This window comes from Homalodisca vitripennis, chromosome 4 (assembly GCF_021130785.1).
Source record: "Homalodisca vitripennis isolate AUS2020 chromosome 4, UT_GWSS_2.1, whole genome shotgun sequence".
Taxonomy (NCBI): Eukaryota; Metazoa; Arthropoda; class Insecta; order Hemiptera; family Cicadellidae; genus Homalodisca; species Homalodisca vitripennis.
Window position 1 is genome coordinate 148,078,786 of NC_060210.1, and position 117,728 is coordinate 148,196,513.

The window sequence follows — 117,728 nt, forward strand, 5'->3', positions numbered from 1 at the left end:
ACCTACCTAACATCCAATGTCACCGTAGAGGATCAGCAGTAGAATAACCTAGTCAAGATGATTTATCTGATTACATCTCAGCTGTTCACAATGATAAACCTGTCTTGTGCAGTCATGTACACATATAAATCTTCCTCGATAATTTCCAGCATTTTGAAACAAGCGAATACCAATTCTTTCAGAAAGATTGTTTCAAACACCCCTATTAATAAATGTAATCCTAAAACATATTTGATTTATTTATATATATATATATATATATATATATATATATATATATATATATTAATCTTCAATAATAAATAGGGAGATATCAAACAATTTCTATATTTCGGCTTAAACCATCTTCAGGAAATTATAAATAGGGCTATAGGAACAAAATAAACACACACACACACACGTGTGTGCGTGTGTAGATTTTTATTTTGTTCTTATACCTTATGCCGAAATATAGAAATTATTTGATATCTTCCTATTTATTATTGAGTATAACTAAATATATATATATATTTAGTTTATAAAAATAATGTTTTAATTATTATACAATATTGGGAATTTGGCACTTTTAGAAAATGACAATTGCCCATCCATTTCAAAATCATTTATAAAGAATTTTGTTTTTCATTACAACTTTTATGCATATTAGAAATGTTAATAGTCACTATTAACAATACTGGCCAGATAGAAATCCACACTGGATGCAGAATGCACATACCCAGTACCAAAAAATTTCATGTTTGGGTGGAAACAATTAAACTAAATATTTGACTGTTCTTTATTGCAGCAACCTGAATCTGAATAATTACCACCAGTTGTTAGTTAATGAAATATTCCTTAAAATTCAAGTAAAATTAATATTTTATAACTCAGATTCTGCATTACAACTAATTTTTCTTATTTATATCTTTTCATGTTTGGGTGGAAACAATTAAACTAAATATTTGACTGTTCTTTATTGCAGCAACCTGAATCTGAATAATTACCACCAGTTGTTAGTTAATTAAATATTCCTTAAAATTCAAGTAAAATTAATATTTTATAACTCAGATTCTGCATTACAACTAATTTTTCTTATTTATATCTGTAAATGAATATGAAGAAGTGTCAAAAATGATATATTAATTTGAAAATATAAAACATAAGAAAACTTATGATCAAGCATTTTCAAAAATATCTTTTGTCTTAAAAATTATTAAAAAGGTAAAAATTAATAATTATTACCAGCATAATGGTTTAATATTTGTCCATTTATACATGGTGAATAAAATATATGGATTCCTCATATTAACAACCACACCTCGACAAACCAAACTCAAAACTGCATTCTTCGATTCATATCACAATATACAAATTTTTAATGTAAACTCCTGTCAAACATATTGTTTTTAAAGTCTTAATGAAAGAAAATTAACAATGAAACTGAAAGGTCGCTATCTTAAGCCAGTACAAAATGGTGATTAATTCAAGTTTAAAATATTTAAAATTGTTAAAAATAACAAGTTATATATTTTAACTTTTTTCAATGAATTATCTATTAAAAGTCAAATAAATGTTTTATAAAATATAATGATTGTAAAACAAAGGTTCATTCGGGTTACTTATCTCAGTTTTCTCATAACGGATGCTCAAACTGATCCCTGTCGACACTCTGATAATGAGCTAAGCTGTTGTAAAATCCTGAAGTGGCAAGATGAAACAATTTAGAATGTGTAAGTCTTTAAATTTCTTGCACAATTAAGATCTTGAAATCGTTTTATGCACTGTTGTTTCAATTTATACACATTGTCTTTAATGTGGCCCCAAACAAAATAATGCAATGGAGTGACAGATCAGGTGACTTTCAGGCCTACTTGATTGTTCCTCTACTACCTATCTGCAAAGGTTAGTGTTATCTAAATAGGTTTGGACATCCTGATTGTAGTGCGGAAGTGCTTCATCTTGCTGGAACATCAAAGTTATTTGTTGTTAACAGAACTGCCTAAATAATTCACCGTTGCAACATTTCAGGTAAATCGTAGAATTAATCCAGAAATGTTTAATTTCCTGGATACTGCATATGCTCTCTTAAATCTAGTGAGGGTTGACATCAGACCAATACCGACAGTTGTGCCGATTTACATTGCCATTTAGTATTAATGACACTGTCTGTGAAAACAATGCTATTTATTTGCTTCTGTATTATTAGCAACTAAATAACCATAACCAGCAACTAAATACCATCCGTCTGATCAGGTGACATGGTCACCTGAGGAAGCATCTTCACAGAATCGGCCTCCTTCACGAGGATGTTTATTTTTGTAGAATGTGTGACGAGCAGGATGAAACTGCCGAACACTTTCTCTTTGATTGTCTAACAATAGCAAGAGCGCGGTATGCCATCTTTGGTGGTTTGGACAAAGGTGGTGAATTTCCGCAGGAGGACCTGATAGGTTGTTTTAGGCAGTTTGTGGAACTGCTGAAATCATAGACTGGTAGGTCTCATGGTGTGCTTCCGGGGTGCGCAAAAGGCCCTTGAGGCTTAAGTGCATGACAGTAGGCCGCCCCATAGAAGAAGAAGAAATACCATGTTCTTTGTATTGATAAATTTTCCTCATATTAATTTACAAAATTGGACTCTGCAATCTAAATCATCCTCAGAAACTTCATGAACTAATTTAATTTTTATAGTTTAAAACTTACTGCGCAAAACTTTACATTACTGACATTTGGAAAATATTTTGAATTTTTGAAACACGAGTTTGAGACATTGAGTTCTCTACAACACATTGCAACATATCTATCCTGACATTTCATCGCTAGTAGCTAACTTAGGTCTTCCAGTTCTGGGAGTTCCTTGACTCTGCCTGTCTCTTCAAAACGTTTTATGGTGTTTTGCATTCCCAATTTTGAAATATGGTTGTAATTTGGAAATTTGTCATTGAATAAGTTTCTCACCTCATCATATGATCTAATCAGATTTACATAACCACACATCATTCAAATCATTAATGTTGATATTCACTGAACTCTATACTGTACAACTAGTAGATAACTAAATGAATAACCACTTCTTAACTTTTTGAAAACCATCAACAAACTAATACACATTAGCTTGATTCATACAATAGCAGCTTTCTGGAGACCCTTGTTTGTAGAGGCAGGTCAAAGTTTGCTAGGAATGTTGTGGATTCTGCTAAGTAATATAATAAAAAAAAAAGTAAAGTAAAGAATGTCTTATTTTACCAGGCGAAGTTAGGGCTAAGAAGCCCTCTCTAACACTTAACCTGGGGACCAACGGCTTAAAGGTGACTTCCGAACCACCACCAATGGCCGGGCAGGCGGGCCGCTTGCAAGGACAGGATCGCTCAGCGGTCACCTGTCCAAGCAGCAGCCACGCTCGGCGTTGCTTGATCTGGTTATCACTACCACCAGATCAAGTCTGGTTGTTTACCAGTGGTATAATCACTGTTAAATAATTATATTACTTTTCCAATCAAAAATGTTTAAAATTTGAATTAGCCACCATTTTGTACTGGTTTGACACAGTGACCCTAAGTTTTATTGGCTATCCATTTTCTTTCACAAAGATTTTTAAAATAATGTGTAACTTGACAGGGATTTACATTTAAATTTTTTAAGTTAGGTTCGAAATTTGGTATTTTATTTTTTTTATAATAATTAGCAGCTATAAAATATTTTCAAGGAATGATTGCAATAAAAAATAATTTTAAGATATTAATAGTTAAATCTGAGTTAAGTAATTTTTATTTAATTTGGTATTTTATGGTACCTACCAAAAGTTCAGTTTTGTACCCTACAAATGTATACTGAGTTTGATTTTGCTAGGTGCAACTGTTAAGTTAATAAGGGGTATTCCTTAACTGATACTTTTTATTCACTGTATGAATTATTTTATTAAAAAATTTCACAATTTCGATTGTATAAGGTAATAAATAAAAATAACAACTAGAAGTTTGTATAAAGAGTTTTAATTTGCAATATTTAACTTACATCAACTAATCTGTCAGTCATACATAGCACATTGACACAGTGATAACGAGCACAGTGTACAACACTTGGGAGTTATTTACTACACATTAGCAACCTTACACAAGCTAGTTGAAACAGATTCACGTGTATGGTTCTACCAAATGTACGTTTTATAATCAACACATAATTTACTCATCATACTTAAAATAAAATAAGTTGTAGGCTTTAATATAAAAGCTACTTTAGTTTTCTACAAAAATAGTCACAGTTTTAATATTTGGTATAAAAGACATTTCCTTAAGATTAATAATCAATTATTAAAACTGTGATTGAAGTAAAAAAGTTGTATCAAGTTCGAAGTTTAATTCTTACAGATATACTTATAAGTTAGTTATCACATGCAAGACCTGTCTGATAGTTATTAGCAGCTATAAAATATTTTCAAGGATTTATTGCAATAAAAAATTATGTTGAGATATTAATAGTTAAATCTGAGTTAAGTAATTTTTACAAATTTTGTTAACATCTTTTTTTAAGATCAAATGAACAGATTTCGACCGATAAGAACATGATTTTGACTATATGTCTAACTTTTTTGAAAATAACATAACTACCATACAAGAGTAATATTTAAATATTACAAACTGTTTTTTCGTAAGTTTCAATGATATTTCATCCTGTTTCTCTTAACACTGTTATTTTATACATACAGCAAAGCACCGTTTTCAGCTGATCATATGATTTTAGCTGGTTATTTGATCTTAATCAGCAATTACTTTTCACTATGATGCAGTTACTTACCCCTCCAATGTAAATCAACTTGTTAAAAATCTTCTAGAAGTGACAATTCATCAGCTTAACCTACCAATGATAATTCAACCTTGTCAAAGTTAAAAATTGTACCTTCTTAAGCAAAAGTTAAATTCTCTAGTCTGAACTCTTTCCCTGTTGAGCTTTTTCTATAAGGGTATGTATGACCTGTGTAAATACAGTTATATGTAGTTTCTGATGACTTTAGGAACTTTAAGTTTACATTTTTAACAAAAATTTAACAGTAGAGATTCATAAATATCTTGTAAAAAGACTCAATCCTAATATATTATATAGGCCTATAGACCTATCTATAACAAAATGTTATTACTGAAGTATTGCGTGAACAAAAATATGAAATAATCATATAGTAGAACATAAGGATTGGATAGGTAGTCTGTCCATTTATCCTGATCTAACTTCTTCTAAACTGTACCTAATACCACGTTTTTAAGTTCCAATTTTATGTTATGTTCTATTATTAAACAGTTATATCACCTGTAAACTAACACAGTAGGAGCAAAACAAATCTAATAGTTTAAAAATTATATTACTATGATTACCCATAGTTAGCCTATTTATTAAAATTATAAGTATTACAAAAGTTGCTAAAACCTCAATTTTTCCTCTATTAATCCTTTTAAGTGCTGCAACATTGCCAATTTTGACATTTGAATTTCGATAAAATTTTGTATTATAGTACGTTATTTAAGGCATTTAACCAAATAGTAAACAATGAATACTTAACTAGCCTATGGGCTACATAAAAACAAGTGTCATAATTATTTTATTTATTTCAATTTAATCTTGATAACACAAACTCTAAATTATGCCCAGAATAATTATTATTAGGCTACATATTAAAAAGAAAATTATAGCAGTCGATATATATAAACTTCACAATTGCATCTGAATTTAATAGATAATCAATGCATAAATAGATAAGCTACTAAGCTTAGAGAACAAATCTATATAAAAGTATATTTTCTCTTAAGGTTCTAGGTTTCAGAAAGAAAAAGGTTTATCAATCTAGTCTGAACGCATTTTCAAATTTGGAAGGCCTAAGCCTAACTTGATTTTAAACTATTTGTTCTTTATCCAAAACTACCTATACAATAGGTCTAAAAAAAGTCAAAGTAAGCCTTTACTCCAAGCCTAGTAGATAAAAATTTATATTTTAATTTTTCTTTTTCAAAAAAATAAAATGGCACAATATAATAATGTTTCAATAGAGTAACAAATTAAAACCTTGGACAAAATTTACTCAACAAGAAGATATTTTGGTAAAAACAATATAACTTAATATTCATATAGGCTCAAAACAAAATCTGCTTTTAAATGATTGGTGGTTTAAAAATAGACTGGACCAGATCAATACATTTTTATAATCATTATTCACAAGGTTAAATCATAATTTAAAAAATAGAAAGTTAGTGTGCTAGAAGGGAAATTAAGTTGACAATTTAATTGGTCCCTTAAAACATAAGAACACATAGGCTACATTACTTTTCAGATATCAATAATGAATTATAGCAAGTTGCAACTACTTTTTTCCCTGAATGGATTCGCTTTTTGAGAGCTGAAACCAACCAGCAGGCAATCCTCTTGTTCGTGTTCGGTGATGAATTTCATGATATCTTGTACAGCTTGTGAAACACTTATACGTTTTATAGCAGCTTCCCTCCTTAGCTGTTCTGTTACTTGCCTCTGTTGTTGCAAGTTGGAAATCATCATATCCATAACAGCAGTATCTGACAGGCCTATTTTAGGGCGTGGTTTGGAACTTGACAAAAGAAAAACAGCCTATTTTAAGGCTAATAATGATGATCCGTTTCAAGTAGTTGAAACTACACTCGCAATCTACAATTGACTCATAAACCAACTTTTACCAAAAGCTCGACTCAATACCCTTCAACTTCACTAAAAAGGATAATCCACTTAATCAATCACAAACCAACGAGATTAGATCAGCACATCAAATAAGTCGCCTGACTTCCTTGCTCACTGAACCTGAACAGCTGGACAGTCTGTGAGGAGTGAGGGTGAACTGTGAGTGTGAAGGATAGATGACGGGATTTTTTTCAGTTTGTTGAATATTGAGGTGGCAGGCTTCAGAAAGTCTCTACAGTGCTTAAAAGTACTGTACCGTCACGTCCACTGGTTACCAGGTGATGAATTTGTTACTTTACATTTTCAAACAACGTATAATCAATGAAAAACAATTACATTAACACGTACAAAATTAAAACTAATTTACTTAAATAAATATTCTCTAGTGTACAGTTAACTTCTTCAAAGAAATGAACTAATGGAACTATCACATTTTAAGAATGTGGTATGAGTCTCTGGTAAATAAATACAAATGTTTCTAATATTTATCGTTTTTATTGCGAGGCCTTACAGAATCAACGATTCCATGGAGATTTTGTATTTATTTACCAGTGGTAGTAAAACTTTTTTCCAGTGCTCCAAGATTCTTTAGTGTAGTATGTACTTGTATGAAACAGATAATGGTAGAGTATACTAAGAATCCCCCACCACCAAATTTTCTGTTCCACACAGTGGACTCTAGTTGAAGTACTATTTTCAAAATAGCACATTTAAAAAAATTTAAGTTAATACAATCTTGTTGTAGATTAATTAATTAGTAACTTACGCTGTGTGGTTCTGTCAATCAGTATCATAAAGATATTTTTTGAGTTTTATTTAATATTTTAAAATCATAAAATTGTAGAATTTATTAATATTTAAAAAAGTATGATCGAGTTGTTTTTTTTTTATTAAAATATTTACTTCTCTCGTAATTGTACATCAGACATGGAAGTCATAATACGTGTTCCAATTCTATATTAGATTGAATTGGATTGCAATTAGCAACCAAGATATAGCATATTAACCTATAGTAAAATAAAACAATAGTACTTGTGGTCAAATGACTCGATATTAATCTAATCGTGTTAATTATTTCCCATTTTTAGAATTTTTATATAATTACTGAGTCTATAATATACATGTTAATAATATCTATACAAACTCTCATTAAGTTTGGATGAGAATGTCATTTTGATATGTCCATTTTTAAATTAATTGTATTAATAAAATATTTTAAGACACATCCCAATGTTATTTTTATTACCAAGCTATTATCATGCTAGGTGACATTACCAAGAATCGGTTAAATATTATGCTTGTTAGAATTGACTAGTTTGTATACTATTGACAATATTTATTATTACTTTGTGATTTTCAAAGTCATGTTGGATTAATCATTATTTATTTAATCGCTGTCAATCTATACGCTTAATTTATTTATTTATTTATTTAGATTTTACATGTTACAATACAGATAGTTATCCAATTATATTGTAACATATCAATTCATATATAACTAATAGTTTTATTCTTACTAGCTAACAAATGCTCAAAAATTACAACACTAATGCTTAAATCAAGTCCATGCTCTTCATGCCCTAAATTAAAGAATTGTACATTGAAATAAATTATGCCTATCAACAGCAATAATAATAACAACAAACACCTCATCAACTCAGTGTAATTACATATTATTTACCTAGACCGAAATTTTTTTTTTTTAATATAAAACATTTATATATATAGGTAACATAAAAAACAAACAATGAACACAATAATAGAAATTAAATAATATCATAAATAACAAATTTATTAAATAGTGTAAATGAACCTTAAACTCGGATACAATAACAGCTTTGTATATTTTAAAAGAGTTATTTGGCTCTGGCTTTTTTCAACACCGCCTCAGCTTCCCTAACACCCCCAAACTCCAGATGTCCAGGCGTTCCCGGGCCAAGCGCCAGCACAGACAATGGCCTTGTAAGAAAATACAAGGCCTATCCGGCTTTTCGTCGGCCCGCACTGATCCGGACACCCGAGGAAAAGAAAGTGCTTCGGTACACGATTTTATTCAAAGCAAGGTCTGATTATTGCGGTAAAAGAGGTCAAGGTCGACGACACTATATCAACATGGTCAGGCAGAGCATTGTACAGCCGCATCATTGTATTGATAGGTGAATGTGCACCTAGATTTGAATGAGAGAAGTGAGGACTGAACAACGCTCGAGCTCTAGACGAGGGGCGGGGAACATTAAAGTTTTAAACGGGCAAGCAGGACACTGCAGTTCACCTCCCCAGTTATCAGCTTCTTCAAGAAAACTAGAGACCCCACACAACGTCGCCTACGGAGGCTATCAAACTCAAACAAAGTCAATAATTCAGAATAAGGTATTAAGTATGTATAAATGCCAAATATTTTGAAGTACAAAAACCTTAGAAACTTTATTTGTAAGCGTTCAATCATTTCAATTAAATAATATTGAAATGGGTTCCATATTACAAATCCGAATTCCAATTTTGATCGAACCAAGGAAAAATACAATTGTATTATTTAATGTATATGGAACGTCTCATTAAAACTCATTTGCAGTTTTAACAATCTAACAATAATGTATTTCATGTATGCATTTCACTATTAACAAATAATATCTCACATAAATAATTAGCATAACTTTCAGCTACCCATTAAGGAAGCTTGTGGTACCAGTTGTGAAGCACGTTACCCACAGTGTAACTAATACAATCAAAGGTAGCATGCAATTTAAAAAGAGTAAAATATCTCCTTATATCAATCAATCTATAAAACTATTTGGATTTTCAATTCTTTAATATTGTCAGGTTATCTATTGATTGATCTGGCACTGACCTGAGAGGGAATTTTTAATCTTTTTAACATCACGGTTCTTTTTATGAATTGCTCCTGACTCTAGTACCATAGTCATGAATAGGTCTAACCGGGTTACATAAATTCGGTTTAATGGAGGTTTCATTTTCTGACTCAATCTTTAATTCAACTTTAATGTAAAGAGACATCCCATTTACACATTGAACTACGTTTTAATTATGGACCGACACTGCTCCAAAATCATTTACATTCACCAACAACAATACGAGACCATTAAAATACTCCTAGGCCCAGGCTCAACAGAAGCTAGAGTGTTAGTAAATCTCAACACACAGGCTTCTGTCACTGCGTTAGGACCTCAGTCACGTAAGTGGCAGAACATTCACCTCATATGTCTCCCACTTTAGCACAGTGCGATATACGCATCAACGGCCTTCAAGATACCAGTAACTCACAAAATTTATTCTCTCGCACTCCAAGATATCAATGATCATATTCAAAAGATTTATAATGGTGCCAATTAGTGTTAACTGAACTTAAGAATCAAGAAAAATGCAAAGCTGAATAAAATATAATCATTGCTGTAGCTTGAGAAATTCATAGGCAACACCTTTAATGTTTTTTATTCGGATTTTAAAATATCTGTGTAAACATAGGATTGGTTTTTGTTTATAAAACGCATTTTTCAACAAATCATATAGTTAAAAATATAACTATTTGATAAATATATTTTTATTCCTATAAATAATAAATGATAAATTTATTACAATTAACATAGCTATGGTGAGACCTCAACAATTTGACGCTGTCACTGCAAACGCATAAACTGTAGTTGTTTTGTGCCGCAATACAGATGGTCGTTTCCAAGAGCCCCATAATCCAGTCGATGATGTGATTTGAAGAGCCTGGAACCCTTGATTATAGATCCTTCTCCTCAGAAGGATCTATAATGAAGGCTGAAACTGAGACTAACAGACCGATATTTGTACTTGTCATTAGGAGGATGCATCGAGCTTGTAGGAAACACTTCTAGAAACTTCTTATTTTTTATGAATGTTAAATAAAGATTTAAAGTTGAGAAACAACTACATAATTTTTGAATTAACATTTGCTTGAATGAGCACTCATTCCTCATATGATGCAGATTTTAAAGGTTTTTCATATCCTAGAAAAGCAGCTAAATTTTTGTGGTGTGATGATTCTATAGACACACAAAAAGTGGGCAACTTTGTTTTTGTCTATTAAATCTTTCTTTGGTTAGATATATTCTGCTCTTGAAGAGAAGCTATGAATTGGTTGAACTGTTCTTGATAATCTTGATATCAAATACTAACAAGGAAAATGATAAATAATTGAAATTGTAAAATTAGAATAGCAGAGAATATTTATTTGTCTAACTCTTTGTTTACATTAAATTCACTCACGTTCAACATCGAGTGAATCCTTCAGAAAAGAACATAATTAAATAGTTTATACTACGTAGTCAAAAACTCTTGTGACTAGAAATAAGCGTGTATTGAATTCAATTAATAAAACTATTTATACAATGGATAGGATATTTTGGGCGATTAAACTCAAAACCATTCAAATCCAATTGTTTGTAAAAAAAAATTGAGTAATGCATAATTTCTTACTGTCTTAAAAAAGCTAAATACTAAATAGTAAAAAATGTAGTTAAAAAAATTATGGTTGCCTGTAAAGTCGGTTTTACGGGCGAAGATTTTACGTGACAACGTCTTTTTCTCGGTAGAATATTTATTGATATGAATATTATTAAATTGCACAATAGGAACAAAGAATTGAATGAAAATAAGAATTGCACAAATTTTAACTATAGAAATATATTTTGTTTACTAAAACATTGTACATAATTTGAAATTAATTAAAATTTGTTATTGTAAATGGTAAAGTTTAATAAAACATTTACTAAAATTGGAATTTGAAATTCTTGCTAAACACAGTTAAATTCTAACTCCGCGCGTGGTGATTGGTCGGTTTAGTTCGTTTGTTTGGTCGCACTGTTATGACAGGTTAGAGGTTATAATTTGTTATTTTAAATGTTTGACTAGCAATACGCGCTGTTTCTTCTCAATCGACTGAATTACGATTGATTGCAGAGTGATTTAAACTAATAATTTACTTAACACTATCAACATTTGTCAATAGTATGACATAACCTATAAACTCAGTTTCTCAACTTTTGTGTCAATCTAACAATTAATTAATCAATCAATCATAGTTTACGATAATGAAATATCAGTGTACAATTATTTACCTTTATTGTTGTAGTTGTTGTAAATGACGAATCTAAGCACTCCACATTTTCACGAATAAACATAGTTATCTGCTTTATCCCGTGCGGCGGACCCACAGTTATCTGCTTTATCCCGTGCGGATCCCGTGCGGCGGACCCACTGGACGGGCATCGTAACGTTACCGGGCGTTACACTTTTTCATGAGTGACTCCGAGCCGCAACCTAATTTAAGACGTTGTCACGTCAAAAATAAGGATCACTATTGAAACCCGCAAAATCTGACCAGCGTTATACAACATATATTTGGTTTCAAACTCCTCTACATTCAAGAAAAATTAAGGTAAATTAGGTTGCGGCTCGGTGAAGTTGGAGTGTGAAACGTGAGTGGGCAGTTCGTTAAATATAAAACACTAGTTTTATGAAAACAAGCTAAGTTATTCAGAGCCCAGAAGGTTTAAATGTTATATTGAATACATATGTTAAAAAAAATCTTCTTTTACGTAATGATTAGCAGAACAAGTAATGTAGATTTTAATAATAAATTAGATATTGAGATTAATTCGTTTTAATTATGTAATAATGTCAGTAAAGTTGATTGGAAACTGAATCTTGATGATCAACAAGAATTCGTTCCTGGATTTTGTAACAGATTTACTGGAGTAGTGTTTTTGCTCTGATAAAATGGGAGGAAAAACATTTATTTTCGATGATATGTCTTTCGGTGATATACTTGTCATATAATTTTGCTTTTGCCCTGTGTATAGACGGTTGTGTACTACTCGTTTAGAATATTTTGGAATGGCAATGGATGACTGTCTGATTGGAAATGAAATCGAATTATCCTCAGCCGTGAGTCCGAGTCTTCTCTGGTGTGTTAGTAAAGTTTGTGTTTTGTGTAGGTAATGTGTGTGCTGAGCTGAAGCAATAAAACGAAAGGACGGCCTAACATAAGTTTTGCATATGACTGTGTCATGACGGCTATGTTAAAGGTAAATATGTTTTTCCAATAAAGGCCTAATAAAAATTTCCATCTAACTGAATTTATCTGTATCCCGTTAAGTTACTATCTGTTTATAATGTAATTTACATGGCTTAGCTATTTAGATGAATTATATAATTTTTATTGTTAATTATTTTGGGAACAACGCTAACAAGAAAGGAAGTATGTTGGTCGAATGAGTAATTTTATAACAAATAATTCCGATGCGGCTAAGCTCTGGTCATCCTAACTGGCAGAAACAAGATAATTTACACAATACAAAGCATTTATCACACCGTTTTGTCAATAAACGTAGTGAACTGCTTCTCAAGAGTGCTTATTCAGACTACAGAAAAATTAAGCCAACAAAAAGTTTGCTCAAATTCTTTTTCTGTCCTTTTATGTTTCTACAGAATTGATAATAGATGTAAAGCCAAGTGTATAATGGTAGCTGATAAATAGACTATTAACATATAAGATAAGAAATATAGGATAGTAGCCAAGCTAGATTAAATGTGATGCAGTTACACGTTTTAAGTATGAGGTTAATTGCCACAGTTAGCCATAAACTGTTGAACATGATACATTGAGTAGATCAGCTCGCACCAACATAGTCGGATGGTGACTGCTGCATTTCAATCCTCGCTTTATATCAAGTGTGTCCAACGCTGTTATCAGGTTTACATGTATTGTATGAAAAATTACTGATCCTTGTCAACATCTGTTACAAACATCATTAAATATTCCCATAAACAAATACATGTATGTTTGATTTCATTCATCTGTTTATCAGACATTTAAACAAACAGACAACAGCAGGAACAGCTATAGGTCAGCAGTGATATGGGCTGCAGTGTAATAAGCAGGAAACCACGCAAATCGAATCAGCAATATTTCTGACTAATTAATCTACCGACATATTCAAAACCAAAATGTTGAACCGAATTACGTTATAGGTATTATCTGGAGACCACTACTTATTTTTTAAAGTTTTTCTTACCGGTGAACTAAAAAAACACTAGTGTGAAGCTGCCAATGGATTCCACCAATGAGTTACCCCTCACTACACACACCATATTTCATAGTCAGTTCCCACTACTTAACAAAGCTAGAGAAGAAAATGACAGACGGTCATTGAAACCTAAACTATAAACTTGCAAATCAAGTTCTCTAAATAAAAACAATCTATGGGATGAAACATTACATAACTAAACATAAATTTAGGTACTTTCTGATTAAACAGAGGCCACCAATAATAAACAGGATTTATGAACTTTGGTTGGGCAGTTGAAACACTATATGGCAATTATAAGGGTTAAAGGCTGGCCTGGCAAATCACGAATTTGACGTTATCAACATATTCTGCTCAACCTCCTGAACAAAAATATATATAGTTTTAGGGGGTGCAAATGACGGTATCAATTTACAATAACGTGACCATGGAAAGGTATGTTCATTTTTTTGGCCTGAAAACTACAATTTTTCCTGAAAACAATAGTGAAGAAAAGATTCGTCGGCAACAAAAATCAAAGAAGTTATGATTTTTTTAAATCCTCTGAAAACTCTGTTTTTGACAGTACCTCTGGCAATACTATCCATATTTGACAGTTTGGTATTACTCCGCGGCTCTCTCAAATAAAGAAGGGACGCCATTTTGAACTATTTTGTTCCTCTGTGTCTATTCTTAACCTCCTAGTTCAGTAGTGGTAGTGGCACACCTTTGTGTTGGATGTTCATTAAGGTAAGTGATAAGTTACTGAATGATGCTGACTAGTACATTAATCCTGTCAACGATGCCTGCCCTCTGCGCAGTGCTGCGCACTGCTTGCTCTTTTAGAAAAAAACTCGAGCTTGCAAAAGTCGAATCCCAGATCACGTGATGTCCCTGTTCCTTAACGCAATAATGCCCGAAAGGCATCAATATAATACAATAATATACTTTCCCCCCAGTTTATATGCACCTGTGATAATAATACTTGGCTATAAATGCCCAACCCATGAAAAAAGTCCATTTTCCATGGTCACGCTATTGTAAATAAATACGCAAATGACAAATAACATGGTTTTAGGGGGTATATTCATAACTAGTTAAGTTTCTAATGTTTTAGTGTTCTGTTAATGTGCTGTGTCTTTATAATCTGCAGCCGGGACTGATAGCTTATCTGTTATCTGATTGCTCCGGGGCAAAAGTCAGTGCTTCACAAGATATCGTGTTCTGTAGGTTGGATCAAGTGAGTGCGTGACAATCATGGATCAACCATCCACTAGTTCGACCAATTGTAGAGAATTGTGTGTGTCGGAGTGTTTTGTTGGGCATGTTAAGAGTTTATGTTTTGACTGAAACGAAATTATTTCCTTTTTAATAGAACATGGAATTTTTAATAATGAGTGTGTTTGTTCATCGTGCGGTTGCTTATTGTTTTTAAACTGGGAGACTTTGATGTTTCGTTGCGATAGAAAAATCGAAAAAGTAGTAAAAAAAAAGTTTTAAATGTTGTAATTTTTTAAAATCGGCCTGGGCAGGTTCCTTTTTTGAAAGAACATGCTTAGACATAGAGACATATTTTGGTTTGATGACCACGTTGCTCCACTTAAAGCCATAGAGACAACGCTATAATTCGTTGGAGTTTGGCGTTTCTGCACATTCTGTGGTGAACTGGTATTCTTTCTGCCGTAAAGTGTATTTCCATCACATTTCAACATTGTCGAATGAAATTGGCGGTCCTCTGACAGTCGTTGAAATTGATGAGGCTAAATTTGGAAGGAGAAAGTACAATCGCAGCAGAAGAATTCAGGGACAGTGGGTTTTTAGGGGAATCGGAAGGCAAAGCAGAGATTCCTTCCTTGTTCCTGTTGAACAACGCGATAGGGACACCCTGCTTCACGCAATTAAAGAATGAGTTCTGCCAGGTACAACAATTGTTTGTGACTGTTGGAAGGCGTACAACTGCCTCGGTGACGAGGGATTCAGGCACTTCTCCTTGAATCATTCAATTAATTTTATTGACCCTGATACCGGTGCACATACAAACACCATTGAGGGACACTGGTGTGAACATCCCTCGTTATGGTGTCCGGGGTGACCATTTTGTCGATACCTGTCAGAATTCCTTTTCAAGGCCAAATATCCGCACCTACATACCAGGCTCCACCATTTTTTTTGTGCTGCCGCTCAGCTCTATCCGCCAACACTCTAATGGTAAGTGTTCTCTGTTATGTCCATTTATATATTTATATTAGGGTTTTTTATGATTTATTAAGTTTTTTATACTTTCATTAATTGCCTTTGCATTATATTTCAATTTATATTCCTGATCAGCCTCTCTAGATTTTGTATTTTACTGATGGGTACTATCTCGAGGGATGTTTTCTTTCGTTGACACCTTCAGTGCTGCCGCAGCCCGCGCTGATGGCCGGAGACACTCGTCTCACTCGATAACAACTAATTAATTTGTAGCTTGAAATTAAGAAAGACATTGTTCATTTGAATAAAATTTCTGCTCATTTCAGTATTATTTTTCATTTAGGTTTGCAAAGATGGCATCGCATCTGATAACGTCATTACGAGGTTGAATCACGGTCACAAAAGGTCATGTGACGCCCCACGTCGATGTACAACATGGAAATATTGCTCTGCGTGTAAACAGTTGTTCCATATTTTTATATTCTAGAACTTTGTTATTTCTCATTTCCACCCCGTTAAACCTTGTATTGTTTTGTTATATAGGATGATTCCAATAAATTAACAACGCAAAACCCGTATTTTGCTGCTCCGGCCGTTACTTTCACAATTACCCACAATTTAAATTAACTGTTGGGTTGGTTTGGGTTAGGGGTTGGTTAAGCTAGCCTAGGATAAGTGTTATGTAGGTTTGGTGTTATATTATGATAGGTGTTAGGAATTAGGATAGGTGTTAGGTTAGGGGCTAGGTGATAGGATAGAGGTTAGGTGATAGGTTTGAGGTTAGGTGATAGGTTAGAGGTTAGGGGTTATGATTTAGGTTAGGGGTTACGTTTTAGGTTAGGGGTTAGGTGATAGTGGTAGGGGGCAGGGGTTAGGTGATGGGTTAGGTTAGGTTAGTATACCTAAACCTATTCGCTTAATCACATTAGCCGCAGCGTGCTTTGAATAGGTGGCCTCTCTTTAATCAGAAAGTACCTAAATTTATTGTTTATAATCACACTGTCAGAAACTGGAACAAAATTAAACCATGAAAGTCACAACATCACCACTGGCTATTTTCACTGGCAGGTTTGAAGATCATAACAAAGATTTACAGATTGCACGTAGACAGACTGAATTTTACCCTTTCCTAAAAAATACAAAACGGCTCTATACATCCATATATCATGTGAATGTAGGTAATATAAGATACATTGTACAATGTTTCTTAACCGAATCACAGGTAGCCTACAGTCTGCTTTCCAGTTGTAAGCTGCTGTTGGTGCAAGAGGAATGATAGAATGATTGTATGCTAGCATTGTTATTTAGCACGACACTTCATATTAACTATTAACCAAGAGGGTGTTATTGAAAGCTTGCAAATATCATAGAAAGAGATTGAATATGTGTGCATGGTGGTCGCGGTGTAGACCTAACATTGGCCCTCATTAGTAACTGAAATAAACCTCTGGAGTCTTAAGCTTTTTGAATATTCACCACTGAAATTCACTTATGGCGTCAAAACCTTTCAGATTTTCAGTCATGATTTCAGACAACAAGACATCTTGTCCAGTAATCCTAACCATTTGAAATCAGGGATATGGTCTTAGATTTTTCAAATGTTAAGTCCAAGTTGTATTCAGTGTAAGAATGGCCAGGATCTAAAAACCTTTGATCAACTAAATACAGACTTATGTCTTTTAAAATAGACATGAAATAGCCCAACTAGCCATAAATCTTGTTATTTTGGCACCACAGTCATCAATAAAAGCAGTAAGGTGCTTTATTGAGGACATAGTTGCTATGCATATTTTAATGGGAGCTTCTAGAGCCCTCTCCCTCATGGTACATGAACATTATAGAATAGTTTTAACGTTAATTGAATACATTAAGCCTTGTAGTGTTGTAAGCATGAGGGCTGACCCTCATATTTTCAGATATGGCATGTAATGGTACATGTTTTCTAATTATTTTATAATAACTCAATAGTACACTTACTTTCATGTTTTTCTAGTTCATACATGTTCATTATTAACAAAACATATCATTTTAAAAATTACTTAAATAGTAAATAAAATGTATAAATTTACTGTATTGCTAAATAGAAAATAGTTTGTACTTAGGCAAACAAAATAATAGAAAAATATTTATACGATTTTTCTATTGCATAGAAAAAATAATTTATTTACATTGTTAAATATAGTTGAAATTTTTCATAATAATTAATTGTCAGATCAATTATATGAGGCTTTAAAGATTAACAGGGTGGCCACCGGACCGGGAATAAGCCGGGAATTTTTCTGAGAACCGGAAAAATTTCAAAAATAATCCGTCAATTTTTTCCGTCTCCTAGAACTTAATATTGACAGCTTCTTAAATCAAGAACTGATTAATCACGAAATCGTATTTTACGCGACGCTTGTGAAATTATGAATGAAGATCGACATATGTTCGTGAGCTACATCTGATGCCAGTTGATCTAAGGTTACCTCCATTAGTGTAGTGAGTTTATCTTGGTTAGTTCTAGTCATGTGCTGTGGCAAGTCTCCTCCCACCCTTAAATACGTAACAATGCATTGGACAATAAAAATCGGCCAACCGATTGTTTCTGACTTCGGCACTAAACGAGTGGTATGCTTTAAGCGGTAACGTGGTAGAGCAACAGTAACCGTGATACAAACAGGTTTTTTGTATTTAAGTATTATTCAGTCGTGACCGAGGCCTCGGTTGGTCTATGAACACTCCTTACACACACTCCCATCGTCATCAAATTACAGTTGGTTACAAGAACTGGAGAATAGTGTCGGTTATTAAAATTTCAATTATAAACATTTCCGAGACATCACAGCCATGTGTGAACAGACTTTATCTTAACTCCTGGAACAACCAGCGATACAACTGTAGCAAGTACTTGCGACAGTTCTCGTGAGTAAAATTGCTTATCTTGTTCACATTATGCGATAATAGTCGTGTAAATTCTCTCGCAACTTTACTTGCCAGTGTATACGCAACTTAATGTTGTTGCTAGTAGACAAACGGCAGACAGTCAGCCAGTCGAATCATCCACGCTCATCAGTATTCGTCGTCAGAGCGACATTGGTTGGACGACGGCTGGAAATCTTGTCAGTTCTCCAGTTAACTTTTTACCGGAACAACTTCTACGCACACGTGACGATCATTCGGACGATTCAAACTAAATAGTCCAATGTACATGAGGTTCTTTATGTCTTGCTGTTTCGTAGTCCTTGACTGTAATCTAACTGACTAACTGGCTGAGTCTGCACTGTCTATTCGTGGACAAAAACGATCGGCAGTACTCAAATTACCGATTGGTGAGACATGTTTTTGTAGTTCTTTGTGTATAAAACTATTTAGAAATATATAGCAACAGAATAACGTAATTTATAAATAATATTATAACTGAAGTTCGTTTTTACTGTGTCTATATTTTTCAACGCTAGCGGGTCTGCTGGTTCTATGCACGGACTTTAGCTCCTCTATTACTTAAAAATGAAAAATGACTTGGAATTTTAAATATATCCATTTCCCTGCATCTCTGCAAATTCCTTTGAAGTAACGTGGTATTCTTGGGGTTCCCCTCCCCTACACAAGATAAATTAATTAAGTAGAGTTCAGATGAAAGTATTTATTTGTTGATTGTACTGAACTGACCTTATGTACTGGTGAAATCATTGTCTCGTACCGAAAGTTTGTCCACCGCTAGACCGCTGACCCGCAATACTGGGCTGCAGTCAGCCCCACCGTAGCGCTGTGTTGGTATTTATTTGTTATCTTTGTATTTCCGAATTGGATACATATATTTTCTAAACATTACAGAAAGGAAAGTTATTAGGTATACACAATGTTATGTTGACACATCAAAAGACAGAGATAAAAACTAAGGAGCTTAAAATAGGTGATAGCAATAAATCGTCACCGAATTTCTCACATACTGCTTGCAACGATATGCTAGAGCACTGCAGCTTTGTGGAATTTCTTGCAAATACTGCTACTGACGATAAGACGTCACCGCTGCACTTGGCGTAAGGGTTAAATACACTACTACAGTTGTCTATTTCGTTTGAAAATAGACTAGATAATCGTAAATTTTCGACAGAGAAAACCGGGAATTTGAAAAGAGGTTTTGAGTGACCACCCTGGTTAAGATTGTTGGTCTACAGTTGCCTAAGATAATACTATACAGTACTCTTATTACAGGTCAAGACAGGATGAGACGGTGATTTTTGTAGATCAAAATTACTAGGCCTAACTTTAACAGTGTCTGGATTTTCTTTTGAACATTTCTTAGCTTTAGTATAGCAGACAACTAAACAAGTTATACACAATATTGATAACATTATAAAGCAGTATTCCACAAAAATGAAAATTACACCATTACGTTAAGTGGCAAACAGATGTAACTGAACCTGCATCCTTCTGTTACTAATCAATATCCTTTATAAAGTACTTGTTTATCTAAATCATGCTAGATAGTAGCAAATGTGGAGTAGATCACTAACATTTTATGGTCACAATATGGATGAAAGTTTTCACTACTTTTGCACTAGTTTTTATTAAAATATTTTACTTTTGTCACTTACAAAAGTTTTTGCATCATGAAAGTAATTCATATCTTCTAAGAAAAATAGATTTATTCATCCAATTAATCCAATGGGTAAAATTCTTCAAAATAGACTCCTCCTGCATCATTACACGTACATAGATTTTTCTGCAACACCTGGAAAGCACTCTGGAACTCCTCAATGGGAATGCCTCCTAGGAACCTTGTATTGTGAGGGTGAATGTTCTCCATCAACTTCCAGTGCCTCCCCTTCAGCTCTTTCTTCAGTCAGGAGAAGAAAAAATTCACACAGAGCCAATTGATGGCTGGGGCACAACGGGGGCCTTTTTATGGGTCTGGTGGGTAATGACGAATGCTGTGTGGCTCGGGGCATTGCCATAGTGGAGGATGAAGACGTTTTGATTTCAAGACTGACATGTGAGACCCAGCGTTTCAGTCTCTTGAATAACTTCAGGTAAAATACTGCATTGTCCTTGCGGTACTAACTAAAAATGGGCAATTGCTTTGATGTCAAAGAAGACAATCTGCGTTGTTTTGATGCGAGATTTGCTTGTCCATCCTTTTTTTTTGTTTGGGAGAAGATTGTGTGTGTGCCACCTTCTGAACTGAGATCTCGAAATGCATCCTTCCTCAAACATCTCTTGAAGTATTTGATACATTTCCATTGCATTCTTCCCAAAACGCACACAAAATTTGATCGTGTACCACTGTTCCAGTGAGCGCTCCATTGCGCCGTGACACAATTGAAAAACAGACATTGTGTAAGAACACATCCTACCACTCCTACTGCTTGGAAGGAACTGATACTGGACGCGTTTAGAAGGGCACCAGTATGATAAGCGACAACCAACACAATCGGATTAAGGTTATCGAATGATTTGAATCATCTATATTCATGACCACCCAAAAGACTGAAAGCAAAATGTCGAACAAATAACGTAATAGATATTTCAAAGAACAATAAAGTTTAAATATTAATATAATTTATATAATTACAACAAAATATAACATTTACTTACTTTATATATTTTCAAGGATAAACGTGACTGCTTATGAAACTAAGATGATACGTTTGTCACTGTTTAAGCTGCCATTAGTCAATAACGAAACACATGATTTTAATTTTGAATTTATTTCCAAGCACGATCCTATTTTGAACTAATTTTGAGTGATAATGTCGAACTGAATTAAGTTTTAGGTTTTTAAAATCGTATTATAGTAAAGCTATACTTTTATATGTAAAATAAATGTATTTGTTTCAGTTTACATAAAATAACAAAACTTTATCTAAACGACATTTGAGCAGTGTAATACTGACAATTTACAATTTTAGCCAACCTAAAAGTGTATTTCTGCAGGTACTGATGCTGTCAAAAGTACATTCATTAATAAAAAAGTAATAGTTTGTTTGATTTCAACTAAAATAGTACACGATTTTTCATTTGATTCATAATACCAAATTTATAATGTTCAAAACAAGTCTTCTCAAGATCGTTTTAGATACTTTGTGTTTGTTCTTACTTTTCCACTAGCTAAACACTATTTGATTTCCACCTTTAATTCTAGTTTTCATCTCGTCAATAAATAGCTAGACGATTTGGATTTAAAGGAGCAAGGTCATTATCTTGTAACCATTTAGAACATTGCTCAGTATTTATAAAAACATTTTGAGCCAATATCTGCATATTCATCACCATTGTTCTTGTTATTGTCAATAGCCTTCTCCTACATAAACGAAATAACAATAGCTGGTAATGACGTTACTAGCAACAGCTGGTAATGACGTCACTAGTCTAAACAAAGAAAGCTGGCAATGATTATTTATGAATATCTATAGGTCAAATGTTGTATTCGATAGTATCGATATTTAAAATCAATAATCATAATCCGATTGTGTTGGTGGCTGCTTATTATACTATAGCCGAATCCCTACCACACTAATCCACCAGTCTGAGTGCGCTGTGATAAATAGTCGTGTCACAATAAAATCATTTACATTACTTTCATAATGCATTCTGTACATCTCATTATTTCATTAATTGACAGTAGCCATTGACATTAATAATTGAAATAAAGTTCAGGTCCTTACAGTATTAGAAATCATTCATTTATATTTCCTTATAACAAAGATAACATAATATAATTTATATCAATTTTTGAAAATAAAGATTTGATCATCAATAGTCAAAAACTCTCTGTAACGGTTGTATTAATGGAATTTTATCTGTGAACTTTTTATATATTGTTTTCCAGGATAAAGGGCAGTTGATGTTTGAAGACAAATGGCCTTCCATGAGGCCAATCATACTAAAATTGCTCCAACAAGAACCAGTTACACAAAATGAGTGGCAAGATCTCTTTTATTCTGTCCATTTGGTTTGTCTTTGGGATGAAAAAGGCCCACCAAAGGTCAAAGATGCTCTTAGAGATGATATTATGGACTTCATTCAGAGAGCTCAAACGGTAAGGACATCATAAAGCTGTTTGTAATGTATTATATTTGTACTCTCCAGTCTTACTAAATTAGAGACTGTGTTTAAATAATACTGACTCTCAAATCAAATTTCCATTTTGAATTCTACAGTATTACATATCCAATAGAGAAGAATATACTCTAAATTTGTCTTTGTAGACATCCCAAATTTATTTATTTACCTTTAAATTTTTTTGGGAATGATGCGAAAAGATCATGTTTTAATGGATGATCAGCAGTGAAGAAGGTCAAAACATTTTTTAACATAACAAATAGTTATTAATATAAAACAAACACTCCGAAAACTGGAGTGCCTGTTTGTTTTATATTAATAACTAATTTCCAATAAGAAGAGAGCTTCAAGAATGTATTAAAAATAGTTTTTGTTACAAATTCATAACTTTTAGTTTTTTAATCAGAAATGAGTCTATTTAACATCTACTTCTTCGTTATAAAGTAGGCTTTGAAGTAAATTTTGTTTTGTTTTACCTGCTAATGAATGAGTAAAAAGATAAAAAAAATAAATATTGGGTTAAAAATAGTGAATATATATATAATAAAAAATGTATGTGTATATTTTTAAGTTTTATCTATTATATTAAATAATTCAACGTTGCTTTATAGCATTTTATATACCAGGTGTGGTAAAAATATGTGGTGAATTAATTTTTATACCTTCAACTGCTGAAGCTACATCCATATGATTTAATTTTCCTAGTAGCATGATTTGTTGAGACAGACAGCTACAAGTTTCAACAGCTGGAGCTTGTCAGTCGACTAGTGATCATGTTTATCGTGTCTGTCACGCATCATGGTTTTCAAACAACGTATTAACATTAAGTTCTAAGTTGCCAAAGAAGCTCATGAAATTTTAAAATTTGTGTATGGTGATAATGTGGTAACTTTGACGACTGTATACAAGTGGTATGACCGATTTAACAGTGTTCGGGACACCCTTTAACCTCAAAAACAGATGACAATGTACAAAAAGTAGAAACAATGGTTTCTTCAAACAAACGAATGACCATTCGAGAGCTATCAGAAGATCTTAACATCTCGTACGGTTCCATTCAAGGTTCCATTTTAACTGATAATTAGCAAATGAGACGAGTGAATGCAAAATTTGTTCCTAGACTTTTGAGTGATGAACAGGAGGAAAATTGTGTGCTCATCTTCCCACAGTTGAATGATTGTCTTTAAGCAGATCCGGACTTCATAGCCAAAATTGTACCTGGAGATAAAATTTGGGTCTATAGATATGACCTTGAGACCAAATTGCAGAGTTCCTAGTGGAGAACTAGATTATCTCCCCGTTATAAAAAGGCATGTCAGTCAAAATTGAACATTAAGGTCATGCTCATTGTTATTTTGATATTGAGGGCATAGTGGGATCAGAGTTCGTTTTAAGGGGAACAACTGTGAACTCTGAATTTTAAATGGGCGTACTGCAAAAACAAAACGTCATACGAAGAAAGTGACCCGAAAAATGGGTGAATTGCATTCTTCTTCATCACGTTATGTGACATGTCACATCTCGCTTCTCATTCGCGAGTTTTTGGCTGAAAAAATGTTCCTGTCTGTCTGTGCACATTTGCCATCCTACTTCTGACTCTTCTCAAAATTTAAAACTGCTTAAGGGAAACCTGACATTGAGAAGGCCGTGACAGAGTAGCTAAAAGCCGTTCCGAAAGAAGCCTTTCAGAAATGTTTCCAGTCTTGCATTAAACATTGGAATAAGTGCATTGCCAGCCAAGATAGTACCTTGAAGGAGATTAAATCGATTTCGGTGTAAGTTTATTACTTTTTGAAATAAAAAATTCACCATATTATTTTTATCGCTGCTCGTATAATCATAGACAAAATTATGAAACTAATAACTAATTTATTATGGATGAAACTAATTTGTAGTTCCTAACTTTAATATAAGTGAAGTAATGTGAGTTTATGAAAAAGTTTCATTACTCGTAGGTTATTAGCTATTAGCACTTACATAATACTGTTCTTTTTGATCAGAAATTAATATATCTCATATAGTTCTACTTCTTTATTATAAAGCTTTCAGATAAAATTACCTTTTTTTACCAGAAAATACTTAAAAAAAAAAAATTAAATAGTAAGAGTATATTTTTAAAATTTGATATATTTTTGAGAGTTAGCAAAGCCTATAACTCAGAGTGACATATTACAAGAGTGAATAGGGCTATAAACTTGAAATCTTTTGTTAATTTTTAGTTTTAGTAGCCAAAGTGACACGAGTTGACTAATCAGTTAGTATCTAAATAAAAAAAAATAGCTGAAGTCTGTATTATTTGACATGTATACAGTGAAAGTTATTATATTTAGAACCACTTAGTAGTTTGAAGTGAACTTATTTCTTATATCCTTCTGTATACCTTTAGCACCTGCCTGGATTGAGTCAGTTTGTAAAACGGTTTTTTCAATCTAATTTAGTGTCAGAACGATGACCTCTGTAATAAAGGCTAATCTAACACAGTACTGGAATTTGTGGTATTTTTGTTTCAGAGAGTATTATCTCACCAAGAAGATCAAGCTCTTCTGAAAGCATACATTGCAGAATGGCGGAAGTTCTTTACCCAATGTAACTATTTACCAACTCCATTTCGCCAGCTCGAAACTTCTTTACAAGGAAAAAGCATGCCATCTGTCAAGCCACCTGAAAGTATTGTTAGGAAGGTAAATATCTCTTAATTGGTGTGTTTATTTTAAACCTAATTTTTAATTTGAATAACTTTAGGTACTCATTCAACTTTCAGTAGTACGGCCTTCCATTTAGTTTTGAACAAAATGAATAAGTGGGAATTTTTTGTCCCTCCAACTCGAAAGCTTTGTTGCAAGTTACAGAAAGCTTTTCTGTAAAGCTTTTGTTGCAAACAATATCCTGACATATCTGCTATTACAGATAAGAAAAGTGCCAAAATTCTCTTTTGGTGTTGCCTTGTCATTGCACTTGTGACATGGATTTATCCTTGTTGAAGTTGTTGGTGAGACCTATGTCTTTGAACAAGTTGCTTGTCTACTGAAATATCCAACAAAACTCCCTACCTGTAAAACTGCTTGTTCTATGTCTGTGTGGTATACTCTTAATTTTTCAAAGGCCACATTTCTATTCACTCATTTCTTTTACTAAGTTGTTGAGTTCCAGGTCTAAAAATAATTCTGTGTGAATTTTAAATATTATTCTTGCTGACAGTTTGTATTATTATTATTATTACTGTACTAAATTTATAATTTTGTTTAAGACATTGGTAGTAAGCAAACTTTAAATGAGAAAATGGGTTATAAAACAACACATTGCTTTTAATAATGAAATAAAAACTTTTTGTTATAAAACAATTTGATACAAGTGGATCCACTAAAAAATCGTGGATGTTGGTGATTGACAGAATGGCCATCCGACCCGGGAAATTGGGAATTTAACGTACCAGGAATAAGCTGGAAATCTTCCTTTAGAGCTGGGAAAATCTCAATCACAATATTTGTCTCACAAAAACTGATGAAATGAAGAAATAATATGACAGCTCCTTGAATTAGGACCTGATAAATCTTGAAACATTGTATTTTACGAGACGTGTTCCATAAGCTGTGAAATAAGATTGAAAAATGTTCGCAGCCCCACATGGTTGGTCAAGGTTGCTTTGACTGTGTATTTTATCTTGGTTCTTCCTCTAGGGGTGGCCTATAGTACAGACCTCATGGACCTTTTGCGCATCCAGGATGTGTATCATGAGGCCAATTAGTTTATGGTTTCAGCTGTTCAACAAACCGCCAAAAACAACTGATTTTTGGCGGTTTTTACCTGGGGAAATTTACCACTCTTGTCCAGACTATCAAAGATGGCGTAGAGCTTCCTTGCTATTACAGGAGTCAAGAGTAGGTGTTTAGCAGTTTCCTCCTGCTCGTCACACATTCTACAGAGCAGATCTTCTCAGAGAATGCTGACTCTTTGAAGATGCTTCCTCAGGTGATGTCTTGTAATCAGACTCATAACCCAAGAAGACACTGATCTACTTAATGAGAGAAGGTCAGACGCCAACCTGGGGAAAGGTGACTGTAGGACCATTCTGCTCATTCTCAGACTCGGATGCAGCCTCTACTTTCTCTCATGTTCAGCGTAAACCCACTACGAAACAGCCCTAAAGGATTTACACCTAGAAATACCAAAGAACGATTGAGGTCTTGTCAAGTTGGACGCTTAGCCTAAGTTGACCAGTGCATCAGCTCTTTCGTTCCCAGAGATCCCAGCATGACCAGAACCCAACAAACATTTATCTTGGTTAGTTCTATCCCTGTGTCACAGCAAGATTCCCAAATGCGTAACAATCCATTGAACAAAACTTGGCCAACCGATAAATTCAGGCCTCTGCCACTATAAGAGCGATAAGCAGTAAACTGGCAGAGTTGGTAGTAGTAGTGATACAAGAAGTGTTTTAAGTTTTATTCAATGATCAAAATGGAGTCTCCGGAAGAAGTTGTCCAATTCTTATTCTTGAGTGAAAATAATGTTTTGATGACGTGTTAGATCGCACAGGCTTAAAATGTATAATGGTCATGTCAAATTCGGTTATATGCCAATAAACTCTAGCTATTTTTTTAGGGTTTTTTGTCCTTAAAACAGTGTACTACATTATTCTACATTGGTTAATGATTACTAAGAACAAATTATGATGTTTAAAGATAATGGACGTTGCAACTGGTCAGGTGTCTATCTGATTTCAATAAAGGAACTAGATCACCCGATGAGCTGCGCTAGCGTCTGCCTTCCAGTTCAATCCAGTATCCAATAACAGGGATTACTTCGTCATGGTGATTCCTAGTAATTGTTTTGAGCTGTATGAAGTAACTAAATCCAAAAGTGATTGTATTCGGTTGCTGGAAAACATTAATATTATTCCTTTACAACAACAATGCGAGAATGACTATGACATGGTGCTAAGGGTAACGTGCCAGTGGCTATCTTCATTTTACCCCCATAAAAACAAACACTTATGAGTTTATTTCCACAAGTCTCTTGAGACTTAATTCTCAAGGATTAAGAAATACATTATTAATTGCTTAATTGCTTTGTTAAAGGTTTTCTGTGAATTTTGTTTCAGCTGATGTTAGATAGTTGGAATCAAAGCATATTCTATGATATTAAAAAAAGATTACAAGATTCAGCTATGAAGTTAGTCCATGCTGAGAGAAATGGAGAAGCTTTTGATTCTCAACTAGTTATAGGAGTACGGGAATCCTATGGTAAGTACAGACGTCTTCAATAGTATGACTGATTAGCGTCATATAAAAATGTTATTACAGGATAAAACGTGGCTGCATCTTGTTTGTAATAAGTAAAGTAGCTTACATTGCAACACATTATGAAGGTTTCTTATTATACAATATATTTACATCAAGAGAGCACATTTCTTTGTAAATTACCTCAATATATTAGAAATTGAAACATTTTGAAAAATAAAAAAAAACTTTGCAGTAAATGTCAAAATTAAAGCTTGACTGAAATTGTCTAATATTAATAGTAGATAAAAGTTTTAGTCAAGAGGAAGTCATGTCATTTCAGTATTTTCTATTTAGTGTAGAATATAAAAATGAATCATATTATTGGTAAGGATTGAAAAAGTACAGTTAGTGTCATATCTCAAGTGCGTTCTGGTGGCTATAAATAAGTTATAAATCATGGCTTGTCAAATAATATAGACAGACAGGCTTGACCTCAAACTACTAAAAAATAATTAGAGTTGTATAAATAAATGCATGTCTTTTTTGTTAAGTTTCAACTGTTACTGTTAAATGACAACAAACTTTGACACAACCCTGAAGTATGACTTTGGTGTTGGGAGCAACGAAGAAGAAAATTGTACACATTAGTTGTAAGGTGCACCAATAAAAACCCAAAAATCTATACCAGTCCCTATTTTTCCATTTTTACAAGTTTTGGTAATAATAATGATTATTATAAAACTTTATTAAGTAGACAAGCATTGATATTTTACAGGGTGTCTTTTTGTGTACAGTAAATCTTTGTTCCAATACGGATGATAAACTACAAATCTACAGAGAAAATTTCGAAAAGGCTTACATTGAAGCTACAGAGTCCTTTTACAAAATGAAAGCCCCTCAGTATCTTCAAGCGAACGGAGTACAAAATTATATGAAATATGCTGATGCGAAACTGAGAGAAGAGGAGATAAGGGCACAGAAGTACTTGGAACCCTGCAGTGGATCAGTTCAAGTGGTGAGATAACATATTCTGTCTCTTCCAGCATGACAATCTGTTCTTAATGTAAACAGTTACCTTTAACTGCACTCTTTTTTAACACAGGAAGGAGCATAAATTCTATTTTTCAGGTGTTATATTTTAAAACCAAACAGTATCGCACAATTCAAAGCTTGTCAAAAGTGTTACTTGGTGTCTGAGGCTTTCTATTGAATAAATCACTCAACTTTGATCACTGAGCAACTATCGGTTTTGATAATTTTAGAAAAGAGAGTGATAAAACAGACTGTTAACACGACTTGTTAACTTACCTTTAAATTTTACAGTATTTACAACAAAACAAGGACTAAAATATTTATTGAATAGACCTTTGACCTTTTTATATGGATATATGTCATACATGGCATTTTCTTAGTTATGTTTATGATAAACATTTGATTTTGTATTACTAACTAATTTTGGGACAGATCATGAACACAGCTGCCTAAATAACCTCAAAAAATTAAAATAAATGTATTAAACAAATGAAAGGAGATAAATACATTCAAATTTATTAAAATTTGTGTTTACTTGGTAGAACACATTTTTTATACCATGTCCACAAAGTAAGATATGCCATAAAATATGCACTGTTAATTATTTTCCAAATCTCCTTTTTCTATCTGTAACCATTGAAATAAATTTGCTGTGTTTCTTACAGTGATGGGGGAGATCACCATGCCAATAGGTCTCTGTTGTTTGTTCGCTCACATGACTCATCACTACTGTAGTCAGTGTTTGCGTTTGTTCCAGTACTGAATTAATATAATAGTGCAGTGTCATTATTTTTGTAGTAATAAATTTAATGTACAAGTTTATTTCATTGTACAAAAGAGAAAACAGCATCATTAGATAACTTACTGTCTACTTTAAAAGCATATAATTTTACGTGCAGTGATAAAAAAGTACTTTTACTGTATTTAGGGGAGTTATATAAAGGAGCTATGAATTTAATCTGTTGTTAGTTTTTGGCTATAATCTCTTTTTTAGAACAAAAAAATTACAATAATTCTTTCTGTGTTACATATAGGCCTAACAAAAATAATATGTAAAATCATAAATTGTAGGAAATTTTACACTCTTGATTTTACTATAAAATTCTGCGTCAGCTTAAATGCCCTTGAAAATAGCAATATTCCAAAATCTAGAAAAAATCATGTTTTTTCTGTGTTCTTAAAACATTTTCATATTTGCTAACATACCTCAGAACTTTTCATTTAATTTACTATAAAGAGTTTATGTCAATGTTGTATATCTTTAACACATTCACTGTGGATGACAAAATTACTGGGGACAGAAAATGCGGGAATTTTGTTTGTTTTTTACTTACCCAAAACGAAGTCAGGATAGCCGAAAGGGTTGTCCAGGGTATCCCGGAAGCTTCGTTGGCCGGAACGGGTGACGCCATATCCGTGCCGAGTCTGCTCGTCATCCGCACCGGGTGCCGGTCTCTGTGTTGTATGTGCTCGCAGCGCACTAGGTTTCGGCACAAACACTCGCGAATTACACGTATATAGTACATCAATTACACGTATATATTACATATTGGTTTGAAAAATATACAACATAAAAAACAGTTAACACTCCCCCCTTCCCGAGTAAAAATTAAAAAAGCTATATACATCCCCACCCACCGCCAAAGACTAAAAACTACTTATTTGTCCTCATGATACTTATCAAAGCAACTGAGTTCACACAGACCTGGTTCGTCAGGGCACACTACACAATAGTACACTGTTTCCTTACGCTTGCCTTCTTGGTAGCAAACGCGGCACCTCTGGGTAACTGACTTGCCATTTCCTTTGCGCTTCGTTAGTTTGGAGCATGCAGTTGCCCGTCGATGTAATGAGCAGTGGGGCTTCCTTTGGAGGGAGCAGGTCTTCAAGAATACGAACTCGGAAGTCATACAGGGACAGTCTATCTGTGTTGTACAGATAAAAAGAATTTACTACAACAACCTGGAGAAATTGCATTTCATTGCGACTCATTGTCTTCATCAGATGAAAAATTATCATCAATAACTTTATCGTCTTCCTTCATTATGAGTACATACACTTACACAGTCAACAGACACTATAATACACTCACACAATATCGCAAAGCATACACAACAAACGAAAATGGCAAACCGGTGACGAATTGCATCAACTGACTCACCGAAACAGGCACACCTCACTATGAGTGTTACAGCCTTCCTGGACAACTGCTCAGCTCACACTGAGGCAATATGAAAGCAGCTGCCGTATGCCGAGCTCGCTCGTCCACCGCCCGGCGTGCCATTTTCGCCTGACGAGCATGCTCGTCACCCTCAGTGAATGTGTCAAACAATTCTATACATACATTTCATTAGTGTCTGATAAATATTTAATTGTAAATTAATGCATTTTAGTACAGGAATAATTTACATTTAATCAGTGTTAAATTGCTGTTTGTTACTATGTTTTTTAACCCCTAGATCAATAATTTTTATTGTAGTTTTTAATTCACATAGGCTAATCATATATAAAGTACAGGTTATTACATAATACATGTTATTTTCCCCAATAATAGTAATAACAAGTTTATGTAGCATCTAAATTGTAGGACTAAATATGTATTTAGTGACAAATTCCATTTACATATTTTTATTTATAATATTTTACATTTATTTTAAATAACAGTGTTTTAAATGATTGATTTCATTTTTCAGCTTACAGAGTGCTGTGTGAATGTCTTAGTGTCCACATTCAAATATACTATCTTATCAGAATGTGCAGGCATGATCAAGAACAATGAAACAGAACGTAAGTCAACCATATTAATTCAATTGCAAGTGAAGTAACGAAATTAAGAATTATTATTACAAATTTAAAAGTATTTTTCTATTTTTGAAATGATTTATAGTTATATTATTATTTGTCAGCCACACTCAAATTGGCAGCTTTCCTTGTAGGAGAGATTATATTCTCTATTTAAATCCTTAAGGCGTAGAGTGCTCTGCAAGTTGACATAATCCATCAGTCTTTCTTCAAGTTTTAACTTTCTATTGGCCCTTGAAATTTAATTGATCTTAAGAAAATGTATAAACGTAACTAAAACTCCTGTACTTAAATCAACATAGCAAATCCGGCAATAATCAACCAATCTATATTTTATTCTAATTTTTGTATTCAGTGCTTTATATATGTCAGTGCTTTGAAGGCGTTTCTTGATTAAGATTCCAAAATGTGTTAATGTTATATGCAAGACTTAAAGTATTGTTTTGTGTGTGCAGTACTACAATGTTTACTATTTCATCTAGTCTTAGTACAACCATTGTGGCAACAGAAAAAATAAGTGTAAATTTGTATAGCCTTTAATAAAGCTATAACCTTATATTTACATTTAACTAGATTATAAAGCTAATATAATTTGACTTTGATTAGTATGTTTTTGTTTGATGGTATTAATTCCCTATACATTGTCTTTCAAAAATCTAGTTGTTAATTTTATTTTTATTGTTTAAGAGTAATTTATTATCTTTTGGATCTTCTAGTATGTTATTTACTCAATCTTATGGTTAGTGCCATTAGTTACTTTGTTAGCCCATATTCATGATTTGGCACTACTTTAATGAGTGTCAGTTTGACCCCAAGCACAATTTTACTCGTGCTCTTAACTAGAAGAGTACGCCATAATAATTTAAATATTGTTTTAATATATTTGACCATTTCCCATCAGCTTTTTTTTATATGTGTTTTGGACTTCCAATGGCATGTTTAACAATGAGTAATTAATGTTCAAAATTGCATTTTAATAGTAAAGTGCCAAAAACCAGTACTTTTTTCATCCTTAAAGACACAAAACCTAGTTGTTCTCTATAAATAATTCGCTTTATATGTCTAAATACAAAAATAAACAAGCTAAATTTTAATGTAACTCCCGTAATTTTAGCTCTGTTAGTTAGTTTGTGGTTAACATTCAAACACGGGTATCTTTACTTTTTGATCTGAGAGTAGGCAGGCGTTTTTCATATGCTGGGCTCTTGCTGGTGGTTCAGTACTAAATGCTGAGATATATATATATATATATATATATATATATATATATATATATATATATATATACACACACAAACACAAGAAAAAAAGATATTGATTGACTGTTATAAAGGTGTTGATATTTCCTGATGATACAGGGCTGCAGTTGATGTTCAAGCTGATGGACCGAGTGCCGGAAGGTATTGCTCCCATGTTGAAAGATCTAGAGGAGCATATCGTCAGTGCAGGATTGGCAGACATGGTCGCAGCTGCTGACATTATTACTCAGGTTCAGTATATCAATATTGTTTTCCAAGTCATGAAACCTTAAAATTTGTATGAGATTGACCACAAATGGGTTTAAGTTCCCATGGTCTGGAGGTGAGTCGGTTTTGTTCATCTAATTTAGATTTTTTAAATCTTTTGTTCCTAGTTGGGAGAGGATGATAATAACAATAGAAGTCCGGTTATCTGAGTCGCGTCGCTGGGTTACCAAGGCAGTTTTTTAAATTTACATTTTAGAAAGGAAGTGTGTACAAAATTAAATTGAACAAAACTATGTCTGTTTTTTATGGAAATTAAATGAAATATTTCTTAATTTTTGAGGCAGAGTTTTTTTTATGAGTGGAAACGTGGAACACTGCGGTGCTGCGCCACACTTGACATTTCGGTGGCTGATGTTAGTTTGAGCAATAACTGAGGGTGATTATAACGCATGTATTAGTTATAGTTGGGTAATAAGTAACGTAATTAATTGTATACATGAACAATTTTTATTTATCAATATTAATTTTTTCTAATTTTGGATATATTATTGCAGTATTTGTGTTATCCGAGTTTTGCCGTATCTGAGGTAGTCTAAGTGGTTAATCGAGCCTGCTGTACTTGAATCTGGTCAATGAGAGTTGAACTGCACAATTTTTGGCAACATAAGCCGACACAGTCTTCTATAATACCTCTATTTTAGAAAGTTAAACTTTCTTTACTTAACCTTCCAATTGGCGGTCAACATATAATTCTGATCTGAGTCAATACTGTAGTGGCATTAGACATTATAATGCGACAATCATACATACTCTTCTTGTAGAATTAGCTAGGGTGTATTATTATTTATGTAGGGCATTAAGTAGAGGGATGTCGAAGTTTAGAAAAAAAAGGAATGCAAGAACTTTTTAAAATTTTATTAATATTGGTATGATTACAGTCCGCGGGAAACAGCTAGTACACTATATTATTGAAATGAAGAGTTCGAGAACTTTTTACCGAATTAGACTGTTTATAATAAGATTTTGCTGTATATAACATACTATAAAGATAATGCATTCAGAAATCCTACTAAAAGAGGAAATAAGCCTACAGATAAATTAATTTGTAACTACTCCTTCGGTAGGTTTTTCCACAGCAGTATAGCAGTGATCCAAAAAGTTTATTTTCCTATAACAAATATTTTGCTATAACAGTATATATAATGTAGAAAATAAAACTAACACTTACTTAAGTGTAAAAATTATACTAATAGTATACAAGGGCTATTCAGAAGGTAAGGAACATTTCCACGTACTCATGCTCGACACCTCAGTCAGCGTACAGCCGTATCAATGGAAATATCTCTGCACTGACCATATTTTTATATTCAAATTTGTAATGTTTGCTACCATCGATAATCTAACAAGTTGAGAAGTGCGGTCTGAGAATCATATTTTGTCGGCAAATACTTAAAACCAATAGGAATTCATCTGGAACTTGTGAGGTGTACGGTAGGGTGGGCTGAAAAAAAAAAATTATTTTTTTTTTCAAGTGCTATACCGCGGAAAACTTGCATATATACTTCATAAATAAAATGCAACTGGGAAAAAAATTATTTTTTTCAATATCACGGTAGCGCAATGCAATTAAAATAGTTCGTTTTTTGAAAAAAACTTGGATTTTTATAATTTTTTTCTCCGGTGTAAAAACTTTAAAATAATCAATCGCTATAGTGAAAAAACTGTATAATTTGACTTAGAAAACAGAAATACACAATGAACCAGTTAAAAAAACAATGTTTACGGTAGCGCAAACAGCTTTAAATAACGGATAATTACGCTAAAAGGCGCAGTTTACAACACTGCCGTCCTGCGACAGTTTACTCACAATGCCTTTTAATAAAAAGTTTTGTTTTAATTTATTTGTTGTTTAAAGTGTGGGGACTGCAAATTAATAATTCAAATTCCTTTTAACATAGTTTTATTAGCATCAACTTAATCATAGCATTACACATTTTTCATGAAAATTGTTATTGAAAATTCAAAAAGGAATTTTGATTTGTAGGATATATTTCATCACAAGTCCATAATCATTCTTGTTTAGGAAGTTTGAAGGCTGAATTGCTTTCAAAGCATGGCATAGCTGCTCTTGACTGTAGTGTAGTTCGGATGAGCCCATCTCTTGCTTCAAAACCAACTACTTTTTGTGAAGCGATGGTTACAAGTTTGATGCATCGTTCAAACCGCTTGCGTATGACAAGGAAATTTGTCGAATCTCCATTCAGCTGCGGTGTCCCCAGTCAAGATTTTTGCACGAATTTCTTCGTTGCTGATTCTTCTTAGTAATGGTGTGGTGGTGACAATGTGGTGGCAGTCCAGTCAATCAGTTCACTGTACTCTGTGGCTTGAAAATTTAATTTGGGTGGATGGAAAGCTCTAATTGACTTTCTTTTGGGTGCTGATGTCCTGGCCTTTATGATTCGTCTCAAACCCAATTCTCTTATGTGAGTTCTTTTATCTACTATCATACTTAACATCAAGTTTTCTGGGTGGGCAAAGTAAGCGTTTCCTTTCAATAACGGGGTCAATTACTTGAAGCAGATTTTCAGGCAGGAATCTTGAGGATTTTACAGTTTGAAATATGTGTTCTGGTCCATCAGTTAAGTACTTGCTTTTTTTGATATTGAACCAAACAGGCATGTATGACTTCAGAATAAAATGAACTACGATTTTATGTTCGTCTGATGGATATTCAATACACTCACATACAATCTTAGAATCCTGTTAGCCATTGTTAAGCCATCTTGGGTGAGAGAGTGGGCCAGGTTCACGGTGAGATAAATCTATAGGACAGATTCCCTGATTGTACAGCAGAACTTATGTCCAGTAAATACTGTTGGTCCTTGCTCAATATGCTTCGGTCAATATCTGGAATTTCACACTCCACACTAGCAAATTTCCACCAAGGGGAGTTTTTCGCAGTTATTGAGCTCTGTTCCGATAGGTCCTTTAAATGTTGTAGGCCCTGTAGTGTCTCCATCCAAAAAACTGGAACAAGTGTCGGAGTGGTAATTCGTTGAAGTGCAAGAGACAAACTGCCCACTGCATTGGCCTTTTCACTTTTTCTTCAATTGTTCGAATTACGCCCCCTTTCCACCCTGTATTTGTAACGGTGCCGTCACATCCAATGACGTCTAAATCATCAAGGGAAAGTCCAGTTTTTTTTTAAATAAGAAATTATACTGTCGGCAATGTTTTGAGCAGATCCAGAACAAGGTGTCACATGACCAACATATACAGATCCAGGTTCTTGAATGATAGAATAATGTTCTTCCTTAATCACTCTCCGAAAATGCTTTGAATTTACCTTTTCAATCACAATAGTGTCATCTTTCCTTCCATCAAAATACAATCCTTGAAATGTGTTGAGCTCAGCCTGATTCTGCACCTGCAGTTCTGTGCGGATAACCTTTTTCCCCCTTCGGATTTTATTTTTATCAATAACATTAGAATGTTCAGTTTCAGTTATAATACCAAAATCTTGCAAAAGGCTAGAAGCAATAGCAGCTGTTGCTCTATCAGAAAACTCCAAAAACGATCACTTGTTAGCGCAGTATTAGTCAATTTAACTCGCATCTGCCATGGTGTCTTTACAACAGGTTGAAACTCTTCATCGCTACTATCCTCATTTCTATTTATTTCAGTTTGAGTCAAAGTCTTCTATTTGTGTAGGTTCCATAGTTTTTGAGCACGATGGCTGTGACAAATGAGTCAACGTTCGACTGACATCTGCTGTACTCAGTGTTTTTTCTTTTTTGTCTTTGAATAATTTTTTTTTGACTCCTTTCACATCTACGTTACCAATTTTGCCTAAACTATGTTTTCTTTGAAGGTACAAAAACTTAAGTTCAATGACTGGTACTTTTTTTGACTTCTCACATGTACAAAAAAATCGATACCGGGACACTCACACAAGTCAACGGCCTTTCGGCAATTGCAATCTAATGTTATTGTGCATTTGCATGCGGAGATATCAAACAGTCGCAAAGACTTTAGCTTGAATTCTTCAACTTTTTTTTTGAACGAGTCTTTTTCCTTATCTCGTTTGTAGGACTTCATAAGACCTCTGTAACTGTTATTGTAGGCATTGATCATTTGAACAATTCTGTAAAAGGGAGACTGTTGGTATTGAGGATTTATCAAATAATTGCTTAACTTTCGGTGCAACAATATTAGAAATTTGTGAAAAAACTGTTGTTGTTTCAACAATTTGTTGTTGGTTTCCACAGCTAAATTGTTAATGTTCAAGAAAGAAGCACTTTAAAAACGTCTTCATAGGAAGGCAGTTTACTTACAGGTTGTTCCTTTGGGTAACCGAATATCGGGTCAATAAAACTCACTACTGCGTAATTTTCTTGGACAAAGCCATGACACTCAACACACACTCAACTAAGTAACACAAAAGAAGCTTTGACACTGACAAAAGCTGCCGAGTCACTGACGCGAGCTCACAAAATGGCGAAGCAAGCGTACACAACGCAAGGAATTGTGGGTTGGGTACGAGTGGTGGGGGACACGGTACAGTCACATACAAAACGAATCATTCCGCGCGGGACGGCAGTGTTGTAAACTGCGCCTTTTAGCGTAATTATCCGTTATTTTAAAGCTGTTTTGCGCTACCGTAAACATTGTTTTTTTTAACTGGTTCATTGTGATTTCTGTTTTCTAAGTCAAATTATACAGTTTTTTCACTATAGCGATTGATTATTTAAAGTTTTTACACCGGAGAAAAAAATTATAAAAATCCAAGTTTTTTTCAAAAAAACGAACTATTTTAATTGCATTGCGCTACCGTGATATTGAAAAAATAATTTTTTTCCCAGTTGCATTTTATTTATGAAGTATATATGCAAAGTTTTCCGCGGTATATAGCACTTGAAAAAAAAAAAATAATTTTTTTTTTTCAGCCCACCCTAGTGTACGGGAACAACATAATTACTGAAAGTACTGTTAGAAAGTAGTGTATTCAGTTTAAAAATGGGAAAACAAACGTTCAGGATCAATAGAAGTGTGGATACCCGAGCTATTTAACTGACGATCTGGTCTCCACAGTTGACGAAAAGGATCGTGAAACTTTGCCGGCACTTCGAAGATCATGACAACAGTGTTCTGGGACAGGCATGGTGTTCTTATTGAGTTTCTCAAGTGTGGTGCATCAATAAACTCTTGAGTGGTACTGCTAAACCTTGCAAACCCTCAGGAGAGCCTGAATTTGTATGGTGATTATGTAGAAAAGTAGTATTCTACTCCCTCTTCCACGCATATTTAATAAAATGTTTTTCTTTCACTTGGTTTTTCTTAATTCCAAACGTCCTTACTTTATGAATAGCCCTTGTACATTCTAAAGGAAAATGCAGTTACGGAAAATACAGGTAGTTGAATTATAACTGATTATATTTACTATTTGACTGTTTTGATATATTTTATTACTCTAAAACAGATGGATGACAAGCTATTAGATTCTATTGGGAACAACGGAAATTATGTTAAGGTTTTTCCATGAGTCCCCACTGCATATGTGTTAAGATGAACAATTATAACTCACAAAACTATACAGAATGTTTAGTGACATAGCAATAACATAACTGCGGATGTCACAAGACTCACTCTCGTATTATGGTCGGGGTTATTAGTCAAAGGGTTAAACAAACATGTTTGTTTCACACTGGACAGAGTACTACAAATAAATTATATACAAACTATTAACATATTTGTCAGAATTTCAAAAAGTAAATACAGTAGGTAGCACTTGGTTTGCTGAAATAACTGTTGTCGGTCATAAAAAGCAATCATTTATGTATAAAATGTTAATTTCCAAAATCAGTGTATACTTACACTACTACTCGATTGTGGAGGTAAAAGGTCACCTTTTTATGGTTCTTCTACTTTCGATTTAGAACATGTAGTGCTTTTCAGTTTGAGTTTACATTTTTTGTTTAAATAAAAGAGAAATCATAATCAGAGCTCTTTAAATAATTTATGAACATTACTACATAATCTAAGATGTTACTTGAGCTGCCATTGCTGAATAGATTTAGATAGCCTACAGTTATTATTCACAACTTATAAGACAGTTTTCTTCTTTTCCTTCAGTAACACTTTACTACTTTTAGGACTAAGGATGATATTATTATTTATTGATACTTTATTATATAGGATTCTGAGAAGTATGTTGAAAGACTTCTTGAACTGTTCAATGAGTTCAGTACTCTGGTTAAAGAAGCATTCAATGATGATCCAAGGTTCCTAACAGCAAGGGACAAGGCCTATAAGCAAGTTGTAAATGATACTACAGTTTTCCGATTGGAGTTGCCAGCCAAACAGGTAAATAATCTTGACTACAAATCTACATTGTAAGCCTTGTGGTTTTTATTATTTCTTGTAATGAATGTAATCAAGTTGCAAAGAATTTCAAAAGTCAGTTAATTTTCAAAATGTATGAAACTAGTGTACACAAGCTTAGGACGGCAACGTCAGTAGTTTACAAACATTCAGAACAAATGTATTTTAGTAGTGTTTAATATCTAAAGTAACATAGAACATTTAACATTTTCAGTATTTGGTGTAAAACACCATATAATTGCAATATTAATTAAGTTGTATACAACATTATAGCTTAAATGGACAGATATGGTATGCTTGAACATGTTTCATACCCATGAGAGGGATCTCCTCCCTTTGCTTTTTTGTTTTGTGAGCTGAGTGTGCCTCTAGCACTCTGTCTAGTATTCAATTTTTCTAGTTCCTTAGAACATATTTTTACCTGGTATGTGTTTGTGTTTTCAGTTATGTTTTTGTGTGTGTATTAATGTAATATGGTCTAATAGTGAATTTCTATGAGCCCCTAGCGTAGTATATTTGATAGCTCTGAACGTGATAAAACTTAGTTTTAAAAGTGCAGATATTTTTATAAACTAACTTCTTAGAACTTCCATTGAGCATTTTTTTTTTTAATTTTGTGGAGCACCTTGTAACAATAGTGCATGCTTTGTTTAAAATTTGTTTTTATGATGCAAAAATTGTGAAGAAAAAGTGATTTTCCAGAATTTTGCATTGTTTATTGATACAAGAAAACTGTAACACTATGTTTTGAGATTTGCAATCTGATCTCTTCCTCAGATGGATAGCTAACCTAATACATGTATTATCTAATTTGTGATGAGTCTAATGAAGATAGTATTGCTATGGAAAGGTCCAAAATAAAAAAATTATACAATATTGGTTGTGATTTTTTTACATATTGATCAAATAAATGAGCCCTGTTAAATAAAAAGCGTGCTGAGAAGCGTGCAGTCTTTTCCTCGATGTAAAGTCCTGAGCATTTCCAAATTCTTTGTTACTGTACTGTATTATGTTTATATTGTGCTCCTGTACAGTAGCTCAAAGTTTACCTTGGGACACTGTACAGATGCACTTTGTACTCGACTGTCCAGAATTATATTTTTGTTAAAAAAAACTTAAACTTGTACCAGCTTTAGCTTTTTAATGAAAGCATACTTTGCATTATTCCACTCACACGTTATGTATGGAACTTTCCTCTGGGGAAATTCAAATGGAGCTAATGAGGTATTCCTATGTCAAAGAGAGCCTTGCACATAATCTTTAATGTAAATATTAACTGACTCTTGTAAACCAATTTTTGTAAAGCATAGTATTCCTATTGTTCCTTATATTTTTATTTTACAAAGCTTCATGTTTTTTAGAATGTTTTAAACTTAAGAGGTTCTAATCGTGATTACTGCACCAGACATCAAGACTCATTGACTTAAAATATGCTAGGCTAACTAAAACTCAACATACATACCCTTTCTTATATTAGTGTTAAACTGTTTTGTAAACTGCCTATGACTGTCAAGGATGCTACCTGTAAAGCTTCAAGAAAGATGTAATGAAATAGCTGAAACAAAAAGCCATATGTGGAGGAAATGCTACAGTGTAGCGTAGACAATTTTGCCTTTTAGATATCATTTTATTTATTTTAATTGCATTATATTTGACTTTTCACTATACATGTCTTAATATATATTATTTTATACAGTGTATATGTATAACCCTTTTGACCTTTGTCATTACAATTTTGTTTGTAGGATGACAATATATTCTTTATTCTCTACAGTATTGTCTTAATAGAGTGTAGATAAATATTGTTCCATTTGATTGGTACTTTTTTTATCTTTTGTAATTAATTGAAAGAACAATGTTTCACTGTACCCTGTTGATAAATTTTTTTTATGTGTTTTCTCAGATAAATGTTACTGTCCAATGCTAAGAAATGGTTTTATTTATCCAATAACTGTATACAAGTTTGTATTGATATACATCTGTGTTAGTTATGACATTCTTGAGTTTGATAAATACTGAGACTTGTCAGAATCAGTATCAAAATATAGGCTTTGGAAGTCAATTTATAAGCTATAATGCAGTAATATTTGTAAGTTAGTATTTTTCTTTTTGTATCAGACTGTTTGTCTTTTTGCTTTCAGAGTGCAGGAATGAAGAGCCAGCCAGAATCTAAATGCCCAGAACTACTAGCAAACTACTGTGATATGTTACTGAGGAAAACACCACTAAGCAAGAGACTGACTTCAGATGAGATTGAGAGCAAACTTAAAGATGTGGTTAGGACTTTATTGTGATTTATACATAACACTGTATTCTGCACAGTGAGAAATATTCTTAAACACACATAAATTGTTGGGCTTTTAACAGGATATCTGCCTCTGTTAAACTTCATTACAATGTCCTTTTATGGGATACTATTGATCTGAATGAGTTTTTGGAGCATTTGAAACATCTTTATTCAGAGGCTTATATTTTCTGTGTATTCAAGAATGTTATCTTACTCTATAGATTTATTTTAGAAAATTGACATTTTACTTTACAACATTAATTTTCTCTTTTTTCCTTTATAGTAGTTTGCATAAATTGAACTAACACTTACTTTTATGACCATTTTTGCTAATCTTCTACTTTGACTACTGAATTGTATATTAATAGCACAACTTATAATTATTTTAGTAATGACTCATTTACTATTGGCTGCAATGTAGACCATGTAACAAAGCTAATTCAGTGTAGTAAATCCTAGATAACCTAACCCGGGTATAAATGCGATTGGCAAATGTATCCATCTGATTGTTCTACTCAATCGTTTTTTTTAAGATGTTATATTTTTCATCCTGTATTTTTATTATTTTGCTTTCAAAATGTTGACTTTTTTTATAATTACGTTTTTATGGTGCTAAACTATTTACAGGATTCATCAGTTTGTAGGATCTAGAAAGTTTGTCAAAAGATATGAAATCAATTTTATACTGTTATTTATGAGAATTTATAATAAACATGCTACTAAAGGTTTAAAATTTAGAAAAAGTAAATTTGTTTTTGTATTTGATTTAAAAATTTTTTTTATTGGATTTTCTATAGAATGCAAGTATATTTTTGTGTACAGTATGTACTAAGTCTCGAAGCTTTCCACTTTCTACTGCTTTCTGTGAATTTTATTTCAGGATATCTGCTGGTTATGGACAGTCACAATTATTTATAGATATTAGTGACAAGGTCATGTAGCTATGCAACAAATAATCATGTTTCGTAAATAACAAGATAAGCAACTCAACATACCATTTTGGAATTTAAATACTAAGTCATCATGTGTCATATTAGGTTATCAGGTCATAAAAAATGTATTTTCAGTACACGATTGGTACTGTACAATTAAAACTTACGTAATACTTTAAACTTAAAGTAAAAATCTTTCATCTAAATTTGAAAGACAGTTTCTATTCAATTCAAGCAAAATTCTAATGGTAAGTACCATTAACAATATCCAAGTGGTCGTCTGGCTTAAAGACAAAAGAACCTGTTCTTATTGTACGCTTGCAATATTGCGCCATTGCAGTGCCTCTTCCGAAGAGTGCAACTATCTGACAACTACCTGTTGGTTCACATGCATGCTGTTTCCAGTACAATTATAAAGAAATACTTTTAACAACCAATTTGTTGTTTTCATAGTCGGTAAGTTAACTAATACATGTAACTACATTGAAATCAGATTACAACTGTCTCTTAAGCTATTAACGTTTTATTTGTTTGCATAAGCTTTAAGACTTGTTTTTTACCACCAGTTCTAAAGGGGTTTCAAAGACATCAGTTAAGCTTGATCCACTTGCATTGTTTTTAACCCTCTAAGTGGTAATTAAATCACTTTAAAGTGCTGGAATGTTTTGAAGCAAAATACATGGTTTCTTAAAAGCCCCTTTTTAGATAAAAATATATATTAAGAAATCATGTGTTATATATAATTCTTTTCAGAAAAACATGCTTTAGGAAATACGAGGGGGTACCAAAAAAAAACCAGAATTATTTTATAAAAATTATATATTATCAAATGTTTTGCAATACGACCTTATCTCCTTCAAAATAATCTCCATTACAACTAATACACTTGTCCCAACGGTATTTCCATTGATCAAAACATTTTTTGTAGTCATCTTTAAAAATGGCTGCAAGCTCAAGCTTCGTTTTTTTCTTAACCTCTTCAACGCTATCAAATCGTTGACCTTTCAAGCCTCTTTTCATGTGTGGAAATAAAAAAAAGTCGCATGGAGCGAGGTCAGGCGAGTAAGGTGCGTGGGGCAGCGGAACCATGCAGTTTTTGGCTAAAAACTGCCTAACTGAGATGGCTGTGTGTGCCGGTGCGTTGTCGTGGTGGAAGAACCAGTCTCCAGTCTGCCACAAATCGGGTCTTTTCTGGCGAACACTATTGCGCAATCTTCTTAAAATCTCCAAATAAAATGTTTGGTTGACAGTCTGACCTGGAGGAACAAACTCAGAATGAACAATGCCTTTAGCATCAAAAAAGCAAATCAACATGGTTTTGATGTTTGATTTGACTTGCCGACATTTTTTTGGACGAGGTGAAGATGGCGACTTCCATTGGCTTGACTGTTGCTTCGTTTCTGGGTAATAACCATAGCACCATGACTCATCACCAGTAATTACCTTTTCCAGAAAATCGGGATCATTTTCGAGATGTTCTTTCAGAAGGCGGCAAGTTTCAACTCGATGTGCCTTTTGATGGTCAGTCAGAAGTCGAGAAACAAATTTGGCAGCAACCCTTTTCAGTCCTAAATCTCGTGTTAAAATTCGCTGAACCGAGCTCCAAGTTAACTCACTACTCTCTGATAGTTCCTCAATTGTCTGTCAACGGTCGGTGAGCACAAGTTCACGAATTTTCTCAAAATTTTCATCCGTTCGAGAGGTTGATGGACGTCCAGAACGAGGTTTGTCTTCAATCAACATGTCGCCATTTTTAAATCGAGCGAACCACTCGTAGACCTGAGTTTTCCCCATAGCATCATCTTTGTAAGCTGTATTCAACATTAAAATAGTTTCTGCAGCATTTTTACCAAGTAAAAAACAAAATTTCACAGTTGCACGTTGTTCACTTAAACTTGCCATGACAAAAAACGAAACAAGAACAAAACAGGGTTAGCGAAAACAGTCACTACGAACAAACAGAATGCACTAGGACAACGGAACTGGGGTCACTGAGCTCGCAATGGGTTGCGCAACACACGCCTAGCGGCAGGAATGCGTACTACACGCTGCCGGCTGCCAGCAATACAATTCCGGTTTTTTTTTTGGGTACACCCTCGTAAATAGAATTCAAAACACTTTCTACTTTTCTCTAAAAAAAAGTCTTGATAAGTAGTAGATAATTTTTTTCTTTTTGTATTTTTTTAAATGGTGAGGTTGTAAATGCATTTTAAAACATGGTTATAAATATTTCAAAATATACAAATTATTTCAAATTTAATTGTGAACAATAAAAATGTCACTTCAAAGCCTTTTGAACAAAAACTACACATACAAAACATAAAAAAATGTTCTGTACACCAAAATTTGCACAATGGATACATTCAAAGTAAACACTTCTTAAACAACATTGGTTTGGATGTACATATAACTCACAAAAGCTAAATGACTGTTATAATAGTTATGAATAGTAAAAAAATCTTACTATGGTCCTTTTGTTTATATATATATATATATATATATATATTTACATTTGACTAAAGAAACATAGTCAGATTCTGATTGCTGCACTACCCTATTTCTTCTGCCTCCCCCTACAGGCCTCCTGAAGTGTTCTAAGGCACTGTAGCAACCAGGATAAACACCACAATCACATCCAGGGCATCAGTACCGACTATGTGTTTGTTTTTGAGTAGTAGAACATACAACCATACTTGTATGTTCTACTTGCCGAACGATAACTAACCTGACGAAAACTACAACAAAGTACAGAGCGGCGAGCATGGCAACAGCTGACAAAATCAGCTGACTGTTATTTTTTATTCTACTCAAAGGCTTACAAAATAGAGCCAATGCGTAGAGAAATCTCCCCTACATTGTACTATGAAAATTACGGAATAATTCAATAAACCGTTTTACTGTAATTTAACAAAAACGAACATATTGCACAGTGCGATAGTAGCACTTTAAAGTGGTTTGATCATATCGCACAGTGCAATAGTAGCGCTTGGAGGGTTAATCATTCTACATTTTCAAATTTGTCAGGAAAGACTAAGAAAAACATGTTTACGGATCACCGACCTTGTTAGATGTATCACAGCACAACAAACAACAGCATGGACAGTTGAAACAACATTGTTGTCAGTGATACAAAGTGAGGTTAGGGGTACAGGTGGAAGTGAAACAACCGGGCAACTGCACCGTTCGCGCTCATACCGGCCACTCATATTTTAAATGTACTGTGTGAAGCATTTTCGGTTAACTGCTGTTTCAGTTAATCAGCTTTTGGATAATCAGCGCTCTATTGTATTACATAGTTTCTTCAGTGTGAATTAATCTTCTTTTTAGAAAGTAAACAACCATTGTAATCCATTGTAAAAGCAGCCCATTGAAATATTAATGAAATTTTATTTATTTATCATGGGTTGAAATCCTAGAACAAATTGTATTGATTGATAAGTAAATATTTAAGTAGAAATAAATAAAATCTTCTGTTTTAGTTGTTGGTGTTGAAATATGTACAAAATAAGGATGTTTTTATGAGGTTTCACAAAGCTCATTTGACAAGAAGACTCATTCTTGATACCTCAGCAGATTCTGAAAAGGAAGAAAATATGGTTGAATGGTATGTATATATCGTAATATAAAGTTTATGGTGTTCTTGTTAAACTATTTTATGTTAACTGTGTAACTATTTCTGTTAAATGGAGATAAATGGTAGGTCACTTGCTGATATTTTAGAGTCAAGAACCCTTTTTCATGAACATTTTATTTAATGTTCAGTAAAGTGAATGATGCGTGTATGTGACTATATGTGGTTTTATATTATTTAAATAAATGGTTTTTTGTAACAATCATAACAATAATAGTACTAAGTCCAATTTTACAGTGTGTTCCTTTTCCTGTTTTGCAGATATTAACTTTTGGTTTAACAGCTAGTAAATTAAATTTAAAACTTATGTAGTAATTTTTTTAAATTCCTTACTAAGTAGTTAAGTACTGTGTAACATTTATGGTCTGGTGGTCTGGAGGGAGACTATATCTTAAAATCGCCAGTTTATAGGGAGAAACGTGGTCACTGTAGATTCCATGAAGAACTATTTTAGAGGAATCTCTGCTCTGTCCCCTTGGAGCCAATGAAATCCCATGTAGTTATTGCTCTCCAGTTGTCTACATAGAAAAAACAAAGCATTGAATATCTGCATGAGTTCATGAACACATTACATACACATAATATAAGGATACTTAAAAACTACCCAGAGTAGAACATAGTTACAAAAGCAGATGTGTGTAACAAACATTCAACAAGACTATAGTACAGGATGTAAAAATTTATTGTTATCCAAGAGATACTTGAAAAATAATAAAATAACTTTAACAAAGAATACAGCTCCAGATAATGAAAAACCTGGCAGTCTGTGATAGAAAAGCCATATTGATTGTTGTTGATTGTTCAGATTGATTGATAATTGGTTCTTAATCACAATAACATTTTGTCCTTCGCTCATCTGCGTATTTGCATTGGAGGTTCTGCCGCTTTTGATTTAACACCTGTTAACTAATGATGGTATTCTACAGTAAGACTAAAATATCAGTCTTAATATATGTGTGTGAATTACTGTACAAAATTGGATTGCTTGTATATTCTTGTTACTATAAATGATTAACCCTATGCACTCGAAGGCAGAATTAAAAATAAATTTTAAGATTTTTTTCTTTTAACATTTTAAATTACTATGCAAATAATGCGGATGAAATTGAAAAATAATTACGATCTGGGGAGGCAAGTAGCCCCCATCTGTATTGGCCATATGAGTTGCACGGGCAAACTACAGCAAAACTAAAACGAGATGTCCGCAACCTTGGTATGACCAGTACTGCTGGCCTTTCGAGTGCAAAGCGTTAAGACATGTTATGTCTAATTGTAAAAATGGTTTATCCGTAGATAAATAAATTATTTTAAAATTTGTATTGTGTGTATGTATATTATTACAAAGAGTGTTGTCTTGTATTGTGACAGGTTAAGAGAAGTTGGAATGCCAGCTGATTATGTAAATAAACTAGCAAGAATGTTCCAAGATGTGAAAGTGAGTGAAGATCTGAATCAGCAGTTCAAAGAGACGTATAGGAGTACCAAGGGCAGTATAGCAGGTAAGAACCATGTCATAACCACTTGTTTGAAAATAATATTATTATTTTCTATGGCTTTCCTACAGACTATTGCATTTTGATTATTTAATACAGCAGCTTTTTAAATTAAAATATTTGTTGTTGTTTTGATTAATTAATATTACATTAGGCTTTATTTTTATTATTCAACTTTGAATTTCTTCTGGACTCGTTAATAGTATTCAATGGCTCATGTAACATTATGATATAAGCAAACAATCACTATTCTAAACTGTTAAATGTCAGCTAAGTATTATGGTAATAGTTATGAAATAACATTGTCGATTTACTAATTAATTAAAAAGTGTAAAACAGATAAGTATGAAATAGTTTTCTTAATATCAATTTGTATAATAACATTTGCCAGTCAAATTTGTATGAAATCAATCAGTTTGTTTGGCTACTTGCGAAACTTACTATTTCTGCTTCGATTCACCTTCAGTTGAAGAGTTTGTTTAGAAACATCAGATTTCAGCTGAAACGTATTTCTACCTTAGAGTAGGATGAAGATGGAGATGGTAAAAATACTTATGCCACAAACTGTACTTTATGTTGCCAAACATCTTCAAGTACAATGAGTTTTAAATCATTTAGTTTTCTGTAATATTGAATATGAACTATATCTAACAACTTTTAATATATTATTTTGATTTCTAGATTCAATAAATATCAAAATACTGAATGCTGGAGCATGGGCTAGAGGAAGTGAAAGAGTTACAGTATCATTACCGTTAGAACTTGAAGATTATATTCCTGAAGTGGAAGACTTTTATAAAAAGAAACATAGTGGTCGCAAACTGCAGTGGTATCATCACATGTCAAATGGCACGGTAAGTAAATTTGTACTTTACATAATATCTGTGCTAATGATTCTTTTATCTTATTTATAAGGACAACCTTATTTTAATTTCTAACAAATGGTCTCTAACTTACGTGTTTATTAGTTTCTTGTAAAAAAATATAGTTATGTGCAACTTTAGTAGTATGGCTATTAGATTACAATATCAGCATAAGGTAGATTACAATATCAGCCTTATGCAATCTCTATTTATTGACGTTATCCAAAAGTGGGTGCTGAACATATCAATAAAAAATGTTTTAAGCATATTTAAAAACTGACTTGAAAGAGTAAAATAATTCTATTTCATTCATACAGATTTATAATGCCGTTGAGATTGAACTAAAAGTTTGTAATAATGGATTTCAATAGATATAACAATTTTTTTTTGAAATATAAAATAAAAAAAACGTGGGGTGCAAGAAATAGATAATTGATGTATGAATAAACCACTAACCACACAAGCATTTTTGCCCAGCAAGTGACAGATCTGGGTTCAAATCTCGGTGGAACGAGTACTTTCAATTCATCTATTTTTATTGTATATATTATAATCCAGAATAATTTGTTACCCTGACCATAAAATTAAACCCCATAATAAGGCAGCTATAAGTTTTTAAATAAAATCTTGCAATCGCTTTAATGGCCTTGGGGTTTCTTTCTTACCTAAACTAAGATTTTCTGAGATTAAAAACTAAAGATAACAAATTTTGATCTCATTAGAATAATGTGGTGGTTTTATTATTTTGTTTTTATTCATATTATTTTTATTGTATGCTTTTAATCATTTTGCTGCTAAGCGATTTGCTTTATGTAAAATAGAATTTGTTTTATTTTCTAAAGAACCTGAGGTTTAGGTTGTTTTATAAGTGTTCAACATTATAATTTTAAAAAATTAAGTTTTTAAATTTTTTATTTGGAGTTTTTTAGTTTGACTTTTAGTATAGAATATTGTAGATACGACTCAATATTTTATCCACAATCACCAGTTGATACATAATATATTATGTTATTATATAATACATAATAATATATTTTATTGTATTTCGTAACCAATAAAAATAAAGAACATAGAAATAACGTTTCTTGAACATGGAACTCGCACAAACATAACAAGTCAGTTTAAAAAAATAATTTGGTCTTGGGAATTTATAAATTAAAAATACACTTGCCAAACTAAACAAAACATTGAAAAAGTACAGTTTCTTTAAAAAAATTAATATTTTTATAAACCTTAAATTTGTAAGTACAATGTACAATATGGAACTTGCATAAACATAATAAATATTTTTTTGTAAAGGTAATCGAGTTTTGGGCATTTATGAACTGATAATTGACAAAATCAAACTTACAAAACAATAAAAAGATGCAGTTTATTTAAAAATTATTAACATTTTTACAATTCAAAATACCAAGTATTTAGCAGGTCAGAGGAGGCAACACTTAGCATGCATCCCCTTTGTGCATTTTGCACACATATGTGAATTTTTTTATACGAAAGAGTTTACACATAAAATGTTTCAAATGCAATGCTTACTTCAACACTTTCACTGTTGGTCCGTACTGAGTAATCTTAGTGTCTCAACATACACCATGCTCTAAAGCACCTGCCATAGTCAATGTGTTAATGTAAATTACATATTTCATAATATTTTTTGCAAACATCAATAAAATCTGACGCTGGTAGGTTGTACTTAGCTTTTCCTTTTTATTATTAGTGTTATTAGCTATGATAGGGTTAAGATAGCTTCAACATCCTTTAGATTGTTGTTTTTAAAATTAAGTAGAGGATACATATGCAATATTGAAGACGGCAATATATTTTTGTAACTTTCAACTTTAATCTCAGTGTTTTGTATTTTGATATTTAACTGTGTAATCATATTGTCTTTGTTTCTGTTTTATTTGATGTTATCACACATGTCATTGTTACCAGATAACTTTCACAAATGCAATCGGCAGGTTTGATGTAGATGTTACAACCTTTCAAATGGCTGTGTTATTTGCTTGGAACCAACGACCGTTAGATCACATATCGTATGAGAATTTGAGGTTAGCTACAGAACTGCCTGATCCAGAGTTAAGAAGAACGTTGTGGGTGAGTTTCAGATCTGCTAAGTTTAATACTGTAAAAATCCCTGTTTGTCGTATTAAAAGTTAATCCTGGGTTTTTTATGTTTTCGCACATCAACTATGCTTTCATGGTTTTACAAATTACAAACTGCCCCTCAACCTACTTGATGGCTGTTACATTGATAAGAATTCCTGTTGTCATTACTTCTTTCCTCTAGATGTAAATAGCAGGTGCACTAAATCACTTAATCTATTTATACATTAAAAAACACTTTTATTTACAATTTAGTTTTCTCCACATAAAAATAAACTTCATCACTATTGATCGGTAATTTAGTTTATGAAAACTCAATATTATTAATTTTTTATAATATCAAAACAAACTTATATAATTTCACTACTTTGGTTTATAAAATTGATGAATGTGCAAATAAATTGCACGATTTACATGGTGCTCAAATAAAAAGGTTCTGACTGTTCCAAGATGCTATTCAAAAAGTAGGTCAAGGCAGGGCGGAAGGAGCTCCTTTCCCCCTTTCAATCTCGAACCCATGTCAATATGGTTAAATTCCAGTATATCTCATTATACAATATATGAATTTCATTAGTACTCTTTATAATTTAATATTTGAATCTATTCCAATACAAATTTGTTTAATTTGACTCGTTTTCAACTCATTTTTACGCTTAGACGTGGCAGTTATTTCCAACGGTGACTACGTGACCATATCACATGATTTGGCATCTGCCCTTACCTATTTGCCACAAACACTCACTCGTTTGAATTTTTTCTGATCTGTCGCAGACTTAAAGTCTGGAGATGGTGAAATTTGCGCATTATTCTTGCTCCCAGATGTAACTCCGTTGTTTCAACCAGTATAACAGAGTGCTATACAAACTGTTAAAAACAGCTACAAAAAGAGCCTGTTGTACTGTGTCTTGTCAAAAGATGGAAGTGTTGTTCAACCGTTGAAGAAAACAAAACAAAATCGATAAGATGTAGATAAAAATGTTGAAATAAATTACTTAAGAGACACAATCATTGAGCTGCTTGTGCATGATCCAGCTGACCTGACTACAACGTACTTATACACCTGGTTATCTAGAGAGACTGAAGTACAATTCCAGATCATGACAGACGACAAAATCATAGCAGACGTATTGGACAGAGGCGTGGAAAACGAGGTGGGCCACAGATGGGGGGACTGATTCTGTTCCTGCACACCCATACATAATGAACAATGATAAGACTGACCGTTCATTGACTGCTATCATTTGCGCTGAGGAAAATGGTGCCTCCACATATGACATTCTTACACTTAAAGGACTACTGGAAAAAGTATTTTTCCCTCTCAAGAATTATTGTGTCAAGAAGCAATAAACCAACACAAGATTTTATACTGCTACTAATAATTATGTACACTTCAAAGTTAAGTGATATATTATATGTTTGTAGTTTTTTTAAATGATTACTTAGTACCTAAAGCCAATAAATTCTAACGTAAGTTTGCAATACTTGGAATCTGGAAGAATTAACAAAGACTGAGGAATTGATAAAGAAATAGAGGTCCTCAGGTTTTACTTCGTAATCAAAAACTGTGATCACACAAACTGAATACATTTACTTCTAAATTAAATTTGATAAAAAGTACATCAGCCTTAGTGTAGAGAAATGTCTGATCACAAAAATTTTTGTTTGTTCCACTTTTTATTTTTAATTGCTTTGACAACTTCAAAATCCTTATGACACTAAAACAATTGTCTTCTTCATTAAAAACATTCCCCTGAGGATCTTTTTATTTGCACTTATGTAAAATAGATCCACACAAATTTGCCATATAATTTCTGTTGTATAGTAAAACAAAGTGGGTTAAATCTATTATGCAGTAGAATGTTGTATTTTTTTGACAGACAGTCAAGTTAGAATCAAGAATCTTTATTAGTCATAATAACATTATTAAAATGCATTGACATCGTCACCAGTGAATGTTAATTCCAGTGAAAACCTGACTGGCCAGATGAAATAACAGTATCCTACGTATAACTGAGCATGGACAATCAACAATAAATACATGTATTAATTGATTTTAGAGAAAATAAATAAATAAATAGTACAATAACAGAAAATGTAAAACAGTTACATTTAAAACATTTACGTGGGCTACAATACAGATAGGTTTAAAAATTAGAAAGAAACGTCTATCACAGACAGTGCCAGGTATTCATCTATACTATAAAAAGGTCTAGTTAACAGCCATCTATACATCACTGATTTGAATTTACTAAGACTAATGTTATGACTGGTAAGAGGTAGTTTATTAAACAAACTGATACCGATAAAAGAATACATAGATTGTGTTTTCTTAATCTGCAGTAGAGCTGATCTAAATATAAGCTGCCTCTAGTAGGATAGTGATGAATGTCATTTCTAAGAGAAAAGTCACCAAGATTCTGTTTTAATTTAATCAGACATGAATAAATATAAATGTTGATAACAGTTAGAATACCTTCCTCTGCAAAAATAGGTTTACATGTAGTTAAGGAGGAGACACCTGCTAAAATTCTAACAGCCTTTTTCTGTAACAGTAATACTTTTTGAATATCATGACTGTTACCCCTTATGGTGATTCCATACGATATGGTGCTATGAAAAAATGCATAATATGCGAATTTAAGATAATCTTTGGGAACAAGTTTCTTTAGGTGGTGCAGCAAAAAAATTACTCTTGACAGCCTACAACAGACACTCTGAACATGGGGTTGCTAAGTCAACTTAGAATCTAAAGTTATACCCAACAGTCTTACACAGGACTTTAAATTTAAATTATACTTCGTTAGCGTAAGATTTTTACAAAGAGAAAATAAAATATTTTGTGATTTATTATCATTTAGTAACAGACTATTAGATGAAAACCAGTGGTTAGCTTGGTGGAGGACACGAGTTCTCTCTACAAACAAGGTATCTATATCGTTATTTATACAATAAAACTTGAGTCATCTGCAAAAATTACTGAGCCGCAATCCACATTGGTAGGCAAATCATTTATAAGAACTAAGAATAAGAATGGGCCAAGGACCGATCCCTGTGGTACACCACCCTTAACTGAAGCTAACTCAGAGAGTGTGTTGTTGAAGTACACCCTCTGAGTGCGATCAAACAGGTAAGTTCGAAAGAAGTTTAGCTCAACACCATTTAGGCCATAGTGTTGTAATTTGTTAAGGAGGATGTCATGTGGAGCACAGTCAAAAGCCTTTGTCAAATCACACAAGCTGGCAAGTGTGCTAGAGCAGTGTTCAAAACCACCTATTACTCCTGAGACTAGAAGCTCGACTGCGCCCACAGTGGACAAACCCTTGTGAAAGCCAAATTGATTTTTAGAAAAAAGAGAATAATTAGATTCAAAAAATTCACTAACCTGGTTAGAAACATACTGTGTCCAGGAATAGTCCATATGCTATGTACAATTGTGCATGCCATGAAAGAAGTGCAAAGTATTGCTAAATTGTTTTTAGTTAGACAATTACCAATCTTTCTCATTTCTTTTCTGGATACTTGTCAGACTTGTTTTTATCACGAGAAGTTATAATGATATTCAATAAAAAAACTGTGTTCATTTTAATAAATTTAAAGTGTGTGTGTAGTTTCAATTTTAAAATTTTTTTAATTAATTTTTTTATAGTCACTAAAATGAGTGTTACTTGAATATTAATAAGTTATTTTTAGATAAATAGCAAATCAACAAAGTAGAAACTCAAGGTAAAGCGATATATACTGAATGTCCCAGAAGTCTCATCCCCAACTGGGTTACTGTTGAAGAGCTGCTGTTTTTCCACAAAAAATTAGGGGTTTCAGAGATTATTAAAAGATTTTTAACTGTAAGCCAATCATCCAAGCAACATAATGAATCTAGTTGAAGTTGCTATGTTACTTTTCTTCACATGGTGTACCCATTTTGAATTGGCAGAAATAGCTTTTTTGATATAATTGGTTTTGTCTCATGAAAACCTTTAATTTTAGGTATTAATCAAAGAGCGTTTGATTTTATTTTTCAGTTGACCACGCCCCATTTGGAGACGGGATAATTTTGAAATCTGACAAAAACATTCTTCAGACAATGTATTACCTATTCCTTAAAGAGATGGAAATGATCAACTATTTAATAGTTATAGGGGATGAGGAAGTTTTGGGACTGTCACTATTTTCTTTTCTTATATTATTTAGTGTTTATTTGTCAATTGGTGCTTAACTACCACCAGTTACAACCATTTGGTATGTTGCATACTAGACACAACCTTTCTTTTTATAGTCAAAATCTGCAACACAAACAAAAAACACAATTAAGTAAATCAACTAACATGTTTTAGCGGTAACAAAAGATTGTCCTCTGTATTAACTTAATAGTGTTTGGATCTTTTTCAACATGTGTTTCTGTTGTTTATAGTCACTTGTTGCATTTCCAAAACTGAAACGTCAAGTGGTCCTGTACACTCCAGAAGTACAATCACCAAAAGATTTTGATGAAAATACTCAGTTCTGGATCAACCAGGAGTTCTCATTAGTGTAAGTAAACAATTAAGTAAATGTAGTAAACACATAGTCACAGTAAAACAGAATACAGGTCTACCATGCAGCTGTTTTGTCAATTTCTCTATATCCTTAGACAATAGACAGTTGTCGTTATATATACTACAATGTTTGTGTGTGCCTTAAATCTGTAATCATTTTGATTATCTGAGGAAATAAAAACTGATACTGAGTTGAATCATGATCTTTACTATTAAGTAAAACTGAGTTTATTAGAAAATTAATATTACCATTGCCATTCAAAGCACTCTGGTTTTGTAGCACCCTGTCTAACTAAACAAAACTTTTATTATTTTAACAGTACCATGAAACCTATTTTAATGAATAAAATTGTGAATATATTATCATCTGGCAAGATATTTCCAGATATTTTATCTATAGATTTTAAATTTTGTATGAAACTTCATTTCTACATAGACACAAATGAGTTTTAGTCCAACTATGAAATTTGGATAAGCGTCATTAATGACATCACAATAGATTTTTTTACTTTATGTTCAAATCTGATTCATTAAGTAAAATATATTTCTACCCAAATAATAATTTATATTAAATTTCACATAAGTAATTTTCAAAATTTAATCATGTTTTATTTTTTAGAAAAAATGGCAAACTGCAAAAAAGAGGGAAGATGAACCTTGTGGGGCGACTACAGTTATCAACAGAGAGAAGTAAAGAGGAGGACAATGAAAGTATTGTTCAACTAAGGATACTGAGAGTTCAAGTAAGTGTTTATAACATTAATTCTGCTCTAGAGCAAGTTTCTGTTTAAAAAGGTGATCTAAAATTAATTTGTTTGTTATTAATACCAAAACTACTGCATAAATACAGTCAGGCCCCAATCATCCAAAGGTGATCACCTTTTTAGTGAGTTACATAGTAAATAAATAAATTATAAATTGGTAAAAATTTCACAGTCTCATCCTGTGAGAGTCAAATATCACTTAGCTTGTAAGTGAAAGGCTTATAATTTATTGCATACAACCAAAATCTTGAATTATACAGGGTGATTCAAAACTAAACGGCAATCTCTCGAGAGCTTATTCTAATAGCTAAAAACAAGTAAAAAAGTTCATATAACCATATGCCCGGAAACGCTTCGTTAGCGAGTTACGCCTAGCGAAAGATTTTCGCCCGGATTTCAGAAACCCTTGTTGAAGTCAGGCCGTATAAAAAATGGTAAAGGTAGTTACAAAAGATACAAATACGATTGTTTTCTATGTTTTTATATCTGACAAATTTATTAAAATTCGTCCCAGAGCTGTAAATGCAATACTTTCAGAGATAATCATACATACGTAAAACACAAGAATTGGTGCAAAGAAATAACACATTTTTGTGTTTAACGTAAGATTACTTCCATAAATGTTAAATAAAGGTCATTTTTTTTCTTAAACAGATTTGTAGAACATTTAATTCTGAAAAGATTCATGTGAATTACTTAGGAAAAAAATTAATAATAGGTATTGAAATTTAGCTTTATTTAAAAATAAAACAGACGCACAAAAATGCATATTCTTATCTGCATAAAATATTAACTAATGTTTTAGGTTGTGAGTAACAGCTGATCATTTATTCTAGACTGAACATTAACATAAAATGTATTTACCTTTATAAAACTGTAATAATCACCTATAATAGTATGCTCAAAGTGTCCTCCGTTGTTAGGCAATGCACGTTTTCGCACGACGAATCCACTCTTTTCTAGCGCGTTTCATAACGTTTTGGAGCATTCTTGGTAGTTTCTGCCGCCTCTGTAATGCGATTACGTAACTCCTTTATGGTGTTAATCCGTTTTGAATAAACAATTGAAAAAGTCTGCTGGCGTGAGGTCAGGAGAACGTGGTGGCCATTTCACTGGTCCATTTTCGACCAATCCATTGTCTACCGTATGTATCATTTAAATAGTTTTTTCACATCATTAGAAAAATGTGGAGGTGCTCCGTCGTGCATAAACCATGCATTTATTCTGTTTTGAACAGGAATACTTCCAAGAGGGTAGGCAGGTTTGTTCTTAAAAAATTTAAGTACGCTACTCCATTAAGTCGATTAGGGAGGAAAAATGGACCAATCAAATTATCACCCAGAACACCAAGCCATACAATTGACTGAAAATGTATGTTGAAAATGCCTCGTCGCAGTTTCATGTGGGTTGTCGTACGCCCAAGTATGGGTATTACGAAAAATTTACAATTCCATTTCTAGTAAAACAGGATTCATCAGTAACGAGAATACGCCGAAGAAAATACTGATGTCGTAAACAATTTCTTCTTAACCAGCGGCAGAAACATCTTCCGTTTATTAAGATCTTGCGGTAATAAGTCTTGAACACGTGTTATATGGAATGGGTACAACTGGTGCTTCATGAAGTGTCCCGCCATACGCTTGACTGGCAAATATTTAAACTGACGTGATAATCGTCTGGTGCTTGTGGTTGGTGATAATTCTACAGCATTTATTATTGCTTGTTCATTATTATAGTTCCTTGCGCTACGTTGACGACCAGTATCTATTCGCTTCGTTTAAAGCTACTAGTTTTCTATAAGTCGTCTCTCCACAGCTTCAAAATGTTTTGCGATCAGGTGTTTTTCAATGTGGAAAAGTATCACGATATTCCTGAACTGCAGCTAAACCATTCTTGTTAACTTTGCCGTAAATCAGTATCATGTCCGTATACTCTTCAAACGAATACATACCATTTACATTATCTGCCATTATTTACTAAGATAATTACATACACTTTTATAAAAATATTTAATAAAATATTTTAAAAATAAATATTTAATAAACTATTTTATACACTTGTATAAAATATTTCCAAATAATCACAGGATCTCACAAAATACAATCTTCACACGCCACAATACAAAAACCTCCATAAAGGTTATTCAAATATTACTTCATGAAACTTAATTGTTGATCAGCTGATATTGCCAACCTTTGCAAAGAAAATATGACGATAAAAAGTGTTGAATAAATTATCAGCTGTTACTCACAACCTAAACATTAGTTAATATTTTATGCAGATAAGAATATGCATTTTTGTGCGTCTGTTTTATTTTTAAATAAAGCTAAATTTCAAATACCTATTATTAATTTTTTTCCTAAGTAATTCACATGAATCTTTTCAGAATTAATAAATGTTTCTACAAATCTGTTTAAGAAAAAAATGACCTTTATTTAACATTTATGGAAGTAATCTTACGTTTAAACACAAAAATGTGTTATTTCTTTGCACCAATTCTTGTGTTTTACGTATGATATCTCTGAAAAGTATTGCATTTACAGCTCTGGGACGAATTTTAATAAATTTGTCAGATATAAAAACATAGAAAACAATCGTATTTGTATCTTTGTAACTACCTTTACCATTTTTTATTACGGCCTGCCTGACTTCAACAAGGGTTCTGAAATCCAGGCGAAATCTTTCGCTAGGCGTAACTCGCTAACGAAGCGTTTCCGGGCATATGGTTATATGAACTTTTTTACTTGTTTTTAGCTATAGAATAAGCTCTCGAGAGATTGCCGTTTAGTTTTGAATCACCCTGTATATGAATACCCGAAATAAAAATCAGTAACATTTAAGGTATCAATTGGTACAAGTATATATTTTCAAGCCTTTACTAGGCCTAGCTGAGCCAATAGATTGGATTAGTTAATGTAAGGATGAGGTGACGAGGGACCAGAAACTTGTTGGGTAAGGGGCCAACCTTTATTATCTGATTCCTTTAATTGGTAACTCTTAAGCGATGAGTTAGCCAGATTTTTCTATTCTCTACCTAGGTTTCTATCCCTGATGGTTATCAAATGTATTTATAGTAATTAAAATAACAAAGTAATTCCATGGAAATACTTTGAAATGAGTCTGTTAATACTTTTAACCTTTCCAGCGTTATTGACGCGGATCCGCGGAGGGCCACTACAAGCTCAAAACGTTATTGCCGTGGATCCGCGTTTTTGCATTCTTTATTTTCTTACTGCTATGTTAGTTGAATATTTTGCTGCTAGGTGGTTCTAGTAGTCATGCGACATACAGACGGGTTGCCCTGCCTCGAATTCTATTACAATGGGAGTGGCAGTGGCTTCTAATTGGCCAAACACTGTCTAGCGGGCGTGGCCCCGCGCGTTTCACAAAGTCATTGACGGGAGCTCCCGTCGAGGCATCTAGCCAGTTAGTGAGAAGCGTCCGGTACACTCACATATATTTCGGTTATCGCTAATTTTCTGTTGTGTCCTATTCTTTTTAAAGTAAATTATTCATATTATATACAGCAGTGTCCAGTGTTTATTTACTGTTTTTTTACCATTATTCGTGTGAATGGCGAATCCAGACGATTCGGAATTTGAAGATTTGGTGATTCTGAGCAATTACTTAGTCAATCCCAAACTTTTTCATATTTTACTACGGTCATAAGGATGTTATCAGAAAGCAAAAAATATAATTCAAGCCCCGCAAGGCCGTCCTACAGGTTGCCGAGCGATAAGAAGGTTCAAAGTCCACGTGTTAACCAGTGGCTTGCGAGAGATGCGCGGAATGCCAGTTGTGACAGCCCGCCATCAAATAAACACTCTTTGTCTACTTATGTATTTTCTAATTTTATTAGTTTGTAATATAGTATATGTTTATCTGTAAAACTATGTTTCATTCCCCTATTTACTGAATAAATGATAAAAAAATTAGTGACAACTACACTGCTATTCTACGATATTCTCAAAAGTTAAAAATTAGCCTAGGAAATCCAAAAAGGGCTAAACAAATTTTATTTATCGTTAAATAACTCTATTTTGACATACAGAAATGAAAATAAATTTAACTTTACACATTGGAAATTTTAAAAAATTGTAACTTTATCAAGGATCAGGTCCAATTTTTCATGACACTTAAAGGGTTAATATTTATTATTAACACATTAATACCAATCCTGGGTTTGCTATTTTTAATTTTTTTTACTTTGCAGGCAATACTGTGCATGCATCTTTCAAAAAATAAATCTTTTTACTTGCAAATAGTAAGCATTATCATGAATTGTGTGTACAATTTTGGAATAAAGGAATGTTTTTTATGTAATGGTAAACATTTCTGAGTACTAACTGAGAAATACTAATGTCCTGCAATATGGACGTGCCTGTAACTGTTGAATAGTATTAACTGATGAAATGTCTGTAATTTTAGTGAAATAAAACATTTTTCATCTGGAATTTTTGTAAAGAATGTTACTCCTATTCAAGGAAGAAATAAAAAAAAATTATTTTTAGTAAGAATATTTTTATTATTTTTAATTGTTTATATATTTTATAAAAAAACACATGTTTACAGTTACATAATTTATTTATGTTCAATTTAAAATTATTTATGTTCAATTAAAAAATACAATAATTAATTTTACCAAAAAAGGTTTTTTATAGGAAAAAATGTAAATTAGTGCATAAAACCCTAAAAAGAGTACAGTATTCTTCAGTCTCCAGGTAATCCTTGGGTAAAAGTTGCTGGTATCCTTAAATACAAATAAACATTTTGGTATGGTAGCTAAAACGGTGATGGGCTTCAAATGTTCCCTGCTAGGCTGAAGTAATAACACAACTGCTATTGGTACCAAGAAAGCATTAAAATCAATTTATTAAGAGCCAGCTATAGTAAAATATCCCTGTGTTTTCCCCAATGAGAAACAATGTTAAACCTCATGCTATTTTAAAAACTTTACATTTATTTGGTCTTGTGGATAACGATTATGGCAATAAGAATTAATAACTTTCTAAACAAACTTAGGATAATCACAGTATTACAGGATGAAGTTACTTTGTTAGATAAGTTTAGTAAGACTGATTTCATTCCAATAGATGCTTCAATACTCTTGATATCCAGTAGCAGTATCCCATTTTTTCTAAGAATACTTTTATTTCAAATACTTGTAGGAGAGACTTGGTCGTTAAACAATTTTGAGCTCCATTATTCAATATAAAATAAATATATTAATTCATTGATATCCTAGTGAATTGAAATGTACCCTGGTGATTACAGTATAGTTATTTCATAATTATTCCAAAATTTTATATTTAATATTTATCAGAACAAGAATAAAGTATTTTTACTAATTTTGATATGAAAATTGTTGGATTTGTGGACATGACATTGAATTAATCACAAGAAGGAACACATTAAATTATTAAGACATTATTTTCCTCTTGGTATTTGTATAGTTTCTTAAAAGTATTTACAGTTTGGTACAGTGACCTGTATTGTATATACATCTTTGATTATCTCTAACCCCTTGTGATCCATTCCTTAGTTACTTATTATATCAAAAGCAGCTTTTTTGCAATGCTAATATGGAAAAATATTTAACTTAACTTAAATATCATAACTCTTTATTTATTTGTGTATATCAGAAAAAAATTAACCACTTCCATTGAATTGTATATTGTTATATAATTATTATTGTGTTATTTTAGCATAAATCTAATTTAATTTGATATTAATTCTTACTGTGTTGTTTTAGGAAGCAATCATTAAAATCCTCAAGATGAGAAAGAGAATAACCAATGCACAGTTGCAGACTGAGCTCGTTGACATTTTAAAAAATATGTTCCTTCCTAGCAAAAAGATGATAAAAGAACAAATTGAGTGGCTAATTGAGCATAAATACATGAGAAGAGATGAAGATGATATTAATACTTTTATTTATATGGCGTGATTACTGTGTAATCATTTCATTTGTACTTTTAAAGTGTTGCATTACAATTTTACTTTCATAGAAGACCTAATTACGATATTCCAAAGAGGATTATTTTCTGTAATGATATACAATAAGAAAGAAATCATTCTTCCTATACCGATTAATTATTTGTATTTGACTTGATCATAACACATTTGCTAATTGTTTAAACTGTAAATATTTATTTAAACCAAATAATTGTTAAAATTGATTTTATTTTTGTAGAATTTCTCATTTATCTTTTAGTGTAATATAAATAATGTTTTAAAAAACACGTTGTTAGTTTTCTCTCTGTATAGTTGTAAGTCATGTGTTTAAATTAAATAATAGTTATTATTATTTTTACAATTATTTTTCTTTTTTCTTTGTGAAGAAACCTCCTGTCCTTTTATCCCAGTCATGTTTTAGTTTTTCCAGGAGTAGTTGCACTTGGAGGGCCATACATCAATACTCTAATACTAATACATTATTTGCCTTCCAAGTGCAATTCTGCGAATGTGACTTTTGTCCAATACAATTAGTGATGCAGCATATCTTAGCAGATTCGATTATCTGAATCTTTGTTAATCCACAAATCTGAACTTTTTTAGAAGATTCTGTGGGTTTTAGATTTGGCTTTGACATATCTCTAATTTGAGCATAAATTTATAAGAGATAATAATATTAATGACTTAATTTATACGGCGTGGTTACCATGTAATCATTGAATTGTATTGAAATATCCTTATTCATAAAATGAATGCTTTGTTAGAATAATGCCACTATCGCAGGGCACAGTAGTGGTGTGTGATGATACCCAGTCAGTGTTTATTGAATGTTAAAGCTGTTGAAAAAAGGTTGTTTTTCTGCATGGCAGTGCCCGTTCACATGCAGAAAAATAAGCTCAAGATCTTATTGCAACATTTAGCTGGGAACAATATCCTGCATATAACCGTTATCTAGAACCCAGTAACTACCATATGTTTTGCAACTGAAGAAGTATGAAGGAAACAAGATTTTTCTGGACGTTTGCCATTGTTCAATGTTGATTTTAGCTCTGGTGCATCTTCCTCTTAGTGTAGCATCTGAAATCTAACGCTGTCTCAGACTTGACTCCTGAAATCTGGATAGATTTTGTCTGAAGAGATAAAAAAAGGTTGGCTACGAAGAAACTCAAAACAAACTTTTTACATCATTTTGCAATAAGATTACACTATATTTTGTAGTCTAGGCAACCCTGATGTCGAAACAATGTAAAAAGTTCGTTTTGAGCTTCTGCATTGCAGACCATTTTTTGGATTTCTTCAGACGAATTCCAGATTCCAGGTGTCAAGTCTGAGACAGTGTCAAATTTCAGACATGGGACTAAGGAAGGTGAGCTGTAGCTATAGTTTATTTTTCTAAAGATCCTAGACGGACCCGGGTCCCAGTGACCTCTCCCATGTGCTAAACAAACGTAGAGGATTGATGTGAGACATTTAGCGTGTGAGAGAGGTTACCCAGACCCGGGTCTGTCAGGGATCTTCAGAAAAACAAACTATAAACTCAACATTCACAGCAACACTACGTTTTGACATCTACAATCTATAGATAGATTATTTAGATGTTAAACAGTTCAGCCACGAAAGGGGGAGGGGTTTGAGGAGAAGTGTGGGCTGGGTGGGGTAAGGAGAGTGGGACATTCCAGGGTACTGTTTCTCCAGTTTATTTATAAAACATTGTATATTTTTTCATCATTTTTTTGTAGTTTTCGAAACCGAAGCACTTGTGGTGTCCATTTTAAGCACTGATAAATATGTTTTTAGCCGCGCTAATACGCACTTTACTCGTGTAGCAGACAGAACCGCTCTCTGCAACTGCGCAGTGACATTTATCCACTGCGCAACCAGGGCCCTTTCACATCTAGGTAATCCATCTGTACTATCTTCCTCAGATAACTACAATTTAGGTTAAAATAAATAAATCATATTGACACGCATAAGTCAGGAATTACAACAACCACTTTGTGTTAAATCCATACATACTATCTCTAAAACATACACTTAATAAAAAAACAAATTATTAAAATTGAACTAAAGAACAGAAATTTGCACAACCAGAGGCCAGTAGTAAATGATGATAGTTGTGGTAGAAACAAGATGGCGGCAAAACAGTAAACGGTAGTGGGCCAATTATTTTATTGGTGTTTAGTAGATGAACTCAAACCATACTGTGGCATTGGTTTATTAGAAATGTCTAGTTTATTTGATACTTTAGGTTTCTTTGTTAGTTAATTGTTCGGAGTTGGTAACCAATACAGTCTAATTTCAACTCATGGTTGACTGACTGGTTGCCCTGTTAATGTATTATAAGTCTCGATTAATTTCCTTTTAAAGAAACAATATTCCTTATGTATTATGTGTTAAACTTATTTCTGACTGATAACAGTCAAAGGTCATTGAAAGAATAACATGGTTTTGGACATTTACAATCGTTATATGTTACATAAAGTATAACACACAGTTTCAAGGATTGGAACATTATCCGAGGCTACTCTATTCCACTGTAGCCTGTGATGTGTTATTGTGCTCGGGACTGGACGCCAAGCAGCTTTTGGGTATGTTTGAAGCCTTTTCTTTCCCTTTATTTTTCTTTCTGAATTAATACCTCCCCCACCTGACGAAGGGGATATAGATTCCAATCCTCAAAACATTGTGTTGTACCTTTTGTAACATATAACAATGGTAAATGTCCAGAAAAATCCTGTTTCCTTCATACTTCTTCACTTGCAAAATCACATGCTAGTCACTGGGTTCTAGATAACGGTTATATGCAGGATATTGTTCCCAGCCAAATGTTGCAAACCTTCCATCGCCAATAAGAAACTTTTAGCATAAGTCATTTAAAACCAAAGCTATTTAATAGCTATAAATTTTTACTTTTGAAAAGGTTAGTAAATTAAAAGTCATATCTTAGTAGTTTATAAGTTACAAAAAAACATTTCTTTTTTAATAATACATTTTTTCCATTTTTAAGTTTAACCTGTAGGTTTAGTTTTTAATTTTGTTGAAACTAATCAGAGTCCAAAACACATGCCTTTAATATCTTTTACAATAGATTAGGCATCGTTAATAGTAATTTGGCAAACTTGTAACTTGTGTAAACAGTTATCAAAGACTACTGCGTCATTGCCCTACTCGCAACAAGGCATCTAGTTAGGGACACAGTAGGAATTGAGGATGCACTGAAAACCTGATGCAATTTTAGTCTTGATTATTGTTGAATTCAAAATGGTGATCTTGAAACACCACGTTCTCCCTCTCACAACTTTAAGAAAAGTAGAACTTAGCAGGGGACCCGATATATTTTGTAGTCCATATCTCAAGAACCGTTAGAATAAAAGATTGTACCCAAAGCAAAATAACAACAAAAAAACTCACTATGTCACTATGGTACACTCAATAATCAAGACTAAAATTGTGTCAGACCATTAGTACATATTCAATCTCTGTTGTCTCCTGGAGTAGTCGCACCAGCTTGCTTGTGTCCTTTGTGGAAGTAAATGACTTAGGTCATTGTTTTCACGTTCTAACAAGTCATAAATTACTATTAACAATGCATAATCAATTTTAACCCCTTCACGGTTTTTGAACTTAATATTAAGCAACATTATATTGTTCCTGCATTCCATTGTGAGCTGTATTATTGCGCAAGAAGCAATACTATGACAACCAAGCGTTGCACAAGTAGGTCTGGTCTTTTCTACTATCATTAAATGCTTTGAAATAACAAAGGGGGGACTTTCTGAATTCCTATTATCCATTCAAACTTACCATCATCAATAACAAACTATAAACATAGAATTGATGTACTAAGTATCTTCTCATTTGATAAAGAGGATAGATTTCAATCCTCGAAACGTTGTGATATACATTTTGTAATATATAACGATGCAATGTTTGAAATACTATTATCCTTTCATACCTTCCATCATCAATAACAAACTGTAAACAGTTTTCTACTAGATGTCAGCACTTCCTTGATCTTCTGTCATGAGTGTTTGCACCTTGGTGAGTTCACTGTAATCGCACAGAGCAGATAGGTGCCATATGTTGTTGAATGTCACCCATCCTGGAGTATTTTATGGTTTTTTCTACTGTTTTTTGTACCATGGAAATATCTGAAGCAAATATAGACGATTGGCTTGATGATGACATAAACACGGATAGTGAAAGTAACTTTTTGTGGATAAAAAAAGTACAAGGTGTGGTAGAAAGTAACTGGATTAATATTGGTGGAGCTGTAGAACTAACAGAATAAGGCTGAATATCGTACAGTCGGTCATGTGACTCTCCTGCTACTCCTCCTCAAGGTTAGTCTGGCTCCCATACTTATTCCAGTTACAAGCTTTTGTCTATGTCAGAAAACTGTTAAGGGGTTAAAAGATACTAAAAGTATATGTTTAGAAGCTTTTTGGTTTAATTCAACAAAATTAAACTTAATAATTCATTGGAAAAGTGAAGCTAGCTTTTACCTCAAAAACTACTATATACAACTTTATTAAATAACCTTTCATTTTTATTATTTATTAAATAAAAACATTTTTAACTATTACATAGCTTTGGTTACAACGTTTTATCTCTCACAGTTCTTCAGATACAGGTGGCAAAGTAAATCACGTACTCCACCAAGTTTCCCCTTTCCCCGATGTTGTCGACCACATTGACGATACAATTGTATTTCATGATCACTATAGTACATTAGTAAGGATCAATAATCAAGAATAAAACTGTGTCGGATTTCAGTGCATGCTCAACCCCTATTGGCTTCCGGAATGTTTATATATATATATATATATATATAAAATAAATAAGAGTGTTACACACTTGAAAAAGAGAGCAGATCTCAAAATATAGTGTTACTGATTTCTTGTATCACTGAACAATGGCAAATGTCAGGAAAAATCCTGTATCCTTCACAATCTTCCCATTGCCAAAAATAAGCTTTAAAAGAAGAAGCATCTTCAAGATTAGTAGCGCCACAATGACAATAGCGTCAAATTGATCATGTTGCAGTTGCTGTTGAACCAGGTGGCAAACTTTTATGACAATGGTATACAAAAAGTTGCTTTTTGGTATGATAACTACCTCAAAATTGATGGGGATAATGTAGAATAGTAGATAAAAGTGTAAACTTTCATATCAAATTGTTATAAAAACTTTGTTTTTATAAAAACATACATCTTGTATTTCTGAAATCTGCAGAATATTTGGAACAAAATGTATATTTTGGATTTTTTTCGTTTTATTCATGACATTTTATAACAAAAACTTAGGCACACAAACTTTGGAAATCTTTTTAGGTTCTTATTTTCATTTTAAAATTTCAATCTTAAGTAAATGGGTGTATAACATTTTACATTTAGAGCACTGGTGGATACCATAATTATTCAAAAATTTGTTTAAATAACTATTCAAAAACATACTCAGTTTACCTAAATACTGCAACACAAATAGGAACAAACCATTGTTACTTCTAGAGTTAAATGGGGTTGTGCTCGGACAACATCAACTCATTTTTGCTATCTGTCTCTTCTCCATCTAGTGACCTTTTCTATTGCTAAATCCTTGAGATGTGCTAAATTACATCTGCAATAACTAAAATCTAATTGATGTGTCAAATTTGTTTCTGACCTTGAAAATCATGCTAACCAACCTTGTCTGTTGTAAGTGAATCTAGTTTCTCCAAACTAAAACTAATCAAGTCATTAAAACCAAAGCTATTTAATAGCTATAAATTTTTACTTTTGAAAAGGTTAGTAAATTAAAAGTCATATCTTAGTAGTTTATAAGTTACAAAAAAAACATTTCTTTTTTAATAATACATTTTTTCCATTTTTAAGTTTAACCTGTAGGTTTAGTTTTTAATTTTTGTTGAAACTAATCAGAGTCCAAAACACATGCCTTTAATATCTTTTACAATAGATTAGGCATCGTTAATAGTAATTTGGCAAAACTTGTAACTTGTGTAAACAGTTATCAAAGACTACTGCGTCATTGCCCTACTCGCAACAAGGCATCTAGTTAGGGACACAGTAGGAATTGAGGATGCACTGAAAACCTGATGCAATTTTAGTCTTGATTATTGTTGAATTCAAAATGGTGATCTTTGAAACACCACGTTCTCCCTCTCACAACTTTAAGAAAAGTAGAACTTAGCAGGGGACCCGATATATTTTGTAGTCCATATCTCAAGAACCGTTAGAATAAAAGATTGTACCCAAAGCAAAATAACAACAAAAAAACTCACTATGTCACTATGGTACACTCAATAATCAAGACTAAAATTGTGTCAGACCATTAGTACATATTCAATCTCTGTTGTCTCCTGGAGTAGTCGCACCAGCTTGCTTGTGTCCTTTGTGGAAGTAAATGACTTAGGTCATTGTTTTCACGTTCTAACAAGTCATAAATTACTATTAACAATGCATAATCAATTTTAACCCCTTCACGGTTTTTTGAACTTAATATTAAGCAAACATTATATTGTTCCTGCATTCCATTGTGAGCTGTATTATTGCGCAAGAAGCAATACTATGACAACCAAGCGTTGCACAAGTAGGTCTGGTCTTTTCTACTATCATTAAATGCTTTGAAATAACAAAGGGGGGACTTTCTGAATTCCTATTATCCATTCAAACTTACCATCATCAATAACAAACTATAAACATAGAATTGATGTACTAAGTATCTTCTCATTTGATAAAGAGGATAGATTTCAATCCTCGAAACGTTGTGATATACATTTTGTAATATATAACGATGCAATGTTTGAAATACTATTATCCTTTCATACCTTCCATCATCAATAACAAACTGTAAAACAGTTTTCTACTAGATGTCAGCACTTCCTTGATCTTCTGTCATGAGTGTTTGCACCTTGGTGAGTTCACTGTAATCGCACAGAGCAGATAGGTGCCATATGTTGTTGAATGTCACCCATCCTGGAGTATTTTATGGTTTTTTCTACTGTTTTTTGTACCATGGAAATATCTGAAGCAAATATAGACGATTGGCTTGATGATGACATAAACACGGATAGTGAAAGTAACTTTTTGTGGATAAAAAAAGTACAAGGTGTGGTAGAAAGTAACTGGATTAATATTGGTGGAGCTGTAGAACTAACAGAATAAGGCTGAATATCGTACAGTCGGTCATGTGACTCTCCTGCTACTCCTCCTCAAGGTTAGTCTGGCTCCCATACTTATTCCAGTTACAAGCTTTTGTCTATGTCAGAAAACTGTTAAGGGGTTAAAAGATACTAAAAGTATATGTTTAGAAGCTTTTTTGGTTTAATTCAACAAAAATTAAACTTAATAATTCATTGGAAAAGTGAAGCCTAGCTTTTACCTCAAAAACTACTATATACAACTTTATTAAATAACCTTTCATTTTTATTATTTATTAAATAAAAACATTTTTAACTATTACATAGCTTTGGTTACAACGTTTTATCTCTCACAGTTCTTCAGATACAGGTGGCAAAAGTAAATCACGTACTCCACCAAGTTTCCCCTTTCCCCGATGTTGTCGACCACATTGACGATACAATTGTATTTCATGATCACTATAGTACATTAGTAAGGATCAATAATCAAGAATAAAACTGTGTCGGATTTCAGTGCATGCTCAACCCCTATTGGCTTCCGGAATGTTTATATATATATATATAAAAAATAAATGAGTGTTACACACTTGAAAAAGAGAGCAGATCTCAAAATATAGTGTTACTGATTTCTTGTATCACTGAACAATGGCAAATGTCAGGAAAAATCCTGTATCCTTCACAATCTTCCCATTGCCAAAGCTTTAAAAGAAGAAGCATCTTCAAGATTAGTAGCGCCACAATGACAATAGCGGTCAAATTGATCATGTTGCAGTTGCTGTTGAACCAGGGCAAACTTTTATGACAATGGTATACAAAAAAGTTGCTTTTTTGGTATGATAACTACCCTCAAAATTGATGGGGATAATGTAGAATAGTAGATAAAAGTGTAAACTTTCATACCAAATTGTTATAAAAACTTTGTTTTTTATAAAAACATACATCTTGTATTTCTGAAATCTGCAGAATATTTGGAACAAAATGTATATTTTGGATTTTTCGTTTTATTCATGACATTTTATAACAAAAACTTTTGCACACAAACTTTGGAATATTTTTAGGTTCTTATTTCATTTTAAATTTCAATCTTAAGTAAATGGTGTATAACATTTTACATTTAGAGCACTGGTGGATACCATAATTATTCAAAAATTTGTTTAAATAACTATTCAAAAACATACTCAGTTTACCTAAATACTGCACCACAAATAGGAACAAACCATTGTTATTTCTAGAGTTAAATGGGGTTGTGCTCGGACAACATCAACTCATTTTTGCAATCTGTCTCTTCTCCATCTAGTGACCTTTTCTATTGCTAAATCCTTGAGATGTGCTAAATTACATCTGCAATAACTAAAATCTAATTGATGTGTCAAATTTGTTTCTGACCTTGAAAATCATGCTAACCAACCTTGTCTGTTGTAAGTGAATCTAGTTTCTCCAAACTAAAACTAATCAAAACATACATGTGCTCAGATGAAGGGCTGCGGTTAGCATGTGACGTACTATGGGCTCAAGAGACATTAACATCCCCCTTTCTCCAAAACCGTCAAACAAAAATTACTCGCAATAGCCATAGACATTTGACATATACAAGCACATTCACAACATAAACAAAGATAAGACTGGTTTCATTGTATTCAAATTTCATCATGAACCAGAGCACTTGAATTGAAAAATAAAAATTTAAATTGCCAATAAATACCTTAATATATGTGCAATAAATAAGAAGTGAGAATTCCATAACATGTAAACATTTACCTTATCCCACTTCCAAATGAGTCCCTCAACTGCTTTAAATAAGTAGTAAAATACAACTTAAACAACACTGATTAAATAAAATACGTTTACTATTTTATCTGCTAAAAGAAGCCAATGGGGAAGCCAAATTGGTCTCATAAAACTCTTCAACATCACTTTATCACGTGATGGATTTATTACACAGTGTTCAAGAACATAGGATAATGTGGTGCAATTAAGTAATAAATAAATAAACAATTTAATACACTTCAACATACTTTAATACAAAATAAACTCATTTTGATTTTAAAGACACTGATGTATCAGAGAATGTTCCTGCCATTCCAATTACCAGCATTTAATAAAGTTGTTACTGAAATACAGCAGTCACCCTAGACTCATTCACTGAAAAACTGTGGTACCAGTCTGAGGCTGTGGAACCAGGCTTTAAGTCTGGTTAAAGATGGGACAGGTTCATAATCCTGTCTGGACCAGTAGCCTACACTTCGGGTTTCACTGATTCTCAGCTACAAGATGTTTATAAATGTTTCCATACAGGTTTATAGTCTTTTGGAAAAGTAAGTTTAAAAGTAGAACATATTTTCTTAAAAAAAAAAGTAGCATATTCTTTCCTTTAATGTTACTTTTTGGGCTAGAGTAAAAAAAGGTATTAAAACTTCAATAAATTAAATAAATTTATGTGTGTAACTTATGTCAATGAGGGAGGCCCAACTATTTCACAACTGAGTATGAGGAAGGGTGCCTACTATATTATTACAACAAAATTTCTTCTTTATAGTGAATTTCAATGGCTTATAACACTCTATCTAGCTTTGTACATCCATTGTGCTGAAATTCAATAAATTACAGTCAGAAAACCACAGTACTTTATATTATAACACACATATGAAAATAATTATTTCATTACTGACATAATATTATATACACACAATTCAAAAACTAATACCTAAACACTTTAAAGTGTCAAGGAATTCTTACCATAAACAATTAAGATTCCAGACGTTTCTACTAAAATCTCTTCAAATGCTAAATAAAACTTAATAGGAACAAATACTTGGTAAAAAAACTAAAATTACATACAATAAAGTGAGCAATCAACAACTATGAAGCTTTCTGAGGCACATCCACAACATGTTTTAGATTTGATACCGAAAATTGTTCATGTTATTCAACAATGATTTTTGTGAAACACATATCATTAGAATAAGTTAAATAGTTTTAAAACTAAAAATAATTAATAAAGAAAATAATTAATTTTGGTATGGTCCTTAGCTTCAGTAGAGAAATCCTATTGCACCTAGTCCATTTTATTTTATTATCAACTTATAATATTCATTGAAATTCCGTTCCAAAGTTTCATAATACTACCCTTTCAGACAATGCCCAAATTATGATGTATTTCATGTGTATAAAGTCATGCAACACTATTCTGACAAGCTGACAACAATGTCAACCAATCAATCCCAAGAATATGTGTGTGAACATAATTTTGGCCTATATAGATTTTTGTAAACTATGACTTGGTTCTTTTTTTAAGTTACAATATGTATTATAATTTTTTTTATTGTAATGAGGATTGTTTTTTATGTTAAGTACATTTGAACAAAGATCTTTTGTACCAAAATCAGTGTCTTACACATTTATAAAATGCATTTGATTTAATTTAATATTGGTATTTGTAAATCAAATAAATTCCATATTAATATAAAATAGGTTTCTCTATTTAAAAAAAATAACTATTTACATTGATTTCTTTTCTTGGTTATGTCATGTTTTTTGGCAACCAATGAAAATTCTGAAATGCATTTTTATTACATTTGATGTAAAATAAGAAAATATTAGGTGCAAACTCCTGTTTATTTTAGAACTAAAAAATCTACTAATCAATATAATATTAATCCATTGCGGGTCGCTTTTTTTAGCCGTACGTATCCCAACAAGTGCGAATTAATTTGTATGTCAACGTTGGCAGCAGAACAGTAATGTCATGCTGTATCAAACCGTCCGGTATTTATATTATTATTATTATTATTTACAGTATTATTATTGATTTTTCACCTTCTACATACAACTGTGATCTGTAGAATATTTATAAATGTGTTTATTGAGAGACCATCATTAGAACATTCATTAGATTAATAAATAATCCCAACACTGTCTACAAGACATTATTAGAACTATTCAGAGTTACAATCACAAGCATATCGTTTTTACGACCTGAGATCTTCACCATGCCGCTAGGCAAAACTACTGCTTTCAAAGATGTTTAGTCAGTGATCCGCAATGGGTCAATAAAACTTTCACGTTGTTTTAAAAGTAACTATAAACTTGCCCAATGATTTAGAACAATACTACAAGTTTAAAGAAACTGGCTATATGCTGATGATCCAGCACAGTTTCTATTGAATGCAATATAAGGATATCACAAAATGAAAGTTTTTAAGAAACACAAAAAATCAGATATAATTAGTTTTATACGATTGCAATGGCAAGAACTAACGCTCGAAATATATTGTTTTGATTCACTGCATTATACGAATTTGAATTAACATTTTTGGACTACACAGAATGGAAATTAAAAAAATAAGAATGAGAATTTTATAAAACTAATGCTTTTAAGAACAGAATGAAAATATTTTAAAGTCATTTAATATTGCCCCAGCTTGTGCATTGGAGATTTTATTGAAAAACGTTTTCAGGGTCTACATTTATGTTTAAACTGCTTAAAATTCAGATTTTTCGTTTATTTATAAAAATTTGTAATTTTTAATTTCACCCATTTTAGAGTTTTTAATTGAAAAAGGGCTTGAATCTCTGAACAATTAACACTTCCAACATTCCAGCATTAATCTTGTGGTTGAGTATGATATTTTCTTCACTGATACATTACACATTGCAAAGTTTGAAAACACACAAATAATATTACTATTAATCTTTAAAAATTGATATAAAGTTTAAAGGAGTATTCAATGGCAAAATATAACACCTTAAAACATTGAAAAGGTATTTGTTTCTATAATTAATAATGGTTATATAAATTATAAGTACTTTTGATTACTTACTGTAAATAAGCAAATACTCTTTCTGGAAACAACTATTGGGTTTACTTTTAATGGCTATAGCAAATTGTATTTATAAAGTTTTGCTCTTCTTCATTTAAATGGCCATAAATTACTTAGGTGTAAGATGACTTTACTTTAATCCTGTAAAGGACTCAATGAAAAGTTGCAAAAACAGTGTTTCAAAGGGCTACATATGTTACGATTATAAGAATGGTCAGTATAATGCAACCAAATTAAATAATTTACCCAATATAATACCACATGATATTTTTATACATTAAATTGATTTTGCATGTTTATTGGAAAAAATATGAACTTAAAAAATAGTTAGGTATTAATAGCCAATGACCACGAAATTGAGGAACCTATGGGCTACGAATTACTTAAGTTTTTGTCTTGTCATTTTTTTACTTTGAACGAGATTCAACTGGAGTACCTCAATTAACGCAGACATACTAGACTTCTCCATCTCTAGTAGCACCCATGGGAACTAAGTATTGTTGATGCACTTCAATGAAAACTTTCTAGATCCATAATTCGTAATTAGTTTTAAATCATTTGGAAAAGAACTCCTTTAAGGTAATCACCACGATATTGTTAAAACAAAATAATGAGATTCAAATTAAACTGTACATGATTAACATATTAAGGTCATTGGTATTTAGATTTTATTTCAATGGTAACAGATCAAATTTTAATGTAACTTAAATTATTAATTACAATAGTTTTTAAAATACTATTTAATCTCTACTCTTAAATAATACGAGTTATAATTTTTTAAATAAAAAAACATTTATAAAACAACTTATATCTCTTTTAAGATAGAATAAACTGTTAATGACTCACTTTCTAAAATTTTGGTACAATTTTGTCTTTTGCATTGTTGATTATATTTATTGAGCTAAGCACAGCCATCTAAAGAAGAAGGATATCTTTTGATTTCTGCAGGTTGAAAAAAAGAATAAAAAAAATAACTTTGTGAACATACATATAGATAAGATATATATACATATTAGTTTATTTACAATAAAAACTACAACCTACATTAAATCTAATATACATAATTCTGTAAATTTCAGCTAACGTTAAAAAATATTCTACTTCATTTCTTGTTAATACGGCAAGTAGTAATTAATTATGCACTATTGGAGCATATGAATGTAACATTATGTAGAGCATTTGGACTAAAAGCCAGATTCAGTTCATCGAAGACAACTCTAATTAACTCTATGCAGACATGTTCATTTGTGTCTGCTCGTTTGAAACAAAACTATACTTAGACATCATTTATAGGGGATAACAGATATTTCTCCCACAGTAATTTTCTCTTAGCTCTACTAAAAAAATATTGCAAAAGAATAAATCCAATGTTCTTCCCATAATAAAGTTTTAACAATACCAACAAATCGATATGAACCAAAGGTAAGTATTAAGATCACAAATAACATGATATGCCGAATAGTACTAAAGTAATGGAGACTAGTTGTGGTCAGGGCAACGCGTGTGGGATATTCGAGCACCCTTGGTACCCTTGGCTACTCCTTCTTCGCATACATGTACCACGATGCCAGGCTGACTGCCAGATGCAGCATGCAACTCATGGGTTTCACCTATAAAACCAACCACACAAACAATATTTTCAGTTCTGTGCCACTTTTTACATTGCCATAAAAAATATAATAAATGGGAATGCCTAAAGGCCCAAGAGGTCAACTTTCTTCTATTGCCTATATGTTACCTTAAAACTAATATATAATGGGAAAATATAAGTTATGAAGCATACAGGTAAAGAAAAGACAATCATAGACAATTTTCCTATTCTATTGAGCAATATCTACTAGGTAGAAAAGGTACAAAATCTAATCACAATATTCAAACGAAGAGGGTTAAATGTAACAAGAAATAAATTATGAAAACAAAGAGAGTCAAACATTTAGAGTATTATCCTGTAAAATTATGAAGCACTGGCTAACCCTCTCCTTCCCCCAGTACCCTTCCTACTAGATTATAGATACTGTCATCTTTCCTATTCAATAGGATTATGATATTACTGTAACAGAAGGCCTACTAGAGCTAAGATGGTACAATCAATTTTTTTTGTTAGAACATTTTTCAGTTTTAAAATTATAGTTTAAGAAAACTTTACAGACAACTGAAAAAGTGAGAAACACTTATTTCATCATAAATTAGGACTATTGTTTCATTGCCAGTCACAATTGATTCCAAGACATTCTGTAGGTCAGTATAGTAACTATTGCAATATTTAATTTGAGCAGTGAACACGTTCATCTTTTTGAGCAGCTGAGAGAATTTTTGGCATCCATCTTGTACTCTCCTTACTCTAATGTAAGTGTTCTTTGACAATCCTCAAAATATGTATTTTTGAATGTAATCTAACCTGAACATTTTCCAATTGTTTTACAGTAGAATATGAAGTGGAGCACTGCCTGTAGAAACTTTTCACATTCCCTGTAATTTGCAAAAGAGTAAGGTCCGCACAGTAACCAATCTTGAGCAATGGGGGCAGCACTATTTTCTTCAATGTCAGAGACAAACTGATAATAATGAAGAGATTCAGACGAGTGATAAGAAGTGTACAGGTATGAACGCGTCCAGCGGAACTTTACAAACCTGACCTTATAGCTTCAGGGAGTAGTACTTGTATTTTATTGATTTATGAATTAAATCAATTATATTTTTGAAATGTAATATAATTTAAAAGTATTACAAGCTTTTAAAATTTTTTTTATAAATAAAAAACATGTAATTTTCTAAAGTCATCTTTCATCGTAAAAAGTTCAACATATTCTTATATTAAACAGTTTCTTGGTCTGACTATCAGACAGTCCCAAATTCTGATTCAGATGCCTAGGACTCCTCATATAATGATCAAAACATTTTTTTTTTTATCTTAAAACAAGTCTTAAAAGGCTTTGACCAAAATTTTGTTTTGTTTAAATTTCAAAAATAATGTCAGTTGAAACCTGAACTATTTGGAAAGAGCATTTCTTGGATGTCCCTGGTACTCAATCCAATGGTGCAAATATTTTCCAACTAAGGAGTTCCATGAATCCTCCCTGTTGGAAGTTTCAAGCTTCGGAATTAAGTAGCCGGATGAGATGGGGTGCAAAATTATGTACTTTTCCTACTACTGAACGTCACTGATGGTAGAAATTATTAACTCTTTGAGATTCTGATCTCTCTCTCCCCAAAAAGTTTTGTACAGAACATGGTATTTTAGCATGGAGAGAATTGGGGTTGTTTGGATATGTCCAAGAAGTATGAACATAGAGCCAACATCGAATGCTGAATAAGTATGTAACAGTTAATATTAATATTGTAATAATTAATCTCTAACAAATATCAACAATAATTTAGTATGATTACATGATAATACACACTCTAAATCTACAGATTTTGTAAATTACAAGTTACCAGGTGTAAGATTGGCTATAGCTGCCAAGAGATCGTAGTTGACGAGAGGTTCCCCTTCATCCCGTGGCTCCCAGCCGATGGGAGGAGATGCTGGGGGAGAGATGAGAAACTGCTTTGTGAGAGCAGGGGGCTGCAGGTGCTGGTCTGCTGCATCTATTGGTGTCACAGGCTGCAACCATCAACACATGTCGCCCATCTCAGAAAACATCAAGACTTTTACTTAATTTTTTCAACTTACACTGCAATTTTATATTCATATTTAAAACAAAAGAGTGAATTACAAAATGCCTGGTCTTTAGTGTTTGAAATAAAATATATTATTTTAATTTTTTATTTATATATTAAGAAATGGATTTTCCTACTGTTATAACTATCTTGTGAAGTAAATAATTACTTTCTTAGACTCATCAAGTCTAAACCGAGGAAAATATAATGAAGACAATACACTTACAACAACAGTTTAGAAGTTTTATTTACTTGTATACACATTTCTTATGTAGTACCTTGACATATTGAACCTCAGTAATTCCTCAATGAGTAGCATTTTCTAAATTCTTCTTAGACTTTTCATTTTCTATGTTATTTTCTCTATATAATAAATGTGATGGCAAATTTGTATATTAAAACCTGCAACTCTCAACCCATGGTGCATTAATGTTTATTGCTCCAGTTTAATATGCAGTGTTTTAACATTTGCTTTACAGAGTTAAATAAAACTGTATTGAATAAGAAAGTAGACAAATCTAGTTTTATTTTAAATTATGTGTTAGATAGCTACTCCTACAAAAAGCCAAACAACAATATTTGAATTCTGTTACCAATAGAAATAAGGTTACTAATTCCAATAATCTAAAGTAAATAAATACAACTCCATGAAAATTACAGACTATAAAAACTATAGAGTTAATATTACAGTACTACTAACTTTAAGATAAGTATTTCAAAGGCTTCTTTTTAATTTTATTACATAACTTAGCTGTGTGTTTTTGTTTGATTTTATTGTAATTAATTTAAATTTTGGATTAACATACATATTATTTTACAAGAATGTATTTAAATTTTCAGAAACTACAATTCTGACATCTCATTATATTTCTAAGGAACACAAGTAATTCTTTGCATAAGTACTATATGAAGTGGGTCAATCAATCAAATTTTATTATAAAATCTAAATTGTGAAGCAAGGATCAATAACCATTACTAAATTTGAAAATAATTTAAATAATACCATGTCTTGGTTGGATAATAAATTTAATTAGATTAAAATATTAAATTCAATTCTAGTTCATTTCAGTCATTACAAATAATTAAAAATTAAAAATGTTTGCTAAAGTGGAACAATATATTAAATCAAATCAAATCAAATCAAAAATATCTTTATTACGTTATCGTCAAGATAAGTAAAGTGTCATACAATATTACTGAGGAGCAAGTACAATTCTGAGTAATTTTTCAAAAGTCTGGTTGAGTTTGCCAGCTCATGAATTCTTCAATGCTGTAGAAGGGTCGATTGAGAAGCCAGGTCTTCAAGTGACGAGCGAATTGTTGTTGATCCACTTTTTTCAGCATCTCTGGCAAACAGTTCCACATTTTGGCGCCGATGTAACTTGGCTTATGTTCAGTGCTGCGGAGTCGGTGCACAGGAAGGCAGTAGTCAGTGACCCGTCTGGTGTTGTAGTGATGGAATTGCTCACCCCTTTCTGCTATGCCTGGAGTCCTTGATGTGGACATACGTTACTGTTTCCAGGATGTACAGGCCTATGACTGTTAAGATTTTGAGGTGCTTGAAAGCATCCCTGCAAGACTCTCGTGGTTGGAGATTACCCAGTATTCGTATGGCTTTTTTTTGTTTCAAAAGTATGCGTTGCAGGTTGCCAGAAGTTGTCCCTCCCCAAGCTGCTATCCCATAGCGGATATAGGATTCAAACAGGGAGAAGTATGCAATCCTCGTGGTCATGGTGTGTTTCCTATATTTTTTATTCGTCGTATTACATACAGTCTGGTGCTTAGCTTTTTGCAGAGGTTTGTTGATGTTGTGGTGTCCAAGAAAGGTCTTGGTCAACTGTTACCCAAGGTACTTTGGTAAAGGTGGTGTCATCGGTCTCTGGTAGCCTTGGAGTTTTTTTTCTACACCTCCCTAGAATGAGCTGTTTTGTCTTCTTCTCGTTCACAACTAGGTCATTTGTTATGACAATATTGGATAGCCATATTCACTGCTGTGTATGCATCTATTTCTAGTTGACCAGGAGTTTCTTCTGCCGAGCAAGAGCACTGAGTCATCAGCATACATGATGCAGTTGCTGTATTCCTGTATATAACTTAGGGAAGTCATTTGTGAAGAGAATGAACATAATGGGTCCCAACACAGAGCCCTGGGGTACACCTCTTGTGATCTTTTTTGTGCTTGACCTGACCTTTTTCCGTTTCTCTATTACTGTTGTATCTTAGCTCAACCATTTGTGTTCGTTCCGTTAAGTAGCTGGTAAACCATGCTTTTTGAGGTTCCCACGAATTCCAAGTGTCATTAACTTTTTCAGAAGGTGTTCATGGTCAAGACTATCAAAGGCTTTACTATAGTCTAGAAAAAATGGCAGTTGATGTGTTCCCATCTTCATGCTGATCTAGTAGGAACTCTACAAGATTAATCAGTGCTGTGGTTGTAGATTTACCAGGTAGGAAGCCGTGCTGATATTCTGTTAAGAGATTGTTGTTTGAAAGATGTTCGAGAAGTCTAATCAGCACTAATTTTTCTATTACTTTGGATATGGTTGGGATTAGTGAGATAGGCCTGTAGTTGCCTGCTTTTGTGGCATCACCTTGTTTGAACTTGGGGTACACTTTTGAAAGTTTCAGGGCAGACGGGAAAACTCCTGATGAAAAAGATAGATTAGTAAATGTGCACCAGTGGTTCTATAAGTTCGTCTTGGCACTTTTTCAGGACTATGGTAGATAAGTCATCGTATCCTGCTGAGGGCTTTGACTTCAATCCACTAATAATTTTTGGCAGCTTCTTCTGAATTAGTTGGCTTCAGTGTCAGGTTGGGGATGTAACTATTTTCGGTCGGAGTAAATGGTTTGTTTATTGTTCAGCCCATTGTTTATGATGGTTTTTCTTCAGCCATGTTGACAAAAAAGTTGTTGAGATAGTCTGCCATCCACACTGGGCTGGACGTAACCTGGCCACCTACCTCGAGTTGGTGAGGGCATTTTTGTATTTCTTTTGGCTGCCTTTCTAAGTTTATGACATCCCAGATGGCTTTTGTTTTATTATCCGCATCTGTTATCTTAGCTATTGTGTCTTGTTGTCTTAGGTGGCGGAGTTGCAAGTCATATTCTTTCTTGAGATGGGCAGCGTGTCTTTTATGTTCCTCGCTACCAGTGGTGTTGTAAGCGTTTTGAGCGAAAAGAAATCTTTGCCTCAATTTTTGAGCATTAGGGTTGTGGAGAGTGTGTTTAATTTTTGTTTCCGCTTCTTTTGCCACCTGGTATGTTTCACTGGACATGCTTGATTGAGTGCTGCAAGAAGAGTTCGGCTGAAATTGTCATATGCTTCATTAACTTCATTGGAGTTGTATACTTCTGTCCAGATTTCTTGACTAAGGAGATGTTTCATTGTCAGTATGTTTCTGTGACTCATGTTTCTACCCCTCCAACAAGTTGTGGTTGGCGTTTTGAGTTTTTCTTCCCTTTATGACACACAGTTGTCCCGTATGATCTGATATGCTGGTTTCTATTACCTTTACAGTGATTTCTTCTTCTCTGATGTTGCAGCATACACAGTCGATGGATGTTCTTGATGTTTGGTGTTATCCGAGTGGCAGGGAGGTTCTTTCTATAGAGGTTGTAGCTTGCCAGGGTCTCGATCAGTAGTGTTGTGTCGTTTTTGATTTTTCAGGCAGTCGATATTTATGTCACCCATTAGAATGATGGGGTGTTGCTGAGACTGTAAGTTTTCTAGGGCTTCAGCTAGCACTTCTAGGCCAGACTCGAGGTTGTTATCTGGTCTGTAAATACCTACTATAATGAAAATTGACTTGCCCACTTTTTGCTTAATGGCAGCCCACTTCACACACCATTTCTATTGAGAGATCTTCGATAGTGATGATAGCCACACTGTTTTCCTTAAGATGTTCTTTCGTGTAGATAGCTACTCCCCCTTTAGATGCTGTTTCCTGCTGTAGTCAGAAATCAGTGTGTACCCAATAAGCCTAGTGTTCAGGAGTGTTTCTTTATTTTGGCCGTGTTCGGTTACAATCAAAACATCTGGTTTTTGTATTTTCCAGGAGAGAATTCATTCTATTAATTTTGTTAGCAATTCTGTCTGTATTTTGGTGTAATATCGTGAATTGTGTTTTGCATTTGATTGGTTGGTAAAAGAGGGTGTATTTCTCTGTGTCTGGAACATTGAATTCATGAATACCCGAGTTTTGTAGCGCGTTCTCTTCTGTGGAACAGTTTCTAAAAAATACTGTTTTTGAACTGTCCTATTAATGGTATGTTGTGGAGGTGAGTAGTTGTCCTGGTGATGTATTTGTACTTCCACAACAGTTCTGTTACCCTCCTGAATTGGGGTATCCAGTGGTCTTGTTATACAGGTGGTGTTCTGTTTTTGTGACGGGGTTTGACAGACTCCCCCTATCATCTGTTGGTCAGTTGTCGTTTGGCTGGAGCCTTGAGTCATCTGCTGGTCGGATTGTCTTTTGGCTGGAACTTGAGTCATACAGGTGGTGTTTCTGTTTTTTGTGACGGGTTTGACAGACTCCCCCTATCATCTGTTGGTCAGTTGTCGTTTTGGCTGGAGCCCTGAGTCATACAGGTGGTGTTCTGTTTTTTGTGACGGGTTTGACAGACTCCCCCTATCATCTGTTGGTCAGTTGTCGTTTGGCTGGAGCCTTGAGTCACACAGGTGGTGTTCTGTTTTTGTGACGGGGTTTGACAGACTCCCCCTATCATCTGTTGGTCAGTTGTCGTTTTGGCTGGAGCCTTGAGTCACACAGGTGGTGTTCTGTTTTTGTGACGGGGTTTGACAGACTCCCCCTATCATCTGTTGGTCAGTTGTCGTTTGGCTGGAGCCTTGAGTCACACAGGTGGTGTTCTGTTTTTGTGACGGGGTTTGACAGACTCCCCCTATCTTAATCTGATCCAAGTCTTGAGTAGCTAAACGTTGTTTTATTCATAGCCATTTGCAATGAAACGCTAAAAAAGTTCTTTTTTCCTTTTTTAGCAGGAGTATAGTTGGGTTTAATTAGCGCATTGACTACTTAAATAAAATAGTCAGTGATTTAAATTAATGGTGCTGACAAAATAATGGTACAAAACGAAGAGAATGGTTCGACCTCTTATATAAGTTATAGATTTAGTTGCCAGGGTTAGGTCTGACAATGGCAGACCCACAATTATTGTAGCACCACAGCAGTAAAATTGTGGAATATATAATTGGTTAAGTGTGAGGTGACTGTAAATACACCAAACTACTGAACAGAATGAGAGTGTATTTCAGTTGTCAGTCAGTACCCAGTGAGTTCAAAGGCGTGGCTCTTACAATTATTGTAGCACCACAGCAGTAAAATTGTGGAATATATAATTGGTTAAGTGTGAGGTGACTGTAAATACACCAAACTACTGAACAGAATGAGAGTGTATTTCAGTTGTCAGTCAGTACCCAGTGAGTTCAAAGGCGTGGCTCTTACAATTATTGAATGGAAAGTTTATCTTGAATAGTCACCCTCATCATTGAAAACCATTAATATTTGTTTCAGTTTCAGTGTTAACAATTACGGCTTTAGTTCAAATAGTCTCTCGACCCTCTCATAAAAAACCATGAAGTGATAAAAAAATTAATTCATGCTGCTCCTATGAATTCACGTCAGGGCATGGAAAATTATCTTGTGCTGTAATTGAGGAGCTGAGAAACTGAGGTCCAGCTTCCAACTCATTGGTGAACATCTCTCTCTCTCTCTCTCCAGAAAACAACTAAAATAAGTAACTATTGTAGAATATATTTAATATTTTTGGGACAAACAATCATAAATTTCTTATATTTTTGTTTCCATAATAGTGACATATTTTCAAGATTTTCAAAATGAGTAGTTAAGTTTTCAAAAAATAAACATGTCAAGACTGAGCTAGTTCATTGTAAGAAAATGGCCCACGAGGAGATGACATCTAATCCAGCCAACTTTTACAAGGATGTGAATAGGCTTAGGAGTGATCCTACTTCTGTCCCTGCAGTGATTGATTATGCCCATGTCATATCTGATCCAGAGTGCCAGATTCAGGGAGTACTTTTCCTCAGTGTATCAACCTGTTGATGTGAATGTAATGGAAGAGGAATTTTACTCTAGCACCATTGGTAGTTTAGTAGTTTTCAAATATACTAAATATAACGTTGAGGATGTCATTACTGTTATCAAAAGGCTAGAAGTGAGGACTTCTGCTGGTGTGGATGAAATTCCCACTTTTATTATCAAGGAAATGGCTAGATTGTTGTGCCTATCCTGACCTCGCTTTTTAATTTCAGTTTAGAAAAAGGGATTTACCCAATTATATGGAACATTGCGGTTAATTTTATATAATATTTGTCCTACTTAAGCCTTATTTTCGATAGCAAAAGTTAGATTAAAAACATGACTGCAATTTGACTAGTGGTCTAACAGATGGAGGTCACTAGTTGTCTAAAAGATGAAGGGCACTAGTCGCCTTAACAGATGGAGGGTTAACAGCTTGGAATCAAACAATCCAACCAAATCTGGAAGTGTCATCTTTCACGCCACAGACTGGTCATGAATAAAGTAAGGAAAGAGAAATATACATGTCTTCTGGGTAAAAGACAACCCACAGACTTCTCCAGACTCACGTATAACATATTAGGTATTAGAGGTTTGCCGCTAAAGTGGCTTCAGTCATACCTCTCCGATAGAAAACAACAAGTATCAGTTCAAAATTCATTTTCACGTACAACCAGTCTTAGATATGGGGTCCCTCAGGGATCCATCCTCGGACCAGTTTTGTTCCTGGTGTACGTAAACAATTTGAATTCAAAGATTCATAAAGGACACATAGTCCAATATGCAGATGACACGACTCTCTCTTTCATATGCAAGTCAAAATTTCAAGTTGAAATTCAAGCTTACGAAGAATTAAATGTATGTACACAATACTTTGAAAACATAAACTTGAAACTTAATTGTTCAAAAACAAATTACATGGTTTTTGGTGGAAGCACTGCACCATTTCAGTACAGACCTACTGTGATGTTGGACGACAAGGTCCTGGATGAAGTTGACTGTACGAAACTCCTGGGAATATACCTCGATAGAGGGTTGACTTGGAGGAACCATGTGGACAGTGTTTGTGCGAAACTATCAAGTAATATTTATCTCTTGAGAGGTCTTGCCGAATACTGTTCAGATCAAATAATGAAAATTGCATATTACGGTTTGGTCCACCCACATTTATCCTACGGTATTATATTGTGGGGTGGCTGTTCAAATGGCGACTTCCACAGACTTTTTGTCTTACAGAAGAGAGCTATTAGAATTATTGCTAAATTAAACTTTAGAGAGTCGTGTAGAAATTCATTTAGGGAGCTCAAAATACTAACATTGCCATGTTTGTATATACTGGAGACTACTGTAAATTGTCGGTTTAAGAGCCAAATGGTTCGAGGTCGTGACATTCACAACTACGATACGAGGTATCGAGAAAATGTCAGACCTGCTCAGCATAGATTAAGAAGATACGAGCAACTTCCTTCTCAAGCCGGCATAAAGTTTCTAAATGGGCTCCCTGAAGAAATAAAATCAATAAATGATCTAAATCGGTTCAAAATTACATTGCGACACTTTTTAGTGTCTCATTCTTTTTATACAGTTGGTGAATTCATGGACCATCTCACTAGCTCTAATGTGCGGTAGTACAGGGGCGCTGATGTCCAAAGTTATTTTTATTATATATTAATTTTACTGCTTGACAACTTTTATTGTTAACTAAAATCAATATTGTTTACAATATTTTAAAAATTAAATCGTTAGCATAAGACATTTCATTATTTTAATGAATATACAATTATTATTATGTGACGCATGCTATGCAATGTTAAAATTGTTTCTGGCAATAAAGTATATTGTATTGTATTGTATTGTATTATTGTTCTCAGCCGATTGAGCCTATTATATGGAACAACTAGTTTCACTAGTCACTAGTATTTTGTTGTTTCTCATATTATTTGAGTTGTGTTTGTATCAAACGACATCAAACTTTTTCTTGTGGAATTTGTCAAGTGGTATAGATTCAAGGAATAAGTAAATTATAAGTGTTTATTTTGTAAACAAACTTTATAATTTCAAGAGGACTATGTCCACTATAGTGATGCACCGGCATTACTTATTGTGTATTCTAAATTTGTATTTGTGAATTCTAAGTTTGCATGTATAATGAATAAATGATTTATTTTCCTATAAACTTACAAAATTGAATTAACTTAACAATGATAGGAAAAATACACTGACCTCTTTTACAAGTAGTGAGGTCAGCGAGAGAAAAAAAATAAAAATCTAAAATAAATAAAACAATTAATATCCTATTTACAGGTTTAAAACAAAATTAATTTCTATGTCTAGCTTCTTAAAACATATCTAAAAATATGAGCTTCTGCAGCGTCCACAACCATTCTTCGAACTTAAATCAATTATTATATTTTACTAATAGTTAATTATTTACACTAATTTTTCTTGATATCTAATTAAAATATATTAAATTATACAGTTATTAACATGTCAAAAGTTTACTGATATAGTTATGATAGTATTCTAAATAAACAACTTAATTCTGGTTTTCTAAAAAGCCACTTTTTTACTTGTGCACAGAATGCCTTAAAGTTTTCTATCTGCTTAATGTGCAAAGGCAACTGATTAAATATTTTTGGACCAGCGTAGGAAAAAGATTGTCTGAATTGTGATTTATTGACTTTTGGTAACCTAAACAGTTTAAGATTTATACTTCTGGTAGAATAAATTAAATTGTTACCTCTATTACCACTTCTCAAGTAAAACTCTCTCAAAACTTTAAAAACATAAAGATGTTGTATTGGCAAAATTGTTAGTTGCGAATAAAGAGGAAAAGAACTCTCTCTGAAGCTTTTACTTGCTATGACGCGTATAAGTTTATTTTGTGATATTCTTAGTTTATCTATATGCACTTTAAAAGTTCCACCCCAACAACTTATACCGTATTGTAAACGAGAATGTGCTAACGCAAAGTATAAATTTTTCAATAAGGATGGATCACAAAAATTTCTTAGATAAAAAAACTTTCTAATCGAGAATTTAATCTTGTTGTGAAGTTCAAATATATGTTTTTCCCATGTAACTTTCTCATCTAAAATAATCCCCAGATACTTAAATGAATTTACTTTTTCTAAAGGTGTACATTTACAGTTATTTATTTTACAAACTTCTGAATGATAAATCAATGGAGTGTCAAAGCAAAGTCCTCTAAAATTAAAGTTTATATACTTAGTTTTATTAGTATTGACTATCATTTTATTCTGCAAACACCACCTCCTCAGTAAGAACAAATCATCACATGCATGCGCCTGTATAAACTATATGGTAAACAATGGTTTTATTTGTGATTCATTTATTCTAGAATAATTTAGTGACATTAAAAACAAAAACCTAAATTGAAATTAAAAAAATAATCTAAATGTACTGTATATAAATGTTTCTTGTTCTGTATTGAAAAATAAAACACATAATAATATACTTTACTTCAATAATAACCATTCTACATAGGTTTGAATGAAGATGTGCACAACTAGCAAAATAGTACCTGCTATTATAGGGGTTTCAACTGCCAGATCAGGGTTAATGTCTCAGCATGTTGACTTTGTAGCATCTAAATAAAATCTTAGACTTTTTAAGTGGATTAGGGGACACTTTTATAGAAAGAGATCTGTTTAATGCTGTATAAGTCACTTGTGAGTCATTTTGAATTTGTCAAGGTGTAAGGGTATGTGAGAGCCTCAATTACAAAAAAAATTCAAATTCATATTTTTTAATTTTCATTTGAAAGTTAATTGTTGACCATCAAAATTTAAGATAGTTAAAGTAAAATATGTAGAAATTATAAAATTTCACTATCAGTAGCATTTTTTGTAGTATTGCTCAATTCACTTTCCCCGTAAAGTGACTCTGAGTCGTAGATTACTCATAATGTAATTTTTTAATATGCCTATGATTAAATGAAACTCAACTTAAATTCAAAATTTAATTAGTAATTAATTAAAATAGTAATTAAAAATAAATATTTAAATAAAAATTTAAAAATCACAACAAAGGACCTGCTACATTTATGAACAATTTTGTTAATAGTTTTACAATATTGTACAAGAAGTATTTTTATTTATTTCATCAACTTTTATTTTTATAAAATGGTGATCATTTGAAATTTATTTGGTACTGTATTTAAAATTAAATTCAATATCTTGAAAATATGGCTTGGATAATTATGTTGGCTATAAACCTTTTATAGTGATAAACATTAATTATGTAATTAATTCCATTTTAAATCAGTACTGAAATTGAATAAAGGAAACATTTACAGTTTAATTAGTATAATAAATAAATATTCATTTTTTGCAATTGAAACTTTTACTCATCACAACCTCTATACACCAAAGTTTTCCTACAACTACTATCAGTACATCGGAATTTGATATTCAGACATTAGTGAAAATATCGAATTTTTGCCATTCTCTATCAGCTTTATACACACACACACATATATATATATATATATATATATATATATATATATATATCAAACCAGGTTACTATATAATTATAATATAATGACAAAAAAAGGTCTTAATTTTTAATTAAGAGTAACAAGTAAAACATTGTATGACTATTAGAGGCTAATACCCACCTGAGCAAAATAACAATTGATTATAGTGTTGAGAAACTGAGTCTGATGCAACTGAATCCTTGCCTTAGCTGCAGCTGTGGGGCAATCGTAGTTTACTCTCATTCGCCTAAAACTGCGAAAGTATTGGAACGAAGCTACCTCCCCAAATTGTTTGAACAGCAATTCTATTTCTTTCTGAAAAATTAAATAGAAAAAATAAACCTTTAATAAATTATTGATTCAGGAAAATGTAGTTAATTTTTTGGCAAGCTTTACCTCATGACAGTATGTATAATTGTAATGACATACTAGGGCATCTATTATACAGTCCTTGTAAGTAGTTATTGTTCATATTTTTAAAGGATTGTACAAGAGTCTGTAATACACTTAATAATTTTCTAACGATTGCATGTTTTAGTAATAAAAAAGCAATTTGGTAACTTTCACATTTTGTTGGCAAACTGTATTACTCAAGATATTGATATAACTTGAGTTTTATTCATTATAAGAATATACTTTTGATTACTATTCCAACAATTTATATATATATATATAATTTCAATTTCATTTCAATAAACATTGAATCGCAAAAAGTACTTGCTCCGCCGGGAGTCGAACCCGGATCTCTCACTTGCCGGGTGAATGTGCTACCATTACACCACAGAGCGCTTACTTTTTCCGATTCAATTATTTCGTATTTGGCCGTATCTGTCACATATGCGTTTAAATAAGCAAACTAACATATGATCGGAAGACCAAATACATGTCAAACGACTTTTATTTATGTATATATATATATATATATATATATATATATATATATACATTAAATTTGTATAAATGGCAAGAGCCTTATTTAATTTCAATTAACATTGAATCGCAAAAAGTACTTGCTCCGCCGTTAATTTAACAATAATAACATATAATATACCTAATATAATTTTGAATTTAGGTAAATTTGTATCACAATCTAATTATTCAAGTGGAAAACAATAATTTAGCGAATATTAAGTCCATATGGTTGTTTCGATTTTAATATAAGTTGGTGTGCCAATTCATTATTCCTTAAATTTAAATCATTTCGAGAGCTGTTTGTTGTACATACATATATGTACACATATATAGTCCGGTATGCTAATATTCATTTCTTTTTCCACCTTGTCATGTCAATTCAATCAGGCGTCAATTCGATTAGGCGTCAATTTATAAGTATAAATATGTGTATGTGTATACCTAACCTAACATATAACTAAAATCTTGGTTGAAATAAACAAATCATACCAGAGCATTCTGACAAGCAAAAGTCAGGAACCAAAACAACCATGTTGTGTGTCTACTCTGTGCATACTAACTCTAAAAAATGCACTTAATAAAACTAAACACTAATTATTAAAACTGAAATACAAAATACAGGTCACAATAAGTCTGCGTTCACTGGCCAACCAAATAGAACTGTGGTATGATTTGCTTATTTTAACGTAGATTGTAGTTATGTGTTAGGTTAGGTATTCACCTAAGAAGAGATCAGATTGCAGATCTCGGAAATGTAGTGTTAATGGTTGTTTTGTACCACTGAACATTAGAAAGTGTCCGCAAAATCCTTTTTTCTTTGCACTACTATAAATAATCCAAGAGTTAACACGTAAACATTCAGACAATTTTTACTAAGAAGTCTGTAGCTGTTTAACAGTAGTGAATGTTTTGTGCTTTTCCTGAAAACAAGACTTATTGTAATGTTACCAGTTAGTCATAAGAAAACAAATTATTACTAAACTACAAGAATTATTGATTAAAAATATTTACCTTCAGTTCATCATTTTTAAATACAGCATTGTCTAGATTCGTTACTATGATAGATGTTGGTAGATCTTCATCATGTATCAGATCATCTATTGTTCTCGTTTCATGGCGTGATGTTTGCTGATTTAACTCCAAATCATTATAATTGGGATGTAAATTTGGTAACCCATCAATTTCATTAATTATCATTTCACCTTCATCTGAATCCACACTCATTCTGCCCTCATCCATGTCAATCTGAAATCATCTTATGTTATTTTATTGCAACTTGCTATCTATTCAGTTATTAATTTATTAAAAACCATTAAAAAAACATTAGATAATCACAGTACCATTACACAGTACTCTATTTTTAGAACTAAAAGTGACACTACTGTAAACTGCTGGTGATCAATGCGGGAGGGGGGATTATGGAATACCTATCAGAAGCAAAGAGGCATATGTGGAAGCCCTATTCAGGAAAATATTAAAATTACATCTCAAAAACAGTGCTTTTAAGCATTTTATACATGCAGAAGAAAGTTTTCCACATAAATCAAACATGCTTAATGGAGAAAGGCATTGGATTGATGTTCCGTTGTGTTCAAACAAAATCTAACAATGCCCTTACCTTACAAAATATTTTGAAACATGTTTGGCTGACAAAAATGTTTGCATATTTTATTAAAATCCTTTTTACATATTCGTGACATAGGACGTAATGTAATTCATTGTTACTTATTCAAAAAGAAACAAAAACAAAATGTAAATATTTTCTAAGTTCAAAAATAATAATTAGTTGTCTTTGAACTAGTATTTTTACTATTCTTAAATATATTGAAATCTCCTTAATAAGCACATAAAGACTAACTTCAATGAAGAATACAAACAATGGACAAGCACTTATACTTATTACAAATTTAAATTTAAATATTTTAAAACTTCTATGGAAATGTAATTTATTGTATCAATTCAATTTAAAACGTGTAAAAAATAATTTTTGATAGAAAAGAAAATTTACACCAACAACCATAATATACAAAAATACATAAATTATATAATTGCCATAATACTTACATGGAAGCTTCAATAGCATAAGACAAAATTAAAACCCTTTAAATGTACATTAAAAACATATTTCATCACACAAACACCAAACTAGTTATTACATGAAAAAGACAGTCACTCTTTTGCTCACTATGTATTCATAATTCCTAAAATAAATTACTAATGCTGGATTAAATAAGTGTGGAAATGACTAATTCAAAGAAGAAGGTAGCAAAATAAATCAATAAATATATTCCAAGAGAGAACAAATAACTACTTGTACAGTTTAAGAAATTTAAAACTATAGTATGAGACATATCATTGCAAGTCTGGGTTGTGGCAATAAACTTGTTTAATGCACTTAGTCTGAGATATATTGTTTAAGGTTGAGCTTGTGTCAGTATCGCAAACTGTGATCGCTAAATCGCATGAGCAACATTGTTGTTTCCGGTTTTTGTACCGTTTCTGCAATAAGCAGCCCGCTGGCCATTTGCCGCTCCACTACAAGTACTAGGAATTAGTTATCTGTCCCACCTGCTCAGAGCTCTCTCAATCCTCTTGAACTCTAGATTTGGCAGTTTCTAATGTAGCAGGTTACTGTTTCATGTTTTGCATGCATTTTTTAGAAATTCATAACAAATATTTATATACAAAAAACTGTAGTATTGTGTCTGTATTTGTAAATAATTGAATTAAAATGGTGTAGTGTTGAATAATATACAGTAATATTACGGAAATAGTGGTGAAATATAATAATTTCTAGCCAATTCAAACTAAAAGTTGTACAAAGACAATACACATGAATAAACTACAATAAATTACTCTGATAAGTTCTCTACCAATAAGTCTCTCAACCAATAGAAAGTTTCAAAATTATTACTATCCCATTGAAAAATTCACGACATGATGCAATTTTATGGACATTCATTCTGTAGAACATTAAGTTTTAATTAGTGTCTAGAACAATGAATAATTAAAAGCATTGAAATCCTGCTGTCCTTTTAAATCTTCGATTGACCATAATCAATAATTAATATAAAGCAAACAATTTATATGCTTATTTTAATCTTTGTATGTTTCAAGATGATTAAGTAATAGCTATGAATATTTTACAAGATTAACCCAATATATGGAGAATTGTTATAACGACAGCCATAGTACAATTTTTGAAACTAAGACAAGAGGTCAAATTTCCCTTCTGGCTTAGTTAGAAGAAAGATAGATTTTACAAGTGCTTTTACCTTGAATTATTATAAAGATTTAATTTTATTCTATTCTTCTAAAACTTTTGAATGACTGCTTTTATGGAAAATTTTAAGAATAACAGTAGCTCTAAATTGCTTAAAAATTTTCTCAATTTTAATTTATGTTAAAAATAACCTAGACTGAAATTTGGACAATCGCAAATGGGCGCCATCCTGAAACAATCGATTGGTTGAGACAAGCCAATGAACTTACCCAAACGTTATAGATATTCATAATTAACCTGTTGAGGAGTAGCTGAAAGTGGCTTCAAAAGAGTGCTGACGATTATAGCCGTTTGATGGCAAAAGAGTAATGACGGTTTTAACCGTCCGTCACGGGCTTGTTCAGATCATCAATATGATGGCTGTTTACGTTATCTAGTGGCGTTTTACGTACTATTTTGACAGGAAAACGTTTAATGTAATTATTGCTGTGTAGGGTGCTGCCCCTAGCGACAGGATATGCAATCACAGCTTTACCGCCAAAATGTCAAGTCATTGTTCTCAAAATGTCAACTCCTTCATAAGCTATTCTCAGTCATTGTACTAGTGTAAATAATACAGTTTTTTGAATACTGTGGTAAAAAGAGTGATTATCTGGACTAAAGGTGGTCTTATCAGGTTACATGAAATCAAAACCCCTTCTTTTATGAGTGAGCACAAAAGAAAAAAACGTTTTGTGAGTGCACTGATTGAGTATTTGAGTTTCAGAAATTATCATGCTTTGGCAAAAATCTAAAAAAAGTAAAGTTATAAAGTAGCCTATAGATGGTGCAAATAATGCATGAATTTGGTATTTCAATACATTTTTAATGAATACAACTATTAAGTGATTTTTACTCCCTGGTGCCATAAATCATATTTGGTACGACTTTTGCTTACTCTATTAGACCCTAGACAATAGTAGGCTTTGACGGATATATCCGTCAGTACTCCTAGACAGGTTAATCATTGTCAGCTGTTTTTGTCAAAAACTGGTCTCAGAAGTGAGTGCATTGCCGATCATCTTGCAGAAAATATATATCGACAAAAAATTATGATTATTGGTAATGATCCATTTAAGTGCAGCATTTTTAAATGCTATAAAACATGTCTACTCTTTGAAGTAATAATTAGTACTACACAGCTCAAGAGTAGGTACTTTAAATACAACTTAGTTATTTTATAGAATTTAAAAACCAAATTCATTTCATTTACATATAAAAGCATAGATTCTCTATATTACCATTTCTAAAGCCTAAAACTTAATTCAATTCGACAACATCATTCAAAATTTATTAAAAGCAAAAACATGTTTGAAAATAAAATCAAAATTAAAATAATATGTTTTACATTATTGAATAATGGCAGCAATAACAGTGCCGTAAGTGTCATTTGTTTCACAAGCAGTAAAGTTTATTCTTGAAAATAAATAAGGTAAGTTAATGTTATTGTTTAGCCTACTTGTAATTATAGTTATTATATATTATATTTTAATTTGTAAATTATATTAATATTTATACATTAATTTCTAAGATTGAAAACTAGCCAAACTATATTGTTCTTTGAAATAAATATTACGTTATTTGGTCCAATATTTTGCTTTCCGTCCTTTAGATGGTCATGAATATCGATGATTCCATATCATTTGATAATCATCATCAGATTGAATTGGTGGCCGCTTATTATACTGCAGCCCTCACTACATAAATGATTATAACAACAACTGACAATGACGTCACTAGCTTACTCAGTACGTAATTTAATGAAAGAGCCGGCAATGATTAATTATGAATATCTATTGGTTAATGTTGTATTCGATAGTATCAATATTTAAAATCGATAATCGTGATTAAATTGTGGTGGTGGCCACTTATTATACTGTAGCCAAAAAACTAGTTAAGGATAGAGTGCATGCCAGTTCTAGGGTAAAAAAAAAGAAAATTTTTCATTTGAATTGCAAGCTAATACATTAAATATTTATTGAAATTACTTTGAATATCTTTATTCAACAAAAATTATTATATGTAGGTCTGGTTCAAAGGAGACTAACTTTATTGACTCGAAAATAATGGATTTGCCACTAGGTTAATGTTTGTAACCTACGCTACATCGATCTATATCTCTAATAAGGTTTATGTCAAATAGTTAAATTGAAATTTTAAGGGTCACGATACAAAATATACTAATTTTATTATCTAATTTAATACTAAAGCAGTTTTTGTCTTGTATACTCACAAAAATGGCAGGAGCAATCACAGTTACTAAATTATTATCATCCACTACGAGAAGTTTACTGTACAATTCATTGACCAAATATAAACATGTTCAATGAAATACTTCACTTGACTGTCAAATGGTCTTTGTATAAACGTTGATATTATAAATTCATATAAATCTTAAAATCTATGACACCCAGCAGACACTCAACAAAATTCCATGGCAGAAGCAGACGATAAACATTCGAATAGAAAATTCGACTTCCCAGTATATTCTATTATGTCGTAAGTGTATATCAATGTCATATATTCAGAATGAAGAAAATATCTCAACCTCAACTCTTTTTGCTTACTTTGTCAGCACAAGTTCATACATACAATACTAAATTGGATTAATTCTAGCTGGCTTGTTATATTTTATTTTACATTCCAACAGAATCTCCATTTTAACAAATCGATAAAAGTTGTTACTAAGCAAACGTTATAAGGATTAAGCCTTTTCTTCTCGTAATATACCGAGTGCACCACCAATACAATAGATTAATAAAACATCAGTAAACCGAATTACGTGTTTTTGTATTGCTCGTAAGTAAATTATACAATACTATGTATAATGCATTCTTCACATTTTCTCAAAAAATGAATATGCTTAGCGTAGATCCAGCTCTTAAGGTACTATTACATACAAGGTTGTCCTAAAATAATAATGATATCATTATCTTCTTCCTACGAAAACACTACAATATAAGTTATATTAACCTAAGTCGTAATAATTAACGAAGTCATAAAATAGTGTTGAATAGGTGTATTTGTCAAAAGGTAAACAATATATTATTAAGTCTTTATCTTCAAAATGCCGTTCATTTCACGGTTCTGTGGAAGTAAGAATCGTATATACAGTATTGAATATTTGGGGTTTCACTAGACACTTTGAAGCACCTATGTAATATCTGTCGTGATTACAGCATACCATAATATAGTAGAACTTACATTTCAAATTATGTCAGTATTACATGGCTGTGTCGATCAGAACTAAAGTACCAGTATAAGTAGTTTAGTTAAAAAAATTCTACCGGCTTTTCGTTATCGTAAAAAAATATATTGGAGATTATTTATTGATTTATTTATTTACATTCCCACGGTACAACCATTTTGCAAAATTACAATACTTAAGATGACTAGAACAGTAATAAATTCTCATAAAAAAAAGTGCAGTATGAAAAATCAAGTTCAGCAATTGACCATGCCTACGACATAGTGAAATAAACAGATATAACAAGGATAAAACTAAAACAATGTGAAACATAACGAAAGTGGTACCAATAACAATAGTGCAATAACAATAACAAGTAGTGATATAACAACTAATAAAAAATAATAATACAACAATAACAATAATGATAACAGTAATAGACTAAATCATCAAAGATAACAATGGAGTAACTATTAATGTAATACAGTGCAGGACTCGGCAAGCTCACTCTGACTCAAATGTCTCCAGCCTCACTGTCAACACAGTACGTCTCAAAGCTCCCAGTCGATTGCAGAAAAAGTCTACTTCACTGCACACCTCGTTGCCAAGCCGAAGTATTCTTGGGACAGAGCTGAACTGGAGATAGTTGCGGTTTAAGTGGCTCAGCTCGAAGAGGCGGCGCGACCTTGTGCCAGAAGGGAGACGAAAAGCAATTCGCTCCAAAAGAGGGGGGCAGACTACCACGAAGTTGAGAATCTTATAAAGAAAGACAACATCTGCAACCTCCCTTCTAACGACCAGTGGATGTAGCCGAAGCAAGTTCAGAGGCCCATCAGGCTCTCTCCAGTGCAAATACCTGAGGAATTTATTTTGCACGGACTGCAGTCTGTCAATGAGGCCCACTTGGTAAGGAGACCAAACAACTGAAGCGTACTCGAGCAGCTGGAGGACAAGGGACTTGTAGAGGAGTACAAGAGCATTAGAGCCGAGGCCATGCCTAGCAGTTCTCATAATCAGCCCCATCATACCAGACGCTCGGCTGCTTAATTGGTCAATATGGAGACTGTAGCCAAAAGAGGAGTCGAGAACTATTCCAAGATCTTTGATGGATGTACAATGATCAAGAAGCTTGTCATCAAGGGAGTAGTTGAAATCAATTGTGGAGGTGGTTCTCTTGAATGTCATAAGCTTGGTCTTGCTGGCATTAATGGACATACCGTTGCACTGACACCACTTCGATATACAGTTAAGAGCTTACTGAAGATGTTCGCAGTCTGCGCTGGAGGACACTTCAAGAAAAAGTTTTATGTCGTCAGCAAACAGTAAGAAAGGAACTTTGGTGACCTCCTTGATGTCATTAATAAATATGGAAAATAAAAGCGGGCCAAGGTGGGAGCCCTGAGGCACACCAGAAGATGGGACAAAGGCGTCAGAAGTCTGATTTGCAAAGCGAACCACCAGCTTGCGTTCGGTAAGATAGCTACGGAACAATGCCTGCATAGTTCCCAAGACACCACAGCCCTCAAGTTTATTAAGTAGGTGATTGTGGCTGATCCTGTCGAACGCCTTGCTAAAATCAATGTAAACAGCATCAACCTGGCTCCTACGACTGAAAGCCTCAAGAACATAACTTTGGAATACGTGAAGATTAGTCACGGTGGATCTCCCCGCCATGAAGCCATGCTGTTCTTCAATGAAGATGTTCTTAAAGAGCGGCTGAAGGATGTCCAGTACCAAACCCTCGAATTCCTTGTCCAACACTGAGAGGATCACAATCGGCCGGTAATTAGTTATGTTCTGTCTGTCACCAGATTTGAAAATGGGTACGACGTAACCCTCCTTCAGGATTTCAGGGAAAACTCCCTTGGCCAGGCTCAAGTTAAACAAAAAGAGAAGGATGGGGGCTAATTCGGCGCGGCAATGCTTCAGGACTCCAGGAATAATGTTATCTGGGCCGCATCCCTTAGATGCGTCGAGAGCTTTCAGCCTTTTATTGATTGCTTCAGCAGTAACTAAGACCTCGGAAAAGGTAAAAGGAGTCTCATATGCCTTTGTTGGTGGTGAACTGTTGTCAGCAGGCGCATACACCGAAGAGAAGAATGTGCTGAACATATTACACATCGTTCCTGGATGGGAAGACACTGAGTCACCGAAGTTCATCTCACTCGGAACAGAAGATTTTCGTCTTAAATCGTTGACAAAGCTCCAAAAGACTTTTACATTAGATGAGATAGCTGAGTCAACAAAGTGGACGTAGTTAGCCTTAGAAGCTCTAGAATGGATCTTACATTGATCACGCACACTGCTAAATGCACAGTAGTCGAAGTCCGTGAGGGTTTTCTTATACTGTGCATGCAATATTTTCTTGAGGACAACCATGTCTTTTAACTCCTTGGTAAACCATTTTGGAAACGGGGAGCTCCCAACTCTCTTCAAGGGGGAATTCAATTTTATACAGTTACCGAGTTGAGAGCAGAAACTGGAAAAGACACAGTTCACATCTTTGCAGTCGTAGTCAACAATAGTCAACAATTGCGCCGCCCAAGATTTCATTCTTGACATTCTCGAGGTTACATTTCCTCGTATCGTGAACATATTGTGGGCGTTGAATAAGGGGATTGATACTGCCTATGGTGCCTGTGAAACAAAGGGGAGGATGATAGTCTTCGAATGGCAGAAGAGGATCACTAGCGAAAGTGACAGAGAAATCTTGCTGAGTGGCAAACACTATGTCCAACTGAACTCGTCTTCCATTCAGAACTCCACTCATCTGCCTAATGCCAAGCGATGAGGCCATATCCAAGACGGTTCTGTGTGAGGCAGAAGCAGCCTGTCGAGTGTCCGACATCCAGTTGAAATCAGGAAGATTGAAGTCCCCAATTATAAGGATAGATTGAAATTCGCTAGAGGTTGCAATGATCTCATCAAGCATAGCAGAGAAATTAATATAATCTTGAGAGGACGAGTGAGGAGGTATGTAGACGCCACAAACAAGGAGCCTAGTAGAATTGTCAAACTTCAGTTCCACAAATAGAGCTTCACAAACTGAATTAGCGTATGATATTTCCTTGGACTGATATTTATTGCAAACTGCCACTAAAACCCCGCCACCGTCTCCCTTGTGGCTGGTAAGCTCCGATCTGTCTTTGCGATATATAGTGTGACGAGTGAAGCCCCACTCAGAAGAAGCAACGTGTTGATTTAGGTTTGTCTCCGCAAATATAATTATGTCATAGACGCATTGAAGCAAATTTTCAGATAAAGTGTGAGTCTTCGAGCGAATGCCATTTACGTTCTGATACAGTCATGTAAGTGTATAGGGTTTACCGTGGGAAGCTACTCGTTTTTTGACTGCATAATCTTAGGAATACCAGGGATGCGCATGAGCATGCGCCATTGCACAACAGTGAGACTATATCGTCTCCTAACTATATCTCAATAAGTGGTGATAAGTTGAAGTGTTAATGTAAAGCTAGTGACTTTGTAATTATTTAATGTGACAGTTATCAATTTATTCAATTTTAAATGCGTCGGACGTCCATGTGAGTAAGGCACAGAACTTTATTTTCCTAACCTAATTCTGACTAACCGACAAGCACAAGTCAGAAGGTTACATACACGTGCCTACTCACTCGCTAGTCTCGAGCGACACCAAGTATTAGTACCTACGACCTACGATCAAGTTGAGCGTAGCTCAGTGGCAGCGTCGTGGACTGAAGTTCCGCCGGGCCGCTGATCGATTCACACTCCCGGCGTTATCTTTTTGTGTCCAAGAATATTATTTTATTTCATTATAATAACAGTAGTTTCATTCATTTCTCACAGATAGTGCTGCTATTGCTAATCGTGATATTCAAGACTGGTCTTTCAATCTTGCCTGTATTTTAATTCTGCAATTCTTTTTCTATGTGACTTTTTTTAACTGTTTTATGTGACTTTTAAACTAGTTTTAGCATTTTAACTTATTCCATTTTATCCTTAGTTTTAATTATTTATTTATTTATTCATTTATTCACCAGTGCAAATTAATTATTAAGAGAATTTAACCAAACATTATTATTGTTGTAAAACAAAATGACTCTATCGATTGAACAGACGAAGAATGGCAAACCTCTACTCCTCTACAACAATCATAAATATAAAGAGAGTCATGTTTTGAAGAACGGGGACAGAGCTTGGCGATGTTTGGGGGGGAAGTGTGGAGCTAAGGTGAGGACCAACGCTGATGCTACGCAAGTGGTGACGTCCAGCGGCAAGCCCCTAGGGTCCCACCCTGTCACCATGAGAACGCTCTCCTTCTCGCCTACTCCTACCCGGCCTGCCGCATCTCCCGCGACACTCGCTTGCGCATCGACCCCTGCTGCTTCGTTGGCACAGTCTGCCGTGACGCCCGCGTCGTTGAGCAAAACCGAACCTTCCACGCGTGCAGCCTGCGTGCCGACTCGGGTTGTCGCGATGACGCCTCCTGCCGTGTCACCCGCGACGTCCGTAGGCACCTCGACTCCACTCGGATCACTTGACGCTGCACAGTCCGTGCCAGCAACGTAGGCTGCCGACTTGGTTGCTGAAAACCAAATGCTTAAAGACCATCTACTGCAGCTCAATGATAAATATAAACGTGTATTGGACCACTCTATCGAGTCGGATACACGTCTAATGCAATACACAGATCAGGTTTTCGTGGCAAATACGTCGAGAGTGGATTCATACGTGCGCGCTTCCGCGGCGGACTGCGGCGTGCAGTGTGACCCACCTCATCGCGCTTCCGCGGCTGACTGCGGCGTGCAGTGTGACCTGCCGGCCGGCTGCAGGGACCAGTGGTGCATCGAAACCAAGGACCTCGTGGCTAGCCTCAGGATCACAATTGAGGTTCTTGAGGCGGAAATTCGATGTTTGAGGGGGAAGAAGATGGAGAAATGCGGGTGTGACAGAGGGCAGCCGCCCGAGTGGACAGTGGTAAACCACAGCCGAAAACACCTTCCAGTCAAAACGGAGAATAGGTATCAGGCTTTGGCTGGCTCACAACAGTCGAAACGTCAACTAAAACCCTCTGTCATACCCAACACTCCCAGTGGCGAGCAGAAGAAGGAAAAAACGACCAGAAGAAGAAAACCTAGAACTCCACTGCCTTTTTCTTCAATTCTCATCGAGGGTGACAGCCATACCCGTGACTTAGCTGATCTTTTGAGGCGAAAAATCACTCGGGTGACCAAAGTAAAGGGCGTCTGTAAGTCAGGGGGTAAACTGCTGGAGGCGGTAGCCGACGACTCGCCTGCGCCCGGGAGCTGCTGCGTCATCATAGCAGGGACAAACGACGTCGCCTCTGGCCAGCAATACAACATCTACAAGCATCTCGAGCAGCGTATCACGAGAAAGCTGAGAACCGCCAGCGTTGTCGTCTCCACCCTGCCCCATAGACACGATCTGCCACCCACTCACCTAATCCATCAAGAGACCGCTCTCATCAACAACTATACTGAAGAGCTGTGCGAAAGGCATCATGGGGCAGTGGTGATGGACTTCAATCGCATCTTCAGAGGTGCTTTCACACAACACGGCATGCACCTGCGGTCTGGTAGTAAGCACCTGCTGGCGGAGCTGGTGGTGGATAGTCTGCGGAGGATGAACCCCTCTGTCCTCAGAGCGCCATCATCCCAACCGCCTGCAGCCAGCGCTACTGAGACGCCGTCAACCGGACCTCAGAAGACTGCATCTGCGGCACCACTCTCCACCCACCCTGCCACCTTGACAGCCGCAGCCCAGCCCCACGTCTTGCCCTTCGACTCATTCGCGGAGGCGGTTAAAAGCGGCCTGCCAAACTCGTCTCCGGTGAAAAGTCCACAAAAAAACTGTCCATCTTCAAGTCTTGTGCAAATAACATAAATTATTTATCAGAACTAGGGAATCACAAATCAATCAATCACAAAAATCAAATTCACAAAATTCAAAATTCAACCCTTGTTTTTTCAGTGGTGCACCAGAATGCGCAGTCTGCCACAAATAAAATAGACGAGCTGACACTCATGGCAGAAGAGCTGCACCCCGACATATTCGTTGTTTCTGAACATGGCTTCACGGCTGACACTGTCGCTATGTTCAGAATCAACAATTACGAATTGGCTAACTCTTTTCACCGAACAAATTTCAAAGGGGGTGGTGTGGCAATATTTGTCAATCCTCAATTGAATTTCCAGCCCTTCAGGGTGGATTATAGCTGTGATCTTAACTTTGAAGTGGCTGGAATAAAAATTGATCAAAATTCCGTTGGAAAAATTGTAGTAATTGGCTTATACAGATCCCCAAATGGGTGCAGCACAACCTTTTTTGAAAACCTTGAAATCCTCCTAAATTTGTTCAGTTCAAAATCATTGAAGTTCATTATCGTTGGTGACTTCAATATCGACGCGATGGATCGCACCAACCCCCTGACCCAGCGTTTTCGCGATATTCTTGCTTCTTTCGGTTTAAACTGGTCCGTGAACTCACCAACAAGAGTGACCGCCACATCGAGCACAGCCATCGACAACGTCATCACAAATGTTCCTGATGTTTCGGTCTCTGTGATGAACGCGGCCATCTCTGACCACTTCTCGCAGGAAGCCATTTTCACAAAATCCAAACAAAAATCTGAACCTCCCGCCATGAAAACAAAACGAGATTTAAAAGCTGCAAATGTAAATCTTTTCAAAAAATATCTCGAGAAAGAATCATGGTCTTTCTTGGATTCTTTTGACCGAGTAGAGGACGCCTTCAACGCGTTTCTTGGCAAAGTAATTTTCATTTTAAACATCACTTGCCCGTTCAAAAATTTCAAAGAGCGTATCAAAGAGGGCAAGAATACCTGGATTACCCAGGATATTCTTGAACTAAGAGAAAGGCTCATGTTTTACCATTCGATATATCTCAAGACTGAAAATGAAGAGTTCAAAAACTTTTTTCGCAATTACAAACAAAATTATCGAAAAGAAATAAAGAAAGCCAAGGCACGAGACGTCGAAGACCAATTACAACAATCAGAAAACATTTCAAAAAGCGCGTGGAACATCATTAATAGCAGCAAAAATCAACCACAATTTTCCAAATTCTCGGTTCCGACACTAAAAACAATAAATGACACAATTGACGATCCCTTTAAAGTGGCAAGTGAATTTAACAAATTTTTCTCGACCGTAGCTGAACCAGATAACTCGTTTATCTTGGACAGCTCTCGCGAAGAGCCATTGACGGGACCGGTCTCATCTATGGTTCTTTTTCCTGTAGGTGAGGCTGAGGTGGCCCGTATCGTGCAAGATCTGAGACCAAAAAAGTCTTGCGACATCAACGGAATGTCTGTATGTTTAATCAAAAGGTGCTTCAAGCACTTTTTGACACCAATCACAAAATTGATTAATCTCTCTTTTGCACAAGGCGTTTTCCCCTCTGCATTGAAAACAGCCAAAGTCATTCCAATTTTCAAGAAAGACGATCCTTGCATCTCAAGCAATTATCGTCCGATTTCCATCCTCCCTGTTTTCAGCAAAATTTTTGAAAAAGCATTTCTCAAACAATTCGAAAAATTTTTGAACCGTTACGAAATTCTTTGTCCCGAACAATTCGGGTTCAGGAAAAACAAATCGACAATCGATGCTGTAACGGATCTCATTCACAATGTTGTCGATGGCCTGGAAAGGAGAGAACATGTGCTAAGCATATTCATCGACCTTTCCAAAGCTTTTGACTGTGTGCATCATGCAAAACTGATGCACCAGTTGTGGACAAGTGTTATTCGGGGTCTGCCGCACGACTGGCTCTCGTCTTATCTTCAGGATAGAGAGCAGTGCGTACAGATCGCGAATGCCATGTCAAGCAAAGTGAAAATGACCTATGGTGTCCCTCAGGGATCAATATTAGGGCCAGTCCTTTTCATAATTTACGTCAATAGGTTGACGTCATCAATCCAGAATGGAAAGGTGATTCAATACGCTGACGACACGACTCTCTGCATCAGATCAAAATCAAAACACGATCTCGAAGTGAAGGCATTAATTGAGTTGAATTCATGCATCGAGCATTTCTCAAAACTCAATCTGAAAACAAACAGCTCGAAATCAAACGTCATGAATTTTTGCCTACGGCAGCAACAAGACCAAGAACTACGGCCTGCAGTGATGGTGGACGATGTTCTTCTTGATGAAGCTGAATCCATTAAGTTCCTTGGAATGCACCTTGACCGAGGACTGACATGGGACGATCACATTGAAAAGGTTTGCTCCAAGGTTGCCTCGGGCATTTTTGTCCTGCGCAATCTTGCAAAATTTTGTTCTTTGGATGTATTGAAAACGGCATATTTTGGCCTGATACATCCACATTTGACTTACGGCTTGAGACTGTGGGGCAGCTGTTCCAAGTACAAATTCGAAAGAGTATTTAGAACTCAAAAGAAAGCTGTCAGAATTCTTTCAAAATTGAACCCGAGAGAGTCGTGTAAAGATTCCTTTAGGGAGCTTGGATTGCTGACTTTACCCTGCCTCTATATTCTCGATGTCGCCCTGTACTGTAGACTCAAATGTGAGTTGCTGCAGGGTAGGGATGTCCATCAGTACGAGACTAGAGGCAGGGACAACTTTAGAATCGACCAACACAGAACAATTGCTTTTGAACACTTGCCGTCACAAGTTGGTGTCAGAATAATCAATAGGCTCCCTGAAGTTATCAAACAACTCGATGATCCAAAAAAATTCAAAGCTCGTCTAAAACACCTCCTGGTATCAAAGGCATTTTATTCTGTTGATGGGTTCATGATGGGCCGCTGGGATGAAAATTTTGAAAATTAAGAGCAACGAGAAAAATCCCTGGTTCTGATTATTGCCTTTCATTAAATAATAATTTTAGTTGACAAATCATCAAATAACTGATGTATTTTTTGTACCATTACTGACGCTTGCAATGCAATTGTTGTAAACTGTTTTTATGCAATAAAGGAATATTATTATTATTACCATTTAAGTATCTTATGGCCAAGTTGACTTCACCTTCCTTCAAACGGCGTGATAGTTCCTAGTGGCCTAGTGATAGTAGATAGTGATCCAGATGGGCCAACTCCTGCTTAGTCTTGTCTCTGGCCAAACTTATGTTTGAGAAGTCTGAACCTAGTCCTCAAATGACATCTTTAGTGCAAGTTTTCAAAATCTTGTTAACTCTTTCTGCGCAACCAATAATAACCTTAAGATTAAAACATACAAAATATAGTCGTCTACAAGAATGTGTCAATTAAAACAACAAAATTTTTAATGTGGAAGAGGGAGGTGTGTAGGTAGGCATTAGCACCTTAAACAAAATAACTATTAATCTCACAACTCTAATCATGATAAACATAGGATTTCGGTAATATCGTTCCAAATTTTGGGATTGCTATATGTTTACAATACACACTACGTTTCGAGGATTGAAATCTAACCCTTTCTTCTTCAGATATCAGTTGCATTCACTTTGTATTTTAAGTTTTTGACTCCTGAAGAGAATAAATTTTAAACCTTTTTAGACTAAACATAGATTATTCTCAACAAGTTTTAAGGGGTCTTTTTTGTAAATTATCAATTTTCAAAATACCATAAGTTAATACCAGATTATATTTCTGGATTATTTACTAGGGAATGTTTTTATCTGTGTTCGATCACTAATTCTAAAGTTGTTATTTTTTAGATTGCACTTGCATAGAAAGTTTCATTTGTGTATTGACGCACTTAACACTTTCAGCCCCAAGCAAAAAGTAGACTAGTTTGCTCCCAGCCTACGATATTTTTATTACTGTGAACCCAGCCCCATGCGTATATATTCGATTCACACTATGTTTTGCCCTGAGCCCCATGCATCATATTGCTTCACACAAAACTACTGTTTTAATCAAGCTGTGAGCCTTTTTGATGCACACTTACAATAAAAATGCATAGCATAATGTGTTGTGTGGGGCTGTGGGACCACAGGGTAGTGATGGGTCATAAATTGGTTGGCGGTTGATAACACTGCATCGTTTACAAAAACAGCTGTTTTGCCCAGATCTTTGCTTGGAGTGTTTGTGTTGCTTGGATGATTCCTTTATGAAATATGAATTCTGAGGACATAAGAGACCAACTTAACTCAATTTATGACAATGAAAGCAGTAGTGATAGTGTACCAAGTTTATTTCAACATTTAAGTGATTCAGATGATCCATCAGTAAATTTACCAGACATTGAATACGAATACATTGGCATTGAATATTGTGATGACAGCAGGATGGAGCAACCTAACCTCAATCAAATGGAAAATAGACTTACCAGAAAATGAAGAACCTTTAGTAAACCGTATAATAAATGATAGTGATGAAGTAGACGATGAAATATTAGTAAGTAAAGAAGGTGATGTTGTGATATGGCACAAAGTTAAAGGTTATTTAAATAACTTTGAATGTTCACCTAGGCAGCCTCCTGGTGTAACTGATGCTGCAAAGGCTAAATTAAGTGATAATTCACCTTTTGAGTTCTAGGGTAAGGTACGATAAGCGGACCCAGTTTTTTATATCGAAATTGGCAAACGATATTACTTAATCATAGCCATCGATATAATCAATCGATACTGGTTAGCGGACCCGGTTTTTTATATCGAGAAATGTAGTCTTTGATACCTAATATTCCCATCTCAAATCCTAGGCTATCAATCTATATAAAAGTATCAATAGTCCTCGAGAACAATCATATGTTTTAAATTAGATTCATATTTATATGAATTTAATATTTACAGTGATCAAACAAATTATTATAACCAAAATTAGGAAAACTGAAGACGACCATATTTACTCCTCTCACAGTTACATTTGTTTCTTTCCCACAAATTTCACATAATGGGTTTTCGGTACGAGTCCAACATGTTGAAGCCACAAAAACAATATATTTTATGTATGTCTTATCATCTTTTAAAGCAATGTCTTGTAGTTTTCTAAAATTGACTGCCATTTAAAAAAATTAAAATTACTTATGTAAAATTAAAATATTACCCTACGTGTATTATTTTAACACGTTCGCTGCGGCAAGAGCGGCCAATGATGTACCCGATATGCGGCAAAATTCGAACTTGCGATTTTCGTTGAATTGGCGTTATTTTGGTTTGATGCGCTATAAAATAATGATATTCGATTATATTACGTTCTTATACGTTCGTAATCATCGGGACTGTCCGGACAGTGGCCCGCATTTTTGGCATGGCATCATTTATATTAACATATGACGGGGCTATATAAAATTTAACTATAACTTACCAAATGTGTTGTGCGATGTCCAAAAGTAGCAAGAATACTTCAATCGACTTTGATATGCATCAGGTTCCGTTGCTAGACAACGCTACTGTCCGGACAGTAGTCCGCACATAGCGTAAAACACCCACAGAGCCCGCGGTGCAGATCGCTGCCGCGTGCTGTCCGCACAGTAAAACAAATAAAAGTATCGTTTGAATGAATTTACTAAGGAGACAATGCATACTGTATACAACAAAGCAAAATATGTGTATACTGTGTACAAGAAAAATATTGACACCACACATATAGATAAAATCGCAATACCGGTAAAAGATTACCTTACTTTTAATTTAGTAGTAATAACCTATCCAATTTGTAAACAAGCCTAGCTGCAATACGTATACTCACGAAAACAATAATACAAGGGAAAAGAAATTAGGAACACGTGTTTTATTGTTTTTCTACTGGTTCATAATAGCAATAAACATGTGAAATTTCAGCTGTTTCGCTGGCACTGTCGGGACAGTAGGCCCGCATTTCCAGGACGAACTGACGTATCAGAAAGTAAGTATACTTCATCTAGAACAAGCTTGAAAAGTTCTAGACAATTCCCGCAAGATCGCAGCACGTGACAAGCGAAACGAATAAGCAATGCATTGTGCGTATCGGCACTGTCCGGACAGTGCCTCGCAGTTTTGGCGAGGGTCACGGGACTGTCCGGACAGTGGCCCGCAGCGAACGTGTTAAAGTGTTTACAGCTGTTGATATAGACTATTTAAGTTAATAATTCAAAATAATTAATCAGTATCGATTGATTATATTGATGGTTATTATTAAGTAATATCGTTTGCCAATTTCGATATAAAAACCGGGTCCGCTTATCGTACCCTACCTGAGTTCTACTCTCTGTTCATTGATGATGAAGTCTTGGATATGATTGTAAATGAAAGAAATCGGTACGCTGAGCAGTGTTCAATTATGAGTATATTGAATGGAAATAATAGTTAAACTTTAAAAAAAAATGGACAGACATAACCAAGGAAGAATTACTGACGTTTTTGGGCATAGTGTTATGGATGGGCCATGATAGAAAGCCTAAACTAAGAAACTATTGGTCCAAAAACGAATTGTACAACAGCGCTTTATCAAAATCTATGTCTCGTAACCGATTTGAACCTATCCTTGGATATATACACATTTCCAACAATGAAATGTTTGATCCAATTGACCGTCTGAAAAAGATAAGACCACTGATCAATATACTAAATGCTAAATTTTTCAAGATGCAATAAATCCTTTTGAGGAAATTTGCATTGATGAAACAATGGTTCCGTTCCGTGGGAGGTTGAAGTTTCGTCAGTATGTGCCAAGTAAGAGACATCGATATGGCATCAAGTTATTTAAATTATGCCTAGCAGGTGGTTACACCTGGAATTTGAAAGTATATAGTGGAAAAGAACCCATTCCCCGTGCTCAGTTAGCTTCGACTAACACAGTCATGGAATTAGTAGATCCGTTATTGGGAGGAGGACGTACCGTAAAACGGGGTGAATAGGAACACATTTGAACTTTGGATCTACGATCTCGTAAATAGGTAGTAAATTCCTATTCACCCCATTAGGCGGGGTGAATGGGAACAGACTTCGTTTTATATGTTTTTTTCGATTCACCAATGTGGTGAGAGAATCGAAACATAAATAGTTTGATGCATAATTTAAAGACTAACATTTTCTGGGTAAAAATTGTATTTTATTGTACAAACGTGAGAAATGGCATAGAAAAAATCAATCGTTCAGTAAAGTTGAGAGTCCAGTCAAGTGATCTTCCTCAAAAGAAATCATGTTATTATATAGGGAAGATCCTAAAGCTGTGACAGGCAAATCAAGCTTCTTAACAACATCTATCTTTCTCACAAAAGATTCTTCCTCTGTAGGAACAAATTTTTTTGCAAAAGGTGGAATCTGCCCATCCTGCTTTATCCTGTGAAATCCCGATAGTCAAGATATCGTCTAAACATATGGGTTCAATTCGAGACTTTCGACGCTGCAACATTGAGAAGATCTTCAATGAACTTTACCATGCATTGGGTCCTGTTTCCTTCCATTTTCCGGATGTCATTGAGTCTTTCAACAACTTTGTCAATACCATTCATGGAATCGTAGTAAGGAATACACCTTTAAAGAAAACCGGTAAATCAAGATTCCCTTGCTGGTTCTCACCGGAGTTGAAGGACTTAGTAATTGGAAAGAAAATTTGTCACAAAAGGTTCAAATCTACTTCCAGCCCTAATGACTACATCGAATTTAGTCGTCTTAGAGATCTTTGCAAAGAGTTAAGCTCTCAGTGTTTCAGTAACTATATCGATTATGTTAATGGTATGATCCCTCTTAACATCAGAGCTTTTTGGAGTTTCGCTGACAGTGTCAGGGGTTCAACGGAATCTGCGGACACCTACTACCTGGATAACAGCTCGGCGTCGTCGCCAGAGGGCATCTGTAACCTTTTCGCCGAGCATTTTTCTTCCGTTTATAACTCGTCTCCAGGTCCCATTCCTCAATACCATTATTTTTCGGAGATTAATATTTCTTCTTGTGTTCTCACTGAGGGTGACGTAGAGCGTAAACTTGCTTCTCTTGACCCTTTCAAGGGAACCGGTCCTGATGAGATACCACCGATGGTTTTGAAGCATTGTAGTGCCCTACTTGCACCTCAACTTACTGTGCTTTTCAATAAACTTCTGGAGCAGGGAATCTTTCCTGATAGCCTGAAGTCCAGTTACGTGGTTCCTATCCACAAATCATCTACGCTGACTAATGTTCGTAACTATCGGCCCATTGTTATTCAGCCTGCCCTGGGCAAGATTTTTGAGTCTCTCGTACTTGATCGCATTAGTTTTGCCTTCAGGAGTACTCTTATTCATGAGCAGCACGGCTTCACACCTGGTAGGTCTACAGTCACCAATCTCGTTCTGTATCAAGACTACATTTTATCTTCTTTTCAAAACCACAGTCAAGTCGACAGTGTTTATATCGACTTCTCGAAGGCTTTTGACACGGTCAGTCATGCACATCTCTTGGCTAAGATGGAGGCTTATGGTGTTTTGGGCAGCCTTCTTCAGTGGTTCCGTTCATATCTTTCAAATCGGTCCATGACTGTAAAATTTTCTGGTGCCACCTCCTGACCTTTTCTTGCTACCTCTGGCGTACCACAGGGTTCCCACTTGGGTCCCTTTTTATTCACTTTATTTATCAATGACATCATTGACTGTATCGATGTTGAATGTTTATTGTTTGCTGATGACATAAAAATATTCACATCCGTTTCAACCCTGCAGGATTGCTTAAAACTTCAACGTTGCCTTCTTGGATTGGATGATTGGTGTGTGCAGAACAATCTTAAGTTGAACATTGCTAAATGCGCAGTCATCACCTTTCACCGTTCCTCCGCTCCTATACTGTTTGATTACATACTCAATAACTCTGCTCTCATTCGTAAAACTTCTATTAGAGATCTTGGAATCGTAATCTCCCACAGTCTTGGCCCTGAATCCCACATTGATGCCATCACCACTAAAGCCTCTCGTAATCTGGGATTTCTAATCAGAACTTCAAGAAGCGGACTGAGTGTTGCAGCTATGAAGTTTATCTTTACTGCTCTGGTGAGGTCAGTGCTTGAATATGGCAGCGTTGTCTGGTCGCCCTATCAGGTTGGTCATATCCAGCAGCTCCAAAGTGTCCAGGATCGCTTCTTGCGGGTGGTTGGAGTCAAATGTGGATTTGAATGCAGAACTGTGCCATTGGAGGATTTGGGGATTTCCTTGGGTTTGAACTGGCTTGTGAAGCGTAGACAACTTTTAGATGTGGTTTTTCTCCATAAACTAATTAACGGAGACGTGAATTGTCCAGAACTGCTCAGGCGGATCGACTTCCGAGTGCCTCATCAGACCAGGTCCCTTCACACTTTCTGCCGTCGTGTCTACTCAACCAATTATGTACATCACAGCACTATCCCGAGACTTCACAGACTTGGAAACCTCGTCTCCTCCCAGCATGACTTTTTCAGTGATAGTGTTATGCACCTGAAAAAACATTTTCTTTTGTTGTAGACATTGACACCTGGCTCATAGTAATATGTGTATATATTTATTTATTTCTATTTTTTCCTCTACTCTTTTCTACATGCATACATTTGATTCTTTTTTTCCCCCTTTTATTGTAATAAATTATTCCTATATAGTATATGTGTAAGTGCAGATGGATGTATAATTGATTGTATAATTACTGTTACTATTTATTATTGTTGCTATGCTATTATTGTTATTTTCTATATAGTCTATTTTATATGTTATTGTTATGTTGTAGCAATTTATTTTGGCATTGTTAATAATTTATAATGTGGATCATTTTCATTAGCTTATTGTTGGATATAAGAATATCTTATTGTTTTTTCCATGTACTAATGGTGTTACCGTAAATAAATAAATAAACTATAAATAAATAAAGGAACTTTCTTAAAAAATTGACAAATGTAACCACCTTCTTCGTAGTCTTTAACTTTGCACACATACAACCTACACTTAACTTTGGTTTTTACAAAGACTTTCACAACTACAAAATCTTCTGGAAATAACGTTAGTTGAGTATTTAAGTTATCGGTATTAATATTCAATTGGTCATCACCCTCATCTGACTCAGAAATGCTAAAGTTGTCATCACTATCTTGGAGGGAGTAGTCAGATGAATCGTCTGCAGAGGATGGAGCTGAGATTTTCTTTTTTGTTGTCTTAGGAGCACCTTTTTTAAAGGCAACAGTAACGGTACTGATACTTGGTTGGGATTGTGGGATTGCAGGTTCGTCAAAATCTTTGGCAACAACACTTTTACCAGCTGCAACTGAAATCTTAACCCTTCTTTTTTTGTCTTTGGTAAATCACTTCCTTGTCTCAAGTTTTTCAATAGTTCTTTAAACACATCATCAATCTCTTGAACGGATGATTCAGAAGTGTTGGTTGCTTGGTTAGAGGTGTTAGTGAAGGATGTCTTTGGTAGCCTGTCAAGAACTTTTGTACGATCTAGAGGGCTGATTCCACATTTTTTAAAGCCAGCAAACACATTTTCAGATTTACAAGTTTCAAACACCTTTATCAACAAAGAGGGGAATTTGTCTTTTGGAATTGTCGCTTCATATCTACCAGGCCCAATTTTCCACTCTTCAAGGATTTTCCGCCAAGACATCTTTAGAGGACGGAAAAAGCCACGTCCAGTGGCTGAGTAAGATGAGTCGAGTTTTTGGGTAGAAAAATGAACTTGATATTATTATCTTCACATTTCTTTATCATGTCGAGTGATAAGTGGCTAGACAAGTTGTCACCAATGAGGTATTTTACTCCATCAAGGCGTCTGAGATAAGGTATAGCTACAGTTTCAACCCAGTCAGAAAAGGTAAATAAATCAAACCATCCATTTTTAGTTCGATTGCATCTCGAATTGCATGGCCTTCCTTCCCTCCAGCTCTCATATAAATGCTGTGCCTTGTACACTACGTAGGGAGGTAATATAGTGCCATCACCACTAGCTGAAAACATGACTGAAGTGGACGCTTTTGTTGAATTTATTATTCTTTCTGGATATTTGTAACCTCTCCGGGTTATAACTTTTTTACAACCCGGGTCGTCGGCCAGGTTTGTCTCGTCACAATTCAAAAGGTTTGATGCAGGTACATCCTTCAGCTCAGTTTGGAGGTTGTCAAAGTAATTTATTGTTAATGACTTCTTCGGATATTTCCGCTCGTGATCTCTTAATGTTTTGACAAAGCCTATGAGACAGCTCAGTTTTATAGCGTTGTAAAAATGAATGGACAAAGTCTTTGCCTGGGAGGTTGTTCTTAAATTTCTTCACATTCTTACCCTTTCGATCAAGAAAATCTTTTACTAAAAGTCTTAAAGTGAAAGAATTTATTGGGTAACCCCACTCACTGCAAATTTGTAGCCTATTTACAATTAATTTCTCTTCTTCACTTGATAGTACAGTTTGACCACCTTTTTTCTTGATAGTGTTGCCAATTTTTTTACGTCGAAACAGTACAGTTAAACTTATACCTGTAGTTTCTGTCGCCAGTCTTAAACTCATTCCATCATTTACCAATTGTAGGGCGTTTTCGATATCTTCTGGCGAGTAAGTTTTGTGTTTCATCAAACTCTGATATTTCCTCGGCATCCTTAAAATAAAAGAAGAGTTAAGTCTCTCTACGATACCTAATTTATAAACACAAAACAAGAAAACATGAAAAAATAAAAGTTTTATGGAGTGGGGTGAATGGGAACACAACAAATCTGTTTCCATTCACCCCACTATTTGAAAAATGTTGTTGTCATGATAACAAAGACTTTTACAATGGTAAATGATCTAAATTAATAGTTTTAACACATATGGATAATCTTATAGGTAATTTTTAATCAAAACAACAACAAAATGGTTGATATACGGATCTTATTTATGGTACTTACGTGAGAAGTTTAGAAAATAACAAAATATGAGGTTATTACGAGCTCCTCACGCCTGGAATTTAATGGGGTGATCAACCGAGGCGGAGAGAAAGAGTGGGGACAGAGCCGAGCAGAGCCGAGCAGTACCGATAAATCCCGAAAATTCCTGACAAACTCTGTACATGCGGCTGATAGCGACCTCAGTTCGGAACGGTTCTGATTTCTATTATCTTACGAATTAATGAGTCGTTTTATATCCGAATTAATGAGTCGTTTTATATCCGAACATATCTGCAAAACATAGAAATTATTTCGAATTAATTATATTAATATAGAACTTTCTTTATAACTCCAAAGACACATTACACGAACATATCTGCAAAACATAGAAATTATATCGAATTAATTATATTAATATTGAACTTTCTTTATAACTCCAAAGACACTTTACAAAATGTGAGATGGTGCACAACGAATAAAATGTCATAATCTTTTTGTGCTATTGGAATATATTCAAATTAATAGGGCAAAAGCAACATATTATAATGTGGAGTCCTTAATTGGTAGTAAATAAATTAATAATTACACTACAAAATCTGTAATAAGAGTTATGTAATAGCTGTAATAAAACTAAGGGTATTAAAAAAGATTAAAAAAGAAATGTGTGTGTGTGTGTGTGTGTGTGTGTGTGTGTGTGTGTGTGTGTGTGTGTGTGTGTGTGTGTGTGTGTGTGTGTGTGTGTGTGTGTGTGTGTGTGTGTGTGTGTGTGTGTGTGTGTGTGTGTGTGTGTGTGTGTGTGTGTGTGTGTGTGTGTGTGTGTGTGTGTAGTACACACACCACACCACTGCTACTGTCCGATGAGACGTTCTGAAAATTATTGATTGTTAGTGCTGAGCTATTTATAATTTTGGAGGGAAGACCAGTCCAATTTGGGATGAAACGGAAGTGGCTGGATAGTTGATAAGTCAAGCCAGCGTTTCTACGCCAGGTGCAGGGTTGCAGTGTTGGTTGACTCATATCTCCTTTCTGTGGCATGTCCTTTGATATCTTATCGTATTTTCTTTTGAGAACTTTAGTATTTGAAACACTTTGTTAAGTATTCATATTTTAGTAACCTCAAATTATTACGATCAAATTTTAACTTATAGCAATAGCAATATATTTCTCTGTCTGTTTTATAGCTACGCCACTGAATGTAACGAGGTTACTTTGTTACATTAGACTTCCTTACGTCTTTTTCGGTCTTTCGATACTCCGTTGTATTGGTTTATTTGTATGTAGACAAGAGTAATTGCCTGCCATTAATTACGTTGTAAAATCAAGGTTTAATGAAATAAATTTAATTGCGCTGAGTCCTGCAGCATCCAGCTTTAAAAATGTAATATATATATATATATGTTGTTGTACCAAATTACTGAAATGTGTTTAATTCAGAGTAGAAGCTAAAAACACAGTGGTACATTTTAAGAGGCTTGTCACATTGATTGCCTGCAATAATTAAATTGTGCTGCATCCTGCAACATCCAGCTTTGAAAATGTAATTTAAATATATGTATGCTGTACTAAACTACGGAAAGGGGTTTGAAAATACAGTGATACATTTTAATAGGTTTGCCAGGTGCTGAACTAAATTAAATTCAGATGAGTACAGAGCGAGAACGCGCGGACTGCCCATTCCACTATTCTAATACACGGGCTATCTGTAGTTAGCAGGAGGGGCCCCTCCATCCCCACTCTTTCTCTCCGCCTCGGTTGATCACCCCATTAAATTCCAGGCGTGAGAAGCTCGTGAGGTTATTTTGTCATCTGCTTTCTTCATCACTACAAGGAGCTGCAGTGTTACCAACAGACCAAACTTATTTTCCCCTGTAAATATCAGTATTACCATAAAAGTATACCAGATTTACCTAATGGGAATTTCGTTTTGTTCCTATTTGATAAAACATTGAAAAGTTCTTGAAGTTTTGTTTCTATTCACCCCACTGTTCCTATTCACCCCGTGTTACGGTACCTTATGTACAGACAATTATTTCACGTCCCAACACATCTAGTTGCGACACTACGCAAAAAGAGGAAATTCAACTCTACCATAGTTGAGAAAACATTGCTAGACATAGGAGAAATGGTTACCAAGGAAAGCAACACAGGGGTAATAATGGGGAAATGGAAGGACAAGCGAGATATTATGTTCCTTACAACTAAAGATGTTCCTAAAATGACAGAAACTAGGAACAAAAGAGGTAATGTGACAAACAAGCCATCTACTGTTTTGCAGTACAATGCAGGAAAATCCTTTATAGATGTTTCAGATCAACTTGCCTCTTATGGAACATCTGTACGTAGAGGGTTGAAATGGTACAGAAAGGTAATGTTTGAGATTTTGACCAATACAGCTGTTGTAAATGCCCACTCAATCTATAATCTACTGTACTTGCACCAATGGCCATTGTAGCATTCAGAGAGGAGCTGGTGAAGTATTTGCTGGTGCTGGTGACACGCTTAGGACTAAACAGGGAGGATGACAATTGACGTTTTGATCATGTACTGAAAACCGTTGAAGACAGGCCTAGGGGGAGATGTACTTCTTGCTACGAACGTTACCAATCCCGTGTGGGTCGGTTACAAGCTGCAAAGAAAACACCTCAAGTTAGAACAAAGTGTCTTGGTTGTCCAGAGCAGAAGTACATGTGTATGGACTGCTTTTTCAGAAAACATCGATGTGTAAAAAAATAAGATGTAGCAGCCTACCTGAATAGTAATATCCAGATTGTAAAATTAAATATGTCCATAGTAAATCTTTGTCGTTTTTTGCCAAAACGTTTGCCCAATCAAACAAATTTGTTACATCTAATACAACTTATCTAATATTATATCATACAATCCATCCTTTAGGTTAGGGTACATTATGTAAATAGGTTAGGTAAATATAGAACTTTATGGGATTATTCATATCCTAACATAACTTTAGATGGAAACCGTATAATGGACAAACCATTTTTATTTATTTCTAATGAGACATAACCTAACCTAATATATTTTACCAACCAAACTTTACCTGGCCTAACCTACCAAAAACACTTACTGTCAAAAAAAGTTGATTTCATTTAGCTAGAAATAAAAGAATAGGCCAGATAATAGGATTTTTATACTTTTCAGCTCCGTGAGCCAAAATGATGCACATTTTCAAATTTCAACATGTGCATCATATTGACTCACAGTGGGCCATTGTGGTGAAAAAAGAAAACAAAAACAAACATTATGGCCCATAATGATGCACAGTCTAAAAAATGCTCTAAGAACGTGATTATTCAGTTGTTTTGATTTTTTTTATGCGTGAATGCAATCGGAGGAATGATTCCACACGTTAGTAAGCCTTGGGCTGGGGATAAACTTTTACACTTTTTGGCTGGGTTTTACAGTGTATCAAAATGATGCACGTGGGCGTGAGCTCATAATGCAACGTGTATCATATTTATACATATGGGGCTGAAAGTGTTAATTCCCTCATCTACTTCATTTGATATAATCAGTTGTTATAGTTACTGATTGTAACTCATAATTTTACTGAGTATATAAGAACTTGGCACATACTGATTTACTTATATTATGCTCGCATGGAGGTACGCAAATCTCTAGAGAATTACTAAACAGTATCATTTTGTACCTGTTTACCGAAGTCTACTTTTAAGGGGACACTAAAATTTGATTAATATGACGCTATAGCTAGCTACAATGAGATTTCTGTTGCAAAATGTAGGAGTCTAGAATGTTATGCGTCCGTTTTTGAAATAGATGCATCTAGCAACTAGAAACTGTTAATAGTCTTAAGAATTGATTTAAAAAACTGATAAAGCTATTGTATCGTACCCTACTAGTGGTAAAGTGGTGACTGAGGGTTGGTTGGTAATGAATGTGGAGGGGAAGTGAGTCCGCGCTTCTTCTTCCTCTCACTCTTTTCCCCGCACTGTTATCTTAATAGGTCGCTTTCAAAGCGGCTCATCTATAGTCATACTGTTACCGCTGTCCC

At 33.9% G+C, this 117,728-nt stretch overlaps 3 protein-coding genes across 3 annotated transcripts; 1 reads left to right on the forward strand and 2 right to left on the reverse strand.

Annotated features, from left to right (window-relative positions):
- Positions 1-3,949: 3,949 nt before the first annotated feature.
- On the reverse strand, positions 3,950-6,837 carry LOC124360288 (guanine nucleotide-binding protein subunit gamma-1-like). The gene has a single exon (XM_046813790.1). It carries the CDS (start codon positions 6,517-6,519, stop codon positions 6,307-6,309), a length of 213 nt encoding a protein of 70 aa, XP_046669746.1. The 5' UTR covers positions 6,520-6,837; the 3' UTR covers positions 3,950-6,306.
- Positions 6,838-12,527: 5,690 nt separating this feature from the next.
- LOC124360289 (cullin-5) lies at positions 12,528-62,791 on the forward strand. Its single transcript, XM_046813791.1, has 16 exons — positions 12,528-12,740; positions 22,729-22,938; positions 25,472-25,642; positions 28,063-28,204; positions 28,978-29,198; positions 31,909-32,002; positions 33,376-33,506; positions 39,679-39,846; positions 42,006-42,140; positions 46,563-46,687; positions 48,083-48,213; positions 48,889-49,061; positions 51,006-51,167; positions 55,585-55,703; positions 56,328-56,451; positions 62,225-62,791. Exons 1-16 carry the CDS (start codon positions 12,723-12,725, stop codon positions 62,417-62,419), a joined length of 2,319 nt encoding a protein of 772 aa, XP_046669747.1. The 5' UTR covers positions 12,528-12,722; the 3' UTR covers positions 62,420-62,791.
- An 8,774-nt stretch (positions 62,792-71,565) lies between these two features.
- Positions 71,566-95,239, reverse strand: LOC124360290 (protein sarah). The gene is made up of 5 exons (XM_046813793.1): positions 95,016-95,239; positions 90,532-90,765; positions 88,750-88,923; positions 77,821-77,989; positions 71,566-75,995 (listed from the first exon to the last, which is right to left on the reverse strand). The coding sequence occupies exons 2-5, from the start codon at positions 90,757-90,759 to the stop codon at positions 75,865-75,867; spliced, it is 702 nt and encodes a 233-aa protein (XP_046669749.1). The 5' UTR covers positions 90,760-90,765; positions 95,016-95,239; the 3' UTR covers positions 71,566-75,864.
- Positions 95,240-117,728: the final 22,489 nt, after the last annotated feature.

What these genes read in the sequence shown, in the direction of transcription:
- LOC124360288 (XM_046813790.1), bottom strand. Translation starts at nt 6,519, where the DNA reads ATGGATATGATGATTTCCAACTTGCAACAACAGAGGCAAGTAACAGAA.
- LOC124360289 (XM_046813791.1), top strand. An exon ending in TCATTCAGAGAGCTCAAACG is followed by an intron (nt 22,939 to 25,471) that starts GTAAGGACATCA and finishes TTTTTGTTTCAG; the next exon opens with AGAGTATTATCTCACCAAGA. An exon ending in CTGAAAGTATTGTTAGGAAG is followed by an intron (nt 25,643 to 28,062) that starts GTAAATATCTCT and finishes ATTTTGTTTCAG; the next exon opens with CTGATGTTAGATAGTTGGAA.
- LOC124360290 (XM_046813793.1), bottom strand. Translation starts at nt 90,759, where the DNA reads ATGGATGAGGGCAGAATGAGTGTGGATTCAGATGAAGGTGAAATGATA. An exon ending in TCAATTGTTATTTTGCTCAG is followed by an intron (nt 77,990 to 88,749) that starts GTGGGTATTAGC and finishes TGATGGTTGCAG; the next exon opens with CCTGTGACACCAATAGATGC. An exon ending in TATAGCCAATCTTACACCTG is followed by an intron (nt 75,996 to 77,820) that starts GTAACTTGTAAT and finishes TTGGTTTTATAG; the next exon opens with GTGAAACCCATGAGTTGCAT.